Source organism: Cheilinus undulatus, linkage group 20 (assembly GCF_018320785.1).
Source record: "Cheilinus undulatus linkage group 20, ASM1832078v1, whole genome shotgun sequence".
NCBI lineage: Eukaryota > Metazoa > Chordata > Actinopteri > Labriformes > Labridae > Cheilinus > Cheilinus undulatus.
Genome location: NC_054884.1, coordinates 578,593 through 721,803, shown reverse-complemented (window position 1 = coordinate 721,803; position 143,211 = coordinate 578,593). Strand labels below are relative to the sequence as shown.

Sequence of the window (143,211 nt, the reverse complement as noted above, 5' to 3'; positions counted from 1 at the left end):
TGAAATCCTAAGGAAAAAATGCCCAACTTTAAATTGAAATATTTAAGAAACCCCCTGTTTCCACACACTCATTCCACCTCACAGTGGTAGTTGAAGACCCAAACAATATTTCTGGCACAGTCCCAAGGCAATCTGATGGAAGGTTTGAAATTAAAAGCCTTCTCAAATATGCTACAGTAACAACTCAACTGCCTAACTTTAATATGAAATACTAAGGAACAAATTTGTCCAACTTTAAATTGACATATTTAAGAAACCCCCTGTTTCCACACACTCATTCCACCTCACAGTGGTAGTTGAAGACCCAAACAATATTTCTGGCACAGTCCCAAGGCAATCTGATGGAAGATTTGAAAATAAAAGCCTTCTCAAATATGCTACATTAACAACTCAACTAACTAACATTTAAATGAAATACTAAGGAAATAATGCCCAACTTTAAATTGAAATATTTAAGAAACCCCCTGTTTCCAAACACTCATTCCACCTCACAGTGGTAGTTGAAGACCCAAACAATATTTCCGGCACAGATACAAGGCAATCTGATGGAAGATTTCAAAATAAAAGCCTTCTCAAATATGCTACAGTAACAACTCAACTGCCTAACTTTAATATGAAATATTGACGGAACCCCCTGTTTCAGTTTAGTGAATTTAGTTAGTAATATGTTTCAGTTTAGTGAACTTAGTATTATATTTCAGTTTAGTGAACTTAGTTAGTAATATATTTCAGTTTACTGAACTTAGTAATATATTTCAGTTTACTGAACTTAGTAATATGTTTCAGTTTAGTGAACTTCGTAATATATTTCTGTTGAGTGAACTAAGTTAGTAATATATTTCAGTTTAGTGAACTTAGTTAGTAATATATTTCAGTTTCGTGAACTTAGTAATATATTTCAGTTAAGTGAACTTAGTAATATATTTCAGTTTAGTGAACTTAGTTAGTAATATATATCAGTTTAGTGAACTTAGTTAGTAATATATTTCAGTTTAGTGAACTTAGTTATAAACTGAACTGCCTAACTTTAATATGAAATACTAAGGAACAAATTTGGCCAACTTTAAATTGAAATATTTAAGAAACCCCCTGTTTCCACAAACTCATTCCACCTCACAGTGGTAGTTGAAGACCCAAACAATATTTCTGGCACAGTCCCAAGCCAATCTGATGGAAGATTTCAAAATAAAAGCCTTCTCAAATATGCTACAGTAACAACTCATCTGCACAACTTTAAAATGAAATAGTAAGGAAAAAAATTTCGCAATTTTAAATTGAAATATTTAAGAAACCCCCTGTTTCCACAAACTCATTCCACCTCACAGTGGTAGTTGAAGACCCAAACAATATTTCTGGCACAGTCCCAAGGAGATCTGATGGAAGATTTCAAAATAAATGCCTTCTCAAATATGCTACAGTAACAACTCAACTGCCTACCTTTTAAATGAAATCCTAAGGAAAAAATGCCCAACTTTAAATTGAAATATTTAAGAAACCCCCTGTTTCCACACACTCATTCCACCTCACAGTGGTAGTTGAAGACCCAAACAATATTTCTGGCACAGTCCCAAGGAGATCTGATGGAAGATTTCAAAATAAAAGCCTTCTCAAATATGCTACAGTAACAACTCAACTGCCTACAATTACAATGAAATACTAAGGAACAAATTTGCCCAACTTTAAATTGAAATATTTAAGAAACCCCCTGTTTCCACACACTCATTCAACCTCACAGTGGTAGTTGAAGTCCCCCACAATATACCTGGTGCAGAAACAAGGCAATCTGATGGAAGATTTCAAAATAAAAGCCTTCTCAAATATGCTACAGTAACAACTCAACTGCCTACAATTACAATGAAATACTAAGGAACAAATTTGCCCAACTTTAAATTGAAATATTTAAGAAACCCCCTGTTTCCACACACTCATTCCACCTCACAGTGGTAGTTGAAGACCCAAACAATATTTCTGGCACAGTCCCAAGGAGATCTGATGGAAGATTTCAAAATAAAAGCCTTCTCAAATATGCTACAGTAACAACTCAACTGCCTATCTTTACAATGACATGATAAGGAAAAAAATGCTTAACTTTAAATTGAAATATTTAAGAAACCCCCTGTTTCCACAAACTCATTCCACCTCACAGTGGTAGTTGAAGACCCAAACAATATTTCTGGCACAGTCCCAAGGCAATCTGATGGAAGATTTCAAAATAAAAGCCTTCTCAAATATGCTACAGTAACAACTCAACTGCCTAACTTTACAATGAAATACTAAGGAACAAATTTGCCCAACTTTAAATTGAAATATTTAAGAAACCCCCTGTTTCCACACACTCATTCCACCTCACAGTGGTAGTTGAAGACCCAAACAATATTTCTGGCACAGAAACAAGGCAATCTGATGGAAGATTTCAAAATAAAAGCCTTCTCAAATATGCTACAGTAACAACTCAACTGCCTATCTTTACAATGACATGATTAGGAACAAATTTGCCCAACTTTAAATTGAAATATTTAAGAAACCCCCTGTTTCCACACACTCATTCCACCTCACAGTGGTAGTTGAAGACCCAAACAATATTTCTGGCACAGTCCCAAGGCAATCTGATGGAAGATTTCAAAATAAAAGCCTTCTCAAATATGCTACAGTAACAACTCAACTGCCTAACTTTACAATGTAATTATAAGGAAAAAATGCCCAACTTTAAATTGAAATATTTAAGAAACCCCCTGTTTCCACACACTCATTCCACCTCACAGTGGTAGTTGAAGACCCAAACAATATTTCTGGCACAGTCCCAAGGCAATCTGATGGAAGGTTTGAAATTAAAAGCCTTCTCAAATATGCTACAGTAACAACTCAACTGCCTAACTTTAATATGAAATACTAAGGAACAAATTTGTCCAACATTAAATTAAAATATTTAAGAAAACCCCTGTTTCCACACACTCATTCCACCTCACAGTGGTAGTTGAAGACCCAAACAATATTTCTGGCACAGATACAAGGCAATCTGATAGAAGATTTCAAAATACAAGCCTTCTCAAATATGCTACAGTAACAACTCAACTGCCTAACTTTAAAATGAAATACTTAGGAACAAATTTGGCCAACTTTAAATTGACATATTTAAAAAACCCCCTTTTTCCACACACTCATTCCAGCTCACAGTGGTAGTTGAAGACCCAAACAATATTTCTGGCACAATCTTTTTTTAAAAAGATTTTTTCAAAAAGCCTTATCAAATATGCTACAGTAACAACTCAACTGCATAACTTTAATATAAAATATTGACGGAACCCCCTGTTTCAGTTTAGTGAACTTAGTAAGTATTATATTTCAGTTTAGTGAACTTAGTTAGTATTATATTTCAGTTTAGTGAACTTAGTTAGTAATATATTTCAGTTTACTGAACTTAGTTAGTAATATGTTTCAGTTTGGTGATCTTAGTTAGTAATATGTTTCAGTTTAGTGAACTAAGTTAGTAATATGTTTCAGTTTAGTGAACTTAGTTATATATTTCATTTTATTGAATTTTGTTAGTAATATATTTCAGTTTAGTGAACTTAGTAAAATATTTCTGTTTACTGAACTTAGTTAGTAATATATTTCAGTTTAGTGAACTTAGTAATATATTTTTGTTTAGTGAACTTAGTTAGTAATATATTTCAGTTTAGTGAACTTAGTTAGTAATATGTTTCAGTTTAGTGAACTTAGTTAGTAATATATTTCAGTTTAGTGAACTTAGTTAGTAATATGTTTCAGTTTAGTGAACTTAGTAATATATTTCAGTTTAGTGAAATGAGTTAGTAATAGATTTCAGTTTAGTGAACTTAATTAGTAATATTTTTCAGTTTAGTAAACTTAATAAGTAATATATTTCAGTTTAGTGAACTTAGTAATATATTTCAGTTTAGTGAACTTAGTAATATATTTCAATTTAGTGAACTTAGTAATATATTTCAATTTAGTTAACTTAGTAATATATTTCAGTTTAGTGAACTTAGTTAGTAATATGTTTCAGTTTAGTGAACTTAGTAATATATTTCAATTTAGTGAACTTGGTAATATATTTCAGTTTAGTGAACTTAGAAATAAATTTCAGTTCAGTGAACTTAGTTATATATTTCAGTGTAGTGAACTTAGTAATATATTTCAGTTTAGTGAACTTAGTAATATATTTCAGTTTAGTGAACTTAGTAATATATTTCAGTTTAGTGAACTTAGTAATATATTTCAGTTCAGTGAACTTAGTTAGTAATATATATCAGTTTAGTGAACTTAGTAATATATATCAGTTTAGTGAACTTAATAATATATTTCATTTTAGTGAACTTAGTAATATATTTCAGTTTAGTGAACTTAGTAATAAATTTCAGTTTAGTGAAATTAGTTAGTTATATATTTCAGTTTAGTGAACTTAGTTAGTAATATATTTCAGTTTAGTGATCTTTGTAATATATTTCAGTTTAGTGAACTTAGTAATATATTTCAGTTTAGTGAACTTAGTAATATATTTCAGTTTAGTGAACTTAGTAATATATTTCAATGTAGTGAACTTAGTAATATATTTCAGTTTAGTGAACTTAGTAATATATTTCAGTTTAGTGAACTTAGTAATATATTTCAGTTTAGTGAACTTAGTAATATATTTCAGTTTAGTGAACTTAATAATATATTTCATTTTAGTGAACTTAGTAATATATTTCAGTTTACTGAACTTAGTAATATATTTCAGTTTAGTGAACTTAGTAATATATTTCAGTGTAGTGAACTTAGTAATATATTTCAGTTTAGTGAACTTAGTAATATATTTCAGTGTAGTGAACTTAGTAATATATTTCAGTTTAGTGAACTTAGTAATATATTTCAGTGTAGTGAACTAAGTAATATATTTCAGTTTAGTGAACTTAATAATATATTTCATTTTAGTGAACTTAGTAATATATTTCAGTTTACTGAACTTAGTAATATATTTCAGTTTAGTGAACTTAGTAATATATTTCAGTGTAGTGAACTTAGTAATATATTTCAGTTTAGTGAACTTAGTAATATATTTCAGTGTAGTGAACTTAGTAATATATTTCAGTTTAGTGAACTTAGTAATATATTTCAGTGTAGTGAACTTAGTAATATATTTCAGTTTAGTGAACTTAATAATATATTTCATTTTAGTGAACTTAGTAATATATTTCAGTTTAGTGAACTTAGTAATATATTTCAGTGTAGTGAACTTAGTAAAACGTTTCAGTGTAGTGAACTTAGTAATATATTTCAGTTTAGTGAACTTATTAATATATTTCAGTGTAGTGAACTTAGTAATACATTTCAGTTTAGTGAACTTAGTAATATATTTCAGTGTAGTGAACTTAGTAATATATTTCAGTGTAGTGAACTTGGTAATACGTTTCAGTTTAGTGAACTTAGTAATATATTTCAGTTTAGTGAACTTAGTAATATATTTCAGTTTAGTGAACTTAGTAATATATTTCAGTTTAGTGAACTTAGTAATATATTTCAGTTTAGTGAACTTAGTAATATATTTCAGTTCAGTGAACTTAGTTAGTAATATATATCAGTTTAGTGAACTTAGTTAGTAATATATATCAGTTTAGTGAACTTAGTAATATATTTCAGTTTAGTGAACTTAATAATATATTTCATTTTAGTGAACTTAGTAATATATTTCAGTTTAGTGAACTTAGTAATAAATTTCAGTTTAGTGAACTTAGTTAGTAATATATTTCAGTTTAGTGATCTTTGTAATATATTTCAGTTTAGTGAACTTAGTAATATATTTCAGTTTAGTGAACTTAGTAATATATTTCAGTTTAGTGAACTTAGTAATATATTTCAATGTAGTGAACTTAGTAATATATTTCAGTTTAGTGAACTTAGTAATATATTTCAGTGTAGTGAACTTAGTAATATATTTCAGTTTAGTGAACTTAGTAATATATTTCAGTGTAGTGAACTAAGTAATATATTTCAGTTTAGTGAACTTATTAATATATTTCAGTTTAGTGAACTTAGTAATATATTTCAGTTTACTGAACTTAGTAATATATTTCAGTTTAGTGAACTTAGTAATATATTTCAGTGTAGTGAACTTAGTAATATATTTCAGTTTAGTGAACTTAGTAATATATTTCAGTGTAGTGAACTTAGTAATATATTTCAGTTTAGTGAACTTAATAATATATTTCATTTTAGTGAACTAAGTAATATATATCAGTTTAATGAACTTAATAATATATTTCATTTAGTGAACTTAGTAATATATTTCAGTTTACTGAACTTAGTAATAGATTTCAGTTTAGTGAACTTAGTAATATATTTCAGTGTAGTGAACTTAGTAATATATTTCAGTTTAGTGAACTTAGTAATATATTTCAGTGTAGTGAACTTAGTAATATATTTCAGTTTAGTGAACTTAGTAATATATTTCAGTTTAGTGAACTTAGTAATATATTTCAGTTTAGTGAACTTAATAATATATTTCATTTTAGTGAACTTAGCTAGTAATATGTTTCAGTTTAGTGAACTTAGTTATATATTTCAGTTTAGTGAACTTAGTAATATATTTCAGTTTAGTGAACTTAGTAATATATTTCAGTGTAGTGAACTTAGTAAAACGTTTCAGTGTAGTGAACTTAGTAATATATTTCAGTTTAGTGAACTTATTAATATATTTCAGTGTAGTGAACTTAGTAATACATTTCAGTTTAGTGAACTTAGTAATATATTTCAGTGTAGTGAACTTAGTAATATATTTCAGTGTAGTGAACTTGGTAATATTTCAGTTTAGTGAACTTAGTAATATATTTCAGTTTAGTGAACTTAGTAATATATTTCAGTTTAGTGAACTTAGTAATATATTTGAGTTTAGTGAACTTAGTAATATATTTCAGTTTAGTGAACTTAGTAATATATTTCAGTTCAGTGAACTTAGTTAGTAATATATATCAGTTTAGTGAACTTAGTTAGTAATATATATCAGTTTAGTGAACTTAGTAATATATTTCAGTTTAGTGAACTTAATAATATATTTCATTTTAGTGAACTTAGTAATATATTTCAGTTTAGTGAACTTAGTAATAAATTTCAGTTTAGTGAACTTAGTTAGTAATATATTTCAGTTTAGTGATCTTTGTAATATCTTTCAGTTTAGTGAACTTAGTAATATCTTTCAGTTCAGTGAACTTAGTAATATATTTCAGTTCAGTGAACTTAGTAAAATATTTCAGTTTAGTGAACTTAGTAATAAATTTCAGTTTAGTGAACTTAGTTAGTTATATATTTCAGTAGTAGAAATGATTTAACTTTAGTTTGAAATGTTTCCACAAACTCATTCCACCTCACAGTGGTAGTTGAAGACCCAAACAATATTTCTGGCACAGTCCCAAGGAGATCTGATGGAAGATTTCAAAATAAAAGCCTTCTCAAATATGCTACAGTAACAACTCAACTGCCTATCTTTACAATGACATGATAAGGAAAAAAATGCTTAACTTTAAATTGAAATATTTAAGAAACCCCCTGTTTCCACAAACTCATTCCACCTCACAGTGGTAGTTGAAGACCCAAACAATATTTCTGGCACAGTCCCAAGGAGATCTGATGGAAGATTTCAAAATAAAAGCCTTCTCAAATATGCTACAGTAACAACTCAACTGCCTACAATTACAATGAAATACTAAGGAACAAATTTGCCCAACTTTAAATTGAAATATTTAAGAAACCCCCTGTTTCCACAAACTCATTCCACCTCACAGTGGTAGTTGAAGACCCAAACAATATTTCTGGCACAGTCCCAAGGAGATCTGATGGAAGATTTCAAAATAAAAGCCTTCTCAAATATGCTACAGTAACAACTCAACTGTCTACAATTACAATGAAATACTAAGGAACAAATTTGCCCAACTTTAAATTGAAATATTTAAGAAACCCCCTGTTTCCAAACACTCATTCCACCTCACAGTGGTAGTTGAAGACCCAAACAATATTTCTGGCACAGTCCCAAGGAGATCTGATGGAAGATTTCAAAATAAAAGCCTTCTCAAATATGCTACAGTAACAACTCAACTGCCTACAATTACAATGAAATACTAAGGAACAAATTTGCCCAACTTTAAATTGAAATATTTAAGAAACCCCCTGTTTCCACACACTCATTCCACCTCACAGTGGTAGTTGAAGACCCAAACAATATTTCTGGCACAGTCCCAAGGCAATCTGATGGAAGATTTCAAAATAAAAGCCTTCTCAAATATGCTACAGTAACAACTCAACTGCCTAACTTGAAAATGAAATACTAAGGAACAAATTTGCCCAACTTTAAATTGAAATATTTAAGAAACCCCCTGTTTCCACACACTCATTCCACCTCACAGTGGTAGTTGAAGACCCAAACAATATTTCTGGCACAGTCCCAAGGCAATCTGATGGAAGATTTCAAAATAAAAGCCTTCTCAAATATGCTACAGTAACAACTCAACTGCCTAACTTTGAAATGAAACACTAAGGAACTAATGCCCAACTTTAAATTGAAATATTTAAGAAACCCCCTGTTTCCACACACTCATTCCACCTCACAGTGGTAGTTGAAGACCCAAACAATATTTCTGGCACAGTCCCAAGGCAATCTGATGGAAGATGTCAAAATAAAAGCCTTCTCAAATATGCTACAGTAACAACTCAACTGCCTAACGTTAAATGCAATACTAAGGAACAAATTTGCCCAAATTTTAATTGAAATATGTAACAAACCCCCTGTTTCCACACACTCATTCCACTTCACAGTGGTAGTTGAAGACCCAAACAATATTTCTGGCACAATCTTTTTTTAAAAAGATCTTTCAAAAAGCCTTCTCAAATATGCTACAGTAACAACTCAACTGCCTATCTTTACAATGACATGATAAGGACAAAAATGCTTAACTTTAAATTGACATATTTAAGAAACCCCCTGTTTCCACAAACTCATTCCACCTCACAGTTTAGTGAACTTAGTTAGTAATATATTTCAGTTTACTGAACTTAGTAATATATTTCAGTTTACTGAACTTAGTAATATGTTTCAGTTTAGTGAACTTCGTAATATATTTCTGTTTAGTGAACTAAGTTAGTAATATATTTCAGTTTAGTGAACTTAGAAATAAATTTCAGTTCAGTGAACTTAGTTATATATTTCAGTTTAGTGAACTTAGTAATATATTTCAGTTTAGTGAACTTAGTAATATATTTCAGTTTAGTGAACTTAGTTACATGTTTCAGGTTAGTGAACTTAGTAATATATTTCAGTTTAGTGAACTTAGTTAGTAATATATTTCAGTTTAGTGAACTTAGTAATATATTTCAGTTCAGTGAACTTAGTTAGTAATATATATCAGTTTAGTGAACTTAGTAATATATATCAGTTTAGTGAACTTAGTAATATATTTCAGTTTAGTGAACTTAATAATATATTTCATTTTAGTGAACTTAGTAATATATTTCAGTTTAGTGAACTTAGTTATATGTTTCAGTTTGGTGAACTGAGAAATATCTTTCAGTTTAGTGAACTTAGTAATATCTTTCAGTTCAGTGAACTTAGTAATATATTTCAGTTCAGTGAACTTAGTAAAATATTTCAGTTTAGTGAACTTAGTAATAAATTTCAGTTTAAATTGAATATATTTAGTTTAGTGAAACCCCTGTTTACACATATTCCACCTCACAGTGGTAGTTGAAGAAGTAACAATATTTCTGGCACAGTCCCAAGGAGATCTGATGGAAGATTTCAAAATAAAAGCCTTCTCAAATATGCTACAGTAACAACTCAACTGCCTATCTTTACAATGACATGATTAGGAACAAATTTGCCCAACTTTAAATTGAAATATTTAAGAAACCCCCTGTTTCCAAACACTCATTCCACCTCACAGTGGTAGTTGAAGACCCAAACAATATTTCTGGCACAGTCCCAAGGAGATCTGATGGAAGATTTCAAAATAAAAGCCTTCTCAAATATGCTACAGTAACAACTCAACTGCCTACAATTACAATGAAATACTAAGGAACAAATTTGCCCAACTTTAAATTGAAATATTTAAGAAACCCCCTGTTTCCACACACTCATTCCACCTCACAGTGGTAGTTGAAGACCCAAACAATATTTCTGGCACAGTCCCAAGGCAATCTGATGGAAGATTTCAAAATAAAAGCCTTCTCAAATATGCTACAGTAACAACTCAACTGCCTAACTTTACAATGAAATGATAAAGAAAAAATGCCCAACTTTCAAATCAAATATTTAAGAAACCCCCTGTTTCCACACACTCATTCCACCTCACAGTGGTAGTTGAAGACCCAAACAATATTTCTGGCACAGTCCCAAGGCAATCTGATGGAAGATTTCAAAATAAAAGCCTTCTCAAATATGCTACAGTAACAACTCAACTGCCTATCTTTACAATGAAATACTAAGGAACAAATTTGCCCAACTTTAAATTGAAATATTTAAGAAACCCCCTGTTTCCAAACACTCATTCCACCTCACAGTGGTAGTTGAAGACCCAAACAATATTTCTGGCACAGTCCCAAGGAGATCTGATGGAAGATTTCAAAATAAAAGCCTTCTCAAATATGCTACAGTAACAACTCAACTGCCTATCTTTACAATGACATAATAAGGAAAAAAATGCTTAACTTTAAATTGAAATATTTAAGAAACCCCCTGTTTCCAAACACTCATTCCACCTCACAGTGGTAGTTGAAGACCCAAACAATATTTCTGGCACAGTAACAAGGCAATCTGATGGAAGATTTCAAAATAAAAGCCTTCTCAAATATGCTACAGTAACAACTCAACTGCCTAACTTTAAAATGAAATATTGACGGAACCCCCTGTTTCAGTTTAGTGAACTTAGTTATATGTTTCAGTTTGGTGAACTGAGAAATATCTTTCAGTTTAATGAACTTAGTAATATCTTTCAGTTCAGTGAACTTAGTAATATATTTCAGTTCAGTGAACTTAGAAAAATATTTCAGTTTAGTGAACTTAGTAATAAATTTCAGTTTAGTGAACTTAGTTAGTTATATATTTCAGTTTAGTGAACTTAGTTAGTAATATATTTCAGTTTAGTGAACTTAGTTAGTAATATATTTCAGTTTAGTGAACTTAGTAATATATTTCAGTTTAGTGAACTTAGTTAGTAATATATATCAGTTTAGTGAACTTAGTTAGTAATATATTTCAGTTTAGTGAACTTAGTTATACTGTTTAGTGAACTTAGTTAGTAATATATTTGGCCAACTTTAAATTGAAATATTTAAGAAACCCCCTGTTTCCACAAACTCATTCCACCTCACAGTGGTAGTTGAAGACCCAAACAATATTTCTGGCACAGTCCCAAGCCAATGTGATGGAAGATTTCAAAATAAAAGCCTTCTCAAATATGCTACAGTAGCAACTCATCTGCACAACTTTAAAATGAAATAGTAAGGAAAAAAATTTCGCAATTTTAAATTGAAATATTTAAGAAACCCCCTGTTTCCACAAACTCATTCCACCTCACAGTGGTAGTTGAAGACCCAAACAATATTTCTGGCACAGTCCCAAGGAGATCTGATGGAAGATTTCAAAATAAAAGCCTTCTCAAATATGCTACAGTAACAACTCAACTGCCTAACTTGACAATGAAATCCTAAGGAAAAAATGCCCAACTTTAAATTGAAATATTTAAGAAACCCCCTGTTTCCACACACTCATTCCACCTCACAGTGGTAGTTGAAGACCCAAACAATATTTCTGGCACAGTCCCAAGGCAATCTGATGGAAGATTTCAAAATAAAAGCCTTCTCAAATATGCTACAGTAACAACTCAACTGCCTACAATTACAATGAAATACTAAGGAACAAATTTGCCCAACTTTAAATTGAAATATTTAAGAAACCCCCTGTTTCCACACTCATTCCACCTCACAGTGGTAGTTGAAGACCCAAACAATATTTCTGGCACAGTCCCAAGGCAATCTGATGGAAGATTTCAAAATAAAAGCCTTCTCAAATATGCTACAGTAACAACTCAGATACTTAACTTTAAAATGCAATACAAATGTACAAATTTGCCCAACTTTGAATTGAAATATTTCAAAAAAGCCTGTTTCCACACACTCATTCCACCTCACAGTGGTAGTTGAAGACCCAAACAATATTTCTGGCACAGTCCCAAGGCAATCTGATGGAAGATTTCAAAATAAAAGCCTTCTCAAATATGCTACAGTAACAACTGAACTGCCTACCTTTTAAATGAAATCCTAAGGAAAAAATGCCCAACTTTAAATTGAAATATTTAAGAAACCCCCTGTTTCCACACACTCATTCCACCTCACAGTGGTAGTTGAAGACCCAAACAATATTTCTGGCACAGTCCCAAGGCAATCTGATGGAAGATTTCAAAATAAAAGCCTTCTCAAATATGCTACAGTAACAACTGCCTAACTTTAAATTCCAATACTAAGGAACAAATTTGCCCAACTTTGAATTGAAATATTTCAAAAAACCCTGATTCCACACACTCATTCCACCTCACAGTGGTAGTTGAAGACCCAAACAATATTTCTGGCACAGTCCCAAGGCAATCTGATGGAAGATTTCAAAATAAAAGCCTTCTCAAATATGCTACAGTAACAACTCAACTGCCTAACTTTAAAATGAAATACTTAGGAACAAATTTGGCCAACTTTAAATTGAAATATTTAAGAAACCCCCTGTTTCCACACACTCATTCCACCTCACAGTGGTAGTTGAAGACCCAAACAATATTTCTGGCACAGTCCCAAGGCAATCTGATGGAAGATTTCAAAATAAAAGCCTTCTCAAATATGCTACAGTAACAACTCAACTGCCTACCTTTTAAATGAAATCCTAAGGAAAAAATGCCCAACTTTAAATTGAAATATTTCAGAAACCGCCAGTTTCCACACACTCATTCCACCTCACAGTGGTAGTTGAAGACCCAAACAATATTTCTGGCACAGTCCCAAGGCAATCTGATGGAAGGTTTGAAATTAAAAGCCTTCTCAAATATGCTACAGTAACAACTCAACTGCCTAACTTTAATATGAAATACTAAGGAACAAATTTGTCCAACATTAAATTAAAATATTTAAGAAAACCCCTGTTTCCACACACTCATTCCACCTCACAGTGGTAGTTGAAGACCCCAACAATATTTCTGGCACAGATACAAGGCAATCTGAAAGAAGATTTCAAAATACAAGCCTTCTCAAATATGCTACAGTAACAACTCAACTGCCTAACTTTAAAATGAAATACTTAGGAACAAATTTGGCCAACTTTAAATTGACATATTTAAGAAACCCCCTTTTTCCACACACTCATTCCACCTCACAGTGGTAGTTGAAGACCCAAACAATATTTCTGGCACAATCTTTTTTTAAAAAGATTTTTTCAAAAAGCCTTATCAAATATGCTACAGTAACAACTCAACTGCCTAACTTTAATATAAAATATTGACGGAACCCCCTGTTTCAGTTTAGTGATCTTAGTAAGTATTATATTTCAGTTTAGTGAACTTAGTTAGTATTATATTTCAGTTTAGTGAACTTAGTTAGTAATATATTTCAGTTTACTGAACTTAGTTAGTAATATGTTTCAGTTTGGTGATCTTAGATAGTAATATGTTTCAGTTTAGTGAACTTAGTTAGTAATATGTTTCAGTTTAGTGAACTTAGTAATATATTTCATTTTATTGAATTTTGTTAGTAATATATTTCAGTTTAGTGAACTTAGTAAAATATTTCTGTTTAGTGAACTTAGTTAGTAATATATTTCAGTTTAGTGAACTTAGTAATATATTTCTGTTTAGTGAACTTAGTTAGTAATATATTTCAGTTTAGTGAACTTAGTAATATATTTCTGTTTAGTGAACTTAGTTAGTAATATATTTCAGTTTAGTGAACTTAGTTAGTAATATGTTTCAGTTTAGTGAACTTAGTAATATATTTCAGTTTAGTGAAATGAGTTAGTAATAGATTTCAGTTTAGTGAACTTAATTAGTAATATATTTCAGTTTAGTGAACTTAATAAGTAATATATTTCAGTTTAGTGAACTTAGTAATATATTTCAGTTTAGTGAACTTAGTAATATATTTCAATTTAGTGAACTTAGTAATATATTTCAGTTTAGTTAACTTAGTAATATATTTCAGTTTAGTGAACTTAGTTAGTAATATGTTTCAGTTTAGTGAACTTAGTAATATATTTCAATTTAGTGAACTTGGTAATATATTTCAGTGTAGTGAACTTAGAAATAAATTTCAGTTCAGTGAACTTAGTAATATATTTCAGTTTAGTGAACTTAGTAATATATTTCAGTTTAGTGAACTTAGTAATATATTTGAGTTTAGTGAACTTAGTAATATATTTCAGTTTAGTGAACTTAGTAATATATTTCAGTTCAGTGAACTTAGTTAGTAATATCTTTCAGTTTAGTGAACTTAGTAATATCTTTCAGTTCAGTGAACTTAGTAATATATTTCAGTTCAGTGAACTTAGTAAAATATTTCAGTTTAGTGAACTTAGTAATAAATTTCAGTTTAGTGAACTTAGTTAGTTATATATTTCAGTTTAGTGAACTTAGTTAGTAATATATTTCAGTTTAGTGATCTTTGTAATATATTTCAGTTTAGTGAACTTAGTAATATATTTCAGTTTAGTGAACTTAGTAATATATTTCAGTTTAGTGAACTTAGTAATATATTTCAATGTAGTGAACTTAGTAATATATTTCAGTGTAGTGAACTTAGTAATATATTTCAGTTTAGTGAACTTAGTAATATATTTCAGTGTAGTGAACTAAGTAATATATTTCAGTTTAGTGAACTTAATAATATATTTCATTTTAGTGAACTTAGTAATATATTTCAGTTTACTGAACTTAGTAATATATTTCAGTTTAGTGAACTTAGTAATATATTTCAGTGTAGTGAACTTAGTAATATATTTCAGTTTAGTGAACTTAGTAATATATTTCAGTGTAGTGAACTTAGTAATATATTTCAGTTTAGTGAACTTAGTAATATATTTCAGTGTAGTGAACTAAGTAATATATTTCAGTTTAGTGAACTTAATAATATATTTCATTTTAGTGAACTTAGTAATATATTTCAGTTTACTGAACTTAGTAATATATTTCAGTTTAGTGAACTTAGTAATATATTTCAGTGTAGTGAACTTAGTAATATATTTCAGTTTAGTGAACTTAGTAATATATTTCAGTGTAGTGAACTTAGTAATATATTTCAGTTTAGTGAACTTAGTAATATATTTCAGTGTAGTGAACTTAGTAATATATTTCAGTTTAGTGAACTTAATAATATATTTCATTTTAGTGAACTTAGTAATATATTTCAGTTTAGTGAACTTAGTAATATATTTCAGTGTAGTGAACTTAGTAAAACGTTTCAGTGTAGTGAACTTAGTAATATATTTCAGTTTAGTGAACTTATTAATATATTTCAGTGTAGTGAACTTAGTAATACATTTCAGTTTAGTGAACTTAGTAATATATTTCAGTGTAGTGAACTTAGTAATATATTTCAGTGTAGTGAACTTTGTAATAAGTTTCAGTTTAGTGAACTTAGTAATATATTTCAGTTTAGTGAACTTAGTAATATATTTCAGTTTAGTGAACTTAGTAATATATTTCAGTTTAGTGAACTTAGTAATATATTTCAGTTTAGTGAACTTAGTAATATATTTCAGTTCAGTGAACTTAGTTAGTAATATATATCAGTTTAGTGAACTTAGTTAGTAATATATATCAGTTTAGTGAACTTAGTAATATATTTCAGTTTAGTGAACTTAATAATATATTTCATTTTAGTGAACTTAGTAATATATTTCAGTTTAGTGAACTTAGTAATAAATTTCAGTTTAGTGAACTTAGTTAGTAATATATTTCAGTTTAGTGATCTTTGTAATATATTTCAGTTTAGTGAACTTAGTAATATATTTCAGTTTAGTGAACTTAGTAATATATTTCAGTTTAGTGAACTTAGTAATATATTTCAATGTAGTGAACTTAGTAATATATTTCAGTTTAGTGAACTTAGTAATATATTTCAGTGTAGTGAACTTAGTAATATATTTCAGTTTAGTGAACTTAGTAATATATTTCAGTGTAGTGAACTAAGTAATATATTTCAGTTTAGTGAACTTAATAATATATTTCATTTTAGTGAACTTAGTAATATATTTCAGTTTACTGAACTTAGTAATATATTTCAGTTTAGTGAACTTAGTAATATATTTCAGTGTAGTGAACTTAGTAATATATTTCAGTTTAGTGAACTTAGTAATATATTTCAGTGTAGTGAACTTAGTAATATATTTCAGTTTAGTGAACTTAGTAATATATTTCAGTGTAGTGAACTAAGTAATATATTTCAGTTTACTGAACTTAATAATATATTTCATTTTAGTGAACTTAGTAATATATTTCAGTTTACTGAACTTAGTAATATATTTCAGTTTAGTGAACTTAGTAATATATTTCAGTGTAGTGAACTTAGTAATATATTTCAGTTTAGTGAACTTAGTAATATATTTCAGTGTAGTGAACTTAGTAATATATTTCAGTTTAGTGAACTTAGTAATATATTTCAGTGTAGTGAACTTAGTAATATATTTCAGTTTAGTGAACTTAATAATATATTTCATTTTAGTGAACTTAGCTAGTAATATGTTTCAGTTTAGTGAACTTAGTTATATATTTCAGTTTAGTGAACTTAGTAATATATTTCAGTTTAGTGAACTTAGTAATATATTTCAGTGTAGTGAACTTAGTAAAACGTTTCAGTGTAGTGAACTTAGTAATATATTTCAGTTTAGTGAACTTATTAATATATTTCAGTGTAGTGAACTTAGTAATACATTTCAGTTTAGTGAACTTAGTAATATATTTCAGTGTAGTGAACTTAGTAATATATTTCAGTGTAGTGAACTTGGTAATACGTTTCAGTTTAGTGAACTTAGTAATATATTTCAGTTTAGTGAACTTAGTAATATATTTCAGTTTAGTGAACTTAGTAATATATTTGAGTTTAGTGAACTTAGTAATATATTTCAGTTTAGTGAACTTAGTAATATATTTCAGTTCAGTGAACTTAGTTAGTAATATATATCAGTTTAGTGAACTTAGTTAGTAATATATATCAGTTTAGTGAACTTAGTAATATATTTCAGTTTAGTGAACTTAATAATATATTTCATTTTAGTGAACTTAGTAATATATTTCAGTTTAGTGAACTTAGTAATAAATTTCAGTTTAGTGAACTTAGTTAGTAATATATTTCAGTTTAGTGATCTTTGTAATATATTTCAGTTTAGTGAACTTAGTAATATATTTCAGTTTAGTGAACTTAGTAATATATTTCAGTTTAGTGAACTTAGTAATATATTTCAATGTAGTGAACTTAGTAATATATTTCAGTTTAGTGAACTTAGTAATATATTTCAGTGTAGTGAACTTAGTAATATATTTCAGTTTAGTGAACTTAGTAATATATTTCAGTGTAGTGAACTTAGTAATATATTTCAGTTTAGTGAACTTAGTAATATATTTCAGTTTAGTGAACTTAGTAATATATTTCAGTTTACTGAACTTAGTAATATATTTCAGTTTAGTGAACTTAGTAATATATTTCAGTGTAGTGAACTTAGTAATATATTTCAGTTTAGTGAACTTAGTAATATATTTCAGTGTAGTGAACTTAGTAATATATTTCAGTTTAGTGAACTTAGTAATATATTTCAGTGTAGTGAACTTAGTAATATATTTCAGTTTACTGAACTTAATAATATATTTCATTTTAGTGAACTTAGTAATATATTTCAGTTTACTGAACTTAGTAATATATTTCAGTTTAGTGAACTTAGTAATATATTTCAGTGTAGTGAACTTAGTAATATATTTCAGTTTAGTGAACTTAGTAATATATTTCAGTGTAGTGAACTTAGTAATATATTTCAGTTTAGTGAACTTAGTAATATATTTCAGTGTAGTGAACTTAGTAATATATTTCAGTTTAGTGAACTTAATAATATATTTCATTTTAGTGAACTTAGCTAGTAATATGTTTCAGTTTAGTGAACTTAGTTATATATTTCAGTGTAGTGAACTTAGTAAAACGTTTCAGTGTAGTGAACTTAGTAATATATTTCAGTTTAGTGAACTTATTAATATATTTCAGTGTAGTGAACTTAGTAATACATTTCAGTTTAGTGAACTTAGTAATATATTTCAGTGTAGTGAACTTAGTAATATATTTCAGTGTAGTGAACTTGGTAATACGTTTCAGTTTAGTGAACTGAGAAATATATTTCAGTTTAGTGAACTTAGTAATATATTTCAGTGTAGTGAACTTAGTAAAACGTTTCAGTGTAGTGAACTTAGTAATATATTTCAGTTTAGTGAACTTATTAATATATTTCAGTGTAGTGAACTTAGTAATACGTTTCAGTTTAGTGAACTTAGTAATATATTTCAGTGTAGTGAACTTAGTAATATATTTCAGTTTAGTGAACTTAGTAATATATTTCAGTTTAGTGAACTTAGTAATATATTTCAGTGTAGTGAACTTGGTAATACGTTTCAGTTTAGTGAACTGAGAAATATATTTCAGTTTAGTGAACTTAGCTAGTAATATGTTTCAGTTTAGTGAACTTAGAAATAGGTTTCATTGAGATGGTGTGCTGTTTAAGTTTGCTTCCAAATGGTTTTTGTGTTCTTTCAACTTGAGATTCTATTTCAGCTAAGATAAAATAACCACTGACAACAAATGCCAATTCACTGATATAAATACTGAATATTTTCGTATTGAACTCCCTAAGCAAATTATTTAAAGTCAAATATATCAGTTGGCATGTTCTAAGTTCCTGTCTAGTTTTAAACCTTGGCAGTGTTCCATCCCATAATTAGATAAATCTTGTTTTAAAAAAATTAACTTGATTTAAGTATTACTGTAACAGGGAGTATCAAGCATTATGTTTGTTTAGGGGGAAAAGCAATACTATTATTAATATCCAGCATTTATTAAGCCCGCACTCAATTTGTCCAAAATAAAGACAGAATATTGCACATCAGGATGATGATTGCTATTTTTAGAACAATGTGAATCTGCAGATTTGTGGGAAGTGCAGAACACTGATGTGTTTATCTTGTTTTTTCTTTTGTTTGCTTTTGTTTTGATTTGTTTTTGTTTCTAGTAAAGTTGTGTTTAATGGTCAATCCAAAGCATGAGAAGACTTTGCTAGAAGCATGCTATGTCCTTATTGGCTGACAAATGAGAAATTGAAATTGACTTCAGCACAGCATGACTCAATAACAACAACAGTGCAGCCAGAGGGTATCGCTGAATGTTGAAGAAGAAAATCTCACACTTCCTTTCCTGTGAGCCAATAAAGATACAGATGATTTTAAAGGATACAGCAAAGTTTAATCATGCTACTGATTGACAAAACTTTACCAAAAAGGGGAGGAAAAACATTTGGTAAGCAGAATTATTGTACAAGTTTTTTTTTTAAAAATGACTTGTTTGATTTCCTGTAGCTGGCATCATTAATAGGCCCTGTGAAAAGTATGAAGGGCTGATGAAGAGCAGAAATATCTGTTCAAGTCCACAAGTGTTCAAGAAAAATAAAATCTAAAATGGAAAAACAGGCCAAAAATGTTGGTCATTATTATAAAGCATGGGTGTCAAACTCAAGGCCCGAGGGCCAAATCCAGCCCGTGAGAAGAATACAGTATATCCGGCCCATGGATCCTATATTTGTATACTCCCTGGCCCACCAGCATGGGGCCTGCAGATTTCCTCCTGTATAAGTTGTTAAGCCATAAAAATTTGAAAAAGTAAAGCATAAGAAGGATTTCATAAAAAGAGAGAAAGAAATTAATTTGTGTTTTATTTCATTTTTTCAATTTTGCATCTCAAGATTATGACTCAAACTTATGATTTTGACTTTTCATTCCATACTTTGACCTCTTAAACTCAGAATTTGGAGTTTATACATTATGTTGCCAAAAGTATTCAGTCACCTGCCTTGACTGGCATATGAACTTCAGTGACATCCCATTCTTAATCCATAGGGTTTAATATGACGTGGGTCCACCCTTTGCAGCTAGAACAGCTTCAACTCTTCTGGGAAGGCTTTCCACAAGGTTTAGGAGTGTGTTTATGGGAATTTTTGACCATTCTTCCAGAAGCACATATGTGAGGTCACACTGATGTTGGACCAGAAGGCCTGGCTCTCAGTCTCCGCTCTAATTCATCCCAAAGGTGTTCTATGGGGTTAAGGTCAGGACTCTGTGCAGGCCAGTCAAGTTGATCCACACCAAACTCTCTCCTCCATGTCTTTATGGACCTTGCTTTGTGCACTGGTGCACAGTCATGTTGGAACAGGAAGGGGCCATCCCCAAACTGTTCCCACAAAGTTGGGAGCATGGAATTGTCCAGAATCTCTCGGTATGCTGAAGCATTCAGAGTTCCTTTCACTGGAACTAAGGGGCCAAGCCCAGCTCCTGAAAAACAAGCCCACACCATAATCCCCCCTCCACCAAACTTTACACTTGGCACAATGCAGTCAGACAAGTACCATTCTCCTGGCGACCGCCAAACCCAGACTGGTCCATCAGATTGCCAGATGGAGAAGCACAGTTGGTCACTCCAGAGAAGGCGTCTCCACTGCTCTAGAGTCCAGTGGCGCGTCCTTTACACCACTGCATCCCACGCTTTACGTTGCACTTGGTGATGTATGGCTTGGATGCAGCTGTTACCATGGAGACCAATTCCATGAAGCTCTCTACCACTGTTCCTGAGCTAATCTGAAGGCCACATGAAGTGTGGAGGTCTGTAGCCGTTGACTCTGCAGAAAGTTGGCCACCTCTGCACACTATGACCTCAGCATCCTCTGACCCCGCTCCGTCATTTTACGTGGCCTACCACTTGGTGGCTGAGTTGCTGTCGTTCCCAATGGCTTCCACTTTGTTCTAATACCACTGACAGTTGACTGTGGAATATTTAGGAGCCAGGAAATTTCACCACTGGACTTGTTGCACAGGTGGCATCCTATCACAGTACCACGCTGGAATTCACTGAGCTCCTGAGAGCGAGCCATTCTTTCACTAATGTTTTTAGAAACAGTCTGCATGCCTAGGTGATGATTTTATACACCTGTGGACATGGAAGTGACTGGAACACCTGATTTACATTATTTGGATGGGTGAGTCAATACTTTTGGCAGTATAATGTATATCACATCTTTTAGATTTACAATTTTAGACTTTAAGTCATATTTTGATCGTTTCAACTCCTTACTTTGGCTTTTTAACATGTTGACTTTAAAACCCATGATTTCAATTTTTTCTCATATTTTGACATTTTAAAGTAATATTTTTTTATTTTTTAAATCATATTTTGACCTTTTAGACTCCCAATTTTATATTTCAGTCGTTTGTGTTTTTTGTTTGTTTGTTTGTTTGTTTGGTTGGTTGGTTTGGTTTGTTTGGTTGGTTGTTGTTTTATTTTTATGTCATAATTTTGAATTCTAGCTCATGTTTGGACATTTTTAACTCCTAATTTTGGCTTTTTAATCCCACATTTTGACCTATCAAACAGATTTCAAATCATATTTTCACTCTTAAACTCATGATTTCAAATTTGATCTCATATTCTGACCTTTCAAACTTACGATTTCAACTTTCTCCTCATATATTTGCTCTTTAAAAACATTATTTTTCAATCTTTAATATCATGTTCTGATCTTTTGAACTAATAAATTGGAATTTTTTATCTGAGATTCGAGGCTTTAAACTTATCATTTTTACTTTTTTGAATTTCCAAATGGTTCATCATCAGTGCTGTTTATTCATGTTATATTACTGGTGAGAAAGAGGTTGACAGTTTATGGTTAAATGTTGACCCTGTTAGGCTCTCAGGTTAGACCTGAATCCAGAATCCGGCCCCTGCTGTGAACCAGTCAGACCGGGGCACTACTGCAGGGTTTATCATGTATCACATTAAACTCGTGGTCAGGAAATAAAAATGAAATTTTTGATGCATTTTACGAGCTCACCACTAGATGTCGCACTAATAAAGGATTGATCTGAGTGGAAAAGAGAGACAGCCGGAGGAAAGAGGAGGAGATGATGGTTACGTATAGTCCTGATTATTCTGCAGTCAGGCACACTCAGTAATAGAGCTATCACCCACACACACACTCAGAGAGAGAGAGAGAGAGGACTCAGCTCGGTCATTGTTGTTCACAGTCTACCATCATCACACTAAATGTGACCAGTCATCGCCCATCTTTCTGTCTCTGTGTAAATCCGTCAGGCTCGAGCAGCGGATGCTGTGTGGTAGGCGCTCTCCCATCGTGGTGAGGCAGTACAGAAAGACCCACCATGGCGCAGGAACAGGAGGGGAACAACCGGCTCCTGCAAGACGTGCTAAAGAGACCGGGCAATGAAACGTGCGCGGACTGCGGCAACCCAGGTAAGCGACCCTCCCGCATGGAGCCAGGGTCCACCAAGCAGGGTTCTGATGCAACGGAGCTAACATCTCTAATTCAGCGAGCCAATTAGTGCTTCACGAGCCAAGAGTCTGATCCAGATACGATGAATAAGGCCTGGCAGGACCCCCGGTAAAAACATTTAGCTGTTTTTAAAGGCCTAACTGGCCTGACTCTGGACTTAGTAGATCATGTGACAACTCCTATCTGTTCATGTCAATGGGTGAGGCTGAAAAAGGGCATTTTAATTGTCCAACAGTGAAAAAGACTGTCTCTACAGTGTGGTGTCATCATTTTCTACTCTGTCAGCAGCCTCAGCTTAATGTGGTGCCTGAAATTTGGCTTTCCACGCTTATGTTGTATTTGCAGGACTATTGTCCTTAAACAGCATTGCCCCTTAAAGAATTCCTCCCTTTCAGTCCTCTCACTGCTTTCCCCTTTATTTGTCTCTATACTCCCCTCCTTTCTTCTCACTGAAATGGCAGTAAACCAGTAAGTGGCGACAAAAGCTCCAGTACAGGATGTACGCCCAGTTACTGGAGTCCAACCTGCCCAGGGTTTTTTTGTTTTTTTTTTTTGGCCCTGGCTATCACTGCCTTGAGGGCTGGCAGAAGCAGAGCAGTGTTTTGAGCCAGAAGAGCTCTCACAATTTAGGATAGCTTCGACTTAACTGCAGACACTTGAGAGGGGATTTGATTCTGACCAAAGGGTGCAATAAAGTAAAAAACAAACAAACAAACAAACAAAAAAAAAAAAAAAAGGTAGCTTTCATCATTTTTTGGTCAAATAAGCACAATCATGGTTCCCTACAGAGAAAGAATTCTGTCTCTTAAATTTGCCCCACCTGTTCTCCACCATCAGGTACTTAAGAAACATCAAACATTTTAGAACATATACTGGACTAGAGCAGTGGTTTTCAAACTGGGGTCCAGGGACCCCTGGGGGTCCGTGAGCCACAGCTTGGGGTCTGGGAAATGATTTAAAATAAGTTGTTAAAATATTGCCCTGCCATTAAAAAGTAAATAAATACATAAAGGGACCACAGTCCCATAAAACAACTACACTAAACCCACATCAGTCAGCCTTGAGCCAATCAAAACTTAAATATGATTGTGACATATCACATAAATGCATCACTTGTCAAGCATCAGTCACTTTGCTCAGGATGTGTTTGGTGTGCAGGTCCAGTTAGCAACAATGGATAAATATTAACTATTAAATAGTTTGGTTTTATTGAGAACAGCAGTGGAAGACGAACACGTGTCTTCATGTGAAGCCATGAAGCCCGCCAAGCTAAAGCGTCATCTGATAACAGAGCATGCAGAGTTTAAGGACAAAACTAAAAAAAATTTTCTGACCAAAGGGTGAGGAATACGTTTGCCAGAAAACAGAAATGTTGAACCTGTCGACAACCTCAGAAAAAGCACAGGGGGATTCTGACTGGCTACTCAAAGGATCGCAGACAGTAATACCCCTTTCCCACTAGCCGAAAACCCGTTTTAATCCGCTAACAATGGGCTCCTGTTGGCAGTGGGAAAGGCTCTAATCGGCATTCAGACCCGCATCGACTGACCCTGCAATGGACAAGGGTTTTTATCAGCTCGCCTCCGATCGGCAAGGGTGGGAACGTCACACCCTGGTGAACACGGGATGGCTTTGGTGTCATGTGCTTACATTTATATTAATACAAGTAATACATTTATATTACTTGCCTGTTGTGATCTCAAGGATCCTTTTTGTTGTTGTTTCACAGAAACTTTCTTCTGTCTGCTGCTCATTTAAGCCTGATGTGCTGGAGGAGGCAGGAGTTTAAAGGCAGAAATTTCGCAGCACAGCAGCGCAGTTTAAAGGCGCATATAAACACAAAAATGCCAATGTCATAATGAACATATCCGCTGAGAATTTTTTTTTTCCCCAAGGACAGATTTAGCTTATTCAGCCTCTTAAAATCTCATGGATTATCTCATAAAGCGCCGTGCGTCCTGTCTGTGCGCAGAGAGAGTGATCCTTTTCAAATGATATAAGCTATTAACCTTTCATTTATTTATTTATTGCAATATTTGCCTCTTGAAAATGATCACATCGATCCTCTTTTTTTGTTTGTTATTACACAGAAACTTCAGCCCGTCAGCTGCACATTAAAGCCTGATGCGCAGCTGCTGGAGGACACAGGAGTAAAGGCAGCAGTTTTGCAGCACTGCAGTGCAGTTTGCTTTGCTTTTCTGGCTCACTCTTGTCAAAATGAAGATATCTGCTGAAAGCTATTGTTTTTTCATGAACAAAGTCAGGCTTCTACAGCCTTGGTTTTCACATGGATTATCACATGAAGTGCACCGCTTCCTGCATACAAATGCAGCTGGAGAGTGGGAGACTTTTCTAAAAGGTTGTGTCTGTTTCCCTTTATCATTTGTCTGCTCCTTGGAAATGACTATATATTCTTTTTTAAGTTTTCACCCTTAAATCTCATTCTGAAAACTCTGCCGTCTCCTCCATCAGCTGTTAAGCTGGACGACAGCTGATGGAGGAGACTGGAGTTTGGCAGGCTGAAGTTTCTGTTTTGAATCATTAAAAAGATCAATGTTTGCCTAATATTTCCAAGCAGATAGATGTGAAAAATTGAAATAGAAACATTGTTCAGAAAAGGTTCTCCTTTACTTTATTTGACTGCGCTCATAAGTAGGAATCGCTGCATGATAAATTCGAGGCTGTAGGAGCTGAATATGTCAGTAGAACATTAATTATTCTCAACAGATATCTTTGCTATAGAAAGACTCAGCTAGAAAAGCATTTCAGTGTCTATATGTGCTGTGAAATTTCGTTGCCGTGCTGCAATGGGCGTATATAGCCTTTCAAAATGAGATTTATATTTCCCTTTTCTCATTTCTCTGCTTGCTGTGCTCTTAAACCCGCTCTCTATGACTTAACTGGCTGAATTGGTGGTGACTCCATCAGACGGCTTCATTGAAGCTGCAACGCTCAGTTCAGACTGCTGCGACTCATTCTAGAACTGTCTTGTGTCGGGAATCTTTGGTCTGAACTGGGCTTTAGCTGTGTTTCAGCGCGCTGATGATGATGTCTCCAACATGATGATGTCAGCTTGATGCACCAAAGGAAAAAAAAACAGCCACCCAGCTCGTCTGCTGGCAATGGGAAAGGAGTCACTTGCCAATGGTTAGCAGGTTTACCCTCGTTTGAAAACCCCGCTTTTACACCCTAATTTTAGTGGGAAAGTGGTATAAGAAGCCACGGTCAACTGGACAAGAGCTTGTATTTAGTGAATTTCCCTTCGGGGATTAATAAAGTTATTGTATTGTATTGTATTTAAGTTGAAAGGTTTAAAAAAACAGCATTTAGGAGTTAAAATGGCAGTTAACATATGTTTAAATGTTTAATCAGCGTGAGGTATAGGTAATTTTATATCCAGATAACGATATATATCCCGATATAGTATTTTTTCTTATATATATATATATATATATATATACACATGTGTGTGTGTGTATATATATATATATATATATATATATATATATATATATATATATATATATATACACATATATATTTCATGTATATATATACATGAAATTAATGGCAATTTCTCTTATCTTTTCTCCTTGTATTTATAAAACACATATTTTATATATAAAACACACAAAAAAGGAAAACAAGAAATACAAATATAATAAAACATAAATATCAAGATATCCAGTGGTCAAATACCATTCAGAATGTCCGGCAGTGCAATCAGTTTTCAAGTAATGCAAAGAAAAAAGTGCATAGAAAAAATAAGTACAATAATGATTTAAAGTGCTTTAAGTAACGTTCAAGTATGCCTACCATTTAACAAGTAAAAACAAAAAAGTGCTAATAAATGAACTGTTTCAGAGGCTGAGTTTTAGGAACACAAGTTTGTCAGCTTGACATGAAATTAAACCTCTTGAAATAACTTGGCATCAAGCCCTTGAAAATAACTTGCTGCTTTTTTTACGTTTTGTTTCATGTGTTTCACAGGTTGAGAGATAGGAAGACAAGCTAGTCAACTCTTTCAGGCTTGAGACATGATCTCTTACATGTAACTATGTTCCCACTAGCACTGAAGACCCGCTCAGATGGAGAACTAGTCGCAGGGATACATAGGTATTTTTTGGCAAGCTTTGTTACTGATGGAAAGTTGACGTCATGCTGCCTCCACCATATAAGAGGATCTTTATCTGCATCCAGGTGAGCTGTCTGCAGGTACATGATGAGCTCCAGTTCAATGGATGCTCTGCTTGGCTTTGAGGTGCCTTGGCCTGTGGGTGCTGCTGGTTTCTTGAAGTAGCTGGACAAACTCTTCTTTGCCTTCTTGGCTGCAGGAAGCTCTGATTGATCCACAGCAGCTGCAGGGACAGCTTATGATGGTGGAATGGAGACTGCTGGTGCTGTTGTTTCACCTCTAGCCACCAGGTGCTCCGTTTCTGCAGCAGCTCTTGTCTTCATGAAATCGATTCTCTCTTCCTTTATGTAGGCTGTTTTAAATCGTGGATCAAGGAGTGTAGCAATGTCAAGCAACTTTTTCAGTGGTGTCGTCAACATATATTTGTCGTTGAGGTAGTTCAGGATGCCCTCTTTGATGGTTCTAGTGAGCGGGGGACTCGTCATCCTGAGACTTGAGGATTTCATGCTTGAAGAGGTGCAGTACAGGTTTAACGTGAGATACACTAACATACTTTTCCCCAGACAAAGGCATCTGCAAATTCCATGAGAGGGCTCAAAGCCTTGTCCATGGACTCCAGAATTTCCATGTCTTGCCAGTAGGGGTGCAATGGATCAAAAAACCCACGGTTCGGATTGTATCATGGTTTTGAGTCACGGATCAGATCATTTTTCGGATCAGCCAAAAAAAAAAAACAAAGAAAAGAAAGAAAGAAAGAAAACAAGACAAAAATAACTTTGTCCTCCATTTATTTTGTAAAACACTTTTGCCCATTAAATTAAAAAAACATTCAACTCAAAATGTCCAATATAGCCATTTAAATTATATATAAACAACTTAAAGTGTTGATGTTGATTTAAGCTAAGGTAACTTTCCTTCCTGTTTAACAGTAGTAGACTTTAATTTGAAAGCGCCATAAAGGAAGTGACTAAAGTAACACAAGGTAACTTGACTACGATGAAAAAGTAAACGGAGCAACGTAAACAAAGAGAGCTACGGTAGAAGGACCTAGCACCCCCTGTGCAGGCATTAAGCTCTTACGGTGAATTTTTGTGCTTTTGTAACTTCTACAATTTGATTTTGTCAGTTCAGATAAACCACGAAAACCATCAGTACGAGAGTCAACCATCATTGACTCAGGATGCTACAAACAATCTAAATGGATCAGAAAGAGACAATCTTGTACCACAATGCCTACATACCGTAATGGTTTTTTTCCACCAACCTACGTCCGTCATCACTGTATTTTACAGGGAAATTAAAATGCTCCCATACATGCGACTTAAATGATGCAGGAGGTTTTTCAAGTTCCTCTGCTCCTCCGCTAGCCATGACTACCGCTGCGCTCAACTAGTGGGTGTATATTGAACGTGCTGCCTTCACGTGAACACGCAACGGCTTTTTTTTCATCAACCACATGCATGCCAAACCGTGGAGAGGCATCTGTACGGATCGCGGATCAACGATGATCCGTTGCACCACTACTTGCCAGGTCGGGATCAGATTCCTCACTTTCTTGTCTTCCTGGAGGACCTGGCAAATTAATTCAGATGTTATTTATATAGTCCATTTTACACACAGAGGCGACACAAGTGCTTCACAGACAATAATTAGCTACATTACAGAGCACATATTATGCATGCTGAGCACGATATATAAAAAAATACCTGTAGAAGAGCTTTCTACTGCTTGATGAACCTGCTGATCATCTGTTCCCGTGAGCCCCATCTGGTGGGGGTCTCACTCTTGAGCTGGTGAGTGGGCAGGCCAAGGTCAACTTGAGCCTTTGCCAGGTCACATCTTTTCTTGAATGAATTGGACATGGCACCTGTCACCTGCTTTCAGACCCCAACTACATGTTTCACAGCCACTTGGGTTTGAGGAGGATGCGTTTTCAGGCTGTTCTCTGTTACAGAGATACAGAGGATACAGAATAAGGTGCAAACTTTGTATAATTGTAAATTATCTGCATTAAACATGTTTGGACAGTGGCAGATAAATACAGTGTAGGCATTTGATATTTAAATGTATAGATCAGAGTTACTATAGTTTTGTATTTTTAACACAAACACAACACTTTGTGAAGGCAACATTTGACTCACAGTCATGTAGACTTATCTCAGTCTCAATAAACAAATGCACCAGTGCCTCCTCATGCTTGTTGTGTTGATACATTTGACCAAAGACAAAAACGAAATACATTTTCTGTATATTTTTATTTTATTTTAGTTTTGTGAGTACACAATATTGTTTCAGTTACTTTTTTTTTCTTTTTTTCTCCAAAGTAGCTTTTTATTGAGCAATCAATATCAAATAGTTATTTTACATATTTATGGCTCATTTTGTTTTCTTACAGAACTTAAAAGTACACTTACATTATATATACAATAGAGTATCTATATAGTATATAAAGCCAGGGATTCCAAAACAATAACATATAGAAGAACAAAAAAGAAAAGAAATCAGATAGTTGTCAAGAGAGCTGCCCCCCATCCTACTCTGCCCCAGAACCCACCTGCGGACCACCCTTCACTCTTAGTTATATCATTATACCATTATGATATTCTCCATATTTATTACTGCTTAGGGGCAAGAAATGATACTAGAGGATTCAAAATCTTATTGAATTGTGGGAGTTTATCCTTCAAAGTGTATTTTATCCTCTTCAAGTGGAGCGTATTGGTGAAGTCATCTAACCACATCTTAAAACTAGGAGCCATCCCACTCTTCCACATCATTAATATTTGTTTCTTTGCTATTATAAGGCAATAAGAGAGGAAGCACTGCTGTGCACTGCTTAATTTCTTAGAGAACTAAGACCGACCCAGAATGATAAGCAGAGGTTCTGGCTCTGTGTTAATGTTCATAATCTTGGATATAATACAGAAAACCTCCAACCAGAAGGACTGAATATTGGAACAAAGTACAAGGCTATAAAGATGATTTGCTACCGAGATGTGACACTTATCACACTTAGGAGGTGTTTCTGGATATAGAATGTAGCTTCTCCTTGGAGTAATGCTGCCTATGGATAATTTTGAACTGGATAAGATGATGTCTTACATTTAGTGAAAAAGTGTGTATAGCCGCTAAGCTGTCCTTCCACAAATTTATACGAGTTATAGTCCCAAGTTCTTCCTCCCACTTGGCCTTAAATCCATCAGCTGTAGGAGAGCTGATCATAAACTCAGGATAGCAACTTTGTTTCATTTGGTGGAAGTTTAAGACAATCATCTATTATTGAAGGTGTTTCATTCTCAAAATCCTTAGAGTGTTTCCTTATGTAATCCCTAAATTGTAAATATTGGAAGAAGTTATTGTTTCCTAATCCATATTTTGTTTGTAATTGTGAAAAAGAGGCAAACACACCATCTGTATACAAGTCTCCAACAAAGTATATACCCACATCTCTCCACAAGGAGAAGACCCCATCCAAATTAGAGGGAACAAAAGCAGGGTTTCTAGCAATGGGTAATGCTGAGGACAGAGAATTAATATTAAGGCTACTTTTAATTTGTTTCCAAGTAAGAATTATATTATTTATGATAGGATTATTGTTGTATAATTGTTTAGTAACCCCAATCAGGGCAAGTAGAATTGCACCTATCAAATATGGTTGGCAATCCTCCTGTTCCATCTTAAGCCAGTCTGGGGAAGGCGATGATAAATCTAACCAAAAATTAATGGTTTTAATGGCAGATGCCCAGTAATAGTGCATAAAGTTAGGTAGAACTAGCCCACCATCTGATCTTGACTTACAGAGATGTGCTTTTCTTATTCTATGGGCTTTATGCCTCCATAGAAATGGAATTGTTAGGGAGTGAACAAGTATAAAAGCTGTGGGAAGAATATCATTTTTATAGCGTTAATCCTTCCAGTTAACGAGATTGGGGGGGTTTCCCAGAATGATAGTTTAGCTTGTAATTTTTCTATAAGAGGGGGGAAATTCGCTTGAAAAAGAGAGGAATAACTTCTTGTAACTGTAATTCCTAAGTATATAAATTGTACAGGGGAGATTTTAAATGGAAAATTTTTAAAGTTTGTTAAATTGGATGTAGGTACTTTTTGTCCAATTAATGCGATAACCTGAAAAGGTCCCAAACAGATTAATTTTATCTAAAAGAGCAGGGATGGTGGTTTGAGTAGGATATCATCCACGTATAAAGAGATTTTATTGTTAGTTTCTTTGGTATTGTAACCTAGTATCTGCGGGTCTAATCTGATACTCTGAGCCAAAGGCTCAATGGCAAGAGCAAAAATCAAAGGGGACAGGGGACAACCCTGTCTTGTCCCTCTGTGTAGCCGAAATGAAGGGGACAATGTACCATTCATGAGGATTCGAGCTATAGGGTTCCTGTAAATAAGTTTTATTAAAGAGAGAAATTTATCACCTATATTAAATCTGCAAAGGACTTCAAATAACTACTGCCACTCTATCTGGTTGAATGCTTTTTCAGCGTCGAGAGAAAGTATTACCAGATCATTATTGATTTCGCTCTTTGTATACATAATATTAAAAAGATGTCTGAGGTTAAACATGGAGTTCTGGTTTGGTATGAATACTGTTTGATCAGTATGGACCATCTTATCCAACATGGGGGATAGTCTGTTTGCCAGTACTTTTGCAAAAAGCTTTCCGTCCACATTAAGAAGTGAGATGGGATGATAAGCACCAACTTCTTGTGGATCCTTCCCTTTCTTATGAATTACTGTAATTACAACTTTGAGTAAATAAGGAGAAAGGGTATGGCTAAATTTTTTATATACCTCAGCGGGTATCCCATTGGGGCCTGGCATCTTATTACTTTTCAGGGATGCAATTGCTCCTTGAACCTCTGAAGTAGTGACTCCAGAGTTCAAAATTCCACAGTCCTCTTCACTTAGTTTAGGAAGGTTACAGTTATCAAAAAAAAAATGTTATTATCGTACTATCTGTCACATTTTTGGAGGTGTATAGGTTAGTATAAAATTCTAAAAATTTGTCATTAATTTCTTTAGGTTTAGTAAGAATTGTATTGTTATGAGCTTTTATTGTATGAATTGTTTGATCACCTTCCATTTTCCTGAGTTGTCTGGCTAACAGTTTTTGGGGTTTGTCACTAAATTCAAAGTACTTTTGCCGAGTATACAGAAACTTCTTTGTAATATTTACAGATGTGATCTTATTATATTCAAATTTCAATGCTGCGATCTTATTATGCAGAACAGTTGACGGAGATTGGGCATTTTCTTTATCAATGATTGAATTTGGTTTTCTAACTATTTTCATTTTGCTCTATTTTCTCTTTTCCGAGAGATTCCAAATGAGATTACACAGCCCCTCAAGTAGGCTTTGAATGCCTCCCAGAGGATTGAAGGAGAAGTTCCAGGTATATCATTTGTTTCGAAATATATGGACATTTGCATTTTCGAATAGTCACAAAAACTGTTATCTGTGAGCAAGTGAGGATTTAACCCCCAGGAACTCTGTGGCTTATAAATAGAGTCCAGACATAATGAAAACGTAAGGGGACCATGATCGGAAATTACAATGCTATGATATTTTGTATCTATTATGAATGGGGCAAGCTTAGCATCTATTAAAAAATAGTCTATTCTACTGTAAGAGTTGTGCACGGAGTTGAATGAGTAGTCCCTTCCAGATGGATTCAGTGTCCTCCAGATGTCCATGATATCTGCATTAGAGATAAATGTATTCAAGAACTCACTAGAAGCATTTCCAGGACCTGTCCTTGTGAAGGATCTATCACGGTAGTTGTCCAAAACCGCATTGAAATCACCTCCTATCACCAAATTTGTTTGAGAAGCTTCTGGGATTAAGGCAAAGACTTTTTGGAAAAACACCGGGCTATCCGAGTTAGGAGCATATATATTAACTAAGGTAAGGGAGACACTATAAATTTCTCCAATCACAATGACATATCTGCCTTCTTTATCGGCGAGTTATTTTTCTGCTGAAAGGGTACCCCCCTCCTAATAAGAATAGCAGTACCTCTTGCTTTGGCTGAAAATGTTGAGTGATAAATATCTCCTATCCACTTAGCTCTCAATCTCTCATGAGCATTATGTTTTAGGTGTGTCTCTTGCAAAAATGTAATATCAGAAGTTAATGTTTTTAAATGGGTCAAAACCCTCCCTCTTTTGACCAGGTTATTCAATCCACGAATGTTCCAGCTTGAGAATACAAGACCCCTACCTGCCATACTACCACTATTTTTACTACTTTGCATGATTAAGTATTAGTATTGCTGAGGTGTCTAATGATTTAACCATCTGTGCATACTGGAGTGAAGAGTTCTCCCCTCCCTGCCTCTTTCCCCCCATCCCCTTGGATAACCCAGGTCTTATGACTTAAAAAGATGACAAAGAAATAAATGAACTACTCTAACTGACTCAAAACAGGTTCAGTATGAGCTTCTTCAAGGAAGCAAGTAAAAATAAACTAGTAACACAAGTTGCTTCCCTCAACTTCTGACAGGTTGTTGCTGGTTCTAATTGGCTCTCTAGCTTGGCAACTTAAAGCCACACATAGTGCATAAAACGGTAATAGTAAATCAATATAAAACTTTAACTATCCATAAATCAAGCTTCATTACGTAGTCTGGATAGTGTGATGGACAACAGACAAAATTAACCTAATTCTCCCCTCATTCTGCCCTTTTAATAGGTGCCAATTAGAATAAAATGCCTTCATTATAGGTTTCTCCAATGGATTTTGATTAGACAGATGTTTTATTGAATGAAAAGGCAAAGCCTGTGTATGGGGAGGAAGGGAAAGTGTCCCATTAAATCTTTCAGACTTATGATACGGATGGTTGGTATAGATATTTTATGACACTATTTTATCAGACATCCGTCGTCCATCACACCCCCATAATTTCTCAAAAAAGAAAATCAAATATTTATCTGTATATCAATAAACGTTCCCTCGAACGAAAACCTGAACTGAAATTATCATTCCTCTCACAAGGTAATTAACATTCTGTAACATTTAGTTTAGCCTTGTGACAAACACAGTAGTAGGGACAACAATCTGAATACCATAAGCAGATAACTAAATTGGTACTTTAGCCTGCTAACTGGCGAAAGGCCAGTAACATCAATGGAGCAGCACCTTTTAGAGGTGTCATATTGCATAGTGGGTTTACATTACATGTGGCTTAGCCAATCAGATCCACAAGAGTGATAGTCTGTGCTGGGTGTTGAGTCTTATTAGCATCAGGAGCCAGTCCCGCAGCCAACTCCGCAGGCCACAGTACATAGTCATTCAATTTACATCACTAATTTTCCCACCTTTGCATAAGATGAAATATGTGTCTCCTTGCGACGTTCGAGGAGCAGTGATGCATTCGGCGAACTCCAGGGCTTTTTCCGGGTCTGTGAACGAAGTCTTTTTTAAGTATAGTTTTTTTTTTCCAGTTAACTAAAATGTTTTATCACACCTAGTTTTAGTTTTTAGTTTATTTTTAGTTAACTATGATTAACTTCGTATGGATCAATGTATGTAAATTGTAATAAAAATATATTAAAATATGTTTCAACATCAACACTATAGCAGATATTACACAAGCATTTCAAAACATATTAACAATATGTCAGTAATATTCATTGTTAATGTGCTCCACTCACCTATGGCCAGCTGCAGATGGTGCCCAAAGCACTGTAGCCTGTTCCACTCGTTCAGTTGCAATGCACTGATGTTATTAGTTGCATTATCTGTGGTCACGCAGATGAGCATATCTTCACGCAGGTCCCAGGATTGAAGTGCTTCTCTTAGGGCTGTGGCTATCATCACTCCCATGTGGTCTTCAGGGAAGTAGCTTGTCTGTAGGCATCGGCCTCTTAGTAGCCAGTCATTGTTGATAAAATGAACCGTTAGGCTCATACATGGCTGTGTGAGTCTGCTCATCTACAGGTCAGTCATCAATGCATAATACTCCACATGTTGAAGTTCCTCTTTCACCTTCGCACGGCATTCTTCATACATGTGGGGTAGCTCGACATAACTGAAGTGTTTTCGATCTGGCATGTTGCATCTGGGGTCAAGGATTTCGACTAGTGCCCTGAAGCCCTTCTTTTCGACAGTGTGTACTGGGACCATGTCTTACAGTTTTTCTCCATTGGTTTGGCTCATTTATTGAAACAGAAATTACATTCTCAAAACTCTAAGATCATTTGGCAAAACAGTCTTACGGTTCAGCACAACACCATAGCTCACCTGCGAAAGCTCATATCTCTCACAAAACTGTTCACTCATGCTTCAAAGCCAAATACCTTTCCCATATAGTCAGTGCCACCAAAAATGTAAAGATCCTTCTCAATTGCTTTGGCTGATTTCTTAAAACAGACAGGACATTCTCAACACTCTTGGTGCTTTTGCCAAAATAACCTGGATGGTTCAGCACAACACCATTGTTGACACCTGCAAAAGCTCACATCTCTCCCAAAACAGTTCACTCATTTGTCAAAACTAAATTCTATTCTCAAATAAAGAGTCACTGCCCTCAAAATGCATTGTCCCTTTGGCATTGTGTAAACACTGCAAGTCAAAATGTTTTGATGTTTTGTCACTATGGCAGATGACCATTGAAATATCCCTCATGTCCACCTCTCAGTCTTAACCCAGTCCTTCGTTGACAGTGGTTACTATGCTAGTTTTTTTGTCTAGCTAACAGAATACAATTGTATATAAAACTCAATAAATAAATAAATTAAATTAAATGAAATTAAATAAAATTAAATATATATATATATATATATATATATACACACACACACACACACAAAGATATACATAGGATTTCATGGTACTGTAAGAATAGCCTCCAAGGTTTGACATCACACATTGCACTCATACTGCCAAGGAAATTGCAGCTTTTTATTCACACACATTACTGTAAGTAACTTTCATACATCAGAGTAAAAAGAAAATGTATACAGCGTAACATTCTGTACTATAAACACATTAACAAAAAACAAGCTCTATATACACGTTTGGCAGCATTCACAATCACCTGTCAGGTAACTAAACACAGTTTGATTGGTCATCTGAGATTTGTGAAACTCCTCTTTTGTTAGTCAAGTTCTAGTTTCACCTGTCAATCAATTTATACAGTGTTTCAAGATATTCATGTATGGTATTCATGGTTTTACAGTATCTTTTTGACTAATTTTGACAATTGAGCAGACAATTGTGCATGTGATGACTTATACAATGAAATTATGCTCACATGTTTTAAAGAGAGCAAACATTAGACTGAGAAGTCAACAATCAGTTTAGATCAACAACATCTGTTCACTTGGAAATTGTGCTAAATGCAGGCTAACTGTACTTTATCATTTGCAAAGATGTACTGAGACATTGAGACATGTACCAAGACATTTGCAATTTGATAAATGAAGGAGAAATTCAATTCTGTTGTGAACAATTGCTAAGTGGTTTGGAGATTTGTCCATCTTATTTTGAGAATGTAATTTCTGTTTCAAGAAATGAGTCAAACTAATTGAGAAAAACTGTAACATATGAATTTAGGGATGGTTATTAAAAAACAAAGACTTACTTTTAAAAGGCTGCTGGGACTGTGGGAGTGTGTTTAAGTGGTAATATACATATTTGTACATATCTAAAAATATATACATACAAACACCATGGTTGACATCCAATTATACCATGGTCTTGGTGAATGCTCGATTCTGATTGGCTCTGCAAATTCCATTGGTGTCGATTCACTTCTTATTTTATGGACATCATTCGAACTTCACAAGTACCTCTGGTCAAAAGCTGACTGTCACTTAACTGACATCAATAAAATGACAGACTCCAGGTTTGAGATCACTAACTTTTTTACCAGGAGCACAGTGGCCCCTAACCTAAAATTTTAGGGGCGCAAGCAGAAAATTTAGGAGCGCACACTGTAAATCAACTTGCAAAGTAAATATTCACATTTCCTCTCGTGTTCACTGTATTACTGTGGAGTTGCACTTTCATTAAACAGGTCGCGGCACATTTTATGTTTCAGACTGGCATTCTGTTTGCTCAAAGTGTCGTGTTTAATTGTGTAGTGCCAGTATTATTAGCAAATTTCGTGTTCCCCGCACAGAGGTTGCACAGGACATTTTTGTTGTCCATCATTGGAATGAAAGGGTCATAAAAATTCCATCATGCCATTTTACAATCTGTCATTATAATTTCCTCTTTAATATCTGCAATATGATTTTATTAGTAGTATTTAATTAATGAAGCACCATTTCTAAAGTTAAATTCTAAAAAAAAATCTTTGAGCTTCTGCATTTTAATGGCATTGAGAGAAGGATGAACACAGCAGCATTTACTCCTCGTCATTTTTACGCAGTGACAGTGGAGCAACAATCCCTGTCTTTAAGCAAGCAACTATGAACTGCGCCATTTAAGATATCACACACAATTTGGAGGATATTTTTAATATCAAGATGTTGTAGTTTGACGACCATAGCTGATAACAAGTTGTTAAGAGGCTGCACTGTGGAGCCGGGTGCATTTGTCTGCTCCACAGGAGTCGTTATCCAAAAAAACGTCACACACTCGGACCTTGCACACTGAGTCCACTGCGTTTGTATTTGCCTTAAATGCGAAAATTTGTAGAATGTGGCCAAGTTTTTCGTACTGCGAGCTAGTGTCTCTGTCAGTCCTTCAAAATCCCGCTGGATCCATCCTGACAGAGAGCTTCATACAGCTCACACTCATGGGTCATAGCACTGAGACAAGCTGGAGAGATGGAGAACAATTTTCTAATTCTGTCTCTGTTACGACCTTTGAGTAGGCTACAAACCTATGCCTATATCTGTTATATTTCCATGACTGATATCCACATAATACACGGGCAAACTATGGTGGATAAAGTGAGGTTTCAGAGAGAGGGAGAGAGAGAGAGAGAGAGAAAGAGGGTAAGGTCGGGAGGTGGTAAGTGAGCAAGAGAGAATAAAGCAACATGCGCTGATCTGAATCATCATTCACCCATCCTTTTGTTATATTTCAATCGTTGGTGTTTAAAGTGAGGTTTCGGTGGTGAGCAAGTGATGTGGAAACAGCGGGAACTCAGCATGCCGACCTGTGTACTGAGACACCTGCAGCAGCCTCTCAGTGCGCTGTCAGCACAGAGACCGACGTGCTTTCATTAATCTGCGATGTCAAGGTCAGAGAGAGAGCCCACTGGGTACATTTTTAATAGCTTAAATAACCTCCTTGATAGTCCGTGTGTGCTAAATGGTAAAGATCTATGCATCTGTCTGTGTGTGTGTGCGCTGAAATGCAGGCTCTTCCTCATCATTGCAGCCCATCAAAATAACGGACAGCATTCAAAATTATCCGTCATCCTTCTGCAGAGGCAACTGTCCGATGTACAGCGGACGATTCAGGCCTCTACGTCATCCATTAATCCCTGGTAATTGGACACCTCATCGGGCATTAACCCTTGCATACACTCATGTTTATGAGTAATGCACATTTCACCTGATGGTGTTAAAAACTCTGACAGCAGTAGGGATGAATGACCTGCGGCAGCGTTCCTGCTGCTAGGCTGGGTGTAACAGTCTGCTGCTGAGGGTAAGAGGGGTTGTCCATGATGGATGTCAGCTTGGCCATCATCCTCCTCTTCCCCACTTCCTCCACAGAGTCAAGGGGACAGTCCAGGACAGAACTGGCCCTCCTCCTTGTTCAGTCTCTTTGTCCCTCTCTGTGCTCCCTCCTCCCCAGCAGACCGCTACATAGAAGAGAGCTGACACCACCAGAGTGTCATGAAAGTGTCTGTAGCAGAGTCCTGCACACATTTCCAAGGACCTCAGTCTCCTTTGCAGGTGTAGTCGACTTTGGCCCTTTTAGTAGAGGACGTGTGTGTTTTGTGTCTGATCTTCACTGGTGCAGTCACATAACAAACACATGAGAAGCTGTTGTTTGGAACTGCAGGAACTGCAAATGTATTTTAGGGGTCATACACCAGATACGTGTTCAGTCCATCTCCGGTCCAGTACCGGAGCAGATAGGTTTTAGTTTTAGTCAATGAGAGAGCTTCCACCAGCTCTGCTGTAGTACTTCTCTGCTCCGGCAGATCTCCGGCTGTCCGGAGCCCTCTGCAAAAGGTACGCTGGACCTCTATTCCTGACAAATACCAGAGCCCTGTGCATAAAATCAGCATGGAGCAGATCAAACAGGTCAAAAAGCTTTGCAGACCAAATATATTGTAAATATATTTTATAAATATATTTTAATATCACATTAAATTTCAGAATAAAATACTACGTGTTGATGCTAGACAAATGCCAGACTGTATGTCCTTTCACTACATCCTAGCAGAGCCTGTAGTCAACAGGTCAGAGGAGCAAATAGAAGCGCATTTATGTATAAAGGGTTACTGACCCATGGTAGAAGTACAAAAATCCACATGGAAGGACAAAAGAGAGACATCAAAGTAACTTCATCCTACTCCTGCAGTTCAGAACAACAGCTTCTCCTGTGTTTGTTATGTGTTAAGGCCCTAAAGTAGTTTCTACTTGCATGGTCAGGTGGGATTCTGTAACTACTGTGAAACTCCTAGGTCTCACGAGTATCACAAGTCTCACAAGTTTCACAAGTCTAGCAGTCCAGCAGTGCTTTTCTGTGCTGCACTGCAAACGCAATCAGTGGGTGTTGACTGACGGTGGGGCACGCAGCCAGACTGCAGCGCAGCAGCAGCGTAGATGTATCTGGTTTATTTTCAGGGTCAGGGTGTCAGTGAGAGGAGGGGCTGATTCATCTCTACATTTGGTGCTGATAAGGAAAAACTTTTAAATTCACTGTATTTTATATGTCTGTTTCATAAAAGAACCTTTTGGATTTTTTTGATTGATTTTTTTTGGGCTATGGAGGTATTGCAAGTGGGCCGCAAAATCATTTCCAAAATAGTTTGATTTTTGTGTGTGTGTGTGTGTGGGGGGGGTGTAATTATATAAAAATAAAAATATACAGAATAGTGTTTTAAATGTTAAAACTCAGTTACGTTTAAAAGGGTATTAAAAATGTTCAAATATTATTTTCATTATTTTGTTTTGTTTTTCCTTCAAGTATAAGACGTGACAAGCAAAGGAGAGATAGGAACTTTTTTTGATATATAGAGGTTATTGTGTGACAGCTCCTTGAAAACTGTAATACTGAAGGTGTTGCAACATGTTACAGATGCTATTTTAGCGACTGTGGAGCTTCCAACATGTTTCTCCTGTATTCAGTTCAGTCCTTTATGTTCAATCTTCAATAAAAAAAGTGCTCTGAGAACACATTATACGGCCTCCGTATTTACGGGGTTGGAGGTGGGCCAGAAAATTTTTGAGACTTAAAAGTGGGCCCTGAGTTGGAAAAGGTTGGGAGCCACTGGTGTAGAGAATCATGAAGAGAAAGTCTGGAATACTAGGACTATGAATCCCTAACAGTAATACGCTTACTGACCACAAAATAATCTATTCCAAATGCTGAGTCTAGCTGGGAAATAGCATGTTTCTGATTTTATTTAAGGAGCATTATTGTTTAATAGTGTGTCATCACCACTAGGGATGGGAACAATTAATCAATGATTGAATAATTGGTCCTTAAGAATTTGGTTGATCGTAGGGAATTTAGTCGATCTGATTTTGGCATTTAATAAAGAGACTAAACATGTCTTACTCTGCACTGCACAACAATATCTACCATCATGACATTGTGAGTGGGTTTTGACAAAAACAATGAGACATCTTACCCATCAGGGTGCTGTTGTATATAGGGGTTCACTGCCTCCTGTTCATGAGATATTGCTGCCACCTGTTGGCGACAGCCTGATATGCCCTGTGTTTTATGTGATACCTCACCACTATGTGATTAAAACCAGCCCGGCGGCATGTTGAAGTTTAAGTCTGCCTCAAGTCTCTTAATCAGTTGTAACTAGTAGTATAAATTGTAGAAGTACACGAGTAAGGATAGAACAAGTGGTGACGAGGATCTCCGACATCCGCATGTTCTCCGTTCACTAAAGAGGATTTGTAGCTGGATTCTGTCGCGAAGTTGGAGCTAAAGTGCTATCAAGTTAGCTTTCCTACTACACGGAAGCGTCTGGAGTGAGTACCTGATAAAGAGCTGCTAAAGGACGATGATGGCGGGATTAATCGGGAGTATTGGCCCATTTGATGTAAATACTGAGCAATGGAGCTCGTATACAGAGCGTTTTGAGTACTATGCAGTGGCAAATAGCATTGAAGATGGGAAGCTAGTGCCAACATTCGTGAGCATTATGGGACCGAAGACGTTTAATCTGCTGCGCGGCCTGGTTCAGCTGGACAAACACGGGAACAAAAGCTATAATAACATTGTGGCTACCCTGTCAGCACACTTCTCACTGTAGCCCTTGGTCATTGCTGAACGTTTTCGCTTCCACAAGAGGAACCAGGAAGAAGGTGAGGGTGTTGCAGTATTTGAGGCTGCACTACGAAAGCTTGCCGAACATTATGAATTTAATGACGTGCTGAATGATACCATAAGAGACAGGCTCGTGTGTGGCTTGAGGAGTGAAGCTACGCAGAAACGCCTGCTAACTGAAAGTGCACTTAGCCTGGATAAAGCTGTTGAAATTCCTGTGTCCATGGAATTGGCCACTAAGGAGGCTCATCAGCTCAGCAGAAGCAGTAAGCTGTACAGAGTCTCCACAGATGAGAAATGGTTGCAGGGAAAATGCTACCGTTGTGACAAACCTGGACATTTTGCAGCTGAATGTTGGAGTGAGGATGTGGATTGTAGGAAATGTGGAAAAAAAGGACACATAGAACGTGCTTGCAAAAGTAAGGAAACTATATACAAAACATGACAAAAACAAGCCAAAGCCTGGATTTAAAAAGAAACAGTCCGCGCATAATGTGCAGCCAAGTTACACATCTACACCAGAGTCTGATAGTTCTCCAGAGGAGGCAGAAGTGCATGTTCTTTCTATCCAGGGAGGTCCAGGGGGTTACTGGGAAACCCCATTACTGGAGGGGAAGCCAGTACGCATGGAGATGACACAGGCGCAGCAGTCTCTATCGTGTCACATGCTGTTTACAAGGAAGTCTTACACCACCTGCCGTTAAAGCCAACCAACCTCAAGCTCAAAACCTACACCGGTGAGTCAGCACCATCAAAAGGTGTGGTTAATGTCACTGTGCAAGTTAATGCCCAGACAGCCAAATTACCACTGTATGTTGTAAAGGGGAACTTTCCTGCTCTGTCGGGCCACTCATGGCTTGAGAAACTCACTCTCGACTGACCTTCTATTCGCATGGTGATCAATGGTGAAACACAGCTAAAAAAATCCTGACCAAGCATGCCATAGTCTTCAGAGAACAACTGGGAAAAATGAAAGGTGTAACAGCCAAACTGAGCATTGAGCCAGATAGCAAGCCACGATTCTTGAAAGCCAGACCTGTTCCTCATGCAATAAAGCCAAAAGTTGAAGCAGAGTTGGAATCCTTGGTAAAGAGTGGGGTATTAGAGCCAGTAAGCAGGAGTGACTGGGCTACTCCCACTGTGCCTGTCATAAAGAAAAGAATCTGTAAGAATCTGTGGGGATTTAAAGTCACCATTATCCCAGTGTTGGAGGCAGGACAGTATCCCCTTCCTCGCATTGAAGAGCTATTCACAGGCTTAGCCGGAGGACAAAAAATCAGCAAAATTGATCCAAGCCAAGCCTACCTTCAAATGCCAGTTGATGAAGACTCCAAGGAGCTGCTCACCATTGTCACTCATAAGGGGCTTTACAGGGACTACCCTTTGGCATAACTTCAGCACCAGCACAGTTCCAGCAGGTGATGGACCAGATACTTGGTGGATTAACGGGTGTCCAGTGCTACTTGGATGACAGGAGAAAGAGCATCTAGAAAATCTGGACACCACACTGCGGCGACTGGAGGAGTATGGACTAAAGGTCCGCAGATCAAAATGTGAGGTTTTTTTTGGGGGGCATGTAATAGACTCTGACGGCTTGCACAAGGCTCCTGGAAAAATCAAGGCCATCATGGAGGCTCCAACACCCCAAAATGTGAGTCAACTTTGCTCTTTTCTGGGTCTCATCAATTACTATGGGAAATTTATTCCAAATCTCTCTTCTCTGCTGAGGCCACCCCACCAGCTGTTATGTCACGGCAAAGCTTGGAAATGGACTGACCAGTGTGAGGCAGCATTTGCAGAGACAAAAGCAGCATTACTGAAGTCTGACGCTCTAACCCACTACGACCCCACACTTCTCGTACAACTTGCCTGTGATGCTTCTCTCTACGGGGCGGGGGCAGTCATTTCCCATGTAATGCCCAGTGGAGAGGAAAGACCAATCGCATTTGCTTTACATACACTCAGCCTGAAGGCTGAACGCAACTATAATCAGATTGAGAGGGAAGCACTGGGCATTGTTTTCGGAGTGCGAAAGTTCCATGGATATCTCTTTGGTAGGAAATTTGTTCTTCTGACAGATCACAGCCCCCTGATGACAATCTTTGGTCCATATAATGGTATTCCTTCCTTGGCAGCCAGTTGGATGCAGAGATGGGCTTTGCTGTTATCTGGCCACCGCTACGAAATAAAGTACCGCAAGTCAGAGCTGCATGCCAATGCTGATGGGCTCTCTAGGCTGCCCCTGCCTGTGAAACACAAGGAAGTACATCAGGCTGAAATCTTCTACTTCAGGCAGGTCGAGGTGGCTCCCATCACTGCTACTCAAGTAAAGCAGCACACCCATATGGAACCCGGTGCTGTCCATGGTGCGGGATATAGTGCTCAGTGGGGGGAAGGGTGATCTTCCTGAACTAAAGCCATACCTTTCAAGACGGCATGAACTCTCTGTGCAGGCAGGCTGTCTTGTATGGGGCCGTAGAGTGGTTATTCCACCAACACTCTAGAGAAGGCTACTACAGCAGCTACACATCGGCCACTGTGGGATGGTCCGCATGAAGGAGCTTGCTAGGAGCTACTTGTGGTGGCCGGGGCTTGATGCTCAAATAGAAGAAACAGCAAGCACATGCTCATCATGCCAAATAATCCGCTGCATGCCACAACTGTCCCCTCTGCACCTGTGGGACTGGCCAGAGGAACCTTGGCAGCATGTTCACACTGATTTTGCTGGCCCTTTTGAGAAGAAAATGTTTCTGGTAGTAATGGATGCTCACAGTAAGTGGCCAGAAGTGTCAATAATGACTTCAACAACAACTGAGAAAACTATTGAGAAACTTGGGGAGATTTTTAGTCCGTTTGGATTTCCAGAACAGCTGGTGAGTGACAACAGACCGCAGTTTGTATCACAAGAGTTTGAACGTTTCCTAGAGCCTAATGGGGTGCAACATGTCCGCTCGGCCCCATTTCACCCTTCTACCAACAGACTGGCAAAGAGGTTCATACAGAGCATGAAACATTCACTGAAAGCCTCCCAGAGTCAAGGCTTCCTTCATCAGCGGTTGAACAGTTTCTTACTGTCATACAGAAATGTAGCACATAACACCACTAAAGCTTCTCCAGCAACCCTGCTCATAAAACGACAGCTTCGCACCAGTCTTGACCTACTAAAACCACCAAAGACCAAGGATATAGTCCGTAATGAACAACAAGCTCAGATTGAACGACGCTGGCAAAGGGCCAAAGAAAGGACCTTCTGTCCAGGGCACGCAGTACTAGCCCGCAGCTACAGTAGTGGACCAAAATGGGTGCTAGCGGCTGTCCTGGAACAGACAGGGCCTGTCTCTTATAAAGTCCACACTGCTGAGGGTATCACTTGGAGGAGACATACAGACGAACTGCTGACAGGAGCCACTGCCTCCAGAGACCCTCCACCGGTAGTTTGCTCTGCTGGACCATTACAACAAGATGTCTTAACCCAGCCGACATTTACACCAGAAACAACAGAGCCAGCTCCTCCAGAAAAGCATCCAACTTCTCCAAAGACAGATCCCTCACAGTATCCCACACCTGCACCTGTTTCAGCAGCAGCCAGTGAGGACCAGTCTGTTGATAATGCCATACGTCGTTATCCACAGAGAGAACGGAGACCACCAAAATGTTTGGATATGTAGACACACCCAGAAGAATGGGGCAGAATAATCCCCAGGGTGATGCCAGGGTTTCGAGTAGTCTACCTCATACCCTAAATTAAAAAAAAAAAAAGTTGTCTGGCAAAATATACTGTTAAGTATTGTAATTGTTCTTAGAAGTTGAAAGTTAATGACTCTTCTTGTTGGACACTGGGTCAGGGGGTCTAGAGTTTTCTGTTATTTAGAGATGTCACATGTCAATTAGGTGGGGAGGAGATGTTGTATATTGGGGTTCACTGCCTCCTGTTCATGAGACAGCCTGATATGCCCTGTGTTTTATGTGATACCTCACCACTATGTGATTAAAACCAGCCCGGCAGCATGTTGAAGTTTAAGTCTATCTCGAGTCTCTTAATCAGTTGTAACTAGCAGTATGAATTGTAGAAGTACACTAGTAAGGATACAACAGGGGCGATTTAACTTAAGGAGAGAGGGAGAGAGCAAACAGAAAAAGTACTCGAGGAGCGCAATGCATTATCTCAATTTGCCAAAATGCAAAATGAAGAGAGCGAAGCGAAGTGTGGTGTGGGACTGTTTCAGTTTAGAGAATCATTGAGAAACACACTCATTAGTTACCAGTTTTTGTTACATAGGGAAATTCTCATAAAGCAAAATTTTTATCTAGGTTTCCTGGTTAACCAAAGGATCATCAGTGGTATGGAGGGATTTTGTGTCATCGCTGTGAGTAATGAAGAGGCTGAAAAGAAGGGAACTATAGCTGAGCTTCTTAAACACCAATGCAGCAGCGGAGAGAGAGAGACCTACGCCGAGCAGAATAGTGGACTTCGATAAACTACCTATGACCAATCCTCGATAAAGTTGGATTGTAGTCAACACAGAATCACATCGTGCAGAACAGCATGGACCGCTGGAGCTGATAACGACAGCTCCGTCTCTCCTCCTTGTACATAGCAGGTTGTTCATGCTCGGGATGTCAGGGCTGGCTAATTAGCAGAATTAGTCTTGGATAAGCCATCACTGAGAGGAGGACTGGACTGGGCTATCTGCTGTGGAGCTTTTGTCTTTTCGGGACTAGTACAAATAAACCAGGATGGTTGGATTTAATGCTTTAGCAGATGCTACAGTTCTATCATCATGAGGACTGATATTAGCAGCTGACAGCAAGACTCGTTTTTCATTTGAAATATAGAGTTCTAACGCAGTGTCTAGTTAACAGAGCACTGGGGAGTTATGTTTGGATAATTCGTTGTTGTCGGTGAAGGATGGTATTTGGCTGTTGTAAGCTGCTAAGTTATGATGGCGGCCGATGTGCTAACAGGCTAACGGTGCTGATGTGAAGCTAACTGTTGTTGTTTATGAGTTTAACATGGGCGTATATTGTGTGACTGACTGCGTGTGTAAGGAAAAGCTTGCAGCTTTCATTTTGAAACCACCTACACAAAGAAAAATAAGAGAAAGTCTGTGTACAGTCATTTCCAGGGTTTTAATCATGTCAACATGTCTACCAGTTTGTAATATGGTAATAATTATTCAGGTTTACTGTCGACTTGGTTTCTACTGTCTCGGTTTTGGGTTAGGTCTGGAAATAAAAATGTGTCCTCTCTCCCATTTAGCGCAGACTTGTATGTATCGATGTACCACAGAATATCAGATTTATGTGTTTTGCTGCCGTTAATGCAGCAAAATAATATTAAAGCAGATGTCCGGTAGTTTGTTCTAAATGGCCAGAATTCTTGAGGGCTGCCGGTCATTTTGACCGAGGACAAAAAAGTCTAGTGGAAACGCTGTGTAATACATATGCCCATGTGTGTATGTTTTCATACATACATACATAACGGTTAATCAGTTAATTGATAGTTAACATTAACGATGCTCGAGTTGGCAGGTTTCTTCCAAACACCCTTCCCTAATCCCCACAAACATAGTTTATCTTTATGTAATTTTCCATGTCCATGTTGACACTGATCAGCTTGCTGTTAATAAAAGTGACAGTGGGACATTTGATCCACATGGATTTGACTTAGAGGTGACTGTTCTCCTTTTTTCTTTATATCTAAATATAAATCATGTACTGCAGTTCAGCTAAGTTACAACTAAGATATGATTTTTGGCCAAATGATTGGCCCAAAATAGTTCTGGGATTGTGTGACACTCCAACAACAGGTGATTAAGGAGAAGACTAGCACTTATATTTTTCAACTTAAAGCACTGGTTGGAAGTCCGTCACCATCTCCGTTGTCTTGCTGGTGCTGATCTGTGGGTGGTTGGTCTCACACTAGCTAACAAAGTCCATGATGACCTGCCTGGACTCCAGCTTGGTCCCTTCAGACACACAGCCCACGATCAGACAACTTTTGCATGTGTCAGCTGCCAGAGATGTAACCGAAGTCTGAGAGTTTGTGTAGAGAGTGAAGAGAAAGGGTGGGGGGCTGTGATGCACACCATCTTGAAGCCTCACATACTGTGGTCTGTCGGGGACTTAGTCCTGTGTCCATGCTGCCCGGTGACAGTCACTGACTATAATCCCAGTAGCCTTTCCCCCTTTAGATACCAATTTACTCAGCAGCTGAGCAATCCATAGAGCCACTAGAACACATTGGCTGATGTTTTTCTTGCTAAGATAGTGTGTTCATTTTTCTGGAGACAATTTTCTCTTTTGTTTTCTAAGTTGTCAGATCTAACTCTGGTGCAGTGAGGATGAGATAAATGTTCTGTGTTGTGCAGCATTCGAGTGGCATCCAAAAAAGGTGGTAATGGAAAGTCACTGATTCATCAGAGCTAAAAAAAAAAAATAGCTCAGCTAGTCTTGTATGCTTTCGCATCCCTCAGTTGGCAGAGATAAACCTGAGCAAGGCGATTAAAACACAACTGCTGGTGAAGCTGCTTTAATATCAGAATCTGAATTCATCAACTTCTTTTGTCCGTACATTTTTCATCTTCATTCTTAATCCATGAAAATTTCAGCAGAGCAATTTGATCAAATTGAAGTGTAAGGGCAATTCTCCCAATGCCATCTTTCTCCAGATCATGCACTCCTAGGCTCATTATTCAAAACCTACAATAGTAGAGGTATGAATTATTGATGATGGCTCCACAGCTCCTTCCAAATGGAAATATGATCTTATCTCAGCTGCTTTGTCAAGTAAATAGCACTTTTTCACTACAGCTCTAAACACCAAACAGAAAATAAATACAAATAAGTGTTGTTCACATAAGCAGGTGACCACAGGGCTGCTGCCCCAGGGCACCCAACATGAAGGTGGGGGGCATATTTGGCCACTGCAACAACCCTCAGAGGGTCTAATATGCCATCGCTAATGGTCATTACATGACTTTGGGTCATTTACTTACTCTGAAAACAAGGAATCTCACCTAAAATCAAGAAGACAAAAGAATCAAAATCTGGTACCAACATGGACCGGTACCAATACATCCGGTACTTACCAGACTGAATTACAAGACAGATATCCACACTTCATTTACCCCACCACCCCAAATGGATGGCAAGAAATGGGTAATCGAATTTGTGTGATTAATGTGTAAAAGCACACTGGTTTCATGTTTGATTGGCAGCTTACAATAATGACTTATTTCTGTGACATTTACGATACACAGACAGCTTTCAGTGTCCTGCTGAATTTCAACACAGTTTTTCCTCTCAAAAGGATCAACAAGGCCTAAACCCTGCAGTCAAGTCCACCATTCAGGACAAAACCCTGCAGTCTAGTCCACCATTCAGGACAAAACCCTGCAGTCTAGTCCACCATTCAGGACAAAACCCTGCAGTCTTATCCACCATTCAGGACAAAACCCTGCAGTCTAGTCCACCATTCAGGACAAAACCCTGCAGTCTAGTCCACCATTCAGGACAAAACCCTGCAGTCTAATTCAGGCCAATGCCCTGCAGTCTAATCCTCCATTGAAGCCAAAAACCTGCTTCCACCATTCAGGACAACACCCTGCAGTCTAGTCCACCATTCAGGACAAAACCCTGCAGTCTAGTCCACCTTTCAGGACAAAACCCTGCTGTCAAGTCCACCTTTAAGGCCAAAATCCTGAAGTTTAGTCCACCATTCAGGACAAAACCCTGCTGTCAAGTCCACCTTTAAGGCCAAAATCCTGAAGTTTAGTCCACCATTCAGGACAAAACCCTGCAGTCTAGTCCTCCATTCAGGACAAAATCCTGAAGTTTAGTCCACCCTTCGGGCCAAATCCCTACAGTCTAATCCACCATTAAGGACCAAAACCCTGCAGTGTAGTCCAGCATTCAGGCCAAAACCCTGCGGTCTTGTTCACCATTCTAACCAAAACCCTGCAGTCTAGACCACCATTCAGGACAAAACCCTGCAGTCTAGTCCACCTTTCAGGACAACATCCTGCAGTCTAGTCCACCATTCAGGACAAGACTCTGCAGTTTAGTCCATCATTCGGTCCACGGTGCTGAAACAACCTGCGGTGCAGGTATACTAAAAAAAAACTGGAAAATGTACTTAGAGTTCTTATTCTACTCCCTTCAGTGGTTGCCAATAATAGTCTGGTTCTAATTTCACTCTAATGTCAGTGGAGAAATCGAAAAGCGGAAACATAACTAAGTGAAGATGGTCAAGTGTGAAAGAGAAAATAGCACCAGCTTTGCCTCTCGGATGAGCTTCCGCTCAAGATTTTGAGGGCTATTTCTGTATATGATGAATAACATGTACAATAAATCTCAATAAGTATTTGTTTTTTCATGACATTCTGTCTAAATTAATAACTTCTAATATTTTAAAGGCATTCCGTGTCCTTTCTGTCGCCTGCACGCCAGACCAATACAGCATACTGTTTGTCTCTGATTTACAAACAAGCACTTAAGCTCACACTTAAACTATCAGTTTGTTATTGAAACACAGGTCTTCGGCCTATTTTTTGGCAAATCTCTTTTGGATTTATTAAGAAACATGTAGCAGCATCACAATAACTCTTTAACGTGATCAACAGACCAGCAATGGTCGCTACATCACATCATACTGCTGGTAGTTGAGCCAGTTAACAGTAAACAAATAACGCATACTTTATTTTTCTTTTAAATTAAAGAAAACAAAAACAACAAAGTGGGGAGAAAAATTTTGAACATATCTGTTGCCGAGAGCCTGTTAACATGAAAACACACTGCAGGTATTCTGTGTTGTTTCTGCTCGTGCATGAAAAGACATATTTCCTGCTGCTGCTGCTGACCCAGGTCTGAGCTGGAACACTTTTTCTGTGAAGCCAAATGCTCCATTTTTCATCAGGTAGCTAGCAAACTTGCTGCAGCTACGGCGAAGGCAACAACGCGCCAGCTTTTTTCTTTCTCTTTGTTTCTTTTTTTCACTGTGTGTCACTGAACAGAACCTCCCACGCACAGTTCAGATCGTACAAACTTGAGACAATGAATTTTTGACAAATAATGAATCAGAAAACAACTTAAACAACTCCCTGTATAAAACTATGTAATTTAATATCAATTATTGCATTTATATTTTTCCAAAATGATTTAGCGACCCACAGAAATCATCTCGCTGGACCCCAAGGTTGAGAATGGCTGGTCTACACCAGTGGTTCCCAAAGTGGGGGGTGGCAAGACACTGAAGAGGGGTCGCAGGGTGCTTTCTAAAAAACCCCAATAATTTTTAAAAATGATTTAAAGTTATATAAAGTACACTACCCTGCAGCCTAGTCCACCATTGAGAGGCATGAGACCAGAACTGAATTTTTCTGAATGAATGAACTAGACAGACCTGATTAAAATAAGTGATAGAACGTTCTAAGTGGCTAACTGGTTTTCCCAGATGTTAGAGAACTGGACTAGTGTTTCACAGCAGTACAGAGTGTATTTATTCACAGTGAATCAGACTAAATCAAAGAGGGGTCTAGGGTCCTACTCCATGAAATAACAAACATTTGTAACTCAGTTATTCAACAAAGTCTTGTTAGTTCATTGATGCTTGTTGTCAGACTGACCCGCACTCACTGACGGACACACATACCCCTTTTACATTAAAAGAACCAGGTGCTTGTTCGGTGCTAGTGCTAGTGCTTAGTTGGTTCTAATCACGTTCTTCATAAGAACCGGTTTGGTTTTCCATCGGCAAGGAGCCAAGTCAGAGCCATGTCATTGCGTCACCGTAAAACGTCAGTACGCCTCTGCATACGTGCCTTTTACTCAAGGACACTCGCACCATGTAGAAGTAAACAAAGCAACAATGGAGGAGATCATCGTATGCATGCGAGCGATGATCCTGGCTTTGCAAGCCTGCATAAAGATCCAGAGCCAAAAATAAAACAACTGCTACAGGCTATCCGTCTTCATCGAAGTCACAGGGAACGGCGACTACGTTTGAGAATACAGGTAATTATCAAAGACGTTTTGATTCATAACAATGAACGTGTTAGTATTAGCCTTTGCTAGGCCACTTAGCTTCGTCTACGCTTGCTTCAAGTACATAGCAGTTAAACAAACGTAATAATTGACGATGATATCTTTATCATTATAGATGGTTTTCAGGCTGACTGCAAGGAGGTGCCTTCTAAAAGAAATGACTGCAAGCTGGAGCTGAGCAAGAAAATGTCGATGGCCTGCCGTGTACTCCATAATATTTAACCATGCAGATTGGTGATCTTCTTTGTGTGTGACTGAAGGCATGTTGTTCTATCCAAATAAACTGTCTTGAGATGTACAGATGTTTGTATTTAAACAGTCCTCTCCATCATGCTGTTCATCTTTAGTTGATGCTGTAATTGATGCTCAAGGTCACATGACAAGTTACTGTGATATTCACATTTTTTATTTTGTACCCAGCGCTGCTGTTCGACTTGTTTCAATAAATTTTTTGAGATGAGGAAATCAGCATTGCATTCTTTACTGAAATGCCCCACTTTTTATGTCAGCATAGCATGAACTTTTTACATTTTCCAGAAATGTATCGAAATCAACAATGTAAGTAAGTAATTTTTTTTATATAGCACCTTTCACAGAACAAGGTCACAAAGTGCTTCACAACAGAAATAATAGAAAACAATCATCAACAACAACAAGGCATTAAAATATTACAATGGAAAATGCAAATGATCAAATCAGTGATACAGATGTTCAAAAGCCAATCTAAAAAGCTGTGTCTTCAGGTCCTTTTTTGAAAGCATAGGCAGAAGCCACTGAGCGTAACTGAACTGGGAGGGAGTTCCAAAGGGTTGATGCCACAACTTGATAAGCACAATCACCTTTAGTTCTTAAACAAACCCGAGGGATCACTAGGAAACCCTGATCAGAAGACCTGAGGGATTTACAGGGGATGTATGGATGGAGCAGGTCTAAGATATAAGGAGGTGCCTGTCGATGCAGGGCTTTATAAACAAGAAGAAGGATTTTAAATTGAATTCAAAAATTGATTGGTAGCCAATGTAAGGAATGCAAAATTGGACTGATGTGAGTTGTCCTGCTGGACCTAGTAAGCAATCTTGCTGCAGCATTTTGAACTAATTGTGGACAATGAACTGAGGATTTATTTAAACAGGTAAAAAGGGAATTACTATAATCAAGCCGGGAGGAAATAAAGGCATGAATAAGCATTTCCATCTCTGCTTGAGACTGTTACGGCCTCTTAAAAATTATTCATTTAAACTGGGAAAAATAAGGCTTGTATCAAAAGAGACCATAACATATATAAAAGGACACAGACAAATGGTTTGAGTTCCAAAATAATCCAAGCTTTATTTTAACAAACAGGTAAATGAATTAATCAAACATTAATCAAATCAACGAAATCAAAAGGGCTGCAGCCGCCGGCCAAAAAGAACAAAAGAGGGGTGGTGGACGTGGCTAACCACGCAATGGGCCATTGGACCAGCCACCACCCCTAACTAAAACTACCTAACCAAAAGAACTAACTATTTAATCAAGAAAAGAACACAACGAGAAAACAGGACTACCGACGACTACAGCCAAACTAAAACAACAAAACCCAGCAATCTAAACATGCCTGGGGAGGGAGAAAAAGGAGAACGGGAAACAAAACGCTTGGTTAAACCGAACGAATTAATACTAAACAAAAAAAGAGTTACGCAAATACCAAGAAAACAAACCTCCTCACGCGCTTCTCCATGAGAGTGTCACGGGTGCCTGGCCCAGCTCTGCTCTCTCTGCTCTGCCTGCTCTACTCCCCTGCCACTCTAAATACTCCCCCCTCCTCCACCTTGAGCGCTAACAGCACACAGGTGTGCTGCAGCCCACAGGTAGAGGGAGGAGGGAGACCAGAGAGCCAGGGAGAGAGAGGACATGCAGCACTCCAGGACGCACGTAACAGAGACACAGTAGATTTGAGTTTCGGTATATTTCTTAAATGGAAGAAACAAGAGCGGGTCCGTGACTTCACATGCTGATCAAAAAGCATTTCATGATCAAAAATTACCCCAAGGTTTTTAAAACTCTGTTTCAAGGAAGAGACACGGAGTCAAGATATTGACCAACATGGGAGTAGATGTTTTCTGAAGCGATGATGAGTATCTGTGTTTTATCTGTATTTAACTGGTGTACTGCCCTGTCTGCACGTATCCATGTACAGAGTTAGACAGTCAGATAACACTTTAAAGGCCTCCAATGAAACACAAGGCTTGACTTTTCTTGGCTTCACTGAAGTGTTCCTTTATACAATTTTCTTATTGTTTTGTTTCCTTTTGTAAAACTGTAGGATCACACAAAAAATAAAAAAAATGAATCAGTCCAAAGCTCTGCATATGCGTACATTAAGTCACAAACAAGCAACTGTATGAAAGTACAGCTAATTCAACACAAATCTGCCAGCTAACCAAAATAGCAGCTACGATCAATCAGCTTGTAAAGTTAGCATTAGCTAGCAATGGGCATGTAAAACGTAAACACCATAAACATCCTTATGGGAAATTTCTCTAAACATTTTAACACATGTATAATCACTTAAACACAAAACTTACAGACAAATGGTCTCTAAGGCGAAAGCGTACCAGTAAACCATTCAGCAACACAAGATCATGCTGTCTGTGTGTCCTGCCTGCTTCATTACAGCATGTCTGACTAAAAGTGAAACTTAACTTACACTTGAAACCTAAATGACAATGACCACTAGATGGCAGCCCATAAACATGAACTTGTGTAAATATTTAGCTTTTAATACTTTTTAACTTTTTAGCATTTAAACTAACTGTCTTTATATTAAAGGCGGCACACTCCCCACTTGATATAATAGCATTATATCACTACAAATACAACAAATTAAAAAGGGGAATGTCTTGTTCAAACATACTAAAAAGTCTTTTCTCTAAGGCTCTGGGAGAAGTAAAACTATCTCTGAGACTGGTCTCAGAAACACCTTAGCTGTTCCATCCTTCACAATCCGCACTTCCACCTTGCGGACTTTCTTGTCACTGCTTGGCAGGGCTCTGACCACTAGTCCCATTGGCCATTCATTTCTGTGGGCTTGGCTGTCTTTCAATAACACAACATCTCCTTCTTTGATGTTTGGTTTGTCTTTAGTCCATTTCCTGCGATTCTGGAGCGCAGACAGATACTCTCCTTTCCATCTTTTCCAAAAAGAGTCTGCAAGAGTTTGGACATGCTTCCACTGTTTTTTGTACAACTGATCCACTTCAAAGTTTCCTGAAGGGGCTGATATGGCATTCACCTTCTGAGTGAGAAGCATCGCCGGGGTAAGTAGTTGAGGCATATCTGGGTCAGTGGATACAGACACAAGAGGCCTTGCATTCATAATTGCCATTACCTCCGCCATGAATGTGCTCAAGACTTAATGTGTGAGACTTGTTTGTCCTCTCTGGAGTAACATTGCGTCCAGTATTCGTCTGGCAACTCCAATGAGTCGCTCCCAGGAGCCACCCATATGAGAAGCATGAGGGGGATTAAACACCCAGGAGCATCCTTTGTCATGAAGGTACCTCTTGACTGCTGAGTCATCTGTGTGTATATCCAACTCCCTACAAGCTCCCACAAAGTTGGTCCCTCTGTCAGACCTGAGAAGTTTTGCAGGACCACGAACAGCGAAAAATCTTCTTAAAGCATTGATGAAACTGTCTGTTGACATTGCCTCAATCAGTTCAATATGTACCGCTCTGGTCGACAAGCACGTGAAGAGTACTGCCCAGCGCTTGCTGCCAGCAGCTCCTCCTTGGGTACGACGAGTCACAATGGACCAGGGGCCAAAGATATCAATACCGACATTGGTAAATTGGGGCTCTGGAGTGAGTCTATCAGGGGGCAGATCTGCCATCTTCTGTTCCTCCAACCTCCCTCGCAATTTTCGGCAGACGACACACTTGTGGATCACAGATGACACTAGACGTTTGCCACCAACTATCCAATAACCAGCTGCTCGGATAGCTCCTTCTGTAATGTGTCTGCCCTGATGAGCGACTCGTTCATGAAAATGTCTCACCAGTAGTGTGGCAATGTGATGAGAGTGAGGAATGATGAGTGGATGTTTTTCTTCATTCGACAGGTCGGCAGAAGAAAGACGACCTCCAACTCATAGTAAACCATCTTGGTCTATGACAGGATTCAGCTTCTTCAGAGTGTTTTGTTTTACACATGTTTGCTTACCCATGAGACATTTCAACTCCTCCTTGAAAGCTTGATGTTGGACAGAACCAATGATCACGTTTTTAGCCTGCAACAGCTCACTTGTAGTGAATGGCTCTTTGAAACATTTCCATCCTTTAGTTTCAGCATTTTTTATCTTTCTTTTGAAAGATGAAGCAACGTGAATGAGTTTGGCTATGGTTTGTTTGAGTGTTCTCCAGCTGGAGCATCGTTCAAAGTGTTGTGATCCCAGGTAGGTATCTGATGCCTTGGTTGCTAGAGTTGTTACCTCAGGACGAATCTCTTCATCAGTTTCTGGCTCAACAAGGGTGAAGAGAGCTGGTTCAAGAGTCTCCTCTACTCTGTCACGATACAGGAAAGCTGGTCCTGTGAACCAGTTGCTGTGATGGAGTTGAGCAGCTGGTATGGACCGGGTTGTATGGTCCGCGGGGTTGAGTTCAGTTGGTACATAATACCACTGGCTGGGATGTGTGGATTTTCTTATCCGACTTATCCGATTGGAAACATACATGTAAAACCTTCTTGTTGTGTTGTGGACATATCCAAGTACAATTTTACTGTCTGTGAAAAACTTCACGGCTTCCACTTCAATATCCAGTTCATCTCTGATCAGCTCATACAGTTTAACAGCTAACACCGCTGCACAGAGTTCAAGACGTGGAACTGTATGGGCAGGACGAGGGGCTAGTTTTGACTTTCCCATGACAAAGCCAACATGGTATTGCCCCTCACTTTCTGCAGCTCTCAAATATGCAACAGCACCTATGGCTACTGTTGAAGCATCTGAAAAGATGCACAGTTCTTTGCATTGACTGGAAGATAGTGAAACTGAAACGTAGCACCTCTGTATAGTCAGGTGTTCAAGAGCCTCCAGAGAGTCTTCCCACAGGTTCCACTCCGCTTCCATTCTTGGATTAAGAGGAGCATCCCACTCACTTTTTTTGGCTGACAGCTCACGCACCAGTGACTTCCCTTGCATTGTAATGGGTGCTACAAAGCCAAGGGGATCGTACAAACTGTTAACCGTTGACAACACACCTCTTCTTGTGAATGGCTTCTGCTTGCGAGACACAAGGTAAGTAAAACAATCTGACTCTAAGTTCCAAGAAAGCCCAAAGCTTCTCTGAAGAGGAAGAGGATCCACACCAAGTTCTAGGTCTTTGAGATCCTTGGCGTGGTCTTCTACTGAGAAGGCTTCCATGACCTGGCTGCTGTTTGATGCCACCTTGTGTAGGCACAAGTTGGATGCTGCTAACATCTCTCTTGTTTGGGTGAGGAGATCTATTGCTTCTTCAGGTGTGGCAACTGAAGCAAGACCATCGTCTACATAAAACTGTCTTTCAACAAACTGTCTTGCATCAGAGCCATGCTCCTGTTCACCGTTTTGAGCAGCACGTCTCATGCAGTAGATGGACACAGCAGGCGAAGGGCTGTTTCCAAATACATGGACCTTCATCCTGTATTCGACCACATTCTTGGTGATGTCATTGTCCTCATACCAGAGATACCGCAGATAATCCCGGTGGTCTTCTCGGACAACAAAACAATAGAACATTTGTTGCACATCAGCAGTAAGAGCTACAGGCTCTTTTCGGAACCGCAGAAGTACTCCAAGTAAGGTGTTGTTCAAGTCTGGTCCACTAAGGAGCACATTGTTGAGAGAAGTTCCATCATACTCAGCACTTGAATCAAACACAACTTGAATCTCACCTGGCTTCTGTGGGTGATAAACACCGAAGGTTGGTAAGTACCAGTGTTCTTTACCTTCATCTAAAGGTGGAGTAAGCTCTGCTTGATCGTTGTCCAGCATCCTTTGCATGAACTTGATGTAGTGCTCTTTCATTTCAGAGTTTTTCTCCAGAGTTTTGCGCAGTGAGCCAAGGCATTTAAAAGCTTGCTCTCTATTGCTTGGCAAGCGTCGTCTTGGAGAGCGAAACGGCAGGGGGGCAACCCAGCTGTTACCCTTGTCCTGGTACACTTCGGCGTCCATGATAGCCAGAAACTCTTTGTCGTCAATGGAAAGGGCTGGTTTATCATCATTTTTGGACCTTTCAAAAACCAAACTGCCTAGGTTGTCTGAAATAACCCTAAGACTTGTTTTTTCTTCACATGAAGTAAGTCTGTGATCCTGTTTCATCTCACTGTAGTTATCCTTGATGTGAATACTGTTTGGACATGGTCTGAGGTAGGATGTTCGACCGTTGTGTAGTATGTTTGTTTTGTAAACATTTACTTCTGTTGGTTTATGAACTGTTTCTAAACACACTTCTCCAACAATGACCCACCCAAGGTCAAGTCGCTGTGCATAAGGGGCATTGTGGGACCCATTTATCTGCTCTCTAACCTTATGCACCCTAAGGATGTCTCTTCCTAAGAGCAGGACGATGGGAGCATCTTGGTCCACAGGATGAATCCTATCAGCTACTGACTGAAGATGGGGGTGGTGTTTTGCAAACTCTGGGGAAGGAATTTCTGTTCTGTCGTCAGGCACCATGTCACACTCGATTGGGGTGGGTAATGGTATTTTTACTTTACGATCCATGGACTCAATGATAAAGTCAGCAGCTCTTCTACCTGAAGTCTCTGATTTTCCAGAACAGGTTTTCAAGGTGTATGGAGCAGGGCTGGCCTTGACTTGGAAGATGTTAAAGAACTCTGTCTTAGCAAGAGATTTGTTGCTCTGTTCATCTAACACCGCATACATTTTAACTGCCATCTCTTTTTTTACCTGCAGGGTATACTCTCACCAAGCAGATTTTGGAGCATGAGCGTGGGCTGTCTGATTGTCCACAAACTTCTGTACACTTTGACGTAACTGAAGGAGTTGAGACATTTTTCTCCCCGCTTTCATCTTTGTCAGCTGTTACAGTCTGTGTCAATGTGGTAGGAGGACCTGGATGTAGGGCTGCAATGTGTCTGTCACTGTTGCACTCAAAGCACTTGATGGTCATCTTGCAGTCTTTTGCAATATGTTGAGTCGATCCACAGCATCTAAAGCAGATGTGATTCTCTCTGAGGTAGGTTTTGCGATCTTCAAAAGATTTCTCCCTGAAGAGTTTGCATTTTTTCAATGGATGGGGCTTTTTATGTATTGGACACTGTCGATCTGGTTCGTCCACTCTCTTCAGACCAGGACTGGACTGTTCGCCTGAAGATTCTGCAGGAATGTCTGTTTTGTGTACAGTCACAAAGGCTTTGTTGTTGTACTTAACCGCCTTTTCTATCTTGGGAGTGACATGACTGCTGGGGTTGGATAGAGTGAAGCTTGGATCGTTTTTTATCTTTGCTTGCTGACGTATGAACTTGGAAAACACACAAAAGGCAGGGAAGGACACAAGATTATCCTCCTTGTATTTGCTCCCAAAGCTGATCCATTTCTCTTGGATACTGTATGGAAGTTTTTCCACTATTTGTTTTATCCCACGTGCTGTATCCAAACATGAAAGCCCTGGTAGAGCACCATCTCCTTTAGCACACTCCAGTTCTAGCAGAATATCACCTAGCTCCCTCAGCTTAACACTGTCTTTATTTGTCAGTTTTGGAAAGAGTTCAAGCTTTTTGAGAAGTGCTTCCTCGATGACCTCTGGTGTACCATAACACTCTTCAAGATGCTGCCAAACCATGTTTACACCAGCCGCAGGGTTAAGGACATGAACTGCACGAAACCTTTTTGCATGTTCTGATGATTCAGATCCAAGCCACTTTGTCAACAGGTCTAGTTCTTCTCTGGGTGAGAGGTTCAAGTCTTTAGCAGCACTTATAAAAGACGCCTTCCAAGACCAATAATTTTCAGGTTTATCGTCAAATTTTAGAAGACCTCCAGTCACCATTTCTCTCCGGAGAAGATATCTTGCAAAGTCTTGTGCCCCATGTGGTTCATGTGGGTTTTCTGTTGTAGAGTTCTGAAACCTTTGAGGGTATGTTAGACACATTGCTGGTTCTCTTTTCATCTCTGTAAGAACTTGTGCATTGTTTTTGAATCATCAAATGTTGTCTGTTTAGATTCTGGTATTTCCAATTTTTCACTTCTTTTCTCGTGTGACTCTAAAGCTTCTTGTGTAGAAGGTAGTTTTGGAGCAAACCATTCACTCTGCTGTTGAATGTACTCGCTTGTTCGCTGAACTGCACTAAGAGGCTCTTCTTCAGCATAAGGTTCCATACTAAGCTCCCTGCTCTCAGCTTCTGCTTCTTCATATGCTGTGGCTTCAGCTTCAGCTGCAGCAACTTCTCTTTGACACTGAAGAAGATGGAGGCTTGCATCTAAATCAGCCTTCTTTTTAATCATCTTTGCTTCTATGTCTGCTCTCTGCTTCATCATGTTAGCCTCTCTTTCAGCATACACAAGTTGAGCCTGGGCAGCTTTCACCTTAGCGTAAGCTTTTGTGGCTGAAGAAGCTGTAGATGATGACCGCTGAGATGATCTATTTGATGCACGAGAAAACTGTGATTTAGCATCAAATGCTTGACGAGGCGGTGGCTGCTTGGATAATTTGTCTAAAGCATCGGTCTGTTCCTGAGCAGTAGCTTCATTTTGCAGCACTGTAGTATAACCCTTGCTGTAATTTTTTCCTGAGCATAGACTCATGTTTGCTGAGTAGTGTTTAGTGCTTCAGCCCGCTGTAGTATTGTCTTTTTACTGTACTGCCCTGTCTGCACGTATCCATGTACAGAGTTAGACAGTCAGATAACACTTTAAAGGCCTCCAATGAAACACAAGGCTTGACTTTTCTTGGCTTCACTGAAGTGTTCCTTTATACAATTTTCTTATTGTTTTGTTTCCTTTTGTAAAACTGTAGGATCACACAAAAAATAAAAAAAATGAATCAGTCCAAAGCTCTGCATATGCGTACATTAAGTCACAAACAAGCAACTGTATGAAAGTACAGCTAATTCAACACAAATCTGCCAGCTAACCAAAATAGCAGCTATGATCAATCAGCTTGTAAAGTTAGCATTAGCTAGCAATGGGCATGTAAAACGTAAACACCATAAACATCCTTATGGGAAATTTCTCTAAACATTTTAACACATGTATAATCACTTAAACACAAAACTTACAGACAAATGGTCTCTAAGGCGAAAGCGTACCAGTAAACCATTCAGCAACACAAGATCATGCTGTCTGTGTGTCCTGCCTGCTTCATTACAGCATGTCTGACTAAAAGTGAAACTTAACTTACACTTGAAACCTAAACGACAATGACCACTAGATGGCAGCCCATAAACATGAACTTGTGTAACTATTTAGCTTTTAATACTTTTTAACTTTTTACCATTTAAACTAACTGTCTTTATATTAAAGGCGGCACAACTGGAGATAGTTATCATTCATCCAGCTCTTAATGGCGGTCAAACTGTTGTGCAACTGAACAAGTTTATCCATTTCATTTGGCTTAAAGGATATGTATACTTGAATATCGTCAGCATAAAAGTGGTAGGACACTTCTTTGAATTTACAGATTACACTGCTCAGGGGAAGCATGTAGAGGGAAAATAAAATAGGCCCCAAGACAGATCCTTGGGGCACACCACAAGACAGAGGAGAACATTCAGAAACAAATGGACCAGCTGATACAGAAAAATTCCTATCAGACAGGTAACTGCACAACCAGTGAAGGGCACTCCCTGTGATACCAACCCACTGCCTGAGTCTACTGATTAAAACGTTACGGTCCACGGTATCAAATGCAGAGCTCAGGTCAAGGAGAACCAAAACTGAACATTTACCAGCATCTGAGGACATCATTATGTCATTTGAGACTTTAAGAGCTGTTTCAGTTGAATGTTTCAGTCGGAAACCTGACTGAAATTTATCTAGAACATTGTGGGCAGTTAAAACAGATGCGAGCTGGTTAGCTACGACTTTTTCTGAAATTTTGGAAATGAAAGGCAATGTTATGTTTGAAACTAAGAATGTGTGGATGAACTCATTTTTGACACTATAAGCCTCTTTTCATTATTCCACTTGGCCATTTCTGCAACATTTTCTGACCCTTTTAACCTATTTTCGCCCATTTTGCAACTCTTAAACCCATTTTTGCAACTTTCCCTCCAATTGCTCTTCCTCTGTGTCAGTCTTTAACCCCTTTTCACTACTTTGCTAGGCTATATTTTCCTCTATTTTTTTTATGACTTTTAACCCGTTTTTGATGCTTTTTGCCTCCTTTTTCCCATTCTCTCTCTCCTTTTGAACCACTTTTCCTGCACGTTTTATCCCCTTTGTGCCACTCTTGTATCCATTTTTGCTTCTTTTTAACCTCTTTTCATTATTTTTTTGCACTATTTTTGCCATTTATAACCCATTTTTATACCTTTTGCACCCTTTTTCCTTTTACCTGTTTTTGCCACATTCTAACCTCTTTTCCTGCATATTTTTGCCTCTTTGTGCCACTCAAAAACACATTTTGCCACTCTCTAACCCCTTTTCATCCCTTACTCTGGGCATTCTTGCAACATTTCTGCCAGTCTTAACCCATTTTTTAAAGGATATGTACCAATAATGGCTGACGAGCAAATTTCTGTAGAAACAGATCAACATCAGATCATTCTAAAGCTATTTAAATAGTAATTGTTTTTGGGGTGGATTTAACAGCTGCAGACATTTGAGGCCAAAGATACTCTTAAAACCAGAGCCTGATTTGGCCCTTGGGCCACCAGTTAACAATCAGTGGATTATAGACCAAACATGCATCTCTTTTCACAAATAACTTTTTATTTACACAAAGTACAAATTAACATAATCACAAATAAACTTTTAAACCAAACTATTTGGTCTGAGAGGAAGACGAGGCAGATGAGCTGCAGAATGGAACAGGCGAGCTGCAGAATGGGACTGGCGATGCTGGTCATGGTAACAGAGCCTCCAAATCCACAGTCGACAACTGTAAAATGAGCAAGCAACAATGTTGATTACCATACAGTTCAGTAATATAATTAAATGGGCCATTGTGTAACAGCGAGTTCAGAATGACTGTTTTCCACCGCGTCAAGATCGTCATGATAACCCCGCCCCCTGCCCCCTGACGTAGTTGGTGCTTCACTCTGGCCCAGCAAAGAGTCGCTGCCTGCTAAGCACCAGTTTTTAGCACCTGGAGTCAGTGCTTTGTTTGTGGAAACAGAAAGAACCGGTGCTAACCCAGGCACTAGCCTGGAACTAGCACCAGCGCCAGCTCGGTTGAAAAGGGGCAACAAACTATCTCTATCACACATACACACAGACACACACCCAATGGCTTCTGTCGCCCTGTGACTGCAGCTCACACTTTTCCTTCCTCTCACCTGTTTTAGCGGACATTTCGAACACAAAGTGAGGCAAATACCATGGACTACGTGAATGCCTGACAGTCTAGCACCCATTGTTTTTTATCCAGTCTCGTATCATAACAGAAACTGAAGTTCCGCTGGAGTTTTTACGAACGAGCTATTTTTAGATCGTTTAAGATCGCATCTCCGTCATGAGACATGGCTGAAGATGAATATATCTACTTAATTTTTCTGCTAATCATCAGATTATAATCAGAAAAGTACTAAACCAAGCGACAGTATAGTTTATCAGCCGTCTGTGTGACATAAATTGCTCCGTGCTACCCCAAGTGACGCCATAATCGCACGACACAAAAAATTGATACATGAATTCATGGCCAACACTTTTAATTATCGATTTTTATTGACTTTATCGATTAATTGTTGCAGCCCTAACATGATGCACAGGCTGAGAGCAGCAAAGAAGAAGCATAGAAAAAGACCCACTGCAGCAAAGAATGGAGGCTATGTGACGATTTTTCTCTGAATGTGATCGTTAAACGCCTTACAGTCCAGCGCTGTTGTACAGCGCAGGAAGTCACATAGTTTATCAACCATAAATTGTTGCCTCTTTCTTGTTTTTCCTCTTGAAGCTAGCCTTTGTGGCTTCCCATTGATACCTTTGAATCCCTTGCAGCAGCATTTTCAGCGAGCCTGGAACTCCCCTGACTTTTGGGGACTTTAATGATTAAATCCACACCAGTAAACATGATTTTGAACATCTTTTTATCTTTTTTAATTGAATATGATAATTTATTACTTCTAGCTTGAATGCTAACGCAAATGCTAACTGCTATAGTGTTTGCCTTTGTGAGGCATGCAACATCTGCTGCAGAGAATGACTCAGAAGTAAGAGAGAAAAGGAGGGTCATGTGTTTACAGGCAGCAGACACAGACAGTTTTTAGGATTACAGCAGATTCTGTCATTAACAAACCCAATCCTGGAGCTTAAATGTCACCTATTTGTGCACAAGACTGAAAGTGATGTGTTCATATGAGCTAACACTATATTTCTGCTGATTTAATCCGCCACTAGAGGGCGACATTCACCTTTACAACACAGGTGGAGCGCTGCATTGTTTGACCAGCCCAGTCATCCTGTTTGAGCAACGCTTCTCTTCAGCCCTGTGAACTCAGAACAGATGCTCTCCTCACATAGATGACCTTTGACACAAAGAGCTTTATTCTCACACAAGCATTTTATTTCCACACACTTTTAACAGAGCAGACACCATCAAGGATGCAACAGAGACTGTTTATACAGTATAGAGTTGGACTTAAATATCCTTTTTATTGGTTTATTCCATCAATAATGAAAACTATTACTTTACTTTTTTACACTGAAATGTCCAGACTAATGACAAATGCAAAGTCCAATATGATAGTATGTAAATATAGCACAGGATGTAAGTAGGTCTGAGTTTGGTAGATTATTTCTTTGTTGTATAATGCTTCTTCTTCATGTCAATAAATCTTATACCATTAGACAGTCTGTTTTTTTCCCTTTACAATGAAAACACATTTGTAAGGATCATGCATGTGTGGGATGAGCAGCAGAGCTGAGGATGTGGGTTGTGCCAATACCAGCAGCTGATTCTACCATGACTCTTGATTGGTGGATTGAATGATTGAATTCTGAAGAAAAAAGACAGATTGGTAATTTAATAATTTCAACAAACAGGAGCCTCAGTAGCATGTGAAAAAACCATACACTGCCAAAACAGCCTGGCTCCTCCCCAACATGCTGGTCACCAGCCTAGCTCCTCCCCCTCATGTTTCTGTTGTTTTTTTCCTTTGTCAGTTATTCTGACTGTTTCTTGTCAGCCACAGCACCAAAGGATCCTGAAACTGTCTTTGGTTGCTCTGAAAAACACGTGCATACACACACTCTTCTTTTTGAACTTCTCTACTTGATGTTTTTATATTCTCCATATATAGGTTGAAGTGTTATCCTCTAACAATAACCCTTTCATAGCTCTCTTGAAACAAACCTTTATTTTAAAGTTTTTCCACCAAACACGACCACCAGAACCAGTTTAATGGGACGGGCTCTGTCAGTCTGTTAAACCTTTTACCAAAGTCGCTGGTGTATTTCCCCAGGTTAAACTTGAACTCTCTGAAATGCTGTGCAGCAAGCCTCTTCTGCTTTCTATGAACAGGATCATTTCTGATCAACCTACTCTGCTTTCTATGAACAGGATCATTTCTGATCAACCTACTCTGCTTTCTATGAACAGGATCATTTCTGATCAACCTACTCTGCTTTCTATGAACAGGATCATTTCTGATCAATCTACTCTGCTTTCTATGAACAGGATCATTTCTGATCAAGCTCCTCTGCTGTCTGTGAACAGGATCATTTCTGATCAACCTCCTCTGCTTTCTATGAACAGGATCATTTATGGTCAACCTTTTTGGCTTTCTTTGAACAGGATCATTTCTGATCAAGCTCCTCTGCTGTCTTCGAACAGGATCATTTATGGTCAACCTCCTCTGCTGTCTATGAACAGGATCATTTATGGTCAACCTCCTCTGCTGTCTGTGAACAGGATCATTTCTGATCAACCTCCTCTGCTGTCTGTGAACAGGATCATTTCTGATCAACCTCCTCTGCTGTCTGTGAACAGGATCATTTGTGGTCAACCTCCTCTGCTGTCTATGAACAGGATCATTTATGGTCAACCTCCTCTGCTGTCTGTGAACAGGATCATTTATGATCAACCTCCTCTGCTGTCTTCGAACAGGATCATTTATGGTCAACCTCCTCTGCCGTCTGTGAACAGGATCATTTATGATCAACCTCCTCTGCTGTCTTCGAACAGGATCATTTATGGTCAACCTCCTCTGCTGTCTGTGAACAGGATCATTTATGGTCAACCTCCTCTGCCGTCTGTGAACAGGATCATTTATGGTCAACCTCCTCTGCCGTCTGTGAACAGGATCATTTATGATCAACCTCCTCTGCTGTCTGTGAACAGGATCATTTATGGTCAACCTCCTCTGCTGTCTGTGAACAGGATCATTTATGATCAACCTCCTCTGCCGTCTGTGAACAGGATCATTTATGGTCAACCTCCTCTGCCGTCTGTGAACAGGATCATTTATGATCAACCTCCTCTGCTGTCTGTGAACAGGATCATTTATGGTCAACCTCCTCTGCTGTCTGTGAACAGGATCATTTATGATCAACCTCCTCTGCTGTCTTCGAACAGGATCATTTATGGTCAACCTCCTCTGCCGTCTGTGAACAGGATCATTTATGATCAACCTCCTCTGCTGTCTTCGAACAGGATCATTTATGGTCAACCTCCTCTGCTGTCTGTGAACAGGATCATTTATGGTCAACCTCCTCTGCCGTCTGTGAACAGGATCATTTATGGTCAACCTCCTCTGCCGTCTGTGAACAGGATCATTTATGATCAACCTCCTCTGCTGTCTGTGAACAGGATCATTTATGGTCAACCTCCTCTGCTGTCTGTGAACAGGATCATTTATGATCAACCTCCTCTGCCGTCTGTGAACAGGATCATTTATGGTCAACCTCCTCTGCTGTCTTCGAACAGGATCATTTATGGTCAACCTCCTCTGCTGTCTTCGAACAGGATCATTTATGATCAACCTCCTCTGCTGTCTGTGAACAGGATCATTTATGGTCAACCTCCTCTGCTGTCTTCGAACAGGATCATTTATGATCAACCTCCTCTGCTTTCTATGAACAGGATTATTTATGTAACCTGTTACTCTCTTATAGAAACTAACTAACAATCTGTAATGCAGGGGTGTCAAACTCATTTAGGGTAGGGGCTGGATTTGCTCCAAAAAGACATCCTGGGGGCCACACAAGTTTTTTTAAGCAATAACATTACGACCAACGACTGATATATTGGCTGCTGTAATATTTATTAAGAGAAATGATCCAATATTAGATGCAGGAACCATTTAATGAGTGCTGCATGTTTGCTCACTAAAGGGTTAATTAGCTACTTTAGAAGGAGAATTTGTTTGCAAGTAATCTAAACAGCTCAGGCAAAAATATGCTGACTTTTAATTTATGACAATTTTTACAGATTTTAACATTTTAGAATCCACTGATGATGAATTTACAAGACTGGATTGTTCATTATAAATATACATTCGCCATGATTGTTCATAGCTTTAACACAGCAACCTGGTCACAAAACCTGATCTGAGCTCTATTTCTCTATTTCACCTGACAGAGTTGACAGAGACCAGAGAGGAGAATGAGAGAGAAGGGGGGTGGAGATTCATCACACTGCTGCGCTGTTTACAGAGCTGCTAACCCTCACCTGCTGAGTGAAAACTTGACTTAAAACTCACGTATGAGTCTTACAGTCCTTGTTCTGCATGTCCACTCCATCTGAATCCCCCGGACATCCCTGCACGTGTGATGAACAGGGCCATCTCCGTGCATATTTTTGCAGAAGATCAAACATGCCAACCTCTCATGTCTTAGGACAGCCTGTGTCCAGATCAGGATTACTGTTCAGTTATAAAGTATTGGTTTTATTGTTATGAGGGGAATTTTTACCAGACCTTTGACAAGACCTGGAGTCAAATACCCCACAGGATTTATCAACCATGCCCCATTTAAACATACTGTTACTGTTAGTTAGTTAGTTGTTATTTTAATTTTTAGCAGTAAAACTCAATAATTAGCAGAAAAATAACTTTAGGCTCACAGAGATGCTGAACGTTATCATTCCATTTGTTAAGTCAAATATAGGTCTTAAACAATTTACTAGTCTGAACAGTCAGTCCAGAAAGTTCTCACTGGTATCGGATCAGTACTCAGTATCCACAGACACCCAACACTTTGGAATGAGTATTGTATTGGGACAGAAAAAATTGTATTATTAGAACATTCCTAACCTAAGGTACTTTATGTATTTTGTTTTTGTATGTTTTATCATTTTGAGAAATGGCTAACATGCTTACTAACCAGTGGCATTGTGCCATCTTGCAGACTGCTGCATGTGCTGCTGCAGGCGATTACAATAAATGACTGTTACAACCACAGCTCCAGGGGCTCTTCCTAAGTGGACAGCCCTAAAACACACTAGTTACACCTTCTCTCCTTTTTTCTCCTCTGTCATCTTCAGAGCCAGACTGGGCATCGCTGACTTTAGGTGTGTTTATTTGCCAGGCCTGTTCGCTCCTTCACCGGAGCATCCCCCACATCAGCCGGGTCAAGTCTATCCAGGAAACATGGGATGCCAGTGAAGTGGAGGTAAGACAGTGAAAACAAGTTTGCTTCATCAAGTTCTACTTATGTTGATTAAAAAAGATTAATCTAGTTAATGACATCACTATGCTGTAATGAATCATGATTAACTAGACTAAAACTAACAAAAATAGATCTGTGATGACTGAAACTGACAAGAACTAAGTTTAGTTTTTGTCAAGATGACTCAAACTAGACTAAGATGTAATGTAGTTTTTGTCGGATATTAAAAATCTGTGATATTTCTCCACTGTGGGTAAATCTGTCAAAAAACAACGTATCTGTATCTATTCTGCCTCTCAGCTGTAGAAAGCAGGGACCCCAGGTTTAGCAGGGTACAGAGAACACACTACCATGATTTGGTACCAGATTTAGACAAGAAAATAAATGCTTGGACTAAAAGTAAAGACTGAAACTACAAAAGGTAGAAATGACTAAAATGTAACTAAAACTAATATGCATTTCATGCATAGCGTGATATAGGGGTGCCGATATCGATATATTGCGATACTGTGAGCAAGGTGATATATTGTGATATTATTGTAATTCAACATAAATATATATATGAATTTGTATGTATATGGGGTTGTGATATATGTTTATTTATAGAAATAAATAACTATGTAATTCTAAGTTAAAATGGAATATAACAGAAGAGAAGTAAGCTGTTAATAAAAATGTGTTAAAATCATATGTATAGTATGTAAATAAAAATATATGGTGTATTATAAAATATATGGTCCTGCATTATCTACAGTTTTAGATCTTTTTGTGGAATTTGAAGATGAGGATTTTTCCCATTTGTTGTTATGAATTAAAATGCTTTCAGGATTTCTAAAAGAAAAGTGGAAAAATAAATCAATGTAGAGTAAATGTACTCAAATCTTTTACATTTCATGGTACATCAGCTTGTATGTCTTAAAGACAAGGTGCTTGTGGAGGAAGACTGATCCTCATGTCCAGCTTTAAGGACTGATGGACCGTGTCGTGAGGAGGGCATGATGTGACAGGCCAGTGTTTTTTTGTCGTATTCATTCTTAACGACACTACAATGGTGCAGGTCCTTACAGAAAAACAAAGTACTGACTGGTTAATTATAGTGACATTAGCAGAAATGAGAAGTAGCTGCAGCGGGCTTCTTTCACTTTAGCTGTTAGCCGCTAAGCTATTGCTATGATGTCTAGTGTCAGGTTCATAGTGTCATCCAAGTATTTCACTCTGGCGTGGCATATCTTACAAATGACTTGACTCCTGTATAAGTTTGTACTGTCTTTAATGTTTTGGAAGCCAAAAAAGGTCCACATATCAGCTAGGACTGCAGCAGAAGCTGCACTACAGCGCTAGGCATAAGCAACCAGCTCGCTCAGACCGGAAGTCTCATGTGATCTCGTTGTCTAAGCAGAGGAGAAGAGAGAAGAGTAAACCGCCTGCTGCCAACTAGCCGACAGCGCCACAAACTACCGCCCCACCCATAAATTATGACCTAAAAAATATCAATATAGTATTGTGCAGCGATATATTGTAGTAGCATTGTAGCTACATCACTGAACAGCCTGGATTCATGTCGTCATCCTGATGATGACGTTTATCTGCATTATCTGCATATATGGGAAACTAATCTAAAGTGCTGTTATTTTGGACCATTGTATTTGTCACTGCAAATATTCTTAAACCAAACACTATCAAAAATGGCCTTCTGTGTTCAAAAAGCATGGTGTGTACTCATCTGATTGTTTATAACTTAGAGGCTTTCAAGTCCCAAAATTCAATTGCGCTACAACTGGGATTAGTGTTTAAAGTTATAGGATTATGTATTGATGCTAAACTTGACTTTGAACAATACTATGTGCCCTGTCTCTCTTTAAGCTGGTGGCTGCTCTGGGAAACACAGCAGCCAAGGCCAAATATGAGCGGAAGGTTCCTGCTTTCTACTACAGACCAACACACACAGACTGCAAGTAAGTACTTGTTATTTAAGCTGTGGCATCATAAATAACACGATTTAAAACTAGAACTTTAAGCTTAACACACACACACACACACATACTATAGGTGCATCTCATTAAATGAGAAGATAATCAGAAAGTTGATTTATTTCAGAAATAATATAGACTGATATATTTCTGGTGTATATTTATATTATATATTTCTTTCAGTGTTGATAATTATGACTTACAGCTAAAGAAACCCAAAATTTAGTATCTCAGAAAATTAGAATATTAATTAAAACCAATAAAAATGATTTTTTTACACAGAAATGTTGGACTACTGAGCAGTATGAACAAGTACAGTAGGTAATACTTGGTTGTGCCTCCTTCTGCATCAATTACTGCATCAATGCTGCGTGGCATGGAGGCAGTCAGCCTGTGGCACTGCTCAGGTGTAATGGAAGACCAAGTTGCTTTGATAGTGGCCTTCAGGTCATCTGCATTGTTGGTCTGGTGCCACCTGACCTGAACCCCATGGAGAATCTATGGGATATTGTCAATAGGAAGATGAGAGACACCAGACCCAACCATGTAGATGACCTGAAGGCCGCTATCAAAGCAACCTGGGCTTCCATAACACCTGAGCAATGCCACAGGCTGATCGCCTCCATGCCACGCCGCATTGATGCAGTATCTCATGCAAAAGGAGGCCCAACCAAGTATTGAAGGCATAGAAATGAACAAATTTTTCAGAAGCCTGACATTTCTGTTGAAAATATCCTTTTTTTTTTTTTTGATCTTCTGTAATATTCAAATTTTTTGAGACACTGAATTTTGGGTTTTCTTATCTGTAGGCCATAATCATCAACATTTCAAGAAATAAAGGCTTGAAATACTTCACTCTGTGTGTAATGAGTCTATATAACATATGGGTTTCACTTTCAGAAACAAGTGACGAAAAATATTAAACTTTTTCATGATATTCTAATTTTTAAAGATGCACTAGTATATGACTTCCGTTATCTTTCCTTCTTAGAGGGTGTGATATCAGCAGCCTTAGATTTTGATTTCATTACACAAGTGTAAAGTTTGGTGGAGGGGGGATTATGGTGTGGGCTTGTTCTTCAGGAGCTGGGCTTGGCCCCTTAGTTCCAGTCAAAGGAACTCTGAATGCTTCAGCATACCAAGAGATTCTGGACAATTCCATGCTCCCAACTTTGTGGGAACAGTTTGGGGATGGCCCCTTCCTGTTCCAACATGACTGTGCACCAGTGCACAAAGCAAGGTCCATAAAGACATGGATGAGAGAGTTTGGTGTGGATCAACTTGACTGGCCTGCACAGAGTCCTGACCTCAACCCCATAGAACACCTTTGGGATGAATTAGAGCGGAGACTGAGAGCCAGGCCTTCTGGTCCAACATCAGTGTGTGACCTCACAAATGTGCTTCTGGAAGAATGGTCAAAAATTCCCATAAACACACTCCTAAACCTTGTGGAAAGCCTTCCCAGAAGAGTTGAAGCTGTTATAGCTGCAAAGGGTGGACCCACGTCATATTAAACCCTATGGATTAAGAATGGGATGTCACTTAAGTTCATATGCCAGTCAAGGCAGGTGACTGAATACTTTTGGCAATATAGTGTGTATATAAACACACACTGATTCTTTAAGTATGGGTGCAGATCCACCCAGTCTGTTCGATGGCCACGTCTGGCCAATGTATTTGAAACACAAGAAAATGAACGTAACAATCTGACATATTTTAATGTTTTAATAGATAAATAATTGCCAAGAGTTGTCTTCTCAGTCTGAGACTACACCCCCGATGCCGAAGGTTTAAACCTGAAAAATACGATCTGAAAGTGGAAAAAAATCTGAACTCAGAAAAGGAAGATTTGAGTGTGAAATAAAAAGATTTGAATCTGAAAACATGAAACTTGTGACTGGAAAAAATCACCTCTAATGCCAAAATATATTTTAGAGTAGGAAATGAAATTGATTTGTTAAATGAAAATAATCACAGAGCTGAATCAAAAATATGTTTAGATTGAAAAAGACTTTGCGTACACTTATTTGTAGTTTCAGTTTAGTGTTCTTATTTTTTTTTAATTCAGGATCAAACCATAAACTTGCAGTTTCAATTTTTTTTTTTAATCAAATTAACATGGATGCATAGATTTAGCTCCATACTTTTCGGGGTGATGATTTGCCAAGTGGCTCCTCCTGTTCTCCATCCAAGGCCTCTCCAGTCTGGTAGTATCTGAATATTGTTTGTGTCTGTCTGTCACCTCCTCTCTGTTCTCATCTCTTCTCTGGGAAACCAAAATGCTTCCACACACCAGATTTAAAAGTCTCTGGAGTCTCAGCATCACTGTGTTCTCCCCATAGACGGATTCATCCAATATCAGATCAAGCCAGTGAGGGCTGATGTAGTTCCCTCTTAACTTCCCCCTGCTCCAATAAAAACAAACACACCCTTTGAAACTGTCACAGGTTCTTAATGGCACATTTGTCACCGTGATTTCATGTTATTAACAGTACAGTTACATCCCTACTGACTTCATTAGAGAAGTGTGTGAGTGTCGATGACATTCCATCCTGGCATTGTAGAAAAGTGTGTAAGGCAGAAAAATTCTGTGGCTCTAGTACTCCAGCTAATAATCTCATTTTTACTTATCCTTATATATTTCTTTCCTCTAACCTTTTTCTGATTTATAACAACATTGAGAGTGTAAAATAAGAGCAGTTAGTGACTGTTAGCTGATTTAAAATGCCCATTTTTGTTTCCAGGCTGTTGAGGGAGCAGTGGATCAGAGCCAAGTATGAGAGGAACGAGTTTGAGTTTATCGAGAAGCAGGAGCCTTACTCTTCAGGTATGTGCCTGCTGAAATCACCTGTATCCAGGGGGGATTTGTTTTTTGTTGATGCTGGTTCTTTAAATGGGAAAATTGATGATCAAATTATGGCCAGTGGACTAAACTTCTTAAGAAAAAGCTTTAACAGAAAGCCGTGGTATACTGTTAATGTTTTTTCCTTTCTAATGAGAAAGTTTGACAAGAGCAAAATTAAAATCACAATTTCATGCCCTGCTAAAGGCTTGTCAAGCCTTTACAGCAGAAGCCGGATTCTGGATTCAGGTCTAACCTGAGGGCCTAACAGGGTCACCGTTTTAACCAGAAACTGTCAACCTTGTTTCACCAGTAATAAAATATTTTTTTAAAAACTTTTCACTGTTGATAAATGATTTAGACATTTACCAAGTTAAAAAGATAAGTTTAAAGGCTCATAATCTGAGAAAAGTCAATTTATTAGTTCAAAAAGGACAAAACATAAAATTGAAATTAAAATATGTTTTTTAAAAGGTGAATATATGAGAAAGAGTCAAAATCATGAGTTTAAAGGGTCAAAATATGAAAAAATAATTATAATCATGAAATTGAAAGTCAAATATGATTCAAAGTGTTAAACTGTGAGTCTAAAAGGTCAAACTATGGGATTATGAAGTCAAAATTTGGAGTTGAAAATTTGAGTTAAAAAAAAACCAAAATAACTGGTTAAAAAGGTCAAAATATCACTTAAAACTTAGAATTATGAATGTTAAAGCTCAAAATATTATACGAAAAGTAAAATTATGAGTTGAAATGTTCAAAGTACAAAATAAAATATCCAAATCCGAAGTTTGAGTCCTGATTGTGAGTGATTGTGTGAAATTTAGACACAAATTAATTTGTAATTATTTTTACTCCTCACTTTTTCAGATTTTGTGACTTAGCAAGGATATGTTGAAAATATATTTTCCAGATATTTCTGAAACTGGAAAAAAATGATTACATAATCTTGGTGGGTAAAGTTTAATTTCTAGCTGTTAAATGTTGCTTTTTTGATGAATGAATATTGGAAAATGGTTAAATATATATATAGTGCTTAACAAATTTATTAGACCACCACCCAAAGTCAGGTTTATGCCACAGCTGCCCTAGATTAACAGCATTGGTAATTACCAAAATCATTTTTTATGTTTCTGCAATGGTTAATACACAAATATGTAGAAGCTCTTTAACCCAAATTATATTTTATGCTAAAATATAATTATTATCCATAAATTTTCAAATTTAATGATTTACAAAAAAACTGAAAAATAGTAAAGCACATTAATATTTCTTGATTAATATGTCAAATAATAGTCATTTACTGTCATTCCTGAACAGAAAAATGAGTTTTAGTGGTTGAATGTTATGCTTGATTCATTTCTGACTTCTCAAAGAAGCCCAGTGAGCCGGCTCAAATTTGGGTATAAAAAAGCTGAATTCAGTTTGAAATTCCTCATTCCTGTTCAAAATGGTAAAATGTGGAGAGCTGACTGAAAATGAAAGAGTCCGCATTAAAGCACTTCATGATACTGGATGGTCTCTGAGACAAACAGGGAAAGACAAAGTGTTCTCACAGTGTGGTCAAGTATACTTTGGAGTCAGCTGCCCAGACTGGTACTTATAAAATGTGCCAAGGAAGAGGCAGGAAACCAAAGATTTGAAGTACTAGAGACAGAAGGAAGACCACTGTTGATCTTCAGGCAGAGATGAATGCCTCTAGATCAGAGTCTGAGAAAGTCTCCAGAATGACCATAAGCAGACGACTGAGGGAACAAGGCTTAAAGGGAAGAATAGCTGCTAAGAAGCCATTATTGAGGCCTGCAAACATCCAGAAACGCCTCAGATTTGCCAGGAAGCACAAACACTGGACTGTTGATGACTGGAAGAAGGTACTCTGGACGGACCAGTCCAAGTTTGAACTCTTGGGTCAGCATGGTCGTGTTTATGTCCGCAGAAAAGCTGGAGAAGGTTTTGATGCCAGATGCATTGCATCCACAGTGAAACACGCTGGAGATTCCATTATGGTATGGGGTTCCATTTGTGGATACGGCGTAGGTAAATTGGCGAAGATCCACGGTATCATGAACAAGAACATCTACCACAACATCTTAGTACATCATGGAATCCTTCTGGACTGAATCTGATTGGTCGTGGGTTCATATACCAACAAGACAATGACCCCAAGCAGACTTCAAAGCTGTGCAGAGACTATCTGAGCCAGAAAAAGGAATCTGGAGTACTGGAACTGATGGACTGGCCAAGGCAAGGACCGGATTTGAATCCTATTGAACAAATTTGGGATTTAGTAGATTCAAAGATTGATGGCACAAAAGTTTCATCTAAAGCAAGTCTGTGGGAACAGCTAGAAATTATTTGGAACTCAGTAACAAAAGAGACTGTGGAAAAGTTCATAAAAACAATACAATACAATACAATACAATAAAATACAATAACTTTATTTATCCCCAAAGGGAAATTCAATTGTCTGGAAGTCTTATCTGTTTACGATAGAATCATAAAGTCTTATTGCTGATGGTATGAAAGATTTTCTAAATCTTTCTGTCCTGCAGTGAAGAGAGAGGACCACCGTTGTTTCTTTGGTCAGTTAGTCATTTGGTCATCTTTTGGTCATATCATTCATTCAATGACAGCAAGAATGCAAGCTGTTATCAAGGCCAAAGGAGGCTATACAAAATATGAAGTTTTTTGGTTATTATGTGTGAAAAAGGACTATTTAGTTGTTTTAGTTTGTTATTTTCCAAATAAATAACAATAACATTTTTAGTTTTAAACAAGTTTTTGAAAGATTTCTAAAATCTTTATTGTTTCTCCTTTTTATGACAGGTGGTCTAATAAATCTGTTAAGCACTGTACATGTGGCCTTGAAGCAACACCGTACTATTACAGAAAACTGCAAACACTATACTTTCATCAATTCACAATGGTACCATTGCATTATAGTATTGTGCATTTAGGAATAAATCTGTAATTACTGAAATGAAAATGAGGACAAGGACAGTGAGATTGATCACGAGAGAATGAGGATGAGGAAAGTGAAAATTGATGTGGATCAGGTTGAGGGTAAATGTACAGCAGTGGGTATTATTATTTGATTCATTTGAAGTTGATTTGATGAAAATTGTTGCAATATGGTGAAAATAATGGCAGAATGTTAACATTAAGACTGTTCTTTATTTATCATTAACAGCTCAAACTTTTTCATGTATCATTTTACCATGTAAGTCACAAAAAGTGATGAAGGTGATGAAAATATATGTGATTTGTTCATTAAGCATTAAAAATGCAAGTAAATAAAAATATAATTGATGAAAATGTTTTTCAAGTGAAATCAAAGCGATGATTCAGTATAATCCATTTTCATCATTTACAGCATAAAATTTTAGTATTTTTTACCTAACACCAAAGAAGAACATCATTAAAATGGACATGTAGCTATGAGAGTAATGTGACGTTTCTTAGTCTACTATTCTGTTTTCTCCTGCCCTAAACCTGTGTTCTTCCTTTCTTTTTCCTTTTTCTTTTAACTGAAAAATTAACTTTGATTTGACACCACTGAGTTCTAACACCTCATCATCATACCTTTCTGCTCTAGCTGCTTTATAATAGTAACCACACCATTTCTTCTCGCTGTGCAGGCTACAGAGAGGGGTTTCTATGGAAACGAGGACGAGACAATGGCCAGTTTCTCAGCCGAAAGTTTGTCTTGTCTGAGAGAGAGGGAGCACTAAAATATTTCAACAAGCAGGATGTAAGTGGAACAGAACAGAGTTTTTTTTTTCTGTAAATCAGCAGCACAGTTAAATTTAGAAAAAGCCAGTCTTCCTCCTTATCCAGGATTTTAATACAAATCATGTTTTCTTTATGTCCACCAAAAAGGCAAGGGATCCTAAAGCAGTGATGAAAATTGAGACCCTCAATGCCACGTTCCAACCAGCCAAGATTGGCAACCCGTGCGGCCTGCAGATCACCTACCTAAGAGACAACAGCACAAGGAATATCTTTGTTTACCACGGCGATGCTAAGGTTTGATGTCTAAGACTTCTGCACAAATACAAACTTGTCTTTTTGTTCACAATACCTTTAAAAGCAATTCGGGATTTTCTTCAGTGTAGTGAAGTACATCCTTGCCAGGATTACAGCAGGGAAGCACCATCCTATCAGCACACTGATACAGGCAGGTGTTATCATAGCAGCAGCTAAGAACATCTCTGCCCTTTATATCATCCACACAACCAGGACCAGCTCAGTCCAGAGCAGGTCTTGGTGTTCTTCACAGATGATATCTAGATTTTTATCTATTTTTGGTGCTGATAAAAAGAGTTGGTAAATATTAGTTTATTAGTCTAACATCCTGCATCCCTAGATGATGAGTATTACTTTGTACTAACACAGGCTCAGGAGTATGACAACCTTTCATAAAGGTTATTAACTTGGAGTTTGAAATGTTCTAATTATTATTATTATTTGATTTAACAGTCAGATGTTAGAGTCTTTGAATAGTGATATATCCCAGCTTTCATTTTTAAAGAGTTTGGATAAAATGAGATGGACTTGCCTCACTATTCCCCTCACTTAGAGGACAGAAATAACTCCTCATTCACAGTCTATGAATTCTTGTACAAAACTTCAATCCACATGTCATCCCAGTGTACAAGAGTCTTCAGAAAAAATGTATGTATATATATATATATATATATATATATATATATATATATATACACACACACTTTCTTTCTTTCTTCCTTTCTTTGGGATTGTTGGGTCTGTGTAACCCTTGCGGTTGTGTGTCATTGTTATGCAGCATGAACAAAGATGAGGAACAGAGGAGAGCGGCTGTAGGTGCTGCGTAAAAGGCGCACGAACCGTCAAAGAAAAGGGGAGGAAAGGGGCAGAAAATAACAGTGGGACAAGAGATCATGATAGAAAAATTAAAACTGAAGATTGTGCACGAGTCCAAAATCACGGGTCCGAGTCAAGCCTTGAGGCCTGCGCACGAGTCGAAGTCAAGTCTCAAGTCACTGATGTGTGCAACTTAAGTGCGACTCGAGTGCCCATCTCTGCGGAAGAGTGTACTCATGCTGGTCAAATGTACTGGACTTTGAGGCTCAAACGTACCCAGGCACAGTACAGATCGCCTAGTGTGAGTGCGCCCTAACTCAGTGCCGGTGTTTGTGTCCGTATATCATTCCAGAAAGTGTGGACTCCTCATTGATGGGCTGATTCTCAGGATGCTTTTCTGAGCATGACACCTGCACCAGGTTATGCAAATGAAATCAAACTAACTGCTTACGCCCTTTTTTTCATATTACATTCTCTGATCCCAACATTAATGGTAAAAGTCACAAAGATTTCTTGTTTATTTGATTTTGTTTAGAAAATGAACAATTTTTTCATTATTTGATATTCAGTTATCAATCAAATATTAAATAAATGAATGATACAGGGATTAATACAGGGGCACATATTCATTTCTATTCTTAAGTAAATAGATGGTGAGACAGAAACAGCACTGCTACCTCTGCTGGCTGAGCTGTGTTACTGCAGTCTGTGACAAAAGGAGTTCATCGGGTTCAGCGTCCCCTTTTGACCATTTTTGTGATGAAGAGTTACAGACCACACCGCGACATCCACATAGCTCCTACAGTTCAGAGAACTGTGTAAGGACAGATACTGTCTCAGTTTCAGTGTGACATGTTTCCAGAGTTATTTCTAGTTGTCGTTTTTCAGGAAATGGTCGACTGGTTCAATTCTATCAGAGCAGCCAGGTTCCACTACCTACAGGTAGCCTTCCCTGGAGCAAGCGATGAGGAGGTGGGGATGAAGGATCTTATCACATCATTTTAAAGCTTATTTTAGAGAAAATACATTCTAAGTAATGATTGTTTGTATCTTTTTCTACAGCTGGTTCCAAAACTGACTCGGAATTTCATGAAGGAAGGCTTTATGGAGAAAACAGGTCCAAAGGTTGTGCATGCAATTATTCCCTTAGAAAAGCTCTATGCAGGTCAGGTGTAATCTGGCTCCCATTATTTTTTCCCTTCAGGTAGTCTTACAGATTACAGACGATTCAGAAAACATGTTTAAATTCTTCAAGCAGTAACCAAAAAATGTCAAAGACACTATGGCAGGGGCGTCAAACTCAATCACAGCAGGGGCCAGATTCTGGATCCAGGTCTAACATGAGAGCCTAACAGGGTCCCCATTTAGCCACAAACTGTCAACCTCATTTCACCAGTAATAAAACATGAAAAAACAGCACTGATGATAAATCCATTGGAAATTCAAAAAGTAAAAATAGTAAGTTTAAAGGCTCAAATCTGAGATAAAAATTCCAATTTATTAGTTCAAAAGATCAGACCGCAATATATAAAATAAAAAATAATATTTTTAAAGAGCCAATATATGAGGAGAAAGTTGAAATCATAAGTTTGAAAGGTCAGAATATGAGATCAAATTTGAAATCATGAGTTTAAAAGTCAAACTGTGACTTAGACCCAAAAGTGGGAGTGTACAAGGTCAAAATATGTTATAAAAATCAAAAATTATTTGTTCGAAATATGAGAAAAAAATCGAAATCATTTTTTTTTAAGTCCAAGTATGGGATTAAAAAGCCAAAGCGAGGAGCTGAAAAGGTCAAAATATGACTAAAAAATTTAAATTGTGAACCTTAAAGATAAAAATGTGACATATAAAGTCCAAATTCTGAGTTGAAAAGGTCAAAGTATAAAATGAAAAGTCAAATCATGAGTTTGAGTCATAATCTTGAGATGCAAAATTGAAAATATGAAATAAAAACAATTTATTTAGAGTTTTATGGCTTGACAAGGATATTTTAAATAATCAAGTTGAAGTTTACATTTATTATACTGGAGGAAATCTGCAGACCTCATACTGGTGGGCCAGTTAGAATACAAATATGATATGCTGTTGTGGGCCTGGCATCATCAGTCCACGGGCCGGATTTGGCCCCTGGGCCTTAAGTTTGACACCCCTGCTCTATTGTAAAAAAACAAACAAAAAACAAGTCTTTTTTTTCCTGTTCACTACATCTACTATGTAGGTTAACAAAAATACATATTATATCTTTAAATTCTCTATTTGATTATGGGCTTCATTATGAAAGGAATATCATGCATTTCTGTGTACATGCAGACATTCTTTAGACATTTATTTCAGTTGTTTAGTTTTCCTTCACAGCACACAGAGGGCTTCAAGAAGAGGTGGTTCACTATGGATGACAGGAGACTCATGTACTTCAAAGATCCCCTGGTAAGAAGAGCACTGCACCCTCAGACCTGGATTTTCACTGAGTTTCCAAACATCTAGCTCATGCTCTCTCTATGTCCCAGGATGCCTATGCCCGTGGTGAGGTGTTCATCGGCAGTAAGGAGAACAGCTACACAGTCCTGTCGGGCTTGCCCCCATCTGCACAGGGCTACCATTGGAACCATGGCATCACCATAGTCACACCAGACAGGAAGTTTCTGTTTGCCTGTGAGACAGAGGCTGAGCAACAGGATTGGATAGCTGCATTTCAGAGGGTAATAAATCGTCCAATGAGACCACAGGAATATGCAGGTAAGAACAAAACTTCACATTTCCACCCTGCAGTAATAGTTTAAGAAGAAATTATTCTGTGAATTAAGATCTTTGCACACTGAGCCAGTTTTTATTAAGATCCATAATTCAGTAAAAAACTTAAAAGCTCAGAAACCTTACACACCGAGTCCAATTCTACTACTTTAAGAAGTTAAAATGATGTTATGGTTCTTACACTCCATATAAAACAAAACAAACAAAAAAAAAACACTGGGTCCATTCTGACAGAGCCTTTCACATATTTAGATCAGGGGTGTCAAACTCAAGGCCCTGGGACCAAATCTGGCCCTTGGAACAGTTATACCCGGTCTACAGGTTCATATCATGTTTTTATTATAATCAGCCCACTGGTTTGAGGTCTACAGATTTCCTCCAGTATAAAAATGTAAATTTAATTTTGATGGTTTAAAATATCCTTGTTAAATCACAAAAAATGGAAAAACTAAAGAGTAAAAATTATCAGCTAAAATGTCTGGAATGTGAGAAAATAAAATTTTTCAAATTTCATCTCATGTTTTGACCTTCCAACTCCTAACTTTGACTTTTAATGTCATATTTCTACATTCTAGATTCAAAATGTATGATTTGTGTATGATTTGTGTTGCGATACGTAGATCAAAAGATTAATGTAGGACCCAAAATGCAGAACCAGAAACAGATAAAGCAGTTAAACAGATTTGTTATGGGAATAACAGGAGGTAAGGGGGGGAATCCAGGGTCCAGGGTGTGAGAGGGAATCCATGAGGACATGAGGGCTAGAGGCTAGAGGCTAGAGGCTTTGTGAGGGGAGGCTGGTGAGTGAATCTGGGAAGAGAGTGAGGCAGTGTGGCAGATAGTGGGCTTAGCACTGGTGGCTCGTGGAGGCTCTGGAAGAGACGGAGGGAGAGCAGGATTAGTCCCAGGAAAAACACACGTAGTAGAAATCTCAACGAAAGACTCGAAGTTAGCAACAAAGCACTAGGAGGTGGCCAATACCACATTGAGATGCGGGAATAATCTGGCGCTGGTGAGAACTCAGAGCAGAGCTTGAGAGCTGGTAGTGATTGCTGTGATCATCAGGTGTGCAGGTGCCAGGAGAGCCAGTGCAAAGTGAGATGCCCAATCTCTGTAAAGAGGGAAAACAGAACTCCACGCAAAAAATAGTCAAACCAGAACTTGTCAAAATAAAAGCAACATGCTGCAATCACCACAATTTAAACTCATATTTTGATCTTTTAAACTCGTGATTTCAACTTTCCATCTCATAAACATTCTTTTAAAAAACATTATTTTGACTTTGAATAATGTGTTTTTACCTTTTAAATCTCAGAGTTTGAGCTCTTGACTAAAACTAGACTCACACTAACAAAAATAGATTTGTGATGACTAAAACTACAGTGACACTAACAAAAATAGATCTGTGATGACTAAAACTAGACTGGGACTAACAAAAATAGATCTGTGATGACTAAAACTAGACTGAGACTAACAAAAATAGATCTGTGATGACTAAAACTAGACAGAGACTAACAAAAATAGATCTGTGATGACTAAAACTAGACTGAGACTAACAAAAATAGATCTGTGATGACTAAAACTAGACTGAGACTAACAAAAATAGATCTGTGATGACTAAAACTAGACTGGGACTAACAAAAATAGATCTGTGATGACTAAAACTAGACTGAGACTAACAAAAATAGATCTGTGATGACTAAAACTAGACAGAGACTAACAAAAATAGATCTGTGATGACTAAAACTACAGTGACACTAACAAAAATAGATCTGCGATGACTAAAACTAGACAGAGACTAACAAAAATAGATCTGTGATGACTAAAACTAGACTGAGAATAATAAAAATGACTTAAACTAGACTGAGACTAACAAAAATGACTAAAACTAGACTGAGACTAACAAAAATAGATCTGTGATGACTAAAACTACAGTGAGACTAACAAAAATAGATCTGTGATGACTAAAACTACAGTGAGACTAACAAAAATAGATCTGTGATGACTAAAACTAGACTGAGACTAACAAAAATAGATCTGTGATGACTAAAACTAGACTGAGACTAACAAAAATAGATCTGTGATGACTAAAACTAGACTGAGACTAACAAAAATAGATCTGTGATGACTAAAACTAGACTAGACTAACAAAAATACATCTGTGATGACTAAAACTACACTAAAAAAAATAGATCTGTGATGACTAAAACTAGACTGAGACTAACAAAAATAGATCTGTGATGACTAAAACTAGACTGAGACTAACAAAAATAGATCTGTGATGACTAAAACTAGACTGAGACTAACAAAAATAGATCTGTGATGACTAAAACTACAGTGAGACTAACAAAAATAGATCTGTGATGACTAAAACTAGACTGAGACAATCAAAAATAGATCTGTGATGACTAAAACTACAGTGAGACTAACAAAAATAGATCTGTGATGACTAAAACTAGACTGAGACTAACAATAATAGATCTGTGATGACTAAAACTAGACTGAGACTAACAAAAATAGATCTGTGATGACTAAAACTAGACTGAGACAATCAAAAATAGATCTGTGATGACTAAAACTAGACTGAGACTAACAAAAATAGATCTGTGATGACTAAAACTAGACTGAGACTAACAATAATAGATCTGTGATGACTAAAACTAGACTGAGAATAATAAAAATGACTTAAACTAGACTGAGACTAACAAAAATGACTAAAACTAGACTGAGACAATCAAAAATAGATCTGTGATGACTAAAACTAGACTGAGACAAACAAAAATAGATCTGTGATGACTAAAACTAGACTGAGACTAACAAAAATAGATCTGTGATGACTAAAACTACAGTGAGACTAACAAAAATAGATCTGTGATGACTAAAACTAGACTGAGACAATCAAAAATAGATCTGTGATGACTAAAACTAGACTGAGACTAACAATAATAGATCTGTGATGACTAAAACTAGACTGAGACTAACAAAAATAGATCTGTGATGACTAAAACTAGACTGAGACAATCAAAAATAGATCTGTGATGACTAAAACTAGACTGAGACTAACAAAAATAGATCTGTGATGACTAAAACTACAGTGAGACTAACAAAAATAGATCTGTGATGACTAAAACTAGACTGAGACTAACAAAAATAGATCTGTGATGACTAAAACTAGACTGAGACTAACAATAATAGATCTGTGATGACTAAAACTAGACTGAGAATAATAAAAATGACTTAAACTAGACTGAGACTAACAAAAATGACTAAAACTAGACTGAGACAATCAAAAATAGATCTGTGATGACTAAAACTAGACTGAGACAATCAAAAATAGATCTGTGATGACTAAAACTAGACTGAGACTAACAAAAATAGATCTGTGATGACTAAAACTACAGTGAGACTAACAAAAATAGATCTGTGATGACTAAAACTAGACTGAGACAATCAAAAATAGATCTGTGATGACTAAAACTAGACTGAGACTAACAATAATAGATCTGTGATGACTAAAACTAGACTGAGACTAACAAAAATAGATCTGTGATGACTAAAACTAGACTGAGACAATCAAAAATAGATCTGTGATGACTAAAACTAGACTGAGACTAACAAAAATAGATCTGTGATGACTAAAACTACAGTGAGACTAACAAAAATAGATCTGTGATGACTAAAACTACAGTGAGACTAACAAAAATAGATCTGTGATGACTAAAACTACAGTGAGACTAACAAAAATAGATCTGTGATGACTAAAACTAGACTGAGACTAACAATAATAGATCTGTGATGACTAAAACTAGACTGAGACTAACAAAAATAGATCTGTGATGACTAAAACTAGACTGAGACAATCAAAAATAGATCTGTGATGACTAAAACTACAGTGAGACTAACAAAAATAGATCTGTGATGACTAAAACTAGACTGAGACAATCAAAAATAGATCTGTGATGACTAAAACTACAGTGAGACTAACAAAAATAGATCTGTGATGACTAAAACTAGACTGAGACTAACAATAATAGATCTGTGATGACTAAAACTAGACTGAGACTAACAATAATAGATCTGTGATGACTAAAACTAGACTGAGACAATCAAAAATAGATCTGTGATGACTAAAACTACAGTGAGACTAACAAAAATAGATCTGTGATGACTAAAACTAGACTGAGACTAACAAAAATAGATCTGTGATGACTAAAACTAGACTGAGACTAACAAAAATAGATCTGTGATGACTAAAACTAGACTGAGACTAACAATAATAGATCTGTGATGACTAAAACTAGACTGAGAATAATAAAAATGACTTAAACTAGACTGAGACTAACAAAAATGACTAAAACTAGACTGAGACTAACAAAAATAGATCTGTGACTAGCAGGGCTTGACATTAACTTTTTTGCTCACCAGCCACGGTGGCTGGTGGTTCTGCAGAAGAGATATGGGTCAGACTGTTAGAGACAGTTTTCTAAGAGTTAAAACTCTCAGATTTTTATTTTCTTAATGATTCTCAAGTTTATGCTAAAACTAAAATACTGTTAACCAGCTGTTTATTAGAAAAAACTACAGCAGATTACAAGAACATCTCTAATTTTCACTCTGACAAATCTTCACCGGAGAATATTAAGTGTCCAACTTTTCCTGTCCTTTGCTCTATACTGTACGGAGGAAGTGTTTTCATACGTGTGTCTAATACTAATTAAAATATCTCTTCAAATAATAGATGACTTACATTTGGTGGTGAAGCTCACATTTGGAGAACATTAAACAACGGATGTATAATATAAGAAGAAAAAAAAATCACCATTTAGTTGAATTCTTTTGGACTCCTAAGTGATCAGTTACAGATTTTAATCCTTCTGCCTCTGTTTCTCACTGCCTCAGTGAACTTATTTAAAGTTTCAGAGTTTCTTTCGTCTTTTATAACCGTTAATTATCGATTTATGGTAAATTTATAATTAACCCTGAATATACAAAGGTTTAAAATTTTCAATAACATTTAAAGTATGCGCACCTTTGCAGAGGTTTTTTATCATTAAGATTGCTCTCAACAAACAAAGAATATAGATGGAGTATTAATTAAACAATATTTAGACACACCGCCCGCCCTGGCTCGCACAAGCGACAGAAACACACGGCTGGAGCGCGCACACACACATAAACGACACTCATGCACATGGAACTTTAAAGCAGAAAGAGAAAGTTCAGGTCTGAGTTTATCCTGCAAATTCTGAAACATTTTCCCTAATCAGATAGAAGCCTTCAGTCTAACCAACATGTCAGTGCTAGTGTGTGTCAGTATATGTCTGTGAGTGTCACGTTTTTGTGCGTCATACAGCATCAAAGCCCTTGGCGCTGCGTAAAATACGCACAAATGGATGAAGATTCCAGCCACTTTTCAGTTATTTTGGAGGGAAATTTGAGCCTTTATGTGCCAAACAGCCTCTCTGTAACAAGTCTAAACCATAAGGGCTAACTGACAAGCACTTTCAGAGTAAAGCATAAGTTGTGACTCTGATAAATTCAACCCGCTGCTACCTGCCAAAGCTGAAATCCACCCGCATTTGGCTAGTTGGCGGGTGTCAATGTCAAGCCCTGGTGACAAGTAAAACTAGACTGAGACTAACAAAAATAGATCTGTGATGACTAAAACTAGACTGGGACTAACGAAAATAGATCTGTGATGACTAAAACTAGACTGAGACTAACAAAAATAGATCTGTGATGACTAAAACTAGACTGAGACTAACAAAAATAGATCTGTGATGACTAAAACTAGACAGAGACAATCAAAAATAGATCTGTGATGACTAAAACTAGACTGAGACTAACAAAAATAGATCTGTGATGACTAAAACTAGACTGAGACTAACAAAAATAGATCTGTGATGACTAAAACTAGACTGAGACTAACAAAAATAGATCTGTGATGACTAAAACTAGACTGAGACTAGCAAAAATAGATCTGTGATGACTAAAACTAGACTGAGACTAACCAAAATAGATCTGTGATGACTAAAACTAGACTGAGACTAACAAAAATAGATCTGTGATGACTTAAACTAGACTGAGACTAACAAAAATAGATCTGTGATGACTAAAACTAGACTGAGACTAACCAAAATAGATCTGTGATGACTAAAACTAGACTGAGACTAACAAAAATAGATCTGTGATGACTTAAACTAGACTGAGACTAACAAAAATAGATCTGTGATGACTTAAACTAGACTGAGACTAACAAAAATAGATCTGTGATGACTTAAACTAGACTGAGACTAACCAAAATAGATCTGTGATGACTAAAACTAGACTGAGACTAACAAAAATAGATCTGTGATGACTTAAACTAGACTGAGACTAACAAAAATAGATCTGTGATGACTTAAACTAGACTGAGACTAACAAAAATAGATCTGTGATGACTTAAACTAGACTGAGACTAACAAAAATAGATCTGTGATGACTAAAACTAGACTGAGACTAACCAAAATAGATCTGTGATGACTAAAACTAGACTGAGACAATCAAAAATAGATCTGTGATGACTAAAACTAGACTGAGACTAACAAAAATAGATCTGTGATGACTTAAACTAGACTGAGACTAACAAAAATAGATCTGTGATGACTTAAACTAGACTGAGACTAACAAAAATAGATCTGTGATGACTAAAACTAGACTGAGACTAACCAAAATAGATCTGTGATGACTAAAACTAGACTGAGACAATCAAAAATAGATCTGTGATGACTTAAACTAGACTGAGACTAACAAAAATAGATCTGTGATGACTAAAACTAGACTGAGACTAACAAAAATAGATCTGTGATGACTAAAACTAGACTGAGACAATCAAAAATAGATCTGTGATGACTAAAACTAGACTGAGACTAACAAAAATAGATCTGTGATGACTAAAACTAGACTGAGACTAACAAAAATAGATCTGTGATGACTTAAACTAGACTGAGACTAACAAAAATAGATCTGTGATGACTAAAACTACAGTGACACTAACAAAAATAGATCTGTGATGACTAAAACTAGACTGAGACAATCAAAAATAGATCTGTGATGACTAAAACTACAGTGACACTAACAAAAATAGATCTGTGATGACTAAAACTAGACTGAGACAATCAAAAATAGATCTGTGATGACTAAAACTAGGCCACACTCAACCAAACAACAACATACCATAACCATGTTATGTGAGGTTTATCACAATTTCCAAGAGGAAAGAAATATTATTTGAGTTTACATACACTTTAGTTTTTCAGTGTTTATTCAGAACTTGCATGTTTTTTACTTTTGTATTCCCTATGCACAAATAAGTTATTATTGTGCAAATTTTTTATTTTCAGATGTTTTATTGCTCAAAAATGTGAGGTGACTTATCAAATATGTTCACATGGGCATGAAAATAATTATTAAAATTGTCAACAGGTTATTTGTGTATTTCTACTTCTTACTGAATCAACATTGAAGCATTTAAGTCAATACTGAATTGAATCGATATTGAATCAAACCGGAACCTAAAGAATCGAGATCGAATTGAATCGTGAGGTTCTTAACAATGCCCAGCCCTAATTCGTTGTACATTGGGCAAATGACCAGTAAATGCCAGTATTAGTTATAAAAATGTCATATTGGAAATAATTTTACATTTATGTTAATATTATACCGTGAAACATTTGACTATTGATATTAATTATCTGGTTAGATATTAATGATATAGCAGAACATTTACAATACATTTAATATAAAAACAACTATGTACCTGTTCTTTTGTATAATTGTTTGTTGCTTGGTTTGTTTGTGCAGTTGAGGCCCATTTCAAACACAAGCCTTGAAGCCCTCAGGGGGCCGTGATCCACCTGGCCTTACCCAGTCTCATTCAGACCAGAGCCAATCCTGATGTGGGACCATGGATCTAGGTTGGGGGGGGGGGCTGGGAGTGTGCAGGAGGGTCCTAAGATGGTAAAGAAGATAAAGACACAAAGGTACACATGTCTATTTGTGTGGAGAAAACTTGAACTCCCATTGGACGATGGTGATGCTGTCATCATCTGGCTGCTGTGTGCTGTACGTAATCCTCCATACTGCCGTGTCTTTCCCTGTCCCCTCTCCCTGCACTGACGTGGAACTCTCCTGTAAGTATGTAATCTAGAGTCATTTCACTGGATGTTGAATAAAGACGATGCAATGTGGATTTATTGAATGTACAGTTTTGATGACAGTGACTAACAGTGTATGTGGAGTGTAAAGTTTTTGTTGAGGTTGACCCTCTGGCCCTGAAACCCTGCTAAAGCTGAACCTACAAAGTGCTGTTAACAACAAATATGCATAAACCAGATCACCGTTGCTGTTACTGTAGCCAGAGGAGGCTGATCTGCATCTAGACAGGGTCTTTTTCAAACCTCAGTGGGACAGCTGTGCTCTTCTTTCTATGTATTTTTGAACCTCCTCAGTCATTGTAGACCGTTCTCGCTGCTTTAAAGGATTGTAATGTGACTGAATTGTAACACATCTCTGAGTTTTGATTGCATCTGTTTTGTGTTGGCTCTCATATTGATGGTTTGTTTTATTATAAAAACCTGATTTAACATGAATACATCATTTTCTTACAACCTGTTGCTTTTATTGGATTTGTGCTCAAACATTTAAATACACCTGTTTCTTTTAAATATGATCATTTTAAGTCAACTTTGGTAGAGCAAATGATCAAACTGGTGTTTTATTCATGTCCTCATTCTTTAGATGAATAACTCATTTTATTTTTCAGCTTTGTTTGTGTCTAAATAAACTTCAGTATGAGCCATATTCCTGCATTTATAGTGCAAGGCATGCACATTACACAGACATTTTTTTGTACTGGTGATGTCAAGCATTTCATTTGGTAAAATATAACATACCCAAGTTGAAATAAACCAGAGGATCTTTAAATCCTGTTAAAAAATTTAAAAGACAATTCTTATTGCATTTTGCATGTTTTGTGCACAGGCAGATACATCCATTTATCTAGTAGAGGTGCTTATGTTAGTTTATAATGGTCAAAAAGAATGTTCTGCACTTTCCTACTGAAGACTTGATGACAACTTGATAAGGTGGCAAATTAAAAAAGGACTGTACTGATAGAACAGGATGAAAACAACTTCAGATTATCTTATCACAAAAATCAATTCTCTCTTTTTATACCTGAACTGTATTATTGTCACTCTTTGACATGAGCATTGTGATTTTGCAACTTATGTTTGATATACTCTCTTAGACGTCTCCGTCTCAGGAAAAGATGAGGGTTCAAAGTTCACATCCCAGCTCTGAAGAGCAGTATTATGCTGTCAGGTATTACAAAATAAAGGAGGGTTATTGGTCACTGATACCTCAAAATACCTCCTGATACCTCCTTTTCATCATTTTTATCACCAATTTTAACACATTTTTACCATTTAACACCTATTTTTGTCAGTTTTAAACTTTTTTTCCACCATTTTTTGCCCTTGTTAACCCATTGTAGCAACTTTTAAACCATGTAAGTCTTTTTTTAAACAAAGGGGATTTACATTTTTAAGAATGCTATTTACTACACAAATGATTAAAAAAGAGATTTGTTTCTTTGATAAGTGGTTATTTTTTTCACATTAAATATGAAATATGGATATCACTGCTCAACTTCACAATGGACCATGGTTTTGTTGACCTCCATGGTCCCCCAGTTTGGCCGGGCTCCAAAAAGCTCTTTCATTTATTCCCCTAATGGGCAGCCTTGTCTCCACATGACTATTCTAGAATGGCAATGGCTGTGTTCAACCACCTTCAGGTACAGTGGGGGTCCCCGGTCTCTGGCACCTTTATTTTGGGGGTCGCAGGATGAAAAGGTGGAGAACCACTGGTCTAAGGGAACTGGAGCTACTAAGCTGCAGCAGCAGCCAGGACTGGCCCAACAATAACAGCGAGCAGTTTTAAAAACAAGGCTTTACAAAGAGCTTTGACATGTGCAGAGGCAAACAGAAGAACCAAGCAACAGATCAAAGAAAACAACAAATGGCACCCAACGTCCACAGAAGCCAAGCAACTAAAACAATCCTGGTTGTTCTAAGGTCAAACCTTTCAAAATGAATATTTCAGCACCCTGACCGACAACATCATCGTCTGTTGAAAAAAGGGAGCTGCATTAATAAGGGATGTGGTATGCGCTTGCACCAGTAGAGGGCAGGATAGGCAAATTGGTAGGCTAAAGAACCTGAATATCTCACTGCCAAAAAATAAATGTTGCTGACTAAACGTGCAAGGTGTACACAGACTGACATACATAACAATACAAGAAGCATGATGAGACACATGAATAAACCATCTTTTAACTTTCTCCAGGTTAGGCAATGTCCAGATGAATGATAATCCTGCTCTCACTGTGGCAGGGTGTGCAGAGATCTCTCTCTGAGAGTGGGCAGCGAAGTGAGCACAGGAGTTGATCATCTGCAGGTTTATACTGGGGCATCATTTGGGGCCCACATTGCTACAGCGTGGTGCCCTGGCGTAGCTAGGCCAGTGTGGGCATTCTATCTGGACTGCACAAGAACAGGCTGGGGGCTACCACACCAGGCAGGACATTACAACAGTGTGATGGGTAGGGAAGGCACAACCAGGGAACTGGCACAGTGTACAGGAACATCTGTGCACAGGATGGACTGGAGGTCCTGGGGCCTAGATGGATGCTTTCTAAGGTGGTGAACAAGTAAACAAAGATCATGTAAAGATTCATACGAGGGCAGAGAAAAATCAAGAGTGGCATTTTCATAAACAGAAGCAACCAGAATGGTCTGAGCCCTTGTGAAGGAAATCTGAGGAAGCAATGAGTTAAGAGCATATGTTTTGAGCACAAGCAGAGAATTTAACCACAAGGAGCAAAAAAGCAAGTTTTAATGGAAAATCTGAAGGGGAAAAAAAAAATCTTAGCCCAAAATCAATAAGCCATGCTCTCAGAACATTAATTGTGCTTAAGAGTTTTGCAATTTTAACAACTCTGGCATATAAATGTGCGGTACAAAATGCAAATTATAATGTGGAAACCACCATCCAAGTTTTTGAATAAGGTCAATGAATTGTGTAGTGTTATGTAGCCTAGCCAGTGTTAATTTCGACTACAGCCTTTTTTCCATGGCTAAGACTAACAAAAATCGATCTGTGATGACTTAAAGTCAGTTTAGTTGTCATCAAGATGATTAAAATAGACTAAAATGTAACATACTTTTCGTCTGACATTCTAAATTTGTGATATTTCTCCACTGTGGGTAAATCTGTCAAAAACAATGCATCTGTATCAGGTGAGAGCAGGGACCCAGGTTTGGCAGAGAACACACTACCATGGTTTGGTACCAGATTCAAGAGAGAGAATAAATTCTCAAAAGTAAAGACTACAACTAACAGTAATAGTAAGTTTAGGCCTGCTCTGTGCGGTGAGTGCCCAAAAACAGTATAAGGTTCACTGTCTGAACCCTCAGATCCTGTAAAAGAGGGTGTTTGTGACCAAAATGGCAGCAAACATAAATAATCAGAATAATATAGTCATATTTTTACCTACCCGTATTTCTTTTTTAATCAAGATCAGACCTGATCATAAATCTCAAATTTGAATTAAATTTTGTGAATTCAACCCTTTGAATGCCAGTTCAAGCAAAACACCCAGGAATTTTGTCATGTAAAAACAAATATTTTTCAAACACTACATGCTCATTGGATTTCCTCCAAAGGGAAGATGTTACTAAAGAGAAGCAACTGGGATTTTTATGCGTTTTTATTTTCTAATTTAAGATCGTTAATAAACTGTTACACTCAGAATGTTTGTGGCAGTAACAGCAATAAAAATACATGATACATAAAAAACTTAATGTTCTCTTAAATTTTCAATCAAGATCAAACTTCATCATTAATATCAAATATTGAGTATGTTTATAGGAATTTGGCCCTTTCAGGGAAAAAAGTCTAATAAAGGGAAGTCTAATGAAGTGAAATATCATGAAATTCTTGTTTTTTCATCAATGGCTGGAGGATCAAAAATGGGTTTCAAAGGCCAATAATTGGTCGCAAACAAGTGTTAAAGAAGAGTGCAGAGCTTATTACTGACTCTTATCAGTAATGATAGAAACATTTCAAAATTTGACTGAAGCTAAAAACCCACCCCCAATATTTGTGGTAAGCATTAGCTCTGTCAAAATAATCAAAAATAAAAATAAAACATGATCAAAAAGTCATCAACACCCCCTACGGGTTAATATGTGAACTGCATATTAGGTCAGGGGTTCTCAATCTTTGGGTCTGGACCCCATTGGGGGTCATGACTGAGAGGGGGTCACCAGATGCCTTAAAGAAAAGGAATATTTTTTATTTACACTATTGCCACTTTAGACCGATTTTGCCAGAGTTCAATCTGTTGTCATCACTCTCTTCCTACCAGCTTTGCCAACTTTTAACACATTTTCGCAACGTAAAACCCATTTTTTGTCAGTTTTAAACCCTTTCCACCACTTTTTTCTGCCTGTTTTTGCCACTTCTAAACCAAATCTTGCCACTTTGTCTATTGTTGGCTCTGTTAACCCCTCTTTACCACTTTTTTCTTGCCACATTTCATAATAGGCCCATTTCTGCCTAAGCTAACCCTTCTTTGCCACTTTAACACAATTTCAGCCACTTTTTAAATCCTCTTTTACCACTTATTATGCCCATTTTAGCCACTTTAACCCATTTTTGGTTATTTTTTGCCACTTTAAGTCATTTTTGGCAATTTTAACCCATTTCTGCCACTTTTAAAATCTAATTCCACCCTCTTTCCCAGCTTTATTTTTTTGTCATTATTAACCCATTTTAGCTATATCTAATATATTTTTATTCTGTTTTTAACTAAAGGATTTACATTTTTAATAGGGCTACTTACTACACCAATTAATTAAAATTTGTTTCTTTGATAAGAGTGGTTATTATTCAGGTGAAATATAAAATACCACAGCTTGATTGGGCCATGATTTTGCTGGCCCCCAGTTTGGCTTAGTCATTTTCCCCACTAATGGACAGCCTTGTCTCCACATGACTATTCCACCTTCAGGTACAGTGGGGGTCCCTGGTCTCTGGCACCTTTATTTTGGGGGTCATGGACTGAAAAGGTGGAGACCCCTGGAGTGGGGTTAAAAACACTCATCACCTGATTACTGGATGATTTAAATGTTTATATGAATGTAAATGGGAACATTATTGACAAAATGAACATTTTGCAGTGTTAAAACAGACTTGATGGAGAGCATGTGAAGATGTTAACAGAGATTTCTTAAAGATTTGCACATGATCACACTTAATCTGCATTAAAACAAAGACTTCAGCAGAAATAGGTCTGTGTAAGCTCATGCTTACAGCCAACACAATGGTTGTAAATATCGGCAGAACATTTCTTATCTGCATATACAGATAGTTTACCTTTGAAGCTCAAATCTACCAACACTGACATCATAACAATAATACTGAGCACAACCCTCATTTTAGCTTTTCAGGGACTTGTTCAATGGAAGCCAGCTCCCGTGTTCTTTTCTAGTGAGCTGAAAGACTAGCTCTAGTGGACACTGGAGCCCTGCAGTGTTGAGATATTTTCTTGTTTGCTGTTGACGTTTACTGGAAATTAAAGAAGCAAAATGGAACCATGAAGGCCAACACTGGCTACACTGGCTAAAAGAGCTGGCATTCCAATCACAGCTAAGCTGAACTAAACCAGATTAATTGGTGGAACTGAACCTTTATGGAGCCCAACAGTACTCGCCCCCTTTTTCTGTAGTTCTGGTTCCAGAGGTTAAACTCTTAAATCCTCCACAGACCTTTTACAATACTTTTAAAGCCTGAACCAAGCTAACCCACTACATGAATACTTGAGACTGTAAAACTTTTATCTGGCTTTTAAAATGGAGAAAAAGGCGAAAGGTACAAAACTTTGTCTCAAAATTTTTAAGATGATGAAGTCTGCCTATCCCATAATCCATTGTCTCTCTTTCTTTGTTATTAAGGATAGTTTTTAAGTCATGAATGTACACTTCTTTATTGCAGTGTTTACATTATAAATGATAATATCTTATGATATCCTTGTTGGCAAATAAACTGCTTCATACTATGGCATTATTCATCATTTTCATCACCAGCCGACAGTCATCGTTGGTGGATGTTTCCATAGTTACTGAAGACTTCACCAATCAGAGACGTCCAGGATTGTGGGTACTGTGGTATTCTTGGCAGAGATCCGGAATCAACTAACCTGACATGCCAGATGGATTTGTTTCACATATCCATCTGGTAAAGCTCCCGTAGACAGTGTCTGGGAAAGGACAGAGGCTTTGAACTTGAAGGGTGATTGGATAAACATTCTGTCTGTCACATCTTTGTGGGCCAATCAGAGCAACAAAACGTGATGTAGCCACGACCAAGGAGTGAAATCCATATAGAACTGCATAACTTGAACCATGGCAACTGTAGACATGTCAGTACACGACTTTTGTGGTTTTTGAAAAGTTAACAACTCACTGCTGTTCTTTGTTCTTCTTTTAACGAAGAAATGTCATCGAGTTCTGATAAAACCGGCGCTTTAACAGCCTCCACGCTAATGTCTTCCACCATTATTGCAACAGTCTGTTGTTGCTGCTGCTTATGTCACGACTCCGCTGCGCCTCAAAGTACTGCCCCTCGTCCCTGATTGGTTCTGTCATTTTCTGACCGGGCCCAATGGTTCTGGGAGCTTTGCGAGATGGATTCACCAGTGAGAAACACAGAAACAGGAATATTCAACTGCTTTGCAAGGCCAGGAATAAACTTTATTTTTCTTAAAACGAGGTTGTGCATTGTTTCATGCTCATGGTCAGGTTGTGGTAACTATACCTTGGATATTTCTGTGGCTACTAATCAAATCGGCTATGGGAAAAATGAACGGGATCTTTACTTCCTGAACCACACTGTTGACCTCTGTTTTTATCGGCCTGTGGAATCGCACCGTACGGTCCATTAATGAGAATTAAGATGTACTTTCACTGTACAGTCAATGTTCAAAGAACAATTCTCTTCTCATGAAGTTCAACACTGCTGATTCTCAGAGCATTATTCAGTTTTCATTAGTTTCAGCTGTATGCACAAGTCTTTTGTGTCTCTGCATGCTGTAGAGCTTTAGGAATGCTTTGCCACAGCAGTGGCAAACAAACGGCTTCTCTCCTGAGTGTATTTTGCTATGAGCATTGAGATAACACTTCTTTACAAAGCCTTTCCCACAGTTGTCACATTTGAACGGCCTCTCTGTGGTGTGATGAATGAGGACATGCCTCTTCACTTCAGACGTCGACCTGAAGTGCTTCTCACAGTCAGACATGGTGCATTTAAATGGTCTCTCTCCGGTGTGAATCAGCCGATGTCTGGCGATGGTAGATGCAGAGACCATCTTTCCGCAGTACTGGCATGGATGGCGGAATAACTGTGACAGCGTATCAAAGTGTTTGCTCCTCTGGTGCTTCTTCAAGGCTCCTTTCTCTTTGAAAGACTTGTCGCATTCAGAGCAGGCGTACTTCTTCTGGTTTCCAGCCTCGCCGTGGACCAGATTCAAGTGTCGCAGCAGGTTGGACCTCTGGGAGAAAGTCTTTCCACACTCGGCACACAAATAAGGCTTCTCTCTCGTGTGGACTCTCTGATGGGAAATAAGATCTGCATCCGTTTTCACCCTCAAGCCGCACTGTTCACACTGGAACGGCAGGTGACCCGTGTGCTTCCACTCGTGTGCAATCAAAACTCGCAGCCTGGAGAAAGTCTTGGAACACTGGTAGCATCTAAACGGCTTGCTGATTTTATGAACGTTTTGACAATGCCTGAGTAATGGCTTGAACAAAGTGAAAGTCTCCTCACAGCGGTTACACTGAAACGAGGTGTGAGACACTCTGTGTCTCGCCAACGCTGCTGCGTCCTTCAACACCTTCCTGCACACGCTGCAGTACAGCTCGTTGTGTGTCAGCTTGTGCTTCTGCAGAGAGACTTTATACATGAATGCTTCATCACAGTTGTCACATTTGTAAAGGTTCTCAGCCTCAGGGTTCTCTGGATTGACCTGCTGCTGCCCATACTCGAAGCATGTTCTTTTTAAATGCTGCTTGAGAGATGTGAAGACTTTAAACCTGCTGTCACACCGAGGGCAGGCATAATCACCGGTGGGGAAGTGTGTTTTCATGTGAGTCCTCAGGCTGGTATGGATGTGCTCTTTGCAGATAAAACATTCAACCCTTTTTTTCACTGTACTAGATTTTAAATCAGAGACGTCTTTAGCACCCAGGAAGGGAGAATCCTCATTCGAGCGGTTTGACATTGAATCCTCATCGCTGAAAGTCCCTTCTGGAGGCTCAAAGACGGACCCTTCATCAGAGTAGTTTGACCAGGAATCAGCCCCACTCAGACAACAGGCAGAATTGTTATTGGAGTAGTAAGACCAAGAGTCATCGTCACTGCAGTGGCTGATGGGAGACATATGAGATCTGCCTGAGATTTCATAGGCAGGCAGCTCCGGTTGAGCACGATTGGAGGTTTTCTTGGGAGCAGATTTAGCAGAAACAACTTCTTCCCCAAGATCTCTTTTCTCTTCCAGCAGGATCGTTTGCATCCTCAGACCTCTGTTTCTTCTAACGGGTCGAGCCTGCGAAGAACGTGGAATGTTGAGTCTTTCTAGCTGAACGTGACATTGTTTTAGAAACATAACAGAAACGTCATCTTCCTGGGTTTGTAGACCAGTGTTTTCCTCATATGTTGTTTTTTCTACACAAAGCCCATCTGTTTCAGTTCCCTCAAAAGTCCATTCAGTTTCACAGACCTCTACATCACTTGTTTGATCCTCAGCGATTGTGACAGTGGTTATTTGTGCCTTGTGAAGTAACGTCAAAGATTCCCTCTCCAGGTCTGATGTACACGAGAGGACTTTGTCCCAGCCGTCAGCTTGTTGAGTCTTACTACTTTGAACAGAGGGTAGTTTGAGGGCTGAGATGATGCAGGCTCCATCCAAGGGGCCATCTAAAAAACATAAAAGAAAAAAAAAGCATCAGTACAAGGAATACTGACAGACAGTCGGGACAACATCTGTTTCAGGGAATTCTTATGTGAGGATGGTTGAATCATTTTCCTGGAATACAGCAGTATACAGCAGTGGTTTTCAAACCTTCTTTACCCAAGGCACATCTAAGGTTAAGCCAAAATCTCAGGGCACACCATATTTAAACTGATACAAAATAGACTTTTTAAGTAATGTTACAGTCAAGGTGGTGTACAAGGGGAGAATAGAGGGGAGAGCTTTCTAGGGCCCAGCCAACTGAGGGATCATGGAGAAGGCAAAAAGTGGGCAAAAAGTGGCAAAATGGGTTAAAAGTGATGAAAAAAATGTGGCAAAATTGAGCAAAAAGTGGTCAAACAATGGGTTGAAATTGGCAAAAACTTGTTGAAAGTGTCAAAAAGGTGGCAAAAATGGGTTGTAAGTGGCCTAAAGGGCTTAAATGTTGAAAAAGGTGGTAAAAAAATGGGTTAAAAGTGATATAAAGGGGCAAAATTGAGCAAAAATGTGGTCAAATGAAAGCAACAGTGGGCAAAAATGTGGCATAAATTTAGAATGTCAAAAAGGTGGCAAATAGATAACAAGTGGCAGAAAAGTGGCAAAAAGCATTAAAGTTAAAGGGTTAAAGGTGGTAAAAAGGGGTTAAAAGTGATGGGAAAATGGCCAAAAAATTGCAAAACTGGGTGAAACATGGCAAAAAAGGCAGCAAAAATGGGTTAAATGTGGCAAAAAGTTTCAAAAAAAGTGGCAAAACTGGGTCAAAAGTAGTAATGAGAAGTGGCAAAAATGCTAAAAAAAAAAAAAAAAGAAAAAAAAAGCAGCAAAATGGTTCAAGTTATCAAAATAAATGGCAAAAATGGGTTTAACTTGTTAACTTGGTTAGAAATAGCCTGAATTAATAATTTCAACACCAATTTCAACCCAATAACCCAGTAATAGCTTGCCATGCTTTTCATCTCTTACTGAGGTAACTGTTAGCCAGGATGCTAGCACCAATGCCAATAATCCAACACACATACACTCATATCATCAATAAATCCCAACTGGGGGGGGGTCCCATTCTCTGGGGTTTGTCAGGGGTCCAGCCAGATCTGTGGGCAGGCCTGGTTACAGTACTTGCCATAAAGCAGTGTTAATTTTTTTGACTAATTATTATTGTCATAGTTTACGTCACCAGCCTTATTCCCCTGCTGAAAACAAGGTGGTAACTAATAAAAACAAGTGCATATGGACAAAAACTATAACAAAATTAACTGACACTTTCGTCAACAAATAAAAATGAGACATAGAAGTTTGACAGAGACTTTATCCAATCAGACCTAATTTTGAAAGTAGGTGCAAGTTAGGCAATTATCCAATCCCAGTCTCCATGATATATTCATAGAGAGCAGGTTTACTGTTTGTTGTGATTTCTGGTATTGTTACTGAGATGCTCTGCCAGGTAGCCTAAATAAAGGTGATTGGATTTCACATGAAAGTTAAATTTGTGTCTGTTAATTTATACATTCAAACTTTACTAGCATTCAGTAAAAGGTTAAAGGGTTTTTCATTTATCATGGTGCAAAAAAATGACTTCAGAAATTTGAGAAAACAAAACAAAACAAAACAAAAAACGCCCTTCCCTTTATACTCCATACTTTAGTTGACTAAATTTACTGTAGATTTCGCCAACTAAAATGTTTGGAAATTTCAGCAACTAAAACTAAAACAATTTAGGTGACTAAATTATGACTAAAACTAAAAGATATTTCTGGCAAAAGACTATAACTAAAGCAAAATTAAAAAGTGCTGTCAAAATTAACACTGCCATAAAGTTGTAGTAATAACGTATGGTACAAATCCCCACGGCACACCTAGGCTAGCTTAAGGCACACTAATGTGCCTTGCCACAGCATTTGAGAACCACTGGTAGTCTTCAGGTTAAATCTAAAAAAGCGGCGGAAATAGTAAAAGACTGTCTATTATAGCCCTATTGTAGTCATTTATGCAGTCTGATGCATCCACAACTTTTATTACACTTGAGAATGAAGGTGAATATTAGCATAAAATTAAAACTCAGTGATCAGTTTCTGAAAGAAGTCTTACCATTGTGATCCAGCTGACTGAGGTGTTTTTGATACAGCAGCAGGGTTTTGAGTTCGCCACATGCAGAGACAGAGTTCATACATTCCTCCAGAACCAAAGACGCCTCACCAAACATGGAAGAAACCTGATAAGAAAGAAAAACATCATGAAGGAGCAGGCACAACGGATTTACCTGTATATTCTAAGGATGTTCCTAGCATCTATTTCCATATTCTGCTAAACATTCATTTACATTTCTTTTAACCGACTAGTCTAAAGAGGAGAAAACCCCTAGAAAACGGAAGGAGGGCAGCGGCCGTTAACTGAAGCTACAGTGGCCTCTAGTGGCAGGAGGTTCATTACAGTTTAAAAGAGCATTATAGACAAGGGGTCCGTTCAAAAAGTCCAAAAAATTACTTCATAAGTCCTTTTCTATTCATTTTTCCTTAACCCTGACGAAATACGTCACAGGGTCAAGGAAAGGTAGGAGTAAGAGGATAGGAAAGGAGAACTGTGGTGATTAAGGAATCCGACCGCACTTTCCCTAGGCAGATGTTATGGATGTGATGTATGTTTTTTGTGTAAAAACTACAATTTGACATTGATGGACTACAAAATTCACATCCACTACTCAGTGCGTTCTCTGTGTCGTTATGTGCTGCAAATGAAACGCTAAAATGTCTGAGATATGAGCTCATTAAGATTTTTATATGCCAAAGTCTCTTCAGAAAGAGGAACTGTGTGAATGTCCAGAACAGCAGAAACTTTTCTCTTAATCTGAACTTTCTGCTAAGTCAATACAACTACATGAATAATGTTCAAGTCCTTTTATTTCACAACGATATTAAATAGTTTTGATTTATTCCTTACCTATCCATTTTTCTTTAATTCTCTCGTCTCTGTTAATTTTATTACAGAGTCTACTCTGGTTCTGTCTTTCTTTCAGCTTGATATGTGAAAAGCTCTGCAAACCGCGTCTTCCCTGATGATGACAGATCTAATAACAATATGATGTACAGTGCTTAACAAATGTATGACCACCTGTCATATCTGTCTCAGAGCCCATCCAGCATCATGAAGTGCTTTAATGCGGACTCTTTCATTTTCAGTCAGCTCTCCACATTTTACCATTTTGAACAGGAATGAGGGATTTCAAACTGAATTCACCCAAATTTGAGCCGGCTCACTGGGCTTCTCTGGGAAGTCAGAAATGAATCAAGCACAACATTCAACCACTAAAACTCATTTTTCTGTTCAGGAATGCAAGTAAATAACGATAAATTTCACATATTAATCAAGAAATATTAATGTGCTTTACTATTTTTTTTCAGTTTTCTGTAAATCAGTAAATTTGAAAATTCATGGATAACAATAATAATTATATTTTAGCATTAAAAATATCATTTGGGTTAAAGAGCTTCTACATATTGGTGTATTAACCATAGCAGGAACATCAAAATGATTTTGGTAATTACCAATGCTGTTAATATAGGGCAGCTGTGGCATAAACCTTACTTTGGTTAGGGTTAGGGTGGTCTAATCAATTTGTCAAGTACTGTATTTAACAATATAATCACAATATGGCATCATGCCGACTTCATCACTTTAATTGGTTGTGGATTACATTTATCACATTTACTTTAATATTTCAAAATAGCAAAACAAATACAGTTTAAAATAGCCTACTGATTGATCAGTTTACTATTTGAATAAAATGGGAATTAGAAGAAATTAAATCGTTATCATAAGTTGAATGATCTAGTTTTCATGTCTGTGATAGTCCGCTGTTCATCCCTACTGCCTTACATTTATCACAAGTAATATACCTTTGACAATGAATTTTACTTTTTAAATCGGGGCAAGAAAAGTTATGATCAAGTTATTCACTTGTTCTGATGAGCGGTCAACAGGTGCGTCACTTTAACTGAAGCTGACGCAGAGAATTGTGGGTCATCTTTTCATCTCTCCTTTGGTAAATGATGGTCCAGTGTTTCCTAGGCTAAAGGAGAGAATAAAGGAAATAATGAGGCTCCTTTCCTTTTCAGTTGGAGAATTCAAACGGCCTTTATCATGGCCAACACTAAAATGCTTCTGGGTCATTTCACTCAGTTAGGAACCTTCCTAAGCCATATGGACTATTCAAACGGACCCCAGGACTTCAAGCCTATGTTCATAAAAATGATAGGTAATTAGTTTAACCGACTACTAAATCCCATGCCCACTAAAATGATAAACGATTTTAACCATTTTAAGGATTAACTACGCGCATCTCTAGTATATTCCCACCAATGTGGATCAAACAGTTTGAATGATAACCACAGGAATAACTGCACTTAAGTATCACAGTAAAAACTCTCAGGCAGCATTAGGGGTGTACCGGTACAGAAAATTTCGTTTCGGTACGTACCTCAGTTTTGAAGCCACGGTTCGGTATGTTTTCGGTAGGGGTGCCCAATAACTATCGGGCCGATAACAGGAAATTATTATGTCATTCTTATCGGTCTGATGTCACGACCTGCTATTAAAGCACCAGAGAAGAAGAGAAAGTAGCAGCCCCTGTGCTAAAATGCTAACAACACAGTGGTGTTATTCAGTATTTACGGGGAGGTTAACACACAACGTGTGTGTAGAATTTGCCCTGCAAAGGTTGCAAAGAGTAGAAAGAAGTCCTTGACAGATCTTATAAGTCACTTAAGAGTCATCGTCCTAACGACGTTAAAACGAAGCGGCAGCAGCCACTAGCCTCAGCCGCGGCCATTAGCAGGCATTGAAAACTGCAGAATGCTTGCCAGAGCCGAAAGGCGCAACGCTATAATAACAAAATCAGTCTGACAGCCTCCTGATCCATCGCTGCTCTCATAGACGTGTACCTGCCTGCTCTGTTTGACGTGGTTTCATTCAGTCTGATCCACGTTATGAACAGAAGCTTGTGTACTTGGTACACAAATGTTTAACTATAATAACAGTTTATTTATAACAGTTTTAAAGTCAGAATAGTTCTTTGTTTTTTGAAAAACACGAGTGATATTAGTTAAAATTAGTTATAAATATCTTTGCTCACTACATAGTAACCCCTTCTTACCCCCAGACGTGCATAAACATCAAATAAACTTATTTTGTTAAATCAACAATTGAAAAAAAAAAATCTGTTATTATTGGTTATCGGTCATCAGGAGTAGGAAATTATCTGTTATCGATATTGGTTCAAAAAAATAGTTATCGTGCATCACTAGTTTTCGGTACAGTAATTGCAGCGAATAAATAATTTTTTTTTTTTTTCATTAAATTGTATTTTTTTTTTTTAAGGCTGAATAAATTACATTTAAATTATTAATAATATTGCAACCTCACTCCTGGTCTTCAATGGTTGAAAATATTGATAAATACATTTTTAATTAAAAGGTTATTTTAATTGATATATTGACATATTTATACCCATTCTTTAAACATTAAAATTTCCCAGCCAACTTGAATGCATCATCATACAACCCTGCTAGCTTGGTAAGTATGCTAATTAATGTCTATTCTGCCGATTTCAACTCATACTTCAGCACTGGATTACCTTTTTTAACCAATGGGATCTAGTACAAAGTTTTGGGAGAACTTTGACAGCTCATCTTGGCGAATAAAGAGGTTAGAGCCATGTGAAATCTGAGGATAACTTCACCTATGACGCAGTTGCGGACATGATGGAGTCCCCTTTCCCCCTCTTCCGAGGCTGATAGTTTAAGGCACGCATTTAGAATTAATTTGATTCACAGAGCCAGAGCACCGGTGCTATAAAAACAATCTTAAATCAGGGAAATTCATAACCAGATGGTGAGACTTTTGTTGTTCCTCCTCGTTATAGTGGTGTTCTTGTTTGAGTGGTGCTCTGATTGGTCCGCTGGACGACGTGCTGTCATCGACACACCTGCTGAATTATGCCAGCGCTACTGTTGTTGTCTTTGTCCACTGGTGTATTTTACTGGGACACAAAGTGTTCCTAAACAGAACACTTATCTGGGAATATTCAGGCTGTTGCTGTTGTTTGCTGTGAAAGCTCTCCTTGTACCTTTCTGATTATGTTCTCCAAGCATTCCTAGCTCTTACAGGACATTTTCTAGTGCAGTGGTTCTCAAATGGTGTGCCGAGGCACACTAGTGTGCATTAAGGCAAGTCTAGGTGTGCCGTGGGAATTTGTACCATACATTATTACTACAACTTTATGGCAAGAACTGTAACCAGGCCTGCCCACAGATCTGGCTGGACCCCTGAAAAAAACCCCAGAGAATGGGACCACCCCAGTTGGGATTTGTTGATAATGTCAGTGTATGTGTATTGGATCAGTAGCATTGGTGCTAGCATCCTGGCTAACAGTTACCTCATTAAGAGCTGAAAAGTATGGCAAGCTACTACTGGGTTGAATTGGTGTTAAAGTTATTATTTTGTACTATTTTTAACTAAGTTAAACAATTTTGCTACCCATTTTTGACACTTATTTTGACACCTTTTTTGTCATTTCTTATTACTACTTTTGACCCTATTTGCAACTTTTTTGAACTTTTCACCACATTTAACCCATATTTACTACCTTTTTGCCACTTTTCGCACAATTTTGCTATTGTGTGGCCATTTTTTGCCATTTTCTCCCATCAATTTTAACCCCTCTTTACCACCTTGTAGTAACTTTAACCCTTTTTGCCACTTTTTGCCCACTTTTGCCCTTTTTTCTGATCACTTTTATCCCATTTTTACCACCGTTTAACATGGTTAATCCTTTTAGGCCAATTATAACCCGTTTTTGCCACTTTTTTGACATTTTCAACAAGTTTTGGCCAATTTCAACCCATTGGTTGGCCACTTTTTACCGATTTTCACCCATTTCTGACCCATTTCTGGTTAGCCACTTTTTGCCAAATTTTGCCTTGTTTTGTCTTTACCTTTAACCCATTTTTGCCCACTTTTGCCATCTCCAAGATCCTTCAGTTGGCTTGGCCCAGAAAGCTCTCCCCTTTATCTCCCCTTATAGGCCACCTTGGCTGTAACATTATTTAGAGGGTCTATTTTCTATTGATTTAAATATGGTGTGCCTTGAGATTTTGGTTTAACCTTAGGTGTGCCTTGGGCGAAAAAAGTTTGAAAACCACTGTTCTAGTGAGTCTTGATCTTGGCTGACTTTTTCAGGGTCTGTGAGGATGGTGTTGTCGTAAATAACAAGAAGTGACAAGTTTATGAAAATGCTGGTAACTTTTGAACCATAGGTCTTAGACACTTTCTCTCACTCTCACTTTCTTTTCTTTTTTTCTTCTGAAAGCTGACTTTCTTGACGTTCGTTTGATACCATTGATGTCTCCGTAGCCCTAAAGGACGCCGTTCTAGCGAGCCAGAACTTTGTTTTGTTTTTCAGGGTCTTTACAGATTGAATGCACATTGTTAGATCTGATAATAAGTGTCTTTTTATCCAGTTTAATCCATTTTTTACCATTTACTTCGGCTTTATACCCAGGGCATCGCCATGTTGTTTACTGCAATGCATTGTGGGAGTTGCAATTGACCAGCTGTGTCTCTACTGCTTAGAGAAATGGCACAAATGAATCTAACTGCAAAAAAAGCACATGGACTTTTCTTTGTAAATATGTAGATATTTTGAAAACTGTAGTCATAAATTGTTTATTTTTTCACCGTTTTGTCCCTAAGAGACTGGAGAACAAGTCTGTGCAAAGAAAGGGCTTAGTCACTAATGTTTTCTGTGCGTTATAAATAAAAATCTCTGAGTTTCAAATTCCTAATTGTTTTTTTCTTTTGTCTTTAGAGTCCTATTAACTTTTTTAAAAATCAAGTGACATTGCTGTAGTAGATAATGTATATTCTTAAAGCCCAGGTTATCCTGAAAAAAGGATGTTTAGAGCTTGAATGTGCACCACAGGGTTGATGTTCTATAAACTTTTTAAGACAAAAAGTCCAGGCGAGACATGATGGTGAAAAAAATAGCTGTGAGCTCTAAGGGTTAATTTTCCTCTAAGGTCAGAGGAAGGAGTCCAGACTTGAGTTCTGACTGTATTCATCACTAACAGAATGCTTGTTGGCTTCATCTTGGCTTTATTAACGCTGTTACCACTCCAAAACAATGAATATGAGCTGATATTCCATCAGCTGAGGGTCTGTACTGACCCAGGTTAACACAGTCAAGATGTAGCCATGGAAACAGCGGAAACAAAGCTGCAATGATTTCTGTCACCAGTACAAACTTTCTTCAACTCAGCAGCTGTAACAGCAGACCTGCGCTGCCTATGAAGTCCCAAATGAGGGTGCAGGTGTCTGTGGAAATGCAAACTATTTCGTGGTTAACCACACAGAACCATACCAAACCATACTAAAACTGGACTACCTAATGAAAACACAGCTCTAGTTTAAGGGTCTCTCTCTGTTATGACCCATTCGCCAGTTTCATCGGTGGCTTTTAAAACTAGGGCCTGGTCCTGGATCTCAGTGCACTTGAGCCCAAAGTCCGGTTTGTTTTGGTCAGTGTCAATACAAACCATGCCCGGACCCTGGGCCAGCTTCAGGAGGTGGTCTCAGGTGCGGTTCAAGCGGACTCTGACATGGTTTGGACAAGCTGTGAATGCAACCGTGCCTGGATCGCTTTGAGCCAGCAGTGCTGCGGGACTCTGTTACTTTCTGGCAAGGGGACGTCACTGTCACTCCCCCTTATCTGGAAAACCCCATCCTTTTCCCCTCCCTCCTCTCAGTACCAAACTGCTCACTTTCTGTGCATTATCTTAAATCTTGAAGTTGGCAGAGTTAACTTTGAGCTGGGGGTTAACTTACACTTTAAGCCACGCACCGCGGCGCCACCGACTGTTTTGGAATGTGTAGTCTTGTGGGAAAGAGAACGAACGCCTTTATTATCTATGGATTTCATGGGTTAATATTTAATCATTGGGATCATAAAAATATGTAAAATATATGCAATATGGGTCGATAATTTATCAGTGCCGATAATTATCGTGCATCCCTAAAAATACTGGGACTCCCCTTTAAAGTGCTATCAAACAGACCTCACATCCTTATAAAATGTGACATCTGTCTGAACATACCTGATGGAAAGTTTGCAGAGGAAGAAACTCTTCAAGTCTGGACAGAAATGTCCACATCAAGGTGCGAAGAGCTTCATCATACCGAGGTCCAAACTCCTTGGGGAAAACTTTCTGAAAGACAGAACTGATCATTCTCAGTAAAAAAACAAACAAACAAATCCACACTTACTAACCTCTTCACGTGTTCAGGAACACAACAGACCAACAAAAACACTGACCTGAAAGAAGTGCTCCCTCTCATCTGGATTCTTCAGCAAATGTTTGATCAGATCCACAAATTCAAAGTTTAGCATCTCCACACTTTCAGCCCCAGCCTGTGGAAGATGGACCATCATCAGGAGAATGACAGGGAGACACTGCTAACTTCTACTTCTCTAAACTCACCTCTCTCACCCATTCTTGAATCAGGTGTTGAAGTCGATCCATGTGAGGCTGAATAAGCTCAGAGTCTGCATCAAACTGGCACAACTCCAGAATTAGCTGAAATTACAAACACACACAATTACAAACATCACACAGATGTAAAACAAACCCTCTCCCTACAGTCCAATTCAGCAAAGCTAGAAGTAATACTAGATTATTTTTGGTCAAACCAACAAGCTTTTTCATGAACGCAGCATTGATGTTTGTCTCTCCTTTAAGCAGCTTCATCTTCCTTGAGCCCGTTACATCTTAAACAAAGACATCAGTATCTAAACAGAAATATGATGCAGTTAAACCTGAAATTTTCCAAAGTAGACAGTGATGCAGAATGATGGGGGTCTCTTCAAATAAGACATGACATGAGAAAGATTCTGCTGTCATGTTTTAAAAAAATGGTGGGAAAAAGTTTGGTTTTACTTTATTGAAACAGCATAAATGCAAACAATAAACTGTGACATTAACATAAATCCTGACCAAAGTTCATTCACATTAAAGTCACATAAATAAAAAGATATACAGAGAAAAATAAAACCCTGACAATGGCACAAGAATATAAAAAAGAAAATCAGCTGAAGACATAAGACAAATAGCAAACATTTATCACTCTTCCTTTTCCTTGCCAGGCGGTGTCAAACTCAAGGCCCGGGGGCCAAATCCGGCCCTCAAGATGATCTGATATTTCTGTTCTAACTGTCCCATCAGTCTGAGGTCTGCAGATTTCCTCCAGTATAAATATGTGAACTTATCCTGATGATTTAAGATATCCTCATTAAATCACAAAATCTGCAAAAGTGAGGAGTAAAAAAACAAGAAAAGAAGTCAGGAGTGTCGGAAAAGAAATTAATTTGTGTTTTAATTTCATATTTTCAATTTAGCATCTCACAATTAGGACTCCAACACATAATTCTGACTTCTATAATATTTCGAGCTTTAAGATTCATAATTCTATTTTTTAAGTGATATTTTGACCTTTTTAACCAACTATTTTGTATTTTATCTCATATTTTCAACTCCAAACTTTGACTTCATAATCCCATAGTTTGACCTTTTAGACTCACAAATTTAAATTTTGAAACACACTTTGACTTTTAATTTCATTATTACACATTTTATTTCATATTTTGACCTTTTAAACTCATGATTTTGACTTTCTTTCTAATGTATTTGCCTTTAAAAACAATTCAAATTTCATGTTTTGACCTTTTTGAACTAATAAATTTACTCTTCTCAGATTGTGAGCCTTTAAACTTATCTCTTTAACTTTTTAAATGTCAAAATCATTCATCAGCAGTGCTAAGATTTTTTTTTGCATGATTTATTACCGGTGAAATGAGGCTGACAGTTTCTGGTTAAAAAGGTGAACCTTTTAGGCCCTCAGGTTAGTCCTGAATCCAGAATCCGACCCCTGCTGTGATTGAGTTTGACATCCCTGATCTACGAAGACAACAAAAAATATAGATCTTTTAATAAAGAGAGAATTCAGAACTTGAGATCTGGATTATGGAGGAGCTAAAATCTTTCCACATCTTAAATGAAAATCCACATGAACAAAACAGATAAGAGACAGTTTCAGGGTACATTTCACAAAATGAACTGATGATCTGATTTTAGCGTTTCTACCTTTATAAACAGAGACACATATTTAAGGGGCTGACACTGACAGAGGTGGGGTGGCTTCAACTGTCCTCAATAGCATTCCTTTACTGCATCAAAAACTACACAGAACTCTTTTGGTGCCACTGCTATATTGTACCCTGCAAGAAACTGAGTAATTACACAAGAGCCTTTCTTTATTAAACTGGGGACTCACCAGTAAACACCAGTTAGAGTAAAATAGTGATTTATTATTAAACAGAATGTGGTGCTGGTAAATCAGTGTCCATGCCTGGAGAGCCTGCTGATGGGAACTGGAAAGCTTGACTAGAGTTTGAGGAATGCTGTATTTACAAAGCAGGATACAGTTTAAACCACCTAACTGTGAGAAAACATGAGAGGTGAAAGATAAAATTCCAGAAAGAAGAAGGTTTTTTCAGGTATTGTTTAGTCCAGTTTATTTCAAATGGCCATTCACTTTGCCCCAGCTCTGAAGAGGAGAGAGGCTTCGCTCTCAAAAACACGCTAAAAGACAGAAACTACAGCGGGCTCATTAGTCTGCCGAAACTACAGGTAAGCTTCTACATTACTGTTCCTGCCACCACCCGGCTTGAGCCTGTGACTACTACTGTGCATGCAAAGTTTGGTGAAACATCACGTCAAAACAAACAGGAAGTTAGCTGCTACATACAGGGCTGTGAAAAAGTATTTGCCCCCTTTCTGATTCCTGACTTCTTTGCATATTTATCACACTTAAACGTTTCGGATCATCAAACCAATGTTAACACCTCACAAAGACAACCCAAGTAAATGATGATTTTATTTATTGAGGGGAAGAAAATCCAGACCCATCTGTCCCTCTGTGAAAAAGTAACTGCCCCCTTTATTCAATCATGAGTTAACTGTGATTAACCACAGTTCTTGGAAAGCTGAGTTCAGTTTCACTGGCCACACCCAGGCCTGATTACCTCCAGATTAGTTGAATGTAGAAATCCCTTAAATAGAAGCTGTCAGACAAAGTGAAGTAGGCTACAAGATCTCAGAAAGAAATGCATCATGCCAACATCCAAAGAAACTCAAGAACAAATGAGAAACAAAGAGACTGAAATCTATCAGTCTGGAAAAGGGTACAAAAGGTTGACTTGAAGGTCTCAGTAATTTAACAGTCTAACACTAATCTGACATTGTTTGAAATATGCCTGTTTTGCATAAATCTAGATTGATCTTCATCGCTGATGGAGTCAAATACAGGTGAGACATGGGCTCTGTATTAATTTTTAATTCTATTTCTGTGACAATGTTTTTGTTTGCAGATGTATGCACCTTCTTTTGTCTGTTACTGACACCTGCTGGTGAAACTGGGTATTGAGATAAATTGTGAGGATGCAGTGTTCACACGATTTATTAAGAGAAGCACATGGGCCGCTAGGAGCGATCTATGGTAGCAGTCAGATGCAAAGAAGATGTTTGTTTCTGAAGGATTTTGGAAGAAAGGAGGACTGCAACAACTCCTAAATTTCTAGTCAGAAGGCGCACACGGTATGTGACTGTGTCTTTATTTGTACGAACATTTTGTTAAGGTTTATCATTTATTTTGTAGACGTGTTTTTTATGTCTGTATTTTTTTATTTTAGTGTTGCACGGTGCTTGATGGTGGATGAAAGAGTTTGCTGTGACAAGAAAAGAATAAACACCTGTCAAACATCAGAGAGAAAGAAAAACTTAGGGAGCATTTATTATAGGTTTTAATCCTCTTGACTAGTAGTAAGGCAAGTACTTCAAAACCATTACTATACAAGGCGACAGGAAGCCAACTGTCTAATAAAACTGTGTGTTTTAGGGATGAACCTTAAGTCAATGTTGAGGGCAGTGAACCTTTGTCAATGCTTTCTTTGAATATTTTAAGAAAAGGGCTAACATCTCAGAAAAGTGTTGATAAAATTCAGCAGAGAAGCCATTTGTTCCAGGAGATTTCTTCAGCTTTAAGTGATTTCTAGCACTGACCACTTCCATCCATCACTATCAACTTCAAAAATCAGACTATGAGCATGCAGGCAGACAGGCCTAAAGCATGATGCCTTGGCTATTCCCAGTACAAAAGCATCAAACTTTAGTGTTTTGCATGAACACGTGCAGAATTATCAGAGGTCTTACGAATGTCTGTGGGCGTTAAATGAATAAAAGTTGCTTTTGACTCTAAAAAAACTATGAATAAATGCTTGTGCTCACCTGAGCTCTGAGTCCGAGGACAAGTTGGGCTCTCTGACGTGTGGTGAGCAGCTCAGGAACGATGTCTGTAACCATGGAAACAAACTCCTCCAGTATCCCATAATCAGCCACATTTTTCTGTTGGATTGACTGCCAGATGGCGGCAGAGACGAGCCGGATCGGGGGGACAAGGAGACGCAGAGCAGAGAGGGGAAGAACGGGACCTGGAAAAAACATAGGAGGGTTAGTTCAATTTAATTTTGCTTCACCAGACATTCTGTGTTTGACATGATTTTTATATTTATATTGCACAAAGTTTATGCTTCAGTTCATCACTATAGAATCCAAGGAATTGGCATGCTATTTGCTTTTCTTTTCTTTTTGTAAGTCATACAAAAAGTGCTATGTTAAATAAACTGCATGCAAAACAATTCACATTTAATAAAACATGACAAGAAAAAGACTTAAAAATAAGTACAAATGCTGTGTTCATATTTTGTTGATTTTAAGAGGACAGTATCTATGGGAAACAATCAAATATCGCGGTTACCTGCATGTGATTGTTCAAGTAACCTTCAACAGAGATTTTTTAGATGTTTTTGTTTTTGTTTTGTTTTTTCAGATAATAATTTACAAAAAGAGCCCTCTGGGTCTCTTTGAGTCAGTGATACTGAACGTGTGGCTCTTTTGTGATTATTTGTGGCTCTTTTATGTCTTAATTTGAAATATTATTCCCAAGAAAACCCTTAGAAAAGGGAAGCTTTGACCTCAGAGGTTAATCACATCAATCAGAAGGCTTTAACACACAAAGACAATGGTCCATTTTTTTGCCAAGTTTACCCCATTTGTGCCCTTTTGCACCATTTTGTACCACTTTCCACTCAATTAAGCTACCTTTGCCATTAATTACCACTTTTTTCCCTACTTCTTTGCTCATTTTTGCCACTTTTGTCCCATTTAAGCCTTTTTTCACCATTCTTTTGCCCCTTTCATCCATTTAAGCTACCTTTTGCCATTTAATACCACATGTTTCCTCTTTTTTAGCCACTTTTTACCATTTTTGCCCATTTAAGCTACCTTTTGTCCTTAAATACAACTTGTTTCTTTATTTGCAACTTTTTTAGCCACTTTTATCCAATTTTTGCCCCTTTTCACCATTTTTTTTTTTTTTTTTTTTTGCCAATTTAAGCTACCTTATGCCATTTAATACCACATGTTTCCTATTTTGCCACTCTTGACTTCTTTTTTGCCCATTTTAGTCACTTTTCTCTGATTTTTGCCACCTTTGACTTCTTTTTTATAGCTACTTACAGCAGTTTTTGCCACTTTTCACCACTTAGATTGTGGCTCTTGCGGAGGCATTTTTAACAGTGTGGCTCTTCGGTTGAACGACACTGCTTTGAGCCATATCAATGCGCCCTCTTAGCTAAAAGATACCAACCTGGAAGTCTTACGTCTTATTAGCGGGTGTACTAATTACTGGGTTAATGTTCATCAGTCATATTACAGCTTTGGTGTAAACGTTTGTCTTCGTACATACTCGACAACAAGCCTTAAACTCATCCCTGCCCCAGAATGCGTTAACGTTAGGTTACGTGTTAGCAAGAATGCTATCTGCTGCTATTTGAACAGGAAATTCTCCAACGGAAAAGTTTAGGCTGAATATTTACTCAGGTTCAGTTTGGAAATATCATCCTCCATCCCGTTCATCCACTTCAGGCAGTCACGATATGTAAAAAGACCGTTAAATAGCCTTATTTTATCCTTTCAGTGGCTGGAAGTTGGAGCTGTTGGTTTGACGCGGTCACTTGTCCGTCGATATTTTTGTTCCGGGTTTCGCGTGTCGAAGGTTCCCAGCAGCAAGCAAATGACTTTTCCTTTTTCACAATAAATACGTATCCAGATAATTCATCGATTCTTATTCTAGAATAAATAGATCTATGTCATATGTAGCCATGAAGTCATAAATTGGTAATGAACATTGGAGCCATTCAACAGCATAGGACTTTATATCAGGGCCATTCAGTAAGAGGGGAACGCAAATTTATGAGTGAAAAAGAAAGTTTTTATTTTATTTTTTTCCTGTTGCTTTACGACGTTACCATTCCATAAATTCAGATTTCTTCCCTCTTGAAAATCTGCAGCTCATTCAAGGAGGGCACACCAAACGTGGTGTTAAGACTGTGGTAAAGGCACAAAGACTAGCTGGAAACCTTAAATCCATGATGCAATTCAATATTCTAATCATCCTTCCAAACCAGGACAAATGTAGCTCTGAACATATTCTAATTTAACAATAAACAAAGTTCTACCATGTCAGTGAGAGTGAAACCCTACGATAAAGGGCTCAGGTGGAATTCAAGAAAAATGAAGAAAAGTAAACAGTTGATGGGTCTCGGCATTCTTTTACCATCTGTCCCATTAATTGTAGGTTATGTGAAAATAAATATGAGAACATGAGGAAATGAAATGAGAGGTCTAGACCCTTAAGATCAGAAAATAAGGGATATACTTGCAGATTTCTGATCCTTGGATCTTAAGAACTCAGATGTCTCACTCATGGCTCCAATCCTCAGTAGAAACTCTACTTTTTTAATCAATAACTCCCAGCCTTGGTCCATGCTCGGCACAAAAATTATGTAAAAAGTTTTAATAAAGGTCTGAACAACTTTGTGCAATACAATACATGTGTGTCTTGGTGTGTGGATGTGTATATACATACATGTATGGGTACATGTATGTATGTATGTGTGTGCATGTGTATTCATATTCATATGTGTACACATGTATACATAATTAATATTTAATTCATTATTTTATTCACTATTACTTCTTTCTTACTATCATTGGTATTATGTTTGTTTTTATTATTATTATTGATTTAATTAGAAGTCTATTAAGGCCCTCCCCCCCTTTATCATATTAAGACAACTATCATTTCTGTAGAGCCATCCCTTTTCCCCTTTCCCTACAGGATTGGAATAATATGTACCGTCTAAGCCTGGACACCTCAACACACCAACGCCATCATAATAATGGCTGCTTTTGTTTTCATGTATCTATTCTCTTTTTAGTTTGTTTGTTTGATTTTTGTCTGCTTGTTTCTGTTGTTTTCCTGTGACTGTTCCGTATATGTATGTTCACTTCATCACCATTTAAAAAAAAATAAAAAATCAATAACTGACCAGTGAAACAGAAATACGTTTCAAAACCCAGCAATTAGAGTAACTTTAACTTTACGATGACCAGCTAACAGAAACATTTCAAACATTTTTCACTTAAATAGAAAATGTTTAATGGCATTTAAAAGCTGCATCAACATATACGATTTATTCCTATGTACATGACTGAGAAAAATAGCAGAGTCTGTAACTTCACACAATGGCATAGCACGGTACCAGATGTCCCCTTGGTCTTACATTAGAAAACTGAGCCAGACTTTTCAGCCTCAGTCTCATAACAGCCTTGGCTCCTGGACCTGGACTTTCAGGGTTTGGTGTTGCTGCCTGCTTGGCTGGGAGGTGGGTCCATCAAATCCTTGAATCCTAGTTTCTCAAGAGGCTCCTTGGCCATCAGCTGACTGGACACACAAGACAGGTCATTTATCAAGCAGTGATAAAAAAAAAAAAACATTCTGTGTTGGTTCTAGTTTTCAGTTTGAATAAACAGATTTGATCAAAAGAGTGGACTGCAATTCTTGATATCATTTCTTACTTGTCCATGCGACATTCTAGGTACTCTTTAGACTGCAGTCTGCATCTGGAGTTGTCAAAACTGTTGTCTCTCAGGCATTTCATGAACTTCTCCTTGAAGTCTTTGCACTCCCCTAAAACAATGACATGGCATTCTCAATATAAAGGTCCTTCATAAGCTTTAAGCTCTGAAATATGACAGTTTAGGGCTGGGTATTGCTAAGAACCTCACGGTTCAATTCGATTTCGATTCTTTAGGTTGCGATTCAATTTGTAAATGATTCGATATTGATTTAAATGCTTTGATGTTGATTCAGTAAGAAGTAGAAATACACAAATGGCCAATTTTTAATAATTATTTTCATGCCCATGTGAACATATGTGGTAGGTCACCTCATATTTTTGAGCAATAAAACATCTGAAAATAAAATTAGCACTATAATAACTTATTTGTGCATGAGGAGTACAAAAGTAAAAAACATGCTAGTTCTGTATAAACACTAAAAAAGTAAAGTGCATGTAAACTTTAATAATATTTCTTTCCTCTTGGAAATTGTGATAAACCTCACATAACATGGTTATGGTTGTTTGTTGTTTGGTTGAGTGAGGCCTCCATCCATACAACGTGAATCACACGCACAGCGACCCCCACTGGCCAGGAGGTGAATCGATTCAGAGGATTTGCTGAATCGATATTGAATTGAGGGGAGAAATATTGCGATGCATCGATTAATCGATATTTTTACCCACCCCTACGACAGTTTGTAAAAGAGAAAGAGACTGAATATTTTAGACCAGTGTTACTAAACCCTGCTCAACCAAAGAGCCAAATAGTTGAAAAATACCTTTGCAAGAGCCATAATCTAAGAGGTGAACAGTGGCAAAAATGGATTAAAGTGGCAAAAAAAATAAGTTAAAGGGGTCAAAATGGTCAAAAAGCAGCAAAAAGGGTGAAGAGGGGCAAAGAAGGCATAAAATACCAACAACTGGGTCAAGAGTAGCAAAAATCAGAGAAAAAGTGGCATTTAAAGGCAAAAGGCAGCCTAAATAAATGAAAAGTGGCAAGAACAGCAAAAAGCAGGATAAAAGAGTCTAAAACTAGGGGAAAACTGGATAATAGTGGCAAAAAGGGCAAAGTGTGGCAAAAAGAAGTGGCAATAGCGGGATTAAAGCACTAAAAAATAATTTGAAATAGCAAAAAAAAAACAACAGAAAAGGCAAAAAATTACACATAAGGGCAATGGAAATCAACAGAAAAGAAAGGTTGGCAATTAGGCTAAAGCCAACTGTAGCATGGGATTCAAACTGATTAATGTGACTTGCAATGGATAATTTCTGAGGTCAAAAATTCCCTTTTCTAAGGTTTTCTGGTGGAATAATATTTCAAACAGAGCATAAAAGAGCCACATGTTGAGTATCACTGTTTTAGATATGTATTAGTAAATGTATTTGCAGCTCCAGCACCATAAGTGGTTGATATGTACAACTTTAACTTGCTATAAGTGCTGACGTATGCTTTAGAAAAAGAAGCATGAAGTGGGCTCTTTGAAAGACATGATTAGGGCCCTGGCACAGTCCTTAGTGACAGGCACGACATTTTTGGTAGACGCTGAATATACGCTCCCCTCCAACAGTATTGGAACGCTGGGCCCAGTCCCTTTATTTTTGCTGTAGACTGAAAACAGGTGTTTACATCTGGATCTCATACACCACTCAGGAGATAGCTTTGTAACAGAACACCACATTTTTAGGTGAGCTAAAGTATTGGAACAGATTTAAGTGGATTAGACTTAATATTTAGTTGCAAATTCTTTTCTTACAGTAACTGCATCAATCCTGTGACCCACTGACATCACCAAACTTTTGTCTCATATTCATCTTTTCATGTCAAACCCAGATGTTTTAGTCTACAGCAAAAATAAAGGAATTGGCCTCACCGTTACAATACTTTTGGAGGGGAGTGTATACAGTAAATATTTATTCAAATGAGGCCTGGTGCAGTTTTGAAGCCTTTAAAGAAAATGATTAATTAACAGTCAATGTTTTCTTATGAACATCAAACTGAACAGCCATTTAAGACAAGGTCACATATATTTTAGTTGTCAGTGATAGGTCTGAAAACATGCGTATTGGCCAAAACTGGAAGACCAAGTTGGCCAATACCATGCGGGTCAGACCAGGAAAAAAAATAGAAACCAGAGCTGTTAATTGGATTTTCAACTGATGCACTGAAGATTTAGATGGTAGGAAAAGTTTGAGAAAATGATGAAAATCCAACACAGGAGTAAATATGCAATGTTTTCTGTTTGGAAAGACAGCCCTATATTGGTTATGGATAATATACCGGGGCAGATGGACATATCAAGATATTCAAAATAATCAATAATATACAAAATTAGATTACTGCAACAAAATTTTGTTATATTTCAAGACCATAAATCATACATTGAACCCAGAAGATAGATAAAATTAAAAAACAAATAGATTCTAGCTGGGCAAATATTCTGTTTGGATAAAGCACTGCTTTAAATCAGCTGATACTAACAGAGAAAATAAATACTTTAGATCATGGGGTGTAAACCCCTAACCATGAAGGTTTGGATCATTTGGGATGTCGCTTTAATGAGGGGAACCTCAGTAAATGAGCATTTAGTGTGCTGAAACAGACTGACATTGTGGAATCACATTTTCATAGCCAGGCTGTAAATTCTTGGTTTTCTGAGCATTTAATGGCCATAGTAAGGCACTGTGATGTTTGTTAAGTAATGCAGGTTCAATGACTGTGGAGAGCAAATGTAGAGAAGGATGAGCGATCTTACCGAAATGATCGAGAGGGAAGGCGCCTTTGTCCGGAGGCCGAGGTTTGAAGCTCTTCGAGCCAAAATTCATAGCGGTCGACATCTTTTCTTCTAATATCCTGTTTGAAGCTGCCCCACAGTGCCAAACTACAGTCTGTGGTCGCGTAAATATGACGTCATGTTTTCATCAGACAGACATTAGCAGTCGTTTGGATCACATCGATAGCTGTCACATCGACAGCTCATTTGGGATTTTCAACAATCTTGGAAACCACCTGGACATCTAAACCTGTGGGCATGAACCTTCACACGGAAAGTATGGCTTTACTACAGGAAGAGGAGGCTGTGAAGTGACACCTCGATGTAACGAAGAGAGGAAAATATGTCTTTACAATTCAATTCAGTTCAATGAGCTTTATTGACAAAGGAAACTTCTGTTTGCAATGCCAAAGCCACATACAAATGAAAAACAGTTACAGAAAAAAATTACAGTTTGTGTAGCCTATGTATCAACAATTTGTGTTTAACTTTAACAGTTGTGGTTAAAAATATATAGAAATTATATCAACGATTCTTCATATATATATAAATATATATATATATATATATTTATATATATATATATATATATATAGTGCTTAACAAATGTAATAGACCAGCTGTCATATTTGTCTCAGAGACCATCCAGCATCATGAAGTGCTTTAATGTGGACCGTTTCATTTTCAGTCTGCTCTCCACGTTTTACCATTTTGAACAGGAATGAGGAATTTCAAACTGAATTCACCCAAATTTGAGCCGGCTCACTGGGCTTCTCTGAGAAGTCAGAAATGAATCAAGCATAACATTCAACCACTAAAACTCATTTTTCTCTTCAGGAATGCAAGTAAATAACTATAATTTTAATCAATGTTAATTAAGAAATAATAATGTGTTTTACTATTTTTTCAGTTTTTTTGTAAATCAGTAAATTTGAAATTCATGGATAACAATAATAATTCTATTTTAGCATTAAAAATATCATTTGGGTTAAAGAGCTTCTACATATTGGTGTATTAACCATCGCAGAAACATCAAAAATGATTTTGGTAATTACCAATGCTGTTAATTCAGAGCAGCATGGCATAAACCTTACTTTGGTTAGGGTCAGGGTGGTCTAATAAATTTGTTGAACACTGTATGTACACACACACACACACACACATATATACATATATATGTGTATATATATATATATATATATATATATATACGGTGCTTGACAACACCGGCCAACCAGCCAAATGCGGGCATTAACGAATGATAGCATGGGCATTAAGACCCTAAAGTCTCAGGAAATGTGTTTAACAGTGAAACGACACATTTCCTTGTGATGTGTTGTTTAAGTTATGCAGGGAGAGAGGTGCTTTGGGAAAGTGAGCTTATTTTGATCAAGTTGTTGTTTGAAAGTTGGAAGTACTGTGTTAATTTATATATCAACAGACTGTAACTATAGTTCAAGTAAATTTTAGCATGCCATTGTCAATGTATGCACAATAAAAAAAGGTATTTTCTGACAACAAAATTGTGGCCAGTGTAAATGTAGAGTGGCTAGTAACTGGTGAGCCAACATGGTGCCCATGGCAGCCACTTTTCAAAATGGCCACCAATAGACCGTTTTCTCATCAATTTTCTTATCAGGGATGATAATAAAGGATGATGAAGAATCAGAAAAATGAAGAATAATTACTGTGACAGTAGTCATGTGTTACAGACAGTGCTATAGAGTGGATGTAGAAGCACAGCCAGGACACACTGGTGACACCACTGCTGTGAAACTCAGCATGGGGTTCAGTGTCAGCTACATGCATTAGCCTTTAACGTTTCAAGTTTATATAAAACCTAGGGTCAAATGTAAATAGTTCTTTTAATCTTGTAATAAAAACACTGATCTGTAACTTAATTCAAGTTTCACGTTCATATAAAACGTAGTGTAAATTTGAAATGGTTCTCTCACTCTTGAGATCAAAAACATTGATCCGAAGCTCAATTCTGAGGTGTCTCTAATTTTCTCATAAACAAAATATAGTAGCTAGCAACTTTTGCTCAAACTGTATCAATTTCAGGCTTAAAAAACAATAAACTCAAACTCAAGTTCCTTTCCATCTTTTCAATTTCTATCTGTCATATGAAACAACAAACCCCTGTTTAATCCACACCTGTTTCTAAACTAAGTCCCTCCAATTTCTTACCTAACCTCCACCCTCTCCACTGGTATGGTAGACAAATCAAACTAATTAGGTCCTTAATATCACTAAATAGCCACTCCTGATATGAAAATTGATAAGAAAATGGTTATCAAAAATAGCTGCCATGGGTGCCATGTTGAAAATTCTTGATGCCTCCATATCCACTTCTTTTGGGAATGCCGTTGGCTATAACTGTACCAAATTTCATGCTTGTATCACAAAATGAACACTTGTTATTGAATTTCTAGTTAAGTTGCCCCACTTATATATATATATACACTGCCTGGCCAAAAAAAAAAGTTGCCACCTGGATTTAACTAAGCAAATAGGTACCAGCCTCCTATTGGATAATTACTGCATGGGCAATTATCTTTCAGCTGGCAACAAGTTATTTAACCCCAGCTGATGCAATGAGTAACTTCTCATTTCTTAAACAACCATGTCGAAAGACACATCCTGTGGTTGTGGAAAAAATGTTGGTCTGTTTAAGAAGGGTCAAATCACTGGCATGTAAAAAAGGCTTCAGTTTGCTAGGGAGAGTAAAGATTGGACTCTGGAGGAGTGGAAGAAGGTCATGTGGTCTGATGAGTCCAGATTGACCCTGTTCCAGAGTGATGGGCACTCTAGGGTAAGAAGAGAGGCAGGTGAAGTGATGCACCCATCATGCCTAGGGCCTACTGTACAAGCCTGTGGGGGCAGTGCTATGATCTGGGGTTGCTGCAGTTGGTCAGGTCTAGGTTCAGCAACATTATGTGGCCAAAGAATGAGCAGGTTATTCCATCAATGGATTTTTTCTTCCCTAATGGCACGGGCATATTCCAAAATGACAATGCCAGGATTCATCGGGGTCAAACTGTGAAAGAGTGGTTCAGGGAGCATGAGACATCATTTTCACGCATGGATTGGCCACCACAGAGTCCAGACCTTAACCCCATTGAGAATCTTTGGGATGTGCTGGAGAAGGCTTTGCGCAGTGGTCAGACTCTCCCATCATCAATACAAGATCTTGGTGAAAAATTGATGCAACACTGGATGAAAATAAATCTTGTGACATTGCAGAAGCTTATCGAAACAATGCCACAGCAAATGCGTGCTGTAATCAAAGCTAAAGGTGGTCCAATGAAATATTAGAGTGTGTGACATTTTTTTTGATGGCAACTCTTTTTTTTGGCCAGGCAGTGTATTTATATATATATATATATATATATATATACTGTCATTTTATCACACTGAAACTCTCATTTTTTCTAACAATGTACGACATGACAAATTTTATTTAATGTTTTGAGCTTTTCATGAGTGTGTTAACTGCTTAAAATTCCAACCAGTCAAAATACAGGTGGCACAGGTGAAAGTTAAGTTAATCAGATGTTCTCATCCAGTCGCCTACCTTTGCCTGGTGGTAAAGTCCCTCTCTGCATGGGTGACTGCTACAAACAGGGAAACATGGTCAGAGGAGAACGCAGTGTAGAAAACTCCCAAATGATGGCATGCTGCATATGCGCGTCAGCTTAAAAGGGAGCATGCTGCATATGCGCGTCAGCTTAAAAGGGAGAATGCTGCATATGTGCATAAGCTTAAAAGGGAGCATGCTGCATGTGTGTGTCAGCTTAAAAGGGAGCATGCTGCATGTGTGTGTCAGCTTAAAAGGGAGCATGCTGCATGTGTGTGTCAGCTTAAAAGGGAGCATGCTGCATATGTGTCATTTGGCTTACTGTAGTTTTGTTCTTAATGACCTTAACCTGCAATTTCTACATAGGACGTTTGCACTGTGCACCAAGCGCCGCGGATTTTGTTTGACCCAAGGCGAGTGACCTCGCAGACTGGGAGTGTGTCTAGAGCACTGAGGCGCAACTCTTTTTTTTGGCCAGGCAGTGTATTTATATATATATATATATATACTGTCATTTTATCACACTGAAACTCTCATTTTTTCTAACAATGTACGACATGACAAATTTTATTTAATGTTTTGAGCTTTTCATGAGTGTGTTAACTGCTTAAAATTCCAACCAGTCAAAATACAGGTGGCACAGGTGAAAGTTAAGTTAATCAGATGTTCTCATCCAGTCGCCTACCTTTGCCTGGTGGTAAAGTCCCTCTCTGCATGGGTGACTGCTACAAACAGGGAAACATGGTCAGAGGAGAACGCAGTGTAGAAAAACTCCCAAATGATGGCATGCTGCATATGCGCGTCAGCTTAAAAGGGAGCATGCTGCATATGTGCATCAGCTTAAAAGGGGGCATGCTGCATATGTGCATAAGCTTAAAAGGGAGCATGCTGCATATGTGCATAAGCTTAAAAGGGAGCATGCTGCATATGTGCATGAGCTTAAAAGGGAGCATGCTGCATATGTGCATCAGCTTAAAAGGGGGCATGCTGCATATGCGCGTCAGCTTAAAAGGGAGCATGCTGCATGTGTGTGTCAGCTTAAAAGGGAGCATGCTGCATATGTGCATAAGCTTAAAAGGGGGCATGCTGCATATGCGCATCTGCTTAAAAGGGAGCATGCTGCATATGTGCATAAGCTTAAAAGGGAGCATGCTGCATATGTGCATAAGCTTAAAAGGGAGCATGCTGCATATGTGCATAAGCTTAAAAGGGAGCATGCTGCATATGTGCATAAGCTTAAAAGGGAGCATGCTGCATATGCGCATCTGCTTAAAAGGGAGCATGCTGCATATGTGCATCAGCTTAAAAGGGGGCATGCTGCATATGCGCATCTGCTTAAAAGGGAGCATGCTGCATGTGTGAATCAGCTTAAAAGGGAGCATGCTGCATATGAGCATAAGCTTAAAAGGGAGCATGCTGCATATGTGCATCAGCTTAAAAGGGAGCATGCTGCATATGTGCATCAGCTTAAAAGGGAGCATGCTGCATATGTGCATCAGCTTAAAAGGGAGCATGCTGCATGTGTGTGTCAGCTTAAAAGGGAGCATGCTGCATATGTGTCATTTGGCTTACTGTAGTTTTGTTCTTAATGACCTTAACCTGCAATTTCTACATAGGACGTTTGCACTGTGCACCAAGTGCCGCGGGTTTTGTTTGACCCAAGGCGAGTGACCTCGCAGACTGGGAGTGTGTCTAGAGCACTGAGGCGCAACTCTTTTTTTTGGCCAGGCAGTGTATTTATATATATATATATATATATACTGTCATTTTATCACACTGAAACTCTCATTTTTTCTAACAATGTACGACATGACAAATTTTATTTAATGTTTTGAGCTTTTCATGAGTGTGTTAACTGCTTAAAATTCCAACCAGTCAAAATACAGGTGGCACAGGTGAAAGTTAAGTTAATCAGATGTTCTCATCCAGTCGCCTACCTTTGCCTGGTGGTAAAGTCCCTCTCTGCATGGGTGACTGCTACAAACAGGGAAACATGGTCAGAGGAGAACGCAGTGTAGAAAACTCCCAAATGATGGCATGCTGCATATGCGCGTCAGCTTAAAAGGGAGCATGCTGCATATGAGCATAAGCTTAAAAGGGAGCATGCTGCATGTGTGTGTCAGCTTAAAAGGGAGCATGCTGCATATGTGAATCAGCTTAAAAGGGAGCATGCTGCATATGTGCATCAGCTTAAAAGGGGGCATGCTGCATATGCGCGTCAGCTTAAAAGGGAGCATGCTGCATATGTGCATAAGCTTAAAAGGGAGCATGCTGCATATGTGCATAAGCTTAAAAGGGAGCATGCTGCATATGTGCATAAGCTTAAAAGGGAGCATGCTGCATATGTGCATAAGCTTAAAAGGGGGCATGCTGCATATGCGCGTCTGCTTAAAAGGGAGCATGCTGCATATGCGCGTCTGCTTAAAAGGGAGCATGCTGCATATGTGCATAAGCTTAAAAGGGAGCATGCTGCATATGCGCGTCTGCTTAAAAGGGAGCATGCTGCATATGTGCATAAGCTTAAAAGGGAGCATGCTGCATATGCGCATAAGATTAAAAGGGAGCATGCTGCATATGCGCGTCTGCTTAAAAGGGAGCATGCTGCATATGCGCGTCTGCTTAAAAGGGAGCATGCTGCATATGTGCATAAGCTTAAAAGGGAGCATGCTGCATATGCGCGTCTGCTTAAAAGGGAGCATGCTGCATATGTGCATAAGCTTAAAAGGAGTATGCTGCATATGTGCATAAGCTTAAAAGGGAGCATGCTGCATATGTGCATCAGCTTAAAAGGGGGCATGCTGCATATGCGCGTCTGCTTAAAAGGGAGCATGCTGCATGTGTGTGTCAGCTTAAAAGGGGGCATGCTGCATATGAGCATAAGCTTAAAAGGGAGCATGCTGCATATGTGCATAAGCTTAAAAGGAGTATGCTGCATATGTGCATAAGCTTAAAAGGGAGCATGCTGCATATGTGCATCAGCTTAAAAGGAGTATGCTGCATATGTGCATAAGCTTAAAAGGGAGCATGCTGCATATGCGCATAAGCTTAAAAGGGAGCATGCTGCATATGTGCATAAGCTTAAAAGGAGTATGCTGCATATGTGCATAAGCTTAAAAGGGAGCATGCTGCATATGTGCATCAGCTTAAAAGGAGTATGCTGCATATGTGCATAAGCTTAAAAGGGGGCATGCTGCATATGTGTGTCAGCTTAAAAGGGAGCATGCTGCATATGTGCATCAGCTTAAAAGGGGGCATGCTGCATATGTGTGTCAGCTTAAAAGGGAGAATGCTGCATATGTGTCATTTGGCTTACTGTAGTTTTGTTCTTAATGACCTTAACCTGCAATTTCTACATAGGACGTTTGCACTGTGCACCAAGCGCCGTGGGTTTTGTTTGACCCAAGGCGAGTGACCTCGCAGACTGGGAGTGTGTCTAGAGCACTGAGGCGCAGCCCTGATCAGCAAGAAGAGATCACGGGAGAACTGCAGGTTCATGCAGGAATAGTATGTCAACAGCGGACTGTTTTACCTTTGGGGTTGATTTATCATCTTTTCTGATATAAGTCCATGATATTATTGCTTCCTCCATTGGATGAGTGTATTAGGAAGTTAAAAGGTTAATGTTTGCTTAAAGGATCTGTGGTTTTATGTAACATTCTTTGGCTAAATAGCACCAGAAGTTTACGTTTCCTCATCAATGGCGCCATTGTAGCTCTGTGACCCACTGACCTCTTGGTGACCCTTTGCTGTCGACGTAATGTTGATAGAGTGATTATTTACGGGCAGGAGTCTGTGCATTGTGTTTCATTTTGAAAGAACCGGATATTCTACTCTAGTGACTTCCTCTTCTGAAACTTTCTGATCGACGGGTATTGATGCAGTTTGGCAGCGGCCGGCGCTGAAAAAAGCCCTGCAGCGTATCTCCATTGAAGCAGAGCAAAGTGTCGCTCCAGGCACACGCCGCTGCCGGTCTTGAGCACTGGCTGTGGAGATGCTCTGATAGACTAGAGAGGGAGCCATGTGCTCCGCAGTATGATTAGCCGGCGGTTTGCAGCACGTTCGCTGTATGTGGAAATTGGAGGTAATGAGGAAGTGTTAGCTAGCCTAATATTAGCTTCAGCAGAGTCCAACATTAGCGCTATTCAGTGTTTCCTGTATTTGTCAACGTGCCTATAGATAATGTTTTACTGTCTGTTTGAAATAAACCCGTGTGTATTAGGCCTATCTGAAATGAGGACAAACCACAATGTGCGGCAACCCTATTCAATTAAAAATTCAAGTCATTAAGGCATAACAAGATATAATTTGTTACCACGTTTTAATGAACTTTATTCATCTTGGTTCAGGCTGTCTCACAGCAGAAATGATGATAACACCCAGGGCAAAACAGGAGAGCAACTGGCAGAACGGCCTGAGGAACCCATACAAAGCACCAGTATGATTATGGTGAGGTTAATGACCATGGTGCTTTTTTGGCTTGTTTGCTTTTTTAGCCATATGCACTAACTTGTGCATTAAACTTCAACACTGCCATCTTCATATTTTGCTGATAACTTTAATAATGTGAACACCATATTTTTGTCTCTCATCCAGATAGACCAGCATATATGTTCCACAGGGGACTCCAGAGAGAACTGTGGCCCCATTGCAGAGGTGGAAAAGTACCAGGCTATTGTACCCAAGTAAAAGTTACTCTGGTTAAAATGTACTTAAGCAGAAGTAAAAGTACTGGTCTATAAATCTACTCAAGTAAAGGTAAAAAGTAAGTCATTTAAAATGTACTCAAAGTACTGAGTACTGAGTAGCTACTTTTGATACCCAAGGGGCTTTCACAGTGAAATCTGACCTGTCCTTAATGTGCAATAAGAAGAAGAAAATCTGGACCTCCAACCAGGTTATTTGATTTAATGTTTGACCTAACCTAAAGTACAATGCAGCAGCTGTTTAGGGAAGAAATATGGAATAATTCTCTCGCTATATGCACGTACTGACCGTCATGTGCAAATGACTGGTTGTTTTCATGTTGTTGACTGAAAGCTTGGGCCTCCTTTTGGCTTTATGTGTTTTTTTTTTGCTCAGTACTTGATGCTTTTTAAAGTGTTACTAAGTACAATACTTCACTCAAAAAATACTTATGAGTGATTTTAAAAACTACACAAAAAAGTACAAGTACACAAAAAAATACTCAATGACAGTAATTTGAGTAAATGTATTGAGTTACTTACTACCCCTGCCCCATTGTCAACATAAACCACTTCAGCCCTAACCTTGCAAAGCAGATGGATACGCCTGTTTCCTTGTTTCTCATTGGCAAATCCATCTTGCAAAGCTCCCATCTGAACCGTTTGGGCCCGGTTAGAAAGTGACAGGACCAATCAGCAACGAGGGGCAGTACTTTCAGGCGCAGCAGTGGCGTGACGTAAACAAGCAGCAGCAAGAGCTGGTGCAGTTATGGAGGAAGAGATTAGCGTGGATGCTGCTAAAGCGCCAGTTTTATCAGAACTTGACGACATTTTTGGTTAAAAGAAGAACAAAGAACAGCAGTGAGTAGTTTTCTTTTCAAAAATCACAAAAGTCGAGTACTAACATGTCTATAGTCGCCATGTTTCGCGTTATTCCTCAGTAGCTAGCTCGATAGCGGCTACGTCACGTGTTGTATTGCTCTGATTGGCCTGTGGAGATGTGACAGACAGAACGTTCACCCAATCACACTCCAAGTTTTTTTCAAAGCCTCTGCCTTTTCTCAAATGTTTCCTGTTGAAGCTTTCCTAGATGGATGTGTGAAACACATCCATCTGGCATGACAGGTTACTTCAACCCAGCCTTCATAAGCAACACATGGATGAGTACTCTGTATACCATTATGTTGCTGAGTTTCAATGCACCTTGCATCCCTTTACTTCTATACCACACAATCAATAGGGGGGTAGTTTGAGACAGGCGGGCACTAACTGACTTACTTACTAGCTTGTTTATTGGTAAGGACTAAAACAGCAGAAGAAAGGTGCTTAAGTAAGGAGAATCAAGTGAATGTCCATCACCTTTCAAGTCTTTAGTTTTCAAATATCAGTTTTCTATTTTCAGTTTAGTTTTCATTTTCATAAAAGCTCTGGATTAAGTTTTTATGCACTTGTAGTTAATCTATTTTTAAATAAAATGTCTTTTAAAATGGCTTCTTGTTGTAGTGACGTTGCCCTCTAGTGGTTTAATCAGGGTATGGATAGTCAGTGTAACTCCAATATCCAACAGCCTGGCAAATTGATAGGCCCTTATTAATATAAGGGCCTATCAATTCAGTAATCTGTAGGATTTAAAATCACTGCAGAAGTATATGCAGTTTTTTGTAGGCTACTCATTTAGGTTCTTCAGTTTATTGATAACTGTATGAATTATAGTCAGAACACCAAATACATAGATCAAGTTACATGAAACGTGTGCTGCCAGTTGGCTGGCTCCCATACCGCGCATTAAATGGGCCGGTCTGTTAATGACTCCCGGGCCACTTTGTCCCTCCAGTCCGCCCCTGTCGGGCTCCCCATGAGGCGCATCACTTCTGCATTTCTCAATTTCTATTGGAGTCAGTGGGAGTGTCATAACTCTCCCAACTGCTCTGGATTCTGTCACATAAGCCACGCCTTTTCCAGGCAGATGTCCATTTGAGCTAATTAAAAGACCTAAAATGCAGATTTTTATAAGTTTGCTGCAAAAGTCAGAAATAACACCAGCACTGATGTGTTTTATCTTAATTCAGTCAGATACCTCAGTGTTCAGCTAAAAAAGAAGCTCTATAACTGCAACATCATGTTTTCACAACATGTTGTTTATGTTCTAATTTTGAATAATGATTTTTTAAATTATTGTAAAAAAAACTCATGTCAACCCAAGTTTCCTATTGAATGTATAGTATAGTATCCTATACATTTTCTCTAATAATAGGCTAATTGACAACTTCTTTATGAGCTGGTGCCCGACTGCATACAGCAGGCGCCCTTTATTGCTTTCGCCCCTGCCCCTCAAGCATCCTGAGACCGCCGTCATGATGCTGTGGAACTTTTCTTCCTCTGCTGCTTTCTCCAGTCGGTCTGTTTTTCCTGACGGACCTCACACCAACCGTTGACGCACAAAGCTGAGCTGAGTGACTTAGCTCCCTGATTAACCACCGATAAATAGTTTATGTGATCGATCTCAGTATATTGGTTTCTGTAAATGTAATGTAACTGCAGTGAATATCCAAGATGGACGGAGGTGTTTCCTCGGTAACCGGTGAGTATTAACGGGTAACTCTCGGTAATACCGATTTGTTTGGTTAGGCCTCAATACAGCCCGCGCGCGGGAATGCTAACTCTTGGGAAATACGGCTAATTGAAATGAGTAATTACAACATAAATGATGGACATCTGAAAAGACAGCTGTTAGTATTATCTTTATCATTCGTGAGTAGAGCCATGTGCCCGTGTGTGTAAATAAGCTCATCATGTGTAGGGTTACCGGGCTAACTGCTAATGCTACCTTAGCAGTTGTGCTAACTTTGCTAACCTTAGCCCCCGTAGCTTGTGGTTATTCGTTAGTTTAGTTTATTTAGGTAGCTTTAAATGCTGATGTCACGTACATGAATAATCTAATTATCAGCGAACATTACTCACATAGTAGTTATTGGTTTTTCTCTTCTTGTTTGTACCAACTTTACACTAATCTAAACTCGTATTCCGGAGCACTGAAAACAACAGGACTCTGAACGACAGCAGGATACAGAACAAACACGTTTACAGGTCTTAGATGTACCATTTTATGGACCATAAAAGATATAATATCCTCCAATACTCAATACAATGGATTTATTACATCTGCATCACGTTTATTTAATGACTAAATTCTTTAACACTTTGAAGAAGGAACCAAAAAGGAAAGAAAATGAGTTCAACATGCATATGAAAGAATAAAGAGGAGGCGAGAGATGGGATACCAGCACCAGGTATCTGTGCAGTTATCAAGTCTGTAATGGTAAATGGACCTGAACTTGTTAAGCATCCTTTCAGGTGTCTGACTACTGGAAGTGCTTTTACACAGCAGGTCACACTCACCCAGCCATAGCTTTGACTCTGCATTCACACACTGATGGCAGAAGTACAGTACAGTAGGTATTGGCTAATCCCATTCATTCACATGCATGACCATTTACTCACCACCGAAGAATAGGGCTGAACGATTTGCAAAAATCATCTAATTGCGATTTTTGTTCCCCAGTATTGCGATTGCGATTGCGATTTGATACGCAATTATTACTAGGTGCCTCATCTTGTTTATTTTTCAACAAATTCAAGCAATAAATCATCTATATTGTAACCTACACTCAGTCAAGCAGCATGAATTTATGATAATGCACATTTTTGTGTGAGTTTTGGTGGACTCTTAATCAATGTCGGTTAGTTGCTACTATGATGTACCTTGTCAATATAAATGTGTGTGTTCTTAACTGATAAGTGTTATTGTACCATTTTATTTATTAATTAAATTAAATTAAACTTCCTTATGTTTTGTAGAAAGAGGGTAGTAGAGGCTGTTTTTATGTCAGTCCTTGACTATGGGGATGTCATTTACAGACACGAAGCCCCTACAACCCTCAAACGGCTTGACTCCGTTCATCACTCTGCATTAAGATTTATTACTGGTGATCCTTTTAACACACATCATTGCATTTTATATGGTAAGGTTAGCTGGTCTTCTCCACAGATGAGACGAAATTTTCATTGGCACCTTTTTATTTATAAAGGCCTTTTAGAAAAACTACCATCTTACCTCACTGAGCTTCTCCATTTCTCTTTTAATTATCAACATCACACACGCTCCTCTGGCCAGCTGCTTCTGCATGTTGCACGAGTCAGGTCTGACCTGGGAAAGACTGCCTTTTCCTATTCTGCCCCTGACTCATGGAACAGGCTACAGGAGCTGCTCAAGATTACTGAGCTTTTACCTTTTGGGCTTTTTAGAAACATTATTTTAAACCTGCAACCTTATGTCTGTAATTGTTTTATTTAAGTGTGAACTTTATTGTAATTCTGAATTTTTTTTCTGTGACATCATTGTAAATGAGGGTATCCCTCAATGATTTCTCAAGTATAAATAAAGTTTGATTGATTGATTGATTGATTATGCAAACCAGATTTCCCCCCTGTGGACAATACTAAAATCTCTGAACTGAACTGAACAATGAAATCATTCGGAAGCATCCAAAGAGGCTCCCGGGGTTAGTCAGCAGCTGCTTTGACTTTGAGCACGTAGCTAGAAACCCCCACATTGATGAACACATGAATAACAATGTGCATTGAAAAAAAATGAAATTATTTCAGAAGCAATTAATCCATAGTAGCAGATTCTGAATAGGAGGGAGCAACAAGCTTTAAGCTATAAAGGATGAGGCTGGGGTGGAGGAGGTGAAGCTTTGCCAGCAGCAGCATGATGCATCAGCATTGATGCAGACAGGGATTCGTGAGTACTACGTCATCTTTAAATGGAGAGAAATAACTGATTGGCTGTGGGAGCTGGGAAGCAGTAATTGGTGTCAGTTGGCTATTAGCCAATAGTTAATGACTAAAGTGAACTAACACTAGGCTTCATCAATATTAGATAGAATGAACTGGAGCAGAACAATTTTAAAAATTGCAATTATTATTATTGCTCAAATTGCAAATTTGATATCAATGGATTCTTGTTTTTATGTCACTTGTTTTAATAAAGAAAAATGTGCATAAAACACGAAATGGACAATTTTTGTAAACCATTTTATAAAAAATGACACTTGAATGTTTGCAAAGTGTGCATAAAATCTCTGCTGTGAAACAATGAATGTATTAAACATCAAGTTAAAGCAATATTGCAACATCTGCCATTTGTAAATTGCAGCATGCTATATTGCGATATCTCATTTGCAATTAATTGCCCAGCCCCACTGAAGAACCCATAGGACTCTAGGAGACTTCTCCACTGTGGCACTATCTGCGGCCACTAGGGAGAGAATGGTACTGTCTGGCATTTCAACCTATCGATGCCATCATCTTTATTAAAGTGCAACAATTCTATTATTCAGTAACAGATTATGTTAACATGTTTTAATCTTCAAGTTGCTTTTAGAATCAGGGTTAGCACCTTGTTTCAGGTTTGACTAAAAGTCCTAGAAGTCACTGCTACTGTTCTGTCATAAGGGCACGGCATAAGGTTGATCATATCTAAATAAACAAGAAGGATTACTATATCATTTACCAGATGACAAAGCCTATAGCCAAAATTAGCATAACATGGCATGTGGCATAGTAATCTTGTTTTCATGAATAGAACAAAGCAACTTCTGGTTGGAATTGAAACTCTGTTAATTTCCATGTATTCTCTGGTTTCAGGTCCCGTTCTTCCCCTCTCCTCTCTTCGCCTCCTGGTCCCTCCTGTCCGGCTTGTTTCTGCAGCTATCTGGCAGACGGTGGAGCAGAAAATCGTGTCAGATTATGGGCTGCTTGAGGAGTTTGTGTTCACGATTACGGAAATTGTTCCTCAGCTTTTGTCCACTAGACAGCGGGCTGAGCTCATCCTGGGACTCAGAGCAAGGGTAAGAATTAGTTTCCACTAATAGAATGTCAGGGGAACACTAGAAGAACTCTGACTCATTGTCTTTATTGTTAGTTCATAGATGTTAATAATTTTTCAGCTGTTTTATAAAAAGAGAAAAAAAAAAAAAAAAAAAAATTATATATATATAGAGAGAGATATTTATTTGTATATGTACACGTACAATGCCATGAGAAAGTATTTGCCCCCTTTCTGATTCCTGATTTTTTTGCATATTTATCACACTCATCAAACCAATTATAATATCTCACAGGGACAACCCAAGTAAATAGTAAATGCAGTTTCTAAGTGATGATTTTATTTATGAAGGGAAATAAAAATCCAAACCCTGTGTGAAAAAGAAATCGCCCCCTGAACCTAGTAACTGGTTGTTCCAACTTTGGCAGCAATAACTGAAATCAAGCATTTGTGATAACTGGTGATGAGTCTTTCTCATCACTGTGGAGGAATGTTGTCCCACTCTTCTTCAAAGAATTGTTTTAACACAGCCAAAGTGGAGGGTTTTCCAGCATGAACTGCCCGTTTAAGGTCATACCACAGCATCTCAGTTGGATTTAAGTCTGGACTTTGACTTGGCCACTCCAAAACCTTATTAATTTATATATTTTTTATTTTTCTGAGCCATTCTGAGGTGGACTTGCTGGTGTGTTTCAGGTCGTTGTCCTGCATCATAACCCAAGAGTGCTTGAGCTTGCGGGCATGAACTGATGGCCGGACGTTGACCTTCAGGGTTTTCTGGTAGACAGCAGAATTCAGGATACTTTCTATGCTCTCTCACTGAAGTGTTCATGTTATTGTCAGTGTCTCTTACAGACAGATAGAAAGACTAAAGGCACTGTCTCTTGGTCAGTAAGCCCCAGCCTGTAAAAACTTCTTAAAAAATGCCTCAAACTGTCCGATATATGCTCTATAAAGACACGGCAGGGTCAGAAATAGGTGGTCCTGTTGATAGTTATCATTATAAATGAATACAAAAATGATTATCTGACGTTATTTTGTCGGTTATATGAGTTTAGAGTTATCATGCTGTGATAACAGAGATCACATGATCAAAGGTAGGGTCAAACTGATCGTCTCAGAATCAATATTTTTTTTAGTACAGCATGATGAGGCTAAAAATTCACACCGTTCAAAAGCTTGTTTTTTTATTTGTAAGTTCATCTAGACTACCAAAGGGGTGCACTAAGGGCCCTTTCATGGATTACACTGATCCTCAGATAAAGTAAAACATTTTTTGTTTTTTAACCTAAATGACCAATCAGCTGATTGATGTTACCTGGATGTAATTTCAGTCAACCAAGTTTTTCTTTGGTTGACAGCAGGTTAAACCCCTCAAACATGCAAAAAATCAGTAATGAAGCAAAAAGGCTGAATGAACAGTTCCTCATAGTTTTGTTGCAGTAGACACCGGGTTGTGCAGTATCTGTTTTTATCATCATACACTCCTCAAATTTTACCTGGGTGTACTGTACAACCTCCAGGTGTCAACAAAAAATATATATATTAACTAGGCCTGGGCGAATATGGCAAAACTCAAAATCACAATTAATTGAACTTTTTACCTCGATTACGGTTAATAAATGATTATTCTACCACCTGCCTCCTCCTCTGTTTGTTCTGAAAATATTTGTAAAATTTTAAAACAAATCACTGAAAGGAACATGTACAGAACTACAATTTATGGTCATTTATTAAAACAATTTAAATCAAAATACACATCAGATGAAATGATTTTTTTTTTTGTTAAAAGTTGAAAATAAACAACTGGTATTTCTTGCTAACAAAATAAATTATTTTTATACTGTTGTATAAAAAGTGGACAATAACTATGCCACACACATTGCACAGTCAGCTCTGTGTTTGAGTTTTAGTGGACTGGAGGGGGTGAGCGCATGACTAGTACTTCTTCTTTTCTTGGGTTTCCAGCAGGCTACATGCCTTGCAACACCTGGCTACCAATCACATGACTACAGCCAGTAGTCAGTTTGTTTTTAAGTGTGTGGTGCATTAGTAGAAAGAGAATTACAAGGGAAAAATTGAAATAATTGACGCAGCAGGTTTATGTCGGTTAGAGACTCTGAATGTCGGTTTCAGTTATTTTTGGATTAATTGCCCAGCTGTAATATATACGAGCAGTTGGTGGAGTGCATGCTCAAGCAAGCAGAGCGCACACCTCTACAGGAGCTTCATTTAATCCTTTATCCAAGCACCAGCTAAAAAAAACAAAGTTTATAGGGGGACGTTCACAGGAGTGCTGGAAGCAAGTTTCAGGTGTGTACTGTTCTCACCGTGTTGCCACCCATTCCTAAATAGAAGACATAATGGTAGTTAGGATGGAAGGTAAAGATATCCAGTGTCATCCTCTCTTATTCTAAAGTCAAATGAAATGCATCCAAACGGATCCAAGTTTTCATTGGGCATTACATCCTCCAAGATACAGGCCTTTAGAAAGATCCTTTACAGGTTTCTGTTCATGATGAAGTGAAGCTGGAAAGAGCTGCTGTTATGCAAGGATAATTTTTAAGTTGATAAAAGAAAAGTTTTTTTTACATGTTTGATCTTCATCCTTGTATAAAAGCAGTGTAAAATCCACCTTTCCCTTTCGGCATAAGTACCTGTTTTCTGTCTTCTTCTGATTGTAGCTCATCCTGGAGTTGTGTCGATCTGAAGAGACTGCCTACCTTGAGATCATTCAGCCACATCTAGACCGGATGCAGAACCTCCGGTCCCTGTGGAACGTGGAGGTGAGTCTGGTGCTACCTAACAACAACAATAGGCCACCTGGGTCCCATCCCTGATTAATATGAACTATTATGAAGAGAAAATTTATTATTTTTAAATGTCCTTCTTGCAGGCAGATAATCCGGAACAGGAAGTAGCAGACTCACATTTTATGGGTCTTGTCCGAAATCTCCTGAGAGATCCCGAAGAGAGAAGAAACTTTTTCCAGGTAAGATCTGTTTTACTGTTTTTACACTGTCTTATTAAAATCAGTGTTTCCCATATATAGACACTTGGCTGGACTAAGGCTCACTTTTATACATATATTTTTAGGCTTTTATACATTTGGCTAACATTTTCTAACCTCTTACACCTCTGGCAAGTCTGAATGGGGAGTGGGACCCAGACCTGAACCTCCTCCACTCTTCTGATGTATTCTAATAAACTACAGCCTTTAGTGACCATGGTAGGGCTGGAAAATTAATTGCAAATTAGATTAAATCGCAGTAAGGCCTGCTGCAATTTACAAATTGCAGAAGTTGCAATATTTCATGAACTTGAGATATGTAAACATAGTGATTTAATACATTCATTTTTTGCAGCAGCTTTGCAAACTTCACCTCCTCCACCCCAGCCACCTCCTTTATAGCTTAAAGCTTGTTGCATCCTCATTTTTGCTGAATTCTTGTTAGGTTGATTGAAATGTCAGATTTGACCACTTGTCAGGATACTTAAGTTTATTTCCAGGGAAAAGGGGAAAAATCTGTCCGTTGTTTGTGTATGTTGTACTTGGTACAAAAATGTTTCACTAAAACGTTAACTATAATAACAGTTATAAAGTCAGAATAGTTCTTTGTTTTTTGAAAAACATGAGTGATATTAGTTAGAATTAGTTATAAATATCTTGGCTCACTACATATCCCCCTTCTTAACCCCAGATGTCCATAAACACATCTGCTAAACTTATTTTGTTAAATCAACAATTGAAAAAAAAAAAAAGATCAGTTATTATCGGTTATCTGCCATCAGGAGTAGGAAATTAGAGGTTATCTTATCAGTTCAAAAAATTCTTATCGTGCATCACTAATCAGGATAATAATTGCACCAGCTTAAAAACAAACGATGTGTAAATAAAGTCTGTAAAATGACTCTGGCGGTACTATTTTCACTATAACCAGGGGCTGTGGCCGATTTTTTTTATCCATGTTTGGAACGTACGGCTGATGAAGAGGTGTTTCCTTTCGTGCTTCATTCAGGGAGAAAATTTTTATCAGAACAGTAAACAATGTTATTTGTCAGGGTATATTATAATTTCTTTGACTGAATGCAGCTCGTGTCATTCCGTGCTGTATGTGGATGGTCAGACTGTGGGAAGGATTGGACCTGCATGTCGCAGGTGCAGATGAGAGGGATGACACCCTACTGCAGGAGCAGGTGTTAATGGTCAGAAATTCAGGAGGAATGGGCAGGTAGGGTGTTGGTGGTCCAACGCAGGGCTATAGCTCAATGTCTGGTCTGTTCAGCACTGTGTGATTGAGGAATAATACCCTTTTTTTTTTCTCTCTCAATGTCTTGTATGGGCTCCCAGTGTGCCTGGGCCTGTGCCCATGATGCCCATTGGTTAATCCGGCCCAGGCAGTGATTCTCAACCTCCAGGTCTCGGGCCTATGTGGCTCTTTAGTGACCAGTTAAAGCTCTTTTAAGGTTTAATTGGAAAACAAAACCTTCCTAAAAACCGTTTTGAAGGTGAACACTGTAATCAGTAAATATTCATTATAAGACACATTAATAACTGTGTTACCCACACAAAGAACACAGGCTTTAAATACCAAAGTTAAATGAAAATGTATTTTTTTTAAATCCGTATATTATTACCGGGGAGTGCGCTCGACAGAGGAGCGTGTGTAAGAAAAGAGAGCAGTCTGCCGGTGGTCATCTCTTCAGTAGGTGTCATGTCTGTGTTCAAATTGAAGCTTCCTGTGCCCTCGTTTTAACCATTGTCACTTCCTGCTGATGCTCTCTCACAGCCACGTTTTATGATTATTATGCCGATACGCCTCGTCATCAACGAGCCCAACACATGGATCACATGTTAAGATAACGTAATATCACGGGAAACTTAATTTGATCTTCAATGTCCTATTGATAATAAATACTGTCAAAGAGCAGAAATATAAATCCAAAGCTACAGAATGAGGCAGGGCAGAATGATGTGTCTGGGAGAGCTGCAGGTGTGAGGCAGGGCTGGTTTTAGGCATTTACAGCAGTGGTTCTCAACCTTTTCAGCCCACAACGCCCCAAAAAAGGAGACTGGGGACCCCCGCTGTACCTGAAGGTGGTTGGACACAGCCATGAACATTCAAGAACAGTCATGTGGAGACAAGTGGGACTTTTCCATTATATGGTGCGGCTCGGCTCGACTTGGTTTGACTGAGCCTGGCAGCCCAGCGCAGCAGGGGGTTTGCTTTTCCACCACAGCTGAGCTACCCGTTTGAGGGTAGCTGGAGCTGATGACGCAGTGTTTTAAGCCCTGCTCGATCTCTCTTCACTGCCTGATCTGAATGACTACATCGTTTTAAAGCAAAAATCAAACTGTAGACCGACAGCACTGCAAGCTGCTCTTTTAACTTTCTCTCCCTCTCTCTCTCTCCCCACTTCCCTTTTCCTCTCTCTCTCTCTATCCGCGTTTAGTAAACAAACAATAATTCATGCTCATCATCAAAAGGAGAGAATTTTCCTGCATACAAGTAAAAGAACAGTCTCCTAATTATTGATTTGTGGGTCTCTAAAGAGCAGAAAATGAACGCAATCATATTTTTGGATTGGGCAGTGAGAATGGCATGCTTTAAAGACCCTGTAAAGTAAAAATAAATCTGTATTTAGATTTGCGGTATGATCACTGTGTGATGAACCCCCAGGTCAAATTTCAGTCACATAAAGCAAGTTTATAAAATGAAGCTTCAAATCATGAAAAATGAGGCAGTAAAATCTGCTCCAGGATGGTGTGGGCGTGTCTGTTGAATGAGCTGAGACCACGCCCACTCAGGACACAGGTAGTCTGCAGCATTAACCCCCCACTCATGGTGTCATACTTGGAAAAATATTTTCCCCTAAAAACATGAACCAATAAACAAAACATGCATAACTATAACTTTGCAATGAAACATGAACATTATAGAATGGTACAAGACTGAATTCCTTTGCACAAAATGAACCAGAAGTCCCTGCTCAGGTGACTGCTTCCTTCCACAGTATTGTAGTGTTAGAGGGGTGGGGTCATTTTCTACTGTGGGCTCATGACATCGTGAGTCCATATATTAGCCCCGCCCACATGAAACCAAGCCAGGAAAGAGATGAACTGGCCTAAATCCAGAATTCAGTCTCATGTAGATCTCAGAGTTTTCTCATGTTTACAGCAACCAGATTCCAACATTTCTAGAGTGTCAAGACAAAAACTTTGGATTTCACTTTACAGGGTCTTTAATAGCGCCAGTTCATGAATTAGAGACGGACTCCATCATGGGCGAAATGTTTCGAACATCTCCAGCATTTTATTTTTTAAAAGTCTAAAATTGTCCATAAGAAGGGGACAGGGTCAAGCTTTGGTTATTAGTGGGTGCAGAAAAAGGTGTATTCCTGGTCCTTCCTGATTTCACTCGTCAGAGTGAGAAGCCGTGTGCAACTATACGAGCATAAAAATCTCAAGTTTTGGTCTTGTGTCATAAATACATAAGTCGTACAGTGAATGCTGAAATTATACCACTACTGTAACAGAGTTATAGACAGTTGGAGCAGAGGCAGGGATGAAACGCGTCTCCCCGTGGGGTGAAAATTGGTCATGGAGGGGTTATCAGTAGCAGAGGGGGTAAATCCCTCCAGTGCACTTGAAGGTGGGGCTGGCCTGCTTGAATAAAAATATATTAAGAATAGCTCAAATGGCTTAATAATGGCAATAAATGGTGGAAAAAAATGGGTTAGAAGTGCCAAAAATGGTGGCAAAATCCAACCAAATGGGTCGAAGCAGCTAAAATAGACATATTATTTTTTAAAAGAGGATTCAAAAAGTGGCTGAGATAGCGTTAAAGTGTCAAAAATAGGTGGAAATATGGGATGAAAAATTGACATAAACTTTCATAAAAGGGTTAGCTGATGCAGGAGTAGGCAGAAACTGGGTTCAACTGTCAAAAATGGGCATATTAAATTGTGAAATGTGGCTTTAAAAGTGATTAACAGTGGCAGTATTGTGTCAGCAGAGCCAACAATAGGCAGAGAGTGGCAAGATTTGGTTTAGAAGTGGCAAAACAAGTAGAAAAAAAGTTGTGGAAATGGTTTAAAATTGACAAAAATGGGTTTTAAGTTGCAAAAGTGTTAAAATGGGCAAAACTGGTGGGGAAAAAAGTGATGACAATGGATTGAAATCTGGCAAAATTGTTGTCAACAGTGTAAATTAAAAAATCTTTATTTAAGGCATCTGGAGACCCCGTCTCAGTGTCTCGCAACCCCGATGGGGTCCAGACCTCAACGTTGAGAACCACTGATTTAGAGGCCCAGGGCAAAGACCAATATGAGGCCCCTCCCCCTTTCGCTAGAGAATGAATAATGAGTGGAAACGAATGAGAACGCATCTGTATTATGTTAATAAAGCCACAGAACTCCAGTAAATGTCCCAGTGTTAGATAGAAATACCCAAACATCCAACCATAATTCATCAGCTCTATGAAAAACATCTCAGAGCTTAGCACATACTAATATCTTAAAAAAAATCTTTAGGCCAGGTGGAACTCACCTAACGCTGGTGTCGAGCCAAAGACTCGTATTTCCAAAATCACCACTTTTTAAGAAAATTAAGAAAGACACAGCTTTTGACATGTTTTTATTGCTTTAAAAACCCACTGAGAGATGTAAAGACTGACCAATAGCACCATTTAATAAAAGCAAATAATTAAAATCGTGAAAAACTGAGATACAGGGTTTTTAGCCTGATATCACAGTAAATAGATAAATATATGCTCATTATCAGTGACATATTGTTTCTCCAGAAACTATACAGACAATTATCCACCGATTCAGTGTTTCATTTAATTTCAGCTATGGATTAACTCATCTGTCATCTACCTCACATCCCTGGTTTGGACTGTGGCTCTGGCTGAAGTGTTCAGACAGTGGGGCTCATGGGTAGGATAAGGAAGAGTACTGCTGGATTAACTCATCTGTCATCTACCTCACATCCCTGGTTTGGACTGTGGCTCTGGCTGAAGTGTTCAGACAGTGGGGCTCATGGGTAGGATAAGGAAGAGTACTGCTGGATTAACTCATCTGTCATCTACCTCACATCCCTGGTTTGGACTGTGGCTCTGGCTGAAGTGTTCAGACAGTGGGGCTCATGGGTAGGATAAGGAAGAGTACTGCTGGATTAACTTATCTGTCATCTACCTCACATCCCTGGTTTGGACTGTGGCTCTGGCTGAAGTGTTCAGACAGTGGGGCTCATGGGTAGGATAAGGAAGAGTACTGCTGGATTAACTCATCTGTCATCTACCTCACATCCCTGGTTTGGACTGTGGCTCTGGCTGAAGTGTTCAGACAGTGGGGCTCATGGGTAGGATAAGGAAGAGTACTGCTGGATTAACTCATCTGTCATCTACCTCACATCCCTGGTTTGGACTGTGGCTCTGGCTGAAGTGTTCAGACAGTGGGGCTCATGGGTAGGATAAGGAAGAGTACTGCTGGATTAACTTATCTGTCATCTACCTCACATCCCTGGTTTGGACTGTGGCTCTGGCTGAAGTGTTCAGACAGTGGGGCTCATGGGTAGGATAAGGAAGAGTACTGCTGCTCTAAAGGGAATTCTCTTCAGTGAATCAACTACTTTTGTTGAGCCCTTGCGTGTCACATATGAACACCTCTTAATCTTAGATTTTCTTTGTGTTCCAGGATGTTTTTCCAGGAGACTTTGGCCCCACGTACGATAAAGCCATCCAGACTCTGATGTGGCTGTTTCTGTCCAGACTTGAAAAACTTCTTCCAAGTCAGACACTCCAACAGGTAAACCCCTATCACTTTACATACACTCTAATTTGTCTTCTGCACGTCCTCTGATGTGGCTGTTTCTGTCCAGACTTGAAAAACTTCTTCCAAGTCAGACACTCCAACAGGTAAACCCCTATCACTTTACATACACTCTAATTTGTCTTCTGCACGTCCTGGACAAGTCTTAAAAAGTCCTGAATTAGATTTTTTAATTAACGGCACATAAGATCTTAATATTATCACTGGGTGTTCTTTAATTTTAGATGAAACTTTGAATGAGAAACACCTGAATATGATATAAAATCAACATTTTCTGTTTGTAAACTAGCTCCAGTATATCATTTTCAGTGGAATTGCTTGTTCAGGTGATAATTCACTGACAGTGTTTAATGTTCACATACATAGAGTACAAGCAAAAGAGAAGAAGTTTAATGTCAGTTTATTGAATTTTGGCCTAAACATGAAACAATGATTAACTCTTAGAGCTCACAGCTATTTTTTTCACCATCATGTCTCGTCTGGACTTTTTTCTTAAAAAGCTTATAAGACATCAACCCTGTGGTGCACAGTCAAGCTTTATACATCCTTTTTTTTCAGGACAACCTGGGCTTTAAGAATATATCTGCTGCAGTAATGTCACTTGAATTTTGAAAATGTTATAGGACTCTAAAGGCAAAAGAAAAAAACTAAGTGGAATTTGAAACTCATATTATTATTTTTTTTTTAATTTCATTTATTACGAACAGAAATATAGGGAGTATACATACATAAATCTCATATCTCACAATTCATAATTCCCACAAAAAAGGACAAAACAATTGCAAATAAAATGCAAAGATAAAATAAAACAGAAAAAACACATCGTACAAAATCACGAAAATACACTGACACACAAACAACAAGAACACAGGTAATACAGTCAGACCCCTCTGTTATTGTAGTCCTTGATCCTAGATTAAAGTACTTTTCAAGTCAAACTTCATATGAGAATGCCATATTTTGGTAAAGTCTGAGGATCTGCCTTTGTAGTAGATTCTATCCATGACGAGGTAGCTTGAAAGTTCATTCCACCATTAGACAATTGATGGCGTTTTAGATGTTTTCCAGTTTAAGGCTAAATATTTCCTTGCAGCTAACAAGGCAAGATCTATATATCTACATTCATTATTATTCCATTTGTCAGACATATTAGTTCCCAAAAGACATAAATGAGGTGAAAGGGTAACAGTTACACATAAGCACTGAGATATTAATTTAATAACAGATTCCTAAAATGATGACAGTAAGTCACATGACCAGAACATGTGAAACTCATTTATTTTTATTGATAACACACAGTAAACAATTGTCAGTAAGCCTTTTCTTTGCACAGACTTGTTCTCCTATCTCTTGGGGACACAACGGTGAAAAAATAAACATTCTGTGGCTAAAGGTTTTCAAAACATCTACCTATATACTAAGAAAAAGTCCATTTGCTTTTTTGCAGTTAGATTTATTTGTGCCATTCCTTTAAGCAGCATCTTGTTATTGAAGGACAGACCATCCAACAATGCATTGCATGTAAATATTGTCCTCAACAAATATGGTGCTACCCACCGAAAAAAGTCAAAGTAAGTGATCAAAAATGGATTCAAAATGGACAAAAAGATGTTTGTTTCAGAATCTAATGCCATGGATTTAATTTTTAAAGACCCCAAAAAGTCACCTAAGTTCCAGGCTCGCTAGAACAGCATCCTTTAGGGCTACGGAGACATGGGGGGTAGCAATCAAATGGCAAAATTGTCAGCTTTCGGAGGGAAAAAAGAGTGTCTATTATGGTTCAAAAGTTAACATTTTTTTGAACTGTTACTTCTTGTTGTATACGACAACACTGTCCTCAGAGACCCTGAGAAGTCATCAAATTCCGGGCCCACTAGAAAATGTTCTGTAAGAGCTACAAATGCATGGAGAACATATTAAAAAGGCACAACACAGAGCTTTCACAGGAAAAAACAAGTTAGTGTCTACGACCTACGGTTCAAAAGTTACCAAGCAATTTACAAAGGGGTGTGCCTGTGGCATGGAACTGTGCTGCGTAGGGCTGCAACAAACGATGATTTCAATCATTGATGAATCGGATGATTGTTGTCTCGATTAATCGATGGATCAGATGTTTCCAGGGGGTGAGGTCCCTTATTTAAAAATTTAACATGGATATTCCACAGCTGTCAAAATAATGTTAGAGTTTAAATGTCTTTATTCTAAAAACATTCCACAGAATAAACACAAAAAATATGATCAATTATTTTAAAAAATTAAAATGGTATTTTATATGTTATGACTTTGCCTCCCTCCTTACAAACATACATAAACACTTTAAGGTCATAGTAATGACAATAGCCTGAGGATATGATTTGAATGAAAGACTCATAGTGGGATTCTGCTTTTATTACGTCCTCTTGTAATTGTTTTATCCCAGAGAAACCAAAGGTCAGCCTCAGCCTCTTAAAGTTATTCATATTATAACTAAATATTTATCACTGACGTAATCAACAAGCTAACGTTAGTTTGTTAATGCTTGTTGTCAGACCGAAACGAAACTTAAGTTCCGCCAGAGTTTTTACGACAACGAGCTTTTTTTAGATCGCTAGCGTCTCATCTCCGTCATGAGACATGGTTGATGATGAATATATCTACTTAATTTTTCCACTAATCACGGGATTATAATCAGAGAAACCAAGCCAAAGTAAAGGCTATCAGACGTCTGCGTGTGACATAAACAGCTCCATGTCACGCCAAGTGATGCCATAATCGCAAGACACAACGAATAGACACATAAATTCGTTGCCATCTTTTCAAATTATCGATTTTTATCGATTTGTTGTTGCAGCCCTAGTGCTGCAT

The 143,211-nt window shown here is 37.9% G+C and overlaps 4 protein-coding genes across 6 annotated transcripts in view; 2 read left to right on the top strand and 2 right to left on the bottom strand.

The window, feature by feature from the left end:
• Positions 1 to 22,265: 22,265 nt before the first annotated feature.
• On the top strand, positions 22,266 to 89,207 carry LOC121528480 (arf-GAP with dual PH domain-containing protein 1-like). The gene is made up of 11 exons (XM_041815961.1): positions 22,266 to 22,563; positions 67,842 to 67,969; positions 69,830 to 69,921; positions 72,681 to 72,763; positions 76,417 to 76,529; positions 76,658 to 76,804; positions 78,509 to 78,592; positions 78,683 to 78,745; positions 79,979 to 80,050; positions 80,131 to 80,359; positions 88,217 to 89,207. Exons 1-11 carry the CDS (start codon positions 22,473 to 22,475, stop codon positions 88,243 to 88,245), a joined length of 1,131 nt encoding a protein of 376 aa, XP_041671895.1. The 5' UTR covers positions 22,266 to 22,472; the 3' UTR covers positions 88,246 to 89,207.
• A 5,813-nt stretch (positions 89,208 to 95,020) lies between these two features.
• LOC121528927 (zinc finger protein 879-like) lies at positions 95,021 to 112,662 on the bottom strand. 3 transcript variants are annotated; one of them, XM_041816580.1, is made up of 8 exons: positions 112,525 to 112,662; positions 110,876 to 111,078; positions 107,015 to 107,110; positions 106,849 to 106,944; positions 106,631 to 106,741; positions 99,573 to 99,696; positions 97,257 to 97,453; positions 95,021 to 97,082 (listed from the first exon to the last, which is right to left on the bottom strand). In XM_041816580.1, exons 1-8 carry the CDS (start codon positions 112,562 to 112,564, stop codon positions 95,517 to 95,519), a joined length of 2,433 nt encoding a protein of 810 aa, XP_041672514.1. In that variant the 5' UTR covers positions 112,565 to 112,662; the 3' UTR covers positions 95,021 to 95,516. The 3 variants fall into 3 exon arrangements, with proteins under 3 accessions (XP_041672514.1, XP_041672513.1, XP_041672515.1); XM_041816579.1 differs by having other exon boundaries at positions 95,021 to 97,453; XM_041816581.1 differs by lacking the exons at positions 106,631 to 106,741; positions 106,849 to 106,944; positions 107,015 to 107,110; positions 110,876 to 111,078; positions 112,525 to 112,662 and adding an exon at positions 101,439 to 101,537 and having other exon boundaries at positions 95,021 to 97,453.
• A 1,494-nt stretch (positions 112,663 to 114,156) lies between these two features.
• LOC121528739 (cytochrome c oxidase assembly protein COX19) lies at positions 114,157 to 117,511 on the bottom strand. Its single transcript, XM_041816308.1, has 3 exons — positions 117,366 to 117,511; positions 114,569 to 114,680; positions 114,157 to 114,434 (listed from the first exon to the last, which is right to left on the bottom strand). The coding sequence occupies exons 1-3, from the start codon at positions 117,445 to 117,447 to the stop codon at positions 114,341 to 114,343; spliced, it is 288 nt and encodes a 95-aa protein (XP_041672242.1). The 5' UTR covers positions 117,448 to 117,511; the 3' UTR covers positions 114,157 to 114,340.
• A 10,542-nt stretch (positions 117,512 to 128,053) lies between these two features.
• The window catches only part of LOC121528356 (zinc finger protein 271-like), a 20,211-nt gene continuing 5,053 nt past the window's right edge, over positions 128,054 to 143,211 (top strand). The window contains exons 1-5 of the mRNA XM_041815783.1: positions 128,054 to 128,226; positions 131,355 to 131,557; positions 134,220 to 134,321; positions 134,432 to 134,527; positions 140,233 to 140,343. Of these exons, the coding sequence (XP_041671717.1) occupies positions 128,199 to 128,226; positions 131,355 to 131,557; positions 134,220 to 134,321; positions 134,432 to 134,527; positions 140,233 to 140,343 (540 nt within the window). The 5' untranslated portion in view covers positions 128,054 to 128,198. The remainder of the gene's footprint in view (positions 128,227 to 131,354; positions 131,558 to 134,219; positions 134,322 to 134,431; positions 134,528 to 140,232; positions 140,344 to 143,211) is intronic.

What these genes read in the sequence shown, in the direction of transcription:
- LOC121528480 (XM_041815961.1), top strand. Translation starts at nt 22,473, where the DNA reads ATGGCGCAGGAACAGGAGGGGAACAACCGGCTCCTGCAAGACGTGCTA. An exon ending in TTTACCACGGCGATGCTAAG is followed by an intron (nt 76,805 to 78,508) that starts GTTTGATGTCTA and finishes GTCGTTTTTCAG; the next exon opens with GAAATGGTCGACTGGTTCAA. An exon ending in CTGGAGCAAGCGATGAGGAG is followed by an intron (nt 78,593 to 78,682) that starts GTGGGGATGAAG and finishes CTTTTTCTACAG; the next exon opens with CTGGTTCCAAAACTGACTCG.
- LOC121528739 (XM_041816308.1), bottom strand. Translation starts at nt 117,447, where the DNA reads ATGTCGACCGCTATGAATTTTGGCTCGAAGAGCTTCAAACCTCGGCCT. An exon ending in CTTCCCTCTCGATCATTTCG is followed by an intron (nt 114,681 to 117,365) that starts GTAAGATCGCTC and finishes TCATTGTTTTAG; the next exon opens with GGGAGTGCAAAGACTTCAAG. An exon ending in CTAGAATGTCGCATGGACAA is followed by an intron (nt 114,435 to 114,568) that starts GTAAGAAATGAT and finishes TTGTGTGTCCAG; the next exon opens with TCAGCTGATGGCCAAGGAGC.
- LOC121528927 (XM_041816579.1), bottom strand. Translation starts at nt 112,564, where the DNA reads ATGAACGGGATGGAGGATGATATTTCCAAACTGAACCTGA. An exon ending in TTCAAGAATGGGTGAGAGAG is followed by an intron (nt 106,945 to 107,014) that starts GTGAGTTTAGAG and finishes CATCTTCCACAG; the next exon opens with GCTGGGGCTGAAAGTGTGGA. An exon ending in AGAGGGAGCACTTCTTTCAG is followed by an intron (nt 106,742 to 106,848) that starts GTCAGTGTTTTT and finishes TCTGTCTTTCAG; the next exon opens with AAAGTTTTCCCCAAGGAGTT.